Below are 144,179 nucleotides of genomic sequence, written 5' to 3'. Positions count from 1 at the left end.
GATATGCATGTTTACGTAGAGAATTGGGGTCATCCACCAATCCTGACCTCCGGGAGTATAAATTCCCCTCCCTCCCACCTTCCCTCCCACTCCCCTACCCCCCCCCTTCCAAAGCAACCCCAGAGTAGAACCACTAATTTTCAGTTCATTTCGTTCAATGGTTCAGGAGCGTATGGATCTCAAACAAACAAGCAAACACCCCAAATTATAGTATCAAAGGTGCCACTCATTGGCCAATTGGAAGGATGGATGGGGCTCAGGAGACTCGAGCCCCCTCCTTGGTTCAGGTATGGGCGAAAATTGTCTAACTGGATTAGCACTATTGTCTGTGCATCGCTGTAGAGACATCTCAGTAGAGACTGTGTTGGACACTCTGGCACTCTCACCCCGTCCCCTTGATTTTGTACTTTAACATGTTGTGGACCTCTGCCACTGACTCATTGAGCAGGTAACCTCAGTCCCCTTCCATCGACACTAAAGAAAGTCCTGGTTGTGCCTCTGGCTTCATTTATGGGTTTAATCAAATGACAGCATGTTGTACTTCACAAACATACTGCAGGTCTATCCGTGAGGGTCAACGAAGATGTACAATGAAGTAAAACACATGGAAAAGGATCTTTTATGACATGGAGTTGTTGTTTGTGTTGTTGTTGTTGTTGTTGTTGTTGTTGTTGTTTGTGTGCTCCTTCCATGTCCTTTTATATATTTTACATTTCTTCAAGAAGTATTATTATATTTTCTTTTGTGTGCACCTCCAAGGTCCTTGTAAATGGATGCTGCTGTGGTATAATAACAATAAATGTTACCGTTGGAAAACCTACATTAAAGCTCGAGGACCCACCTCTTCTTCCTCAATCCAGAAAGCACTGACTTTTACAACAGGCAATGTGGTAAATGATATGTGATATATGTGATAAAAGGAACAAATGTTTATTCCAATTATTCTTACCTTACCAAACAATAAAATGGACAAGTACACATACATTCAAAGTACACCGCCCCATGCCAAATAATTAAATATGCTGCAGCGCGGCATTGCCGGGGCGCCTCTGGCGCCCGGCAATACCGCAGTGCAGCTCATTAAGGCTGCATTGGGAGGGAGGGGTGTACACTAATTGATTGATTAATTGTATAATTAAAATCAATAAAAGATTATCACAAAATATTTTCATAATCAATTGGCTAATCGCATAACTAAACCACTAGTGCTTCATCCGAAGATGTATCTTTTAGAAATTTAATTAAATAAGTCATTTATAAAAAATTAAATAATTAATTGATTACTCAATAAATAATTAATCGATTAATCAATAAATAATTAATAGATGAAATGATTAATCAATAAATCAAAAATATCCTTGATAGCCACATCACTTGGTCACTCATGTCCAAATATTAGCTTTCCAGCTCAAAAGGTGCCTGAGATATTGGCCAAATGAGAAAGAAAATAAATAAATGATTAATAATGAAAATAAATAAATAATAATCATAAAAAAATTAAATTATTAATCAATTTGGTCAGAGAACACATAAACTACCACTATTTCATCAGAATCTGTAACTTTAAAAAAAAATTTTTTTTTGTCATTAATCGAATAATTAAATAATTAATCGATTAATTGATTAATTAATAAATCAAAAATATCCTTTGCAGCCAAATCACCTGGTCATTGGCATGTCCAAATATCAGCTTCCTAACTCAAAAGGTGCCTGAGTTAATAATGGTCAGAAGAGAAATGAAATTTAATTAATTAAATAAGTACTTAATTAAACGCTAATAATTAAATAACTCCTCAATTAATTGATTATTCAAAAAACAAAAAATACCGTATTTGACAAAGGACTTGCTCACTACTGTGCCGAAATTTCAGCTTCCTAGCTCAAAGGATGGCTGAGATATCGTCCGGACAACCAAGAAAGAAAACAAACAAGTACACATACATTCAAAGTACACCGCCCCATGCCAAATAATTAAATATGCTGCAGCGCGGCATTGCCGGGGCGCCTCCGGCGCCCGGCAATACCGCAGTGCAGCTCATTAAGGCTGCATTGGGAGGGAGAGGTGTACACTAATTGATTGATTAATTGTATAATTAAAATCAATAAAAGATTATCACAAAATATTTTCATAATCAATTGGCTAATCGCATAACTAAACCACTAGTGCTTCATCCGAAGATGTATCTTTTAGAAATTTAATTAAATAAGTCATTTATAAAAAATTAAATAATTAATTGATTACTCAATAAATAATTAATCGATTAATCAATAAATAATTAATAGATGAAATGATTAATCAATAAATCAAAAATATCCTTGATAGCCACATCACTTGGTCACTTATGTCCAAATATTAGCTTCCCAGCTCAAAAGGTGCCTGAGATATTGGCCAAATGAGAAAGAAAATAAATAAATGATTAATAATGAAAATAAATAAATAATAATCATAAAAAAATTAAATTGGTAATCAATTTGGTCAGAGAACACATAAACTACCACTATTTCATCAGAATCTGTAACTTAAAAAAAAAAATTTTTTGGGTCATTAATCGAATAATTAAATAATTAATCGATTAATTGATTAATTAATAAATCAAAAATATCCTTTGCAGCCAAATCACCTGGTCATTGGCATGTCCAAATATCAGCTTCCTAACTCAAAAGGTGCCTGAGTTAATAATGGTCAGAAGAGAAATGAAATTTAATTAATTAAATAAGTACTTAATTAAACGCTAATAATTAAATAACTCCTCAATTAATTGATTATTCAAAAAACAAAAAATACCGTATTTGACAAAGGACTTGCTCACTATTGTGCCGAAATTTCAGCTTCCTAGCTCAAAGGATGGCTGAGATATCGTCCGGACAACCAAGGAAACAAGAAAACAAACAAGAAACCAGAGTGAAAACTGAGTACTCTCTTTCAGCGTGCGTCACTGCCAAGCCCCCTTCGGTGCCCGGCAATGACGATTTGCAATGCCTGGAGGTGGCATAGGAAAGGAGCGGTGTACAACAAACAAACAACCAAGAAAACAAACAAACAAGAAACCAGAGTGAAAACTGAGTACTCTCTTTCAGCGTGCGTCACTGCCGAGCCCCCTTTGGTGCCCGGCAATGACGATTTGCAATGCCTGGAGATGGCATAGGAAAGGAGCGGTGTACAATTATTACCATTCCAACCAAGTAAATGGATTATTACCATTCCAACCAAGTAAATGGATTATTACCATTCCAACCAAGTAAATGGTTTATTACCATTCCAAACAATTGAGTGGATTATTACCATTCCAAACAATAAAATGGATTATTACCATTCCAACCAAGTAAATGGAGTATTACCATTCCAACCAAGTAAATGGATTATTACCATTCCAAACAATTAAATGGATTATAACCGTTCAAACCAAGTAAATGGATTATTACCGTTCCAACCAAGTAAATGGATTATTACCATTCCAACCAAGTAAATGGATTATTACCATTCCAAACAAGTAAATGGATTATTACAATTCCAAACAAGTAAATGGATTATTACAATTCCAAACAAGTAAATGGATTATTACAATTCCAAACAAGTAAATGGATTATTACAATTCCAAACAAGTAAATGGATTATTACCGTTCCAAACAATTAAATGGATTATTACCGTTCCAAACAAGTAAATGGATTATTACAATTCCAAACAAGTAAATGGATTATTACAATTCCAAACAAGTAAATGGATTATTACCATTCCAAACAAGTAAATGGATTATTACAATTCCAAACAAGTAAATGGATTATTACCGTTCCAAACAATTAAATGGATTATTACCGTTCCAACCAAGTAAATGGATTATAACCGTTCCAAACAAGTAAATGGATTATTACCATTCCATAACAATTAAATGGATTATTACCATTCCAACCAAGTAAATGGATTACTACCATTCCAACCAAGTAAATGGATTATTACCGTTCCAAACAAGTAAATGGATTATTACCGTTCCAACCAAGTAAATGGATTATTACCATTCCATACAAGTAAATGGATTATTACCGTTCCAACCAAGTAAATGGATTATTACCATTCCAAACAAGTAAATGGATTATTACCGTTCCAACCAAGTAAATGGATTATTACCATTCCAAACAAGTAAATGGATTATTACCGTTCCAACCAAGTAAATGGATTATAACCGTTCCAATCAAGTAAATGGATTATTACCATTCCATAACAATTAAATGGATTATTACCATTCCAACCAAGTAAATGGATTACTACCATTCCAACCAAGTAAATGGATTATTACCGTTCCAAACAAGTAAATGGATTACTACCATTCCAACCAAGTAAATGGATTATTACCGTTCCAAACAAGTAAATGGATTATTACCGTTCCAACCAAGTAAATGGATTATTACCATTCCAAACAAGTAAATGGATTATTACCGTTCCAACCAAGTAAATGGATTATAACCGTTCCAATCAAGTAAATGGATTATTACCATTCCAAACAATTAAATGGATTATTACCATTCCAACCAAGTAAATGGATTATTACCGTTCCAACCAAGTAAATGGATTATTACCGTTCCAACCAAGTAAATGGATTGTTACCGTTCCAAACAATTAAATGGATTATTACCATTCCAAACAAGTAAATGGATTATTACAATTCCAAACAAGTAAATGGATTATTACCATTCCAACCAAGTAAATGGATTATTACCATTCCAACCAAGTAAATGGATTATTACAATTCCAAACAAGTAAATGGATTATTACAATTCCAAACAAGTAAATGGATTATTACCATTCCAAACAAGTAAATGGATTATTACAATTCCAAACAAGTAAATGGATTATTACCGTTCCAAACAATTAAATGGATTATTACCGTTCCAACCAAGTAAATGGATTTTTACAATTCCAAACAAGTAAATGGATTATTACCGTTCCAAACAAGTAAATGGATTATTACAATTCCAAACAAGTAAATGGATTATTACCATTCCAACCAGGTAAATGGATTATTACAATTCCAAACAAGTAAATGGATTATTACAATTCCAAACAAGTTAATGGATTATTACAATTCCAAACAAGTAAATGGATTATTACAATTCCATAACAATTAAATGGATTATTACCATTCCAACCAAGTTAATGGATTATTACCGTTCCAAACAATTAAATGGATTATTACCATTCCAACCAAGTAAATGGATTATTACCGTTCCAACCAAGTAAATGGATTATTACCGTTCCAACCAAGTAAATGGATTGTTACCGTTCCAAACAATTAAATGGATTATTCCCATTCCAAACAAGTAAATGGATTATTACAATTCCAAACAAGTAAATGGATTATTACCATTCCAACCAAGTAAATGGATTATTACCATTCCAACCAAGTAAATGGATTATTACAATTCCAAACAAGTAAATGGATTATTACAATTCCAAACAAGTAAATGGATTATTACCATTCCAAACAAGTAAATGGATTATTACAATTCCAAACAAGTAAATGGATTATTACCGTTCCAAACAATTAAATGGATTAATACCATTCCAACCAAGTAAATGGATTTTTACAATTCCAAACAAGTAAATGGATTATTACCGTTCCAAACAAGTAAATGGATTATTACAATTCCAAACAAGTAAATGGATTATTACCATTCCAACCAGGTAAATGGATTATTACAATTCCAAACAAGTAAATGGATTATTACAATTCCAAACAAGTAAATGGATTATTACAATTCCAAACAAGTAAATGGATTATTACAATTCCATAACAATTAAATGGATTATTACCATTCCAACCAAGTTAATGGATTATTACCGTTCCAAACAATTAAATGAATTATTGCCATTCCAACCAAGTAAATGGATTATTACCGTTCCAACCAAGTAAATGGATTATTACCGTTCCAACCAAGTAAATGGATTATTACCGTTCCAACCAAGTAAATGGATTGTTACCGTTCCAAACAATTAAATGGATTATTACCATTCCAAACAAGTAAATGGATTATTACAATTCCAAACAAGTAAATGGATTATTACCGTTCCAAACAAGTAAATGGATTATTACAATTCCAAACAAGTAAATGGATTATTACCGTTCCAAACAATTAAATGGATTATTACCGTTCCAACCAAGTAAATGGATTTTTACAATTCCAAACAAGTAAATGGATTATTACCGTTCCAAACAAGTAAATGGATTATTACAATTCCAAACAAGTAAATGGATTATTACCATTCCAAGCAAGTAAATGGATTATTACCATTCCATAACAATGAAATGGATTATTACCATTCCAACCAAGTTAATGGATTATTACCGTTCCAAACAATTAAATGGATTATTACCATTCCAACCAAGTAAATGGATTATAACCGTTCAAACCAAGTAAATGGATTATTACCGTTCCAGACAATTAAATGAATTATTGCCATTCCAACCAGGTAAATGGATTATTACAATTCCAAACAAGTAAATGGATTATTACAATTCCAAACAAGTAAATGGATTATTACAATTCCAAACAAGTAAATGGATTATTACTGTTCCAAACAATTAAATGAATTATTGCCATTCCAAACAATTAAATGGATTATTACAATTCCAAACAAGTAAATGGATTATTACAATTCCATAACAATTAAATGGATTATTACCATTCCAACCAAGTTAATGGATTATTACCGTTCCAAACAATTAAATGGATTATTACCGTTCCAACCAAGTAAATGGATTATAACCGTTCAAACCAAGTAAATGGATTATTACCGTTCCAAACAAGTAAATGGATTATTACAATTCCAAACAAGTAAATGGATTATTACCATTCCAACCAAGTAAATGGATTATTACCATTCCAACCAAGTAAATGGATTATTACAATTCCAAACAAGTAAATGGATTATTACAATTCCAAACAAGTAAATGGATTATTACCATTCCAAACAAGTAAATGGATTATTACAATTCCAAACAAGTAAATGGATTATTACCGTTCCAAACAATTAAATGGATTAATACCGTTCCAACCAAGTAAATGGATTTTTACAATTCCAAACAAGTAAATGGATTATTACCGTTCCAAACAAGTAAATGGATTATTACAATTCCAAACAAGTAAATGGATTATTACCATTCCAACCAGGTAAATGGATTATTACAATTCCAAACAAGTAAATGGATTATTACAATTCCAAACAAGTAAATGGATTATTACAATTCCAAACAAGTAAATGGATTATTACAATTCCATAACAATTAAATGGATTATTACCATTCCAACCAAGTTAATGGATTATTACCGTTCCAAACAATTAAATGAATTATTGCCATTCCAACCAAGTAAATGGATTATTACCGTTCCAACCAAGTAAATGGATTATTACCGTTCCAACCAAGTAAATGGATTATTACCGTTCCAACCAAGTAAATGGATTGTTACCGTTCCAAACAATTAAATGGATTATTACCATTCCAAACAAGTAAATGGATTATTACAATTCCAAACAAGTAAATGGATTATTACCGTTCCAAACAAGTAAATGGATTATTACAATTCCAAACAAGTAAATGGATTATTACCGTTCCAAACAATTAAATGGATTATTACCGTTCCAACCAAGTAAATGGATTTTTACAATTCCAAACAAGTAAATGGATTATTACCGTTCCAAACAAGTAAATGGATTATTACAATTCCAAACAAGTAAATGGATTATTACCATTCCAAGCAAGTAAATGGATTATTACCATTCCATAACAATGAAATGGATTATTACCATTCCAACCAAGTTAATGGATTATTACCGTTCCAAACAATTAAATGGATTATTACCATTCCAACCAAGTAAATGGATTATAACCGTTCAAACCAAGTAAATGGATTATTACCGTTCCAGACAATTAAATGAATTATTGCCATTCCAACCAGGTAAATGGATTATTACAATTCCAAACAAGTAAATGGATTATTACAATTCCAAACAAGTAAATGGATTATTACAATTCCAAACAAGTAAATGGATTATTACCGTTCCAAACAATTAAATGAATTATTGCCATTCCAAACAATTAAATGGATTATTACAATTCCAAACAAGTAAATGGATTATTACAATTCCATAACAATTAAATGGATTATTACCATTCCAACCAAGTTAATGGATTATTACCGTTCCAAACAATTAAATGGATTATTACCGTTCCAACCAAGTAAATGGATTATAACCGTTCAAACCAAGTAAATGGATTATTACCGTTCCAAACAATTAAATGAATTATTTCCATTCCAAACAATTAAATGGATTATTACAATTCCAAACAAGTAAATGGATTATTACCATTCCAACCAAGTAAATGGATTATTACCGTTCCAAACAATTAAATGAATTATTACCATTCCAACCAAGTAAATGGATTATTACCGTTCCAACCAAGTAAATGGATTATTACCATTCCAACCAAGTAAATGGATTATTACCGTTCCAAACAATTAAATGGATTATTACCATTCCAAACAAGTAAATGGATTATTACCGTTCCAACCAAGTAAATGGATTATAACCGTTCAAACCAAGTAAATGGATTATTACCGTTCCAAACAATTAAATGAATTATTACCATTCCAAACAAGTAAATGGATTATTACCGTTCCAAACAATAAATGGATTATTACAATTCCAAACAAGTAAATGGATTATTACAATTCCAAACAATTAAATGGATTATTACAATTCCAATCAAGTAAATGGATTATTACAATTCCATAACAATTAAATGGATTATTACCATTCTAACCAAGTAAATGGATTCTTACCGTTCCAACCAAGTAAATGGATTATTACCATTCCAAACAAGTAAATGGATTATTACAATTCCAAACAAGTAAACGGGTCATTACCATTCCAAACAAGTAAATGGATTATTACAATTCCAAACAAGTAAATGGATTATTACCATTCCATAACAATTAAATGGATTATTACCATTCTAACCAAGTAAATGGATTCTTACCGTTCCAACCAAGTAAATGGATTATTACCATTCCAAACAAGTAAATGGATTATTACAATTCCAAACAAGTAAACGGATTATTACAATTCCAAACAAGTAAATGGATTATTACCATTCCAAACAAGTAAATGGATTATTACCATTCCAAACAAGTAAATGGATTATTACAATTCCAAACAAGTAAACGGGTCATTACCATTCCAAACAAGTAAATGGATTATTACAATTCCAAACAAGTAAACGGATTATTACAATTCCAAACAAGTAAATGGATTATTACCATTCCAAACAAGTAAATGGATTATTGCAATTCCAAACAAGTAAACGGGTCATTACCATTCCAAACAAGTAAATGGATTATTACAATTCCAAACAAGTAAACGGATTATTACAATTCCAAACAAGTAAATGGATTATTACCATTCCAAACAAGTAAATGGATTATTACCATTCCAAACAAGTAAATGGATTATTGCAATTCCAAACAAGTAAATGGATTATTACAATTCCAAACAATTAAATGGATTATTACCATTCCAAACAAGTAAATGGATTATTACCATTCCAAACAAGTAAATGGATTATTGCAATTCCAAACAAGTAAATGGATTATTGCAATTCCAAACAAGTAAATGGATTATTACAATTCCAAACAAGTAAATGGATTATTACCATTCCAAACAAGTAAATGGATTATTACCATTCCAAACAAGTAAATGGATTATTGCAATTCCAAACAAGTAAATGGATTATTACAATTCCAAACAAGTAAATGGATTCTTACCGTTCCAACCAAGTAAATGGATTATTACCATTCCAAACAAGTAAATGGATTATTACAATTCCAACCAAGTAAATGGATTATTACCATTCCAAAGAAGTAAACGGATTATTACCATTCCAACGGTGCTATTTTATTATTGTATGATAAGAAGAGAGTTCCAGACGGAGAAACTCTGCTCCTTTTACATAATTATAGATATAAATGATAAAACTGCTTCTTTGTTGAGGTAGATCGTGCCCAACGCTTCAACACACAGGATCATAAAAACAAACGGTATCAGGATCATATAAAAGCTTTGTGTTGTGTTAAACGTGGCTTCAAATGTGAGCAAAGGTTATTTTCAAGAAATAATAGCAGCAGATTTATTTATGGGTCTTATCCAATCTGCTTCTACTTTTCTTGGCTCCTGCACTGCTTTTAGCAAGTTGCTAAATTTGGTGTGAAAGGGGGGAAATGGGAGTAAGACGAGTGTGAGAAGTGCTCCCAGCTTTTTATAAAATTGGGGAATCAAATAAGGAGACTGTATATTTAATTTAGACACACTGGGAAAAGATGGGGAGGGGTGAGTTGAGAAGTTAAAATGGAGAAAAGAAAAGAAAGGGGAGGAGATTATGGGAGAGGGAAAGGATGGAAGATAAGTGTGGGAGAAATGGTTTTGACAATGGAGAAAACTTGGGAGGAAATAGTTGATGGTGGGAGAGAAGGATTGGCAAATGATTCATGGGGTGATTGGAGAGGTCAACAAATCTGCCATTTTGGCATATGTAACAACATTTATAATGGTGGGCTGGCAGGATGGCATTGAGTTATACACACTCACCTTTTAGCTGTCTAGTCTGGGTTCGAATCTCGACCCAGCTATAAACTGCCATCCTGATGCTTCAAGGACCGGGTGATTCATCAATGTGTGTGCCATACATCCGATGTATAATAAGCTGGGTGTCCTGTCTGCCGGTATTAGTTGGTGGAAATGAAATATTCCATGGTGACCTTCACAAAGAGTGGGCGAACTATTGCCGGCAAGCCCAGCACCATAGCCAAATCACCAATTCCTGCCCTAACTTGATCCTGCCCTAATGAATGATCTCTCCGACTCTCTTGAAAATCCTCTCTATCTCTTTGCTGATGACTACACTCTCTGTCGCTCCATTCCTCATCCCTCAGATCGGCAGTCTGCAGCCTCCTCACTCTCTGCAGACCTGGACAAAATCAAAGACTGGGCAAACAAGTCAATCCTGACTGGTCAATCTGGTCAATCCTGACAAATCTCACACTCTTACTCTATGTCTCCCCGAATAGACCGTCTGGACAACCCTTCCATCTACTTTCTCAACAATCCTCTCCAAGAAGTTCTGTCACTCAAGCTTTTGGGTCTCACTATCTGCAATGATCTTTCCTGGGAAAACCACATTTCCAAGCTGGCCTCCAAAGCCAGTCGCCGACTGGGCATCCTCCGTCGTGCGAAGTCCTTCCTTGGCACACCTGAGCTCCTCACCACATACAAGGCTTTCATCAGCAGTTCAATGGAATACTGCTCTCCCGTCTGGGCTGGTGCTCCTGCCTCACACCTAGCTCGTCTTCACGGTTGAAACCAAAGCATTCAGAATCATTGGAATCTCCCGCGAGGAAGCCGATTGTGAGGGCCTTTCACTCACTCACCGCAGGCAGGGTGGTGGTCTTTCTGTCTTCTACCGACTCCTCTACGGCCTTGCTCCCCCAGCTCTCTCTGTGCTCTGTCCCCCTAATATTCCTACAGATCGCACAAGATCTACCAGTAACCCTCTTCTGGTGAAACTGCCAAAATCAAGACTCTCTGCTCACCTTCAGTCTTTCATTCCTCTTTTCTCCCGCTTCTGGAACAAACTCCCTCACTCTCTTCATTCCCACTCCTCCCTCCAGGTCTTTAAAACAGCTGTTCCCCACCATCTCCTATCCTCCTCCATCCAAAACCTTGATCTTTTCTACCCCCGTTAATTCACCCCATTCCACTTTTTTTGAAATTCCAACTTCTTTCCTGGAAGTCACAGCAGTGTCCATGTGTTTATACCTCTCCCACCCCTCCCCCTCCCCTTCGCCTGCCCCCACCCCCAACCCTTTACCTGCCACATATCTACCGATGTCCCTGTTCTCTACTGTTGTTGTGCTTGTGTGCTTCCCTCTCTCTCCCCCTGTTGTCTCCCGCTCCCTTCATTGTATGTTTTATGTGTTTTGCATGTTTTCATGTTTAATGTGTTAGCTCTTACACGAGCCTCAATTCTGTATACAATTTAAAAAAAACTTCCTCTGAGTCTGAGTGGTGACCTGTCCAGGATTGTAACTCTAGTCATATAATCTGCTTCGGCAACACCTCCTCTCTCTGCAGAGCATGTTTCATGATCTGATCTCTAATGGTTATTATTCATTTTGAAGGATTAAGTATAAAGACCTGTTTTTAGAACACTTCAGATAAAATGGTAGAAAAACAGCGGTTTCATTCATTTTGTTTTCGAGCTACAGACAGGTTAATTCCTCCATTTTTTTGAGGTCCAGGGCATATTTTATCATGCCTTATAATACCAGTATCCACCAGGTGGCGCTATATGATACACATTTATATTAAGAAAATTAGAGTCCTCCCCGCACCCTGAACCCCTGAGTCTATTTTTATTTTGCCCCTAATACCAATCCATGCACTGTGAGTACAACCAGAAGTTTTCAATTCATTCCATCCACTGGTTCAGGAGAGCCTATAAGGAAAACACACAAACAGTATGATATTATAGTGTGGTAATTCCCAAACTTCTATGATGTCTGTGGTTTTCCTGCAGATAATTGGAGTATTTTATCATGACTGTAATACCCCCTCACACCAGAAGGGGCGCTACACAATGCACATTTGCATAGAGAATTTGCATGTCGCCACACCCTGAACAGGGGACTATGAAAAAAATGTTGTCACCTAAAACCCTTCCGGGTACATACCGAGTACAACCGACAGTTTTGAACTCATTCTGTACCGTGGTTTAGAAATGCCCCATTAACAAACAACCCCAAAAACAAACCCACAAACAAAGCTACCAGCTAACAATCAAGCACTTCCCAAATTATATTATATATATATATATATATGTATATATATATATATATATATATATATATATTGTTAAGGTCCGCGGTTAAGGAAGTTATTTGCCGAGCGAAGGCACCGCGACCTAACAGTTTTTTTTCCCGACTCACCCGATTCACCCAGACGTTGGCCGTATCGCGCCACAGCTATTCAATCAGGGAAAAGACAAAGACGACGGATGTGAAGAAAAGGAATAAGAAGACGAAACAAAGGTTGAAAATACCACTAAATTTATTTACTATTTACAGGCTCAAAATAACCAAGGAGAAGGAAAGATAATAAAATAATATACAGAAGCTTTTAGAGACACAGGGAAAATACTAGCTTATACTGACTTAATTACCTACCCAGGACAGAACAAACAAAACAAACTCACGTACGCAAATGGGGAACTTGCAGGCAGGAATGGCTGGAGGTGGGTGGCTGGAGGAAGGCACGGAGCTGGCTGGAGTTTGATCCCGCATGGGACGTCGGGCTGGACCTCGACGGCCGCTGATGCCACTGATCCTGTCGTGTGCGCGGGGTAACGGGTCGGAGCTGCTTGGTGGAGCCAAGCCAACGCTGATGGTGGGGGGTCTGGCGTGACGGGTTCTCTCTCCCTCTCTCACTAACTCCAGGACTCTTCCTTAGTCCAACTCTTCCTCACCACCGACAACTCAACGCAACCCCTCCACTCTACGCAACCACTGACCACCACTGACGACCAACCCAGCTCTTTTCAAAACCACACAACTCAGCTCTGCTCTGACCTTTTTGCAACTCTCTTTGGGGAACGTCCTGCGGCAGGTTATATAGGCCCCGCCCCTCAACCTTTGCGAACCTCCTCGATGTTTCTCTCCACACCCTCTCCAAGTCCAACCCCTTGTTTGTGGTTGGTTGAGTGGGGCTGACTCACTCCTCCCCTCTATGACGAGGTGGGGACCCGCCTTTCTTCCCCAACCCTGCCTCGTGGTCAATGGCGGCAATTGGAGGGGATGTAATTGCCAATTTGAGGCTTGGCCATTACGAACGGGGAAATGGAGGTTTTTGGGAATGGGTATGAAGGGAATCTATCTCTCACTTGGTACAATGGAGTGTCATGTTAATGGAAGACAAGGCCTTACCCTAAAACACATAATAAGGATATAAACTACTGAACAAGGGTCTTATAGTGTCCTGCAATGTGGTGTTTCATGGAATTAACTACCGGGACGCCCTTTTTACCTTTACACAACTCTGGAGGCAGGAGGGGCCATATCCAACCAATGTTACACAACAATTTACCACAATACAATACATACAATAAAAAAAATGCAATCCTCATATCCGCAACACTGCACCCTCCTCCTCTTAGGCACGTCCCGGGCCTATAACTTTAATTTAGTGTGACACGTAGGTGTAGTTCCCTCTACTTTTAACCTGACCCTGAGTGCGACAGTTTTAAAGCATAGATAAATATGTCCCGCTGCTCCATTGCACCCTGCCTAACAGACTCACGCCCACAGTTAACCGAATTGCGGAATGGTCTTCAAACTATACACTGATGGTGGGGAGCATTATTTACAGTGATGCTACTTTTATTTACAAAACTAACCCAGGACCTGTGATTGTTCTTTCTGGGGGGGAGACAGTCTGCTCTGCATCAATGCACCATGAAAGCACCCAAAACGCACCAATACACTCTCAGGCACCAATCGGTGCACAGTCATCATTGTTCATGAATGTTCAATTATAAAAATAACCAAACAACCCCTAACCCTGCAGGTGGTCTCTTGCTCTTCGGCTCCCTCTGCTGGCTATTATTATTTCTTCCAGTTGTTGTCTTTTTCTCTCATTTTCTTACTGGCGGCCTATTTGAGCATAAAATGAAATGCACCCAACGTGTCCATTTTTATTTATTTTATTTATGGCCCCCAGGGCCGACTACGTGTGGTTCACCTGTGGGGCATCGGTGCCCTGTGGCCAAGGTCCGCCAGCAAGATTTCGGGCCCTCATGGCCGGTTCCAGCAGAGGGGCCATGCCCCAACCCATGGGGTCCATAAGTGGTGCTCGGCCACAGACCTGTGGTCCATAATGTGGTGCATCGATGCAGACAGCTGGTTCTGGGAGTTCCGGGCGCACAATGGCGGACTCACGCACGCTCCCCTCGGCGCCCAGTGGCGCACAGGTCATGTGGGAGACAAAAGGGGGAAGACAGATGAGCGAGGGGTAAGGTCACAAGGGTACACATCAACAAAGGCAATGCAAGGCAAAGTGCGTACGGAGAGCGAAGTGAGAAAGCTCGTCCCTACCGTACGTCACCCCCCCTATCACCTACTCTACCCTTGCCCTTACCCCATATTTACAACAACCTACACCTTTACAAATTCATCGCTAATGTCTCGTCTCCCCATATCTCTTCCACACCAAATTCGTTACCACAATCCCTCTAGCCAAAATTTGCCATCACCAATTCATCATCAATCCTCATAAGGAGGAAGAGATGGAACATCAAGCACAATGTCACACCCACGTCATGATGCGTCTCACAATCCAAAACATTTGCACATAAAAAATAATCAAACATGGCATGGTGTGGAGTTACGTCACCTCAGGTGAGTGGATGTAGATGGTGCGAGGAGATCTCCATCCTAACTATCCTCTAAATGACATTAACACACTTTACACTACCCGGGGTCTTTCCCTGCCAATCCATTGGCCAACTTACACTATGGGTTCTAAAAACCAAATTCCCATTGACCAAACTGTGGTGCTTCTCAATTTGGGGTCTCACTCCCCCGATTCATCTCCCGGTGCCCTTGCACAATTTCTGGGCTGGGGCGTGTAGCTCTCCCAGCAGGTCTACCCACCTGCACACCTCCACCACTGTAGTTGCCACCCGAGCTTACCTGCTCCTTACCTAACCTATCTAACTGGGGAAGGCCCCTCCTGGCTCTGTCACCCCACTCGGTGCCCTCTGGCACTGGGCTACCCGGGTCCGTCCTCCGGATCCTCGGGCCCCATCCACAACAACTACCGGCTCCCAGAGCCCACCTGCGGCCTCACCTGGCCGACATCCTCACAGTGGTGGAGTGCCCAAACCAAATACACACACTAACAGGCTACACGCCCAGCCATTTCCACAACACTCATGCACCCATCCAAATACCATTCTGTCACCTGCACCACAGATGCCAATATCCAACCACAATTTACCTGTACCCTCTACCTAACACTTACACTACCCGCCCCGGGTATTTGTGATGGGGGTCCACTCTTCCCCCATTCACACCTCCGCACCATCCACTCCACTCCACAGTTTCCATCCTACTCACTCCACGACCATCCATTCCAATACTCCATATATTCCACACTCCATGTGTTCCACACAACCATTCTCCATACACCTGTCGTTGCACACCTGTGCAATCATACCTGGTGCCACCTGCACCCTCCTTCCTTCCTGGACCATTTGGTCAGCACCACACACATCACCTTCACTCACTCATACACTGCTCCACACACCTGTTCAGTTGCACACCTGTGCAATCACACCTGTTCCTTACACACTTTTCACAATACACTTCCAATCCTCAAACACACGGCACCATCTCATCTAACTACTCCCCTCTGAAACTTGCGCTTCCCAGTTGCCCCTTTAAACTATTGCGCTCCCTCGTCATTATCATCCAAACTAATCTACCTGCGTCCCCACTACAGGTACCATTGTCACTACCTAATCTTAATGTCACCTAATGTCAATCTCTAGGGCCCTACACATTATCCAAACCCTCCTGGGCTAGTTTTCACTGCCATAAACCCCATAAGACTAGTGCTCCTTTGACCCCTGCTGTGAGGGATGACAGAGTTGCCATCCCACCACATGGGGCATCTCCCACTATCAATTTTGCTGGTCCAATTTCCACAAATCAAAAATTTTCCAATTACTGCCAATTCTACTCACTATTCTAAATTTCGTATCAAATCACTATCACTATCACCATCATCACAGTCCACTCACTAGTGCCTCTCGGTGCGCCAATTCACTTCCACAGCCCGGCTTCGTAAAGCCGAGCAATGAATGCGGGTTGTTTGGTGCCGGCGGCTGGATGCGTCCGGCACTCGGTGCAGGGAAGGAGGTTTACCCGGGCCGAGATCCCACGCACCACCTCGGCACGGAGCCATCCAATGGCCCGATCTCGACCTGCCGGAACGCCTCAACAGAAAGGGGTTGCCATGACGACCCTTCCTATCGGGCTGCCCGTTCCGCCTAGTGGAGCACGGACGCGGCCGTTCCAAGCGCGGCCCAGCGTGGATCACGTACGGCGATCCTTTCGAACCCGCCGTGGTTCGGATCCCCGCTGGTCCTCGCGGCACGCGAAACCCGTCACGCACCGAGGGCCCGATTCAGCTAAATGTCGTTCTAACCGCTAACCCGGTTACCGTCGATGCCTCACCTGCATGCTTACATGCATACGCTACCCCTTTCACCCTCACTGAGCTCGATGCTCCAACGCCGCCCGTACACCCCGCATACTTCGTTATTGCACTCGTTCTTTCGCTCACAGACTTGGTCACACACCTGACCACCGAACACCTTGGCACACACTCGTCGTTCGCACACCTCACCAACACACCTCTTCGCGCCCCCTCCTTGGTCACCTCCTCTGTGACAATCACAGGTGTGCTCTCACTTGCACACCCAACCACGTGCCTCACGGCCAATTCCAGTGTGCATTCCCACACACGCTCTACCCTTCCAGGTGTGCATCCTTCCATTCCAGGTGTACATCCTCTCTCACCTGTCACAACCAACTCACGCTCCGTGTCACTCTCACTACTTTCACCACCACTCTTGACAGCGCACTCACCCTTACTCTCGACAGCGCACTCTTTCCTCCCGCATCTGTCCGTTACACACCTTTCTCGCGCACCCTCTTGCACACACTCTCCCGTTACATCCTCTGTAACACTCACCACAGGCGTGCATCCTCCCTTACTCTCGACCACGCACTCTTTCCTCATGCACCCGTCCGTTACACACCTTTCTCGCGCATCCTCTTGCGCACACTCTCTCGTTACTTCCTCCGTAACACTCCCCACTCCGCGCTTCCATGTGCCCCCTCGCACACGCGCAACAACCAACTCACTCTCGACGGCACACTCTCTCCTCGGCGCGCACTTTTTCCTCACACACCCCAGAGTCGGACATTCTCGCACACCTCCTCTTTCGCACACCAGACCTGTCGCACACTTCACCAACGGCCTCTCACGAACACCCGGATCCAAATCAACCCCCAAGCCGACTGAAGCTTTCCTCACATCATATGCATTTCCGAATATATCGCCACTCACCTTTGCACCTCGTCTCCGCACCTCCTTCGCCACCTGCAAACTCTTTATTTGGTTAGTGAGCACATCATCACGATTCGAGCACAGACCTTGTACCAATTCCATTACCTCCTCCTTTATTTCCTTTTTAGTTTCTGTCCATCTCTTCTTAATTTCACTCACCTCTTCTTCCACTTCCTCTAATTTTTGCTTCACCTCTTTTATTTCCCGGTGCGTCTCCTCAAGTTCGTCCTCGAAGGCTATTTTGACCGTCTCTATGTGCGTCCTCACCTCTCGGTCCTTTGTCTCCATTACTTCTGTCACCTCGTCCAAACTCATTGTCAGTCTCTCACGTACCATCTGACATTGCCTCTGTGTCGCTATTAAGTCATTTTTAATTTCTTTTTGTGTCGCCTTTAACCCTCCTAGTACCGCAGTGTTCCTTTGAACCTGCTCCACTAACTCCGTCTGTCCCTCCGTCAGCTGTTCCACCTCCTCCGTCAGGTCCTCTATGCCCCCTTGTAACCTAGCCGTTCCATTTCTCACCTCTTTCTCTATATGCTTTTCACCTCGCTTTACCTCCTCGCGTACCCCCGAAACCTCCTCACTTACACCTCGTCGTATCTCCTCCTTCATCTCCTCCCTCTCTTTTGTAGATGCCGCCCTCATCTGTCCCAATTCATCCCTCTGAGCATCCAGTTTGGTTTCTACCCCGATTTTTACCTCCTCTATCTGCTCTCCCATTTGTTTAATTTCTCGGGCGGATTGCTCCCCTATCTCCTGCAATTTGCCTTCCATCCTATTTTCTAACCCCATTAACCCATTTTTCACCCCCTCTATCTGATTCTCCTGGGCAGCCATTCTATTTTCCACCCCCGTTAACCCATGTTTCACCCCCTCTATCTGATTCTCCTGGGCAGCCATTCTATTTTCCACCCCCGTTAACCCATGTTTCGCCCCCTCTATCCCATTGTCTAACCCCTCAAATTTCTTGTCTAAACCCTCAAATTTATTTCCCATATTGTTTAACCCGTCTCTTAATTGCTCACTAGTACCCCTAGCTTCGTCCCTCAATCGCTCACTATCAGCCCTCGCCTCATCCCTCATCGCCCCCATTTTGTCTCCCAGCCCCCTGTTCTCTTCCATGAGGGCCCGCATTTGCAGCATGAATAGGCCCCAATCCATCGGCGGCGCTGCTACGGTCGCGGGCGGCGGGCGCGGCAGAATTTGGTGCCGCTACACCCACGTGCGCGAGGACGTCATTTTGCGCGCCTGAAACCTCGTGCGCGAGAACGCCATTTTGTGCGCCTGATACCCCCTCAACCACATTGCCAATGTTCTCCTCCTCTCTTTCATCCACATACATTTCCCCGAGGTCCTGGGTCGATTCTACCCCGTCTATCTCTCCCACCGGCATCCCGTCGCCTTGACCAGCCATGGCGCGATTTCAAAATTCGGGTTTTGTAAAACAAAAGCAATTTCGGTAGTTTGTAATTTTGAGCGCGTTAATCGCTTCAGGTCCGAATCCGACACTTCTGACACCAATTGTTACGGTCCGCGGTTAAGGATGTTGTTTGCCGAGCGAAGGCACCGCGACCTAACAGTTTTTTTTCCCGACTCACCCGATTCACCCAGACGTTGGCCGTATCGCGCCACAGCTATTCAATCAGGGAAAAGACAAAGACGACGGATGTGAAGAAAAGGAATAAGAAGACGAAACAAAGGTTGAAAATACTACTAAATTTATTTACTATTTACAGGCTCAAAATAACCAAGGAGAAGGAAAGATAATAAAATAATATACAGAAGCTTTTAGAGACACAGGGAAAATACTAGCTTATACAGACTTAATTACCTACCCAGGACAGAACAAACAAAATAAACTCACGTACGCAAATGGGGAACTTGCAGGCAGGAATGGCTGGAGGTGGGTGGCTGGAGGAAGGCACGGAGCTGGCTGGAGTTCGATCCCGCACTGGATGTCGGGCTGGACCTCGACGGCCGCCGATGCCACTGATCCTGTCGTGTGCGCGGGGTAACGGGTCGGAGCTGCTTGGTGGAGCCAAGCCAACGCTGCTGGTGGGGGGTCTGGCGTGACGGGTTCTCTCTCCCTCTCTCACTAACTCCAGGACTCTTCCTTAGTCCAACTCTTCCTCACCACCAACAACTCAACGCAACCCCTCCACTCTACGCAACCACTGACCACCACTGACGACCAACCCAGCTCTTTTCAAAACCACACAACTCAGCTCTGCTCTGACCTTTTTGCAACTCTCTTTGGGGAACGTCCCGCGGCGGGTTATATAGGCCCCACCCCTCAACCTTTGCGAACCTCCTCGATGTTTCTCTCCACACCCTCTCCAAGTCCAACCCCTTGTTCGTGGTTGGTTGAGTGGGGCTGACTCACTCCTCCCCTCTATGACGAGGTGGGGACCCGCCTTTCTTCCCCAACCCTACCTCGTGGTCAATGGCGGCAATTGGAGGGGATGTAATTGCCAATTTGAGGCTTGGCCATTACGAACGGGGAAATGGAGGTTTTTGGGAATGGGAATGAAGGGAATCTATCTCTCACTTGGTACAATGGAGTGTTGTAGCGGTTACCGCTGGATGCACACAATCGCCTTGCACCGGCCAGAACATGGCCAGACGCGCCTCTCCCGGGCATGCCCGGACTCACTGTTCCCGGGCACGCCCGAACCTCCCGGGCACGCCCGGTCTCGTCTTTCCCGGGCATGCCCAGTCTCGCCTTTCCAGGGCTCGCCCTGAGCGTCCGGGCATGCCCGCTATCGCCTTTCCAGGGCTCGCCCAGAGCGTCCGGGCATGCCCGCTATCGCCTTTCCAGGGCTCACCAGAGCGTCCGGGCATGCCCGCTATCGCCTTTCCAGGGCTCGCCCAGAGCGTCCGGGCATGCCCGCTATCGCCTTTCCAGTGCTCGTCCAGAGCGTCCGGGCATGCCCGCTATCGCCTTTCCAGTGCTCGTCCAGAGTGCCCGGGCACGCCCAGCCTCGACTTGCCAGGCCGCAGCCAAACACGCCCGGGCAGGTCCAGACTCGCCTTTCCAAGGCTCGCCCTTGATACCCGGGCATGCCCGGTATAGCTTTTGCCGGGCAAACTTCCCGACATAAATGTGTATATATATTGCTGCCCGATAAACGGGCTTTTCAGAGTACCCGAGTGTGATACATTTATTAAACCTACTCGGACGAATTTCCATCTTTGGTCGCGTCAATTCTTTCAACTCGCGTTGGAGCCCAGCTCCTTCATTGGTGACCTACCGACATGGATACGGCAGTGACGCTTAAACTGCCTACCTTCTGGGAGGCTCACGCGGCTGTTTGGTTCGCTCAGGCGGACTCTCAGTTCGCCCTGCGAGGCATCACCGCGGATGACACCCGCTTCCACCATGTTGTGGCGGCGCTCGGTTCCGCCACCGCGGCCCGCGCCTTGAGCCTCCTCCAGCACCCGCCGGCTGCTGACAAATACGATGCGCTGAAGACACTCCTCCTCGACGCTTTCGCCCTCTCACCGGCAGCACGCGCACGGCGCCTGCTTGACCTGCCCGAGCTCGGCGACGCGCGCCCGTCCGAGCGCATGGACTATATGCTCTCGTTGCTCGGTGAGCACTCTCCGGATTTTCTGTTCCGCGAGCTGTTCCTTCGCCAGCTGCCTCACCCGGTACGCCTCGCCCTGGCTGGCACGTTGATCACGGATTCCTGCGCCCTCGCCAGGGAAGCCGATAAGATCTCCTCGGCGGGCCAGCACATCGGCACGGTTACCTGGAGCCCGCCGCCGTCCGAGACGACGCCCACGACGCCCGAGCGCCCTGCGCGGTTGGAGGCCGAACTGCCGGTGCAACTGGCGGCCGCCACGCCGCACCGCCCGCTTCCGACACGACGGCCGGGGCCTCCACCTGACCGGGCATGGTGTTATTACCACGCCAGGTTCGGACACAAGGCTCGGACGTGCCGGCCCCCGTGCACTTTCGGCAGGTCGGGAAACGGCCGGACCGGCGTTCATTCCCAGCCATGAGCGCCGGCCACTCGGGCAACTTGCTGTTTATTCGGGACAAAGCGTCTGGGCGGCGTTTCCTGTGCGACACCGGCGCCCAACTGAGCGTCATACCCGCCTCCGTGCAGGACAGGCTGGACGCAGTTTGCGGCCCCTCTTTGGTCGCTGCTAATGGCTCGGCCATACGCACTTTCGGCCCACGCGTCGTCACCCTCTGCTTCGGCAGCCAGCGCTTTCAATGGACTTTTGTTACCGCCAGCGTCCCCGTGGCTTTGCTGGGCGCCGACTTCCTCTGCGCGCACAGGCTGCTGGTCGACGTCAAACGACGTCGCCTTGTCCACGCCGAGACCTTCAGCTCGCTGGCGTGCACAATGAGCAGCTCCGCGCCGACCGAACTGGCGTGCGCCCTCCCGGCAACGAACTAGTTCGCTCGCCTGCTCGTGGAATTCCCGGCCCTCACGCGGCTGACGTTTTCGGCCGTCGTGGTGCGGCACGGGATCGAGCACCACATACCCACTACGGGCCCGCCGGTCTACGCCAGGGCCCGCCGCCTCGACCCAGCCAAGCTCGCCATGGCGAAGGCCGAATTCGACGTGTTGGAGCACCTCGGCATCGTGCGGCGCTCCGATAGCGCGTGGGCCTCGCCACTGCACATCGTGCCAAAGCCGGGGGGTGGATGGCGCCCGTGTGGCGACTACCGCCGTCTCAATGACGCTACCACCCCCGACAGGTACCCGATCCCGCATATTCAGGACTTTTCCGCCCGTTTGGCGGGACGGGTCATCTTTTCGAAAATTGACCTGATACGGGGCTACCACCAGGTACCTGTCCGGGCGGCCGACGTCCCGAAGACGGCCGTCATCACGCCATTTGGCCTGTTCGAATTTTTGCGGATGCCGCTTGGCCTCAAGAACGCGGCCCAGGCGTTCCAGCGCTTGATGGACGGCGTGCTGCGCGACCTGCCGTTTCTTTTCGTCTATCTGGACGACATCCTCGTCGCCAGCACGTCTCGCGCCGAGCACCTCCTCCACCTCCGAACACTGTTCGGTCGCCTCAGCGAGCACGGCTTAATTGTCAACCCGGTCAAATGCCACTTCGGCGTGACGACCGTTGACTTTTTGGGCCACCGCATCACCAAGACCGGGGCCGTGCCGCTGCCGACCAAGGTCGAGGCCATCACCACGTTCCCGCGTCCCCGTTCCATCAAGGCCCTCCAAGAGTTCCTCGGCATGGTGAATTTTTATCACCGATTCGTGCCCCGCGCTGCTCAGCTCATGCGGCCCCTTTACGAGGCCCTCCGGGGCAAGCCGGCCAAGCATGACATTGTTTGGTCCGCGGCCATGGACGCGGCCTTCGCCAGCGCCAAACGGGCCCTCGCCGACGCAACGCTGCTGGCTCACCCGGTGCTCAACGCGCCCATCGCCCTCACTACGGACGCCTCCAACTACGCGGTGGGCGCCGTCCATGAGCAATGGGTGGACGGGGTTTGGCAGCCACTCGCTTTTTTCAGCCGGCAACTCCGGCCGAACGAGTTAAACTACAGCACGTTCGATCGCGAGCTGCTCGGGCTATTCCTGGCCGTTCGCCATTTCCGACACCTCCTGGAGGGCCGCCCGTTCACGGCTTTCGTCGACCACAAGCCGTTGGTCTACGCAATGCCTAAGGTCACGGAGCCGTGGTCGGCCCGCCAGCAGCGCCACCTCTCCGCCGTGTCGGAGTTCACCACGGACATCCAGCACGTCGCCGGCAAAGACAACGCCGTGGCCGACTGCCTTTCGCGGGCCAGCGCGAACGCGGTCCACCTCGGCGTGGACTTCGCGCTCATGGCGGCCGACCAGACCACTGACGCCTTGGTGCAGGCACTCCGCGCGGCGGACACGGGCCTCCGCCTGGCCGACATCCCCTTCGCGGGCACCATCCTGCTCTGCGACGTCTCCCAGGGCCAGCCTCGCCCCATCATGCCCGTTTCCTGGCAGCGCCGCATCTTCGCCTCCATCCACGGCCTTTCTCACCCGGGCCGGAAAGCTTCTCAGAAGCTGGTGTCGGCGCATTTCGTCTGGCACGGCCTTCGACGAAACAGCCGCGACTGGGCCAACGCCTGCACGGCCTGCCAGCGAGCCAAGGTCCACCGCCACACCCAGGCCCCGCTGGCACCTTTCGCCGTGCCTGAATGGCGTTTCGACCACGTCCACGTGGACCTGGTGGGTCCCCTGCCCCCTCGCGGGGGTTCACCCATCTGCTCACCATGGTGGACAGGACCACCAGGTGGCCGGAGGCCGTGCCCCTCACCTTCACCACCACCGCCGACGTGGCGCAGGCGTTCATCGCCACCTGGGTCACGCGCTTCGGTGCACCAGCGGACATCTCGTCCGACCGCGGCCCACAGTTCACGTCTGAGCTTTGGGGCACGGTCGCCCGTTCATTGGGGGTCACGCTGCACCGCACCACGGCCTACCACCCCCAAGCCAATGGGTTGTGCGAGCGGTTTCACCGCTCCATGAAGGCCGCACTCATGGCCGGCCTTCAGGACGACGGTTGGGCCGACCGGCTGCCATGGGTCCTTTTGGGCCTTCGCACGGCCCCCAAGGAAGACCTCCAGGCGTCCGCCGCCGAGCTCGTCTATGGCCAGCCGCTCTGCGTCCCGGACGAATTCGTGCCCGACGCTACCAGTCCCTGGTCCGCCGCTCGCCAGCGCTCGGACCTCCAGGAGGCCGCCCGACGATTTGCCCCCGTGCCGACGTCCCGCCACCGTGGCCCCCAGTCCTACGTCCCCCCGGCGCTTCGCACAGCGGAGTACGTCTTTGTGCGTCATGACGCGCACCGGGGGCCACTCCGGCCGCCGTATGACGGGCCCTTCCGGGTCCTGCGACAGGGCGACAAGTCTTTCATCGTCGACTTCGGCGGCCGGCCGGACCGGATTTCTGTGGACCGCCTCAAACCGGCACACATGGACGTCGACCGACCACCACGGTTGGCCCTTCCTCCGCGGCGAGGCCGCCCCCCATCCACAGTTCCCCCCGCTCGACCACCCATCACCATGTCGGACCCCTCCCCACGACCCTCCAGGGGTCGCTTCGGCCGGGTCATCCGGACCCCCCTTAAATTGACCCTGCCGGTGCAGGTCGATTCTGGAGGGGCGTGTGTAGCGGTTACCGCTGGATGCACACAATCGCCTTGCACCGGCCAGAACACGGCCAGACGCGGCTCTCCCGGGCATGCCCGGACTCACTGTTCCCGGGCACGCCCGAACCTCCCGGGCACGCCCGGTCTCGTCTTTCCCGGGCATGCCCGCTCTCGCCTTTCCAGGGCTAGCCCAGAGCGTCCGGGCATGCCCGCTATCGCCTTTCCAGGGCTCGCCCAGAGCGTCCGGGCATGCCCGCTATCGCCTTTCCAGGGCTCGCCCAGAGCGTCCGGGTATGCCCGCTATCGCCTTTCCAGGGCTCGCCCAGAGCGTCCGGGCATGCCCGCTATCGCCTTTCCAGTGCTCGTCCAGAGCGCCCGGGCACGCCCAGCCTCGACTTGCCAGGCCGCAGCCAAACACGCCCGGGCAGGTCCAGACTCGCCTTTCCAAGGCTCGCCCTTGATACCCGGGCATGCCCGGTATAGCTTTTGCCGGGCAAACTTCCCGACATAAATGTGTATATATATTGCTGCCCGATAAACGGGCTTTTCAGAGTACCCGAGTGTGATACATTTATTAAACCTACTCGGACGAATTTCCATCTTTGGTCGCGTCAATTCTTTCAACTCGCGTTGGAGCCCAGCTCCTTCAGTGTCATGTTAATGGAAGACAAGGCCTTACCCTAAAACACATAATAAGGATATAAGCTACTGAACAAGGGTCTTATAGTGTCCTGCAATGTGGTGTTTCATGGAATTAACTACCGGGACGCCCTTTTTACCTTTACACAACTCTGGAGGCAGGAGGGGCCATATCCAACCAATGTTACACAACAATTTACCACAATACAATACACACATTTTAAAAAATGCAATCCTCATATCCGCAACAATATAATTCATGATCTGAATTTACGAGCTACAAACAGTAGCTGTTCGGCAACTTATTTATAATATATAATTATAATATATATAATAATAAGTTATATATATATATAATGATTGCTTATTTCAGGAGGGTAACTTTTCACACGTCGCAAATTAGCCTGGTAATCTTCAAAAAAAATTTAACTTAAAAACTGCAATGTAGAACTGCAATACAAATACAGGATGGCCCAGAGACTTGGTTCTTAATCCTTTTTGATGTCAGCATCCCTTCGGTTCTCAGAATATTTTCTCCCACCCCTTGTCAAAAATCAATGACTAAGGACAGGTCTTTAGATTTAAAGACTTATATTTCGATTCTTAGCAATCTTTTATGGTATGGCCGACATGTTTTGCACCCACAGAAATGACCTTTTGCACCAGCAGGATGTGCGTTCACCCCAGTTTAAGAACCACATTTATATGCACACTGAAATTTATGCACACTAAAAATAAAATAATTTCTAAAAATATATTAAAATTAAATAAATAAATAAAGAAAAAAGAAAAAAAGAAATAAGTACAGATACATTCAAAGTGCACCGCCCCCATGCCAAATAATTAAATATCCTACAGCGCAGAATTGCCGGGGCGCCTCCAGTGCCCAGCAATACCGCAGTGCAGCTCATAAAGACTGCATTGGGAGGGAGAGGTGTACAATAATTGATTGATTAATTGTATAATTAAAATCAATGAAAGACTATCACAAAATATTTTCTTAATCAATTGGCTAATCGCATAACTAAACCACTAGTGCTTCATCCGAAGATGTATCTTTTAGAAATGTAATTAAATAAGTCATTAATAAAAAATTAAACAATTAATTGATTAATCAATAAAAAATTAATCGATTAAATGATTAATCAATAAATCAAAAATATCCTTGATAGCCACATCACCTGGTCACTGTCATGTTCAAATATTAGCTTCCTAGCTCAAAAGGTGCCTGAGATATTGGCCAAATGAGAAAGAAAATAAATAAATGATTAATAATGAAAATAAATAAATAATAATCATAAAAAATTTAATTATTAATCAATTCGGTCATAGAACACATAAACCATCACCATTTCATCAGAATCTTTAACTTTAAAAAAAAAAATTTTTAGTCATTAATCGAATAATTAAATAATTAATCGATTAATTGATTAATTGATTAATTAATAAATCAAAAATAGACTTAGCAGCCAAATCACCTGGTCATTGGGATGTCCAAATATCAGCTTCCTAACTCAAAAGGTGCCTGAGTTAATGGTCAGAAGATAAAGGAAATTTAATTAATTAAAGAAGTACTTCATTAATCTCGAATAATTAAATAACTCCTCAATTAATTGATTAATCAAAAAACAAAAAAATACTGTTTTTGACAAAGGACTTGCTCACTATTGTGCTGAAATTTCAGCTTCCTAGCTCAAAGGATGGCTGAGATATCGCCCGGACAAACAAGAAAGCAAGAAACAAACAAACAAACAAGAAGACGTCATGCGGAGCACGATACTTGAAAAATACGCTACCGCCCCAAAGTTTTCCATTGATACAGCAAATTTTCCATTTCATGAAGATTAACAATTGCGATATTGATCAAAGTTCGGGTCAACAGGATGAAAAGTGATGATTTTTCAGATGAAAAATGATGATTTTAGAAGTTTGAAATAGAGTTGACCTTTGACCTTTTGACCTCAAAAATAGTTGGTTTCCCAATTCAGTGACTCAATGTGCAAATGCTGTTTAATTTTCAAGTCAATCGGATGTAAATTGAGGATTTTAAAAACTTGGCCGATGTTGACCTCAAAAATAGTTGGTGCTTGAATTCAGTGACCATATATGTAAATCCTCTTAGAAGTTCAAGTCAATCAAATGAAAATTTGTGATTTGAGAAATTTGGCCTATGTTGACCTTTTGGCCTGTGTTTACCTAAAATATAATATGTGGTTGAATTCAATGACCAGATATGCAAGTCCTCTTCAAATTTCAAGTCAATCAGATGAAAATTGAGGATTTTAGAAATTTGGCCTATGTTGACCTTTTGGCCTACGTTGACCTAAAAAAATACTTGGTTGTTGAATTCAGTGATAAGATATGCAAGTTCTCTTCAAATTTCAAGTCAATTAGATGAAAATTGAGGATTTTAGAAATTTGGCCTATGTTGACCTTTAGGCCTATGTTGACCTCAAATATACTTGGTGGTTGAATTCAGTGACCAGATATGCAAGTCCTCTTCAAATTTCAAGTCAATTGGTTGAAAATTGAGGATTTTAGAAATTCGGCCTATGTTGACCTTTTGGCCTATGTTGACCTCAAAAATACTTAGTGGGTGAATTCAGTGACCAGATATGCAAGTCCTCTTCAAACTTCAAGTCAATTGGATGAAAATTGAGGATTTTAGAAATCTGGCCTATGTTGACCATTTGGCCTATGTTGACCTCAAAAATACTTGGTGGTTGAATTCAGTGACCAGACATGCAAGTCCTCTTCAAATTTAAAGTCAATTGGATGAAAATTGAGGATTTTAGAAATCTGGCCTATGTTGACCTTTTGGCCTAGGTTGACCTCAAAAATCCTTCTGGTTGAATTCAGTGACCAGATATGCAAGTCCTCTTCAAATTTCAAGTCAATCGGATGAAAATTGAGGATTTAAGAAATTTAGCAAAGTTGGTGACCTTTGGCCTATGTTGACCTTTTGACCTATTGACCCCAAAAACAATAGGCTTCTTGCTTTTGACCAACTCTAACATTTGGTGAAGTTTCATGAGGATCGGTTGAAAATTGTGACCTGTAGGCCGGTGACAAACAGACAGACAAACAAACAGACAGACAGACAGAACCATGAACGGAACCGACCAATATACTTGAAAAATCTTCGATTTTGCAAGTAACAAACAAACAAACAACCAGGGTGAAAACTGAGTACTCCCTTTCAGCGTGCGTCATTGCCGAGTCCACTTCGGTGCCCGGCCATGACGATATGCAGCGCCTGGAGATGGCATAGGAAAGGTGCGGTGTACAATTATTAAAATTAAATTATTTAAAATTTAGTTATAATTTTAATTATTATATTTATTATAACTATTATTAATTAAATAATTTTTTTTAAAGAAAATTTAAAAACAAGTACACATACATTCAAAGTACACCGCCCCATGCCAAATAATTAAATATGCTGCAGCGCGGAATTGCCGGGGCGCCTCCAGCGCCCAGCAATACCGCAGTGCAGCTCATAAAGACTGCATTGGGAGGGAGAGGTGTACAATAATTGATTGATTAATTGTATAATTAAAATCAATGAAAGATTATCACAAAATATTTTCATAATCAATTGGCTAATCGCATAACTAAACCACTAGTGCTTCATCCGAAGATGTATCTTTTAGAAATTTAATTAAATAAGTCATTTATAAAAAATTAAATAATTAATTGATTACTCAATTAATCGATTAATCAATAAATAATTAATAGATGAAATGATTAATCAATAAATCAAAAATATCCTTGATAGCCACATCACTTGGTCACTCATGTCCAAATATTAGCTTCCCAGCTCAAAAGGTGCCTGAGATATTGGCCAAATGAGAAAGAAAATAAATAAATGATTAATAATGAAAATAAATAAATAATAATCATAAAAAAATTAAATTATTAATCAATTTTGTCAGAGAATACATAAACTACCACTATTTCATCAGAATCTGTAACTTTAAAAAAAAAAAATTTTTTGTCATTAATCGAATAATTAAATAATTCATCGATTAATTGATTAATTAATAAATCAAAAATATCATTTGCAGCCAAATCACCTGGTCATTGGCATGTCCAAATATCAGCTTCCTAACTCAAAAGGTGCCTGAGTTAATGGTCAGAAGAGAAAGGAAATTTGATTAATTAAATAAGTACTTAATTAATCGCTAATAATTAAATAACTCCTCAATTTATTGATTAATCCAAAAAAATATATACTGTTTTTGACAAAGGACTTGCTCACTCTTGTGCCGAAATTTCAGCTTCCTAGCTCAAAGGATGGCTGAGATATCGTCCGGACAACCAAGAAAGAAAACAAACAAGAAAACAAACAAGAGAACAAACAAGAAACCAGAGTGAAAACTGAGTACTCTCTTTCAGCGTGCGTCACTGCCGAGCCCCCTTTGGTGCCCGGCAATGACGATTTGCAATGCCTGGAGATGGCATAGGAAAGGAGCGGAGTACAATACGCACACTCTCCTCTAAGCTGTCTGGCCCGTGTTTGAATCTCGACCCAGCTATAAAAGTCATCCTGGTGCTTCACAAGCAAGGTGATTTTCATAAATGTGTGTGTGCCGTCCTGGCGTCAGACGTCAAACTGGCATGTCATCTGCCAGCATTCGTTGTTGGACGTTAAAATTCCCACGGTATCCTTCACGAAGAGTAGGCGAGCTATCGCTAGCACGATAGCCAAATTACAAATTCCTGCCTTAACCCTAACCCTAACCTAACCCTAACCCTACAAGCACTGTCCATCGCAGTCACACAGTGATGTGCAGGGCAGATTTGCCCTTGGAGTATTTACAGTTGCCTTTACAGGCCGACTTAAAATGGCAGCTTGTAAGCTCTGAACATGCCTCCTGTATCAGTGGTATTGTGGTCCAAATTGGTGTCCAAGAAGTCCCTGTTGTTGTTGTTGCTGTTGTCTACCGCCCTCCCAAACCACACCCATCATTCCTGTCTGACTTCTCCTACTTTCTGACCCAGCTATGTTCCCTCTCCCCCTCAATCCTCCTCCTTGGTGATTTCAATATCCACATGGACTCCACTGACTCCAGCCTAACCACTGACTTCACTGATTTACTCACCTGCTTTAACCTCACTCAACATGTCAACTTTCCTACCCATAACCGTGGTCACATTTTGGACCTTGGCTGCTCTACTGGACTAATTTTGCACCATCTCTCTGGCTCCGACCTCACTCTCTCTGACCACCTAGCCATCACTCTGACCATCAACATCCCCACCCCAGCACCAAGGCATTATCGCACTATCAACTTCCGTAAGCTAAACGCTCTTTCACCTACCTCATTCTCATCGACCCTCTCTGAAAAAATGTCCACCTCTCCCTTCGTTGACCTCCACACGCCTTCTGACCTCACTGACTACTACAACCACACTCTCTCCTCCTGCCTTGACAAACTTGCGCCTATAAAAACCAAAACAGTTTCTTTCACCCATTCTGCTCCCTGGTTTACCCCTGAACTCCGCCTGATGAAAACTCGTGCTCGCCAACTTGAAAGACTCCGCAATAAAACAGGTCTCACAGTTCACTCACAGGCCTACAAGGACCACATACAACACGATAAAGATGCCCTCTCCCGCGCCCGCTCCGCCTACTACTCTCAAATTATCCACTCTGGCTCCGGAAACCCAAAAGCACTCTTCTCTACAATAAACAAACTCCTCAGCCCCCTGAACACCACCACCCAGTCATTCACAATAGACAACTGCATCTCCTTCCATTCATTCTTCCAACGCAAAATTGAAAACATCTACAACAGCTTGACCACCGCCGCACCCGCTCCCCCTCAAACCACCTGCCCCCCCTTATCCTGCCATCCCCTGTCTCAATTCTCCCCAGTCTCCCCTACTGACCTCTCTGAACTCCTCATCAGAATGAAAACTGCCACCTGCACTCTTGACCCCATCCCCTCCAGCTTTGTCAAGGCCTCCCTTCCTGCTCTCTCTCCACTTATCATTGCAACAATAAACTCCTCCCTGTCTACAGGCATCGTCCCACCATCCCTCAAAATTGCTGCTGTTACCCCCATTCTGAAAAAACCTGGACTAAACCCTGACACCCTAAATAACTTCAGACCCATCTCCAACCTACTCTTTCTGTCAAAGGTTTTGGAACGCGCTGTAGCCACTCAACTCAAACATCACCTCTCTGCCAATAACCTGTATGAAACATTCCAATCCAGATTCCGCTCCAACCACAGTACTGAAACTGCTCTCCTCAAAATCACCAACGACCTTCTCCTCTCCTCTGACGCTGGCAACCTCAACATTCTCATCCTCCTCGACCTCAGCGCCGCCTTTGACACCATCGATCACACCATCCTCCTCACCCGACTTGAAACCACCTTTAACATTACCGGCACTGCCCTCTCTTGGATTAAATCATACCTCTCTGACAGACGTCAGTTCATCTCCATCAATAACTGCAAATCCCCTACTGCTCCCCTCCCCCAAGGTGTCCCCCAAGGTTCAGTTCTTGGCCCCCTCCTCTTCATCCTTTACCTGTCCCCCCTCGGTCACTTAATCCGCCGTCATGGTCTCCAATTCCACTGCTTCGCCGATGACATCCAGCTTTTCATCTCCACCAAGTCCATCTCCACCGCCACCCACTCTATCCTGACAAACTGCATCACTGAAATAAAATCCTGGCTTCAAATCAACTTCCTCAAACTTAACTGTGATAAATCTGAAATAATCATCATTGGCCCAAAAACGCTCACCAAGTCCACCCATAACTTTGCCCTCAACATCGACGGTTTCCCAGTATCCACCTCCCCTCACATCCGGAATCTTGGCATCATCTTTGACCAAACCCTCTCCTTCGACAAATACACTAAACAGATCACAAAGACAGCCTTCTTTCACCTGAAAAACATCGCCCGTCTCCGTCCATCCCTCTCCTCCGTGGCTGCAGAAACCCTCATCCACGCCTTCATCACTTCCCGTCTGGACTACTGCAATAGCCTCCTTTATGGTTCACCCTCAACAATCACCAATAAACTCCAATACATTCAGAACTCCGCTGCCCGTCTACTCACCCATTCCCGGACCCGTGACCACATCACCCCCGTCCTTTACAAGCTTCACTGGCTCCCCATCTCCCAGAGAATCCAGTACAAAATCCTCCTCTTGACCTACAAAGCCCTCCATAACCTGGCCCCATCCTACCTGGCTGACCTCCTCTCCAGACACACTCCCACCCGCAACCTCCGCTCTGCTGGTACCAACCTCCTGACCCCCCCCCCATCCGGACCAAATTTAGATCCTGGGGGGACAGGGCCTTCTCCATCGCTGCTCCCACCCTCTGGAACTCGCTACCTCACACCATCAGAGACTCCTCCTCACTCACCACATTCAAAACATCACTCAAGACCCACCTGTTCAACACTGCATTCAACATTTAACCCACAGCATCTAACCCCTGACTATCTCCTCTCCTTCTCCCTCCTTTGTGCTTTGAATATTTCCCTATTGATTCTTCTTTTTTTGCAATTGTTTTTATGTTTTGCTATGCATTATGTTTTGCACTCTGTCAAAGCGTCTTTGGGCTTCCTGAAAAGCGCTATATAAAATAAATGCATTATTATTTATTATTATTATTAACCAACAGAGGGAATTGTATCAGTGGCACAGTCACTGTGTGCACAGCACAGTGGCACGGCACAGTCACTGTGCCACTGATGCAAGAAACAAAATGGTTTTGCCAAGATCCTAGCTAGACTAAGCTATGAGGATACTGAAGGAGACTCGACTTTATACATTAGAAAGGAAGTGATTCTGAGATGTTCTGGTCGAGATGTTTAGGACAATAAAGAGTGTAAAGAAAATAATGCGAAAGAGTTTTTTCAGCAGGATTGATATTCACTGGACCAAACGCAGATCCACGGTTTCAATGTAAAGAATATGAGAGTTAAATTTGAAAAGTAAAGTAAAAATAAAGTCTAAATTTGAGTTAGATAGGTACCTAGAAGCATTGGGGTAGAGTGGTATGGTACAATGGTACATGGACACTGGCAGGAATGGTAGGTAGCTGATGTATGGCTCGGTAATTTGATACATGTGTAGTGACTGTGTTATCTGCGAGAAGTCTAGTCAAAAGGTGAATGTGCTGTTGGTGTTTGTTCATTCCTCATCCTACAGTCCCTATCATAACTCCATGTCTTCAATATATGTTTTTGAAAAATAATCACCCTGGTGATGTTCCTGTGCCTGTCCCACTATTCTCCTCCCCAATTTCCCTCCCCCAAGTGATATTAAGTATATAAACTGATAGAGTGCAGTCATGATAGGCCAAAATGACTTCCTTCTGTGTCTAAACTCCTATATCCTTTTGCATTGATGCAGAGAATATTTGCCATGCATTGACATGGTCTAAGTCTCTAAGACCATGCTTTTGAGAGAGCATCGAGGCATTCATGACAAGTTGTGAACATTTCCATGGTTAAGGACCAATCCTGAACAAGGCAAGGTAAGTCAGGTAAGAGTGACCAGTGAAAGATTGTTTTCTACGATCACGTGCCATTGAGCATCTTTATTGAGGAAAAACTAAAAGCTGTTTAATTAGTTGCTTGTTATGAAAATCTGAGGATTATTTGTGATATGAACCTCAGCCACGTCGAGGAAAATGCATAATATCAATATGGTCGTTTTCCAGCTTTATTGATAACCCTCCTTTCCTGGCGGCTCTTTGTTTTTACATCTAATGTATAAAACGAGCTCGGTCTCTGTGTGTGTGTGCATCGGACTGGCCTTATATTTGAGTAGTTATAAATCGTACATTGAGAAGCAACGGTGGCCTCACAATGCGGAGTTCAAGGGCCTATGCTGTTATTAGTCTCCATAAACGACCTCTTAGAGTGCCTTGAATACTCTCTGAACAATCACACAGGTAACTCCACTACCCACTTCCTCAAGGACAGGAAGGCTGCAGCCACTTCACTGTTGACATATCTGGAGAAAAATAAGCAACTGTTAATGAGCTGAAAGCTGATGGTCAATGTAAGGGAGTCACATATCCCCAATATGTCCCTGCACACACATGGGCAGCAATCCCCACAGTATTTTTTTTCTGTCATCAGCCTCTGGTAGAGGTTCCATTTGTGTACCTTCTGGGCCTCAACATTACCTTGATCCTGTCGTTGGCTGACCACATCTCTAAAATTATATCTCGGGATAATTGTATCCTTGGAATACCCCACGGAGCGGAGTCCTTTCTCAACCGATATCAGCTCATAACAGTTTTCATGGTTTTAAATTTGTATCATTATCGAGCATGCTTCCTCTCTGTAGGCAGGTTCTATGGATTCATTCATCCCTTGCTCCCCCATCCCCAGAAGTGGTGATGTCCAAATCCCTCAGGCCCATTAGTATCTCCAGGCAAAAGGCAGAGGCAAAGGGCCTCCCACTCACAGCACACAGATTAGTGACCTTACAGTCTTCTATTGCTATTCTTCTGGTGTTGCCCCTCCTGCCCTCTGTGCCCTTCCACCCTTACCCTTCAGCACCTTAAGGTAACACATGGTCATCCAGAAATCCATTCCTCACCCCCTCTTCACTCTTCCCAAATCTAAGCTTTCTGCCAACCTCTCCTCTTTTATCCTGCTCTCTCTCTCTCTACCCCGTGAGCTTTTATTTTAGTTATCGCTGACACTACCTTCTCCATCCCTTTTCCTTCGAAAGTTGTCAGTCTGCCCGTTTCTTGATTGTCTGCTGTCTCCCACATCCCACTATTGAATTGCTAATCAGAAATCACCTAAATACATTGTTATACATCATATTTACATGATGTTTGTGTATAAGAAGTGTATTTTCAAATCTAAAACAGACCAACAGACTTATGACCTTACTCTAATGAGCCAGAAAGCAAACCTTATTAGGCACTGCTTTGCTTAGATAACCTTTTCGGGTCTTGCACCATGGGTTTTAGTTTAAATTTCACATCATCTGCGCAAGCTTGTCATAATAAATGTGAGATTAGGCAATAGGTACTCCAAGTGAGGCTAAATCTTGCGCTGTTAATCGGTTTAAAACAAATTGCCAACACTTCTAATTTCACACCTAAACCCTTATGTATGGGATTCCATGGATTTGCACTAATTTGTGCATTATCATTTTGGTTGTGAAACAAGCATGATTATTTGGTTTCAGAAATATTTCCAAACGTGTGCTTATGTCTATATTAACTACATCAGGGTCGTTTGTAGTGAGGGCAGCAGAGATACAGAAGGGTGCGTATGGAAAATACTTTGGGGGAAAGATTGGGGCAGCGGGAAATCAAAATTTCCACCATATTTGTGTGCGAAGTCAATAGATAGCATTTGGTTTTCAAAGAAAACATCAGGATACTGTTGTAAGAAACTATAAGGGAAAGTTTGACCCATCATCATACCTGTGCTGTATCCATGCAGTAAGCTGTTAACTTCCATGCAATTTACCAATATTCTATGTTACAAACCGCATTGTCATCATTTCATCATACTAAAATTCCACAATTCTCTGCATGTATGTATATGAATTCATATATACGTATGTACACTACTGGTCAAAAGTTTTAGAACACCTCAATTTTTCCAGTTTGTATTGAAATTTACGAAGTTTAATGTCTCAATGTACTCTGAAATTAAGCATAGAACAAATAAACAATTGGAGATAAAAAAGAAATCATAGAATCATTTTATTTAACAAAATTTAATTTAAATTTTTGACTCAGCAAAGTAGTCACCTTATGCAGATATAACCGCTGAACACACTCGTGACATTCCTTCCACAATGGAAATCAAACATTGTTCGGGAAGTTCTTCCCAACACTGTTGCAGAAGTTCCTACAAATGTGTTGCACTTGTAGGTTGCTTTGCTTTCACCCTTCTGTCCAGTTCTTCCCAAACCAGCTCGATGGGGTTTAAGTCTGGAGACTGTGCTGGCCATTCCATGATTTGAAGCCTAGGGTCTTGTTCTTTTCCTCGAAGGTAGTTTTGACATAGCCTGGAGGTGTGTTTAGGGTCATTATCTTGCTGTAGGATGAACCCCTGACCAACTAGGTGTATACCAGAGGGTATTGCATGGCGCTGCAAAATGCTGTGGTAGCTCTTTTGGTTCAGGGTGCCAGTCACTCTGTGCGTCGCCGACTCTGGATCCAGCAAAAGAGCCCCAGACCATCAAGCTTCCTCCTCCATGTTTGACAGTTGGTGCCACACACTGAGGAACCATCCTTTTGCCTACTCGACGGTGCACAAAATCCCTGCGTGATAAACCAAACATTTCAAATTTTGATTCATCGGTCTATAAGACCTCCTTCCAGTCTTCAGTCGTCCACTGGTGGTGCTTCATGGCCCAGGCAAGCCTCTTTTTCTTATTTTGCCATCTTAGCAAAGGCTTTCTTACTGCCACTCGACCTGTCAAACCTGCAGCTCGAAGTCTTCTCTTCACCGTTGAAACTGAGACTTGCTTGCTTCGACCAGTGTTAAGCTGTGCTTGAAGCTGTTGTCCTGTGAGCCGCCTATCACGCAAGCTGTTGACTCTCAGAAACTTGTCTTCTGATTCTGTTGTGGCTTTGGGTCTGCCAGACCACTTCCTGTCAGAGTTTCCTCCAGTTTCCAACATACTACTTCCTGCAGTGCAATATTGTCCAAATAATGCTTCAGAGGGTGTAATAACAGTCTGTTCCAATACTGCTTTTATACAGACAGGGGGTTTGTAATCAAATAAATCAGCAGAGGTTGGGACACCTGTAGGAATTGTTTGCGTCAACTTTCAAGGCTTAATTTACTTACATTGCTGCACAACAGCTGTAAGTTGTTAACCCATTACTTATTTCATGAAGAAGGCCTTTTTTTACAATATAACTGTGCAATTTACATTATTTTCCCGTTTTTGCTCACCTAAACTTTTTTTTAACCTCAAGCAGTTTACTGCTTACCTTTGTACCATTTCAGGTTATTCACTGGACTTGACTTGCTTAAATTTTAATAAAAACTGGAAAAATTGAGGTGTATCTTATGGAAATGAAAACCGCTTGACCAATTTCTCTCAAATTTTGCATACAGTGCCTTGAGAAAGTATTCACATTCCTTGACTTTTTTTACATTTTGTTGTGTTACAGACTGAATTTAAAATGGGTTGAATTGAGATTTTTTTTTGGTCACTGATCTACACATAATATCCTGTAATGTCAAAGTGGATTTTTTTTTAGAATCTTTACCAAAAAAAAAAAAAAAATCTTGGAAATTTTTTGGAATCTTTACAAAATAATTAAAAATGAAAAGCTGAAATGTCTTGAGTCAATAAGTATTCTCCCACCACCCCCCCCCCTTCCCACGCCTCCTCCCCCCAAGCCCTCTCCGTCCCACACATCTCCCTGCTCTTAAATGTTGTGTGCTCTCAAGTGTTTGTGTGCTTCCCCTTCTCTTGTCTTCCGCTCCCTCTTTTTATATATTTTGTTTGTCTGGTTGATTTGTTTGTGAAGTAAATGTCAGCTCTTTCACGAGCCTCGATTCAGTATACAAAAAAAACCCCCCAAAAAAACCCTTTGATATGACAATTGAGCTCAGGTATATTCAATTTTCTTTGTTCATCCTTGAGATGTCTCTACAACCTGATTGGTGTCCACCTGTGGCCAATTCAATTGATTGGATATGAATTACAAAGAAACACAACTTTCTATAAATGGTCCCACAGTTGACAGCACATGTCAGAGCAGAAACTCGAACATGAAGTCCAAGGACATGTCCGTAGAACTCAAAGATAGAATTGTGAGGAGGCATCAATCTTGGGTAGGGAAGAAAATTTCTGGAGTGTTGAAAGTTCCCAAGAGCACAGTGACCTCTATCATTAGGAAATGGAAATAATATGGAACTACCCAGACTCTTCCGAGAACTGGCCATCCAACTAAACTGTACGACCGGGCAAGAAGGACCTTGGTCAGGGGGGTGACCAATAACCCATTGACCACTCTGACAGAATTACAGAGTTCCTTGGCTGAGATGGGAGAACCTACTAGAAGGACAACAGTCTCTACAGCACTTCACAAATCTTGGCTTTATGGGAGAGTGGCCAGACGGAAGACACTCCTGAGAAAAGGGCACATTATAGCTTGCCCGGAGTTTGCAAAAACCCACGTGAAAGACTGAGAGCACGAGGCAAAATATTCTGTTGTCTGATGAGATGGAAATCGAACTCTTTGGCCTGAATGCAAAGCACTATGTCTGGTGGAACCCGAGCACAGCTCATCACCCATCTAACACCATCCCTACCTTGAAGCATGGTGGTGACAGCATCATGCTATGGGGATGCTTTTCAGCAGCAGGGACTGGGAGTCTTGTAAGGATAGATGGAATGTAAGGATTGCCCGTGCACACTCTCTTCAGTCCCATTCCTCCATCCAGGTCTTTAAAACATCTGTTCGCCACCATCTCTTATCTTCCACCATCCAAAACCTTGATATTTTTTACCCCCGGGAATTCACCCCAAATCCACTTTTTTGAAATACCAACTTATTTCCTGGAAGTCCTAGCAGTGTCCATGTGGTTTATACATCATCCCATGCCTCCTCATCATCATGCCTCATCCTCATCCTACATCATCCTCCTCATCCCATCCCCTTCCCATGCCTCCTTCACCCAAGCCCTCTCCCTCCCACAGATCTCCCAATGTCCCTGTTCTCTGCTGTTGTACTTGTGTGCTTCCTTCTCTCTCCCCATCTTGTCTCCCGCTCCCTTTATTGTATGTTTTGTGTGCCCGTTTTTTTTTTGTGATTAATGTTAGCTCTTACACGAGCCTCGATTTTGTATACAAAAAAAATCCAACACTGGAATGGCTTCAGAACAAGAACCTGAAAGTCTGTGAGTGACCCAGCCAAAACCCCAGACTGGAATCCCATTGAGAATCTGTGGAAAGACTTGAAGATTGCTGTTTACTGACGCTCTCCATCCAACTTAACAGAGCTTGAGCAAATCTGCAAAGAAGAATGGGAGAAACTCCCCAAATCTAGATGTGCAAAGCTGATACAGACATACCTAAGGAGACTTGAAGCTGTACTCACTGCCAAAGGCTCTTCTTCGAAGTATTGACTCAGGGGTTGTATACTTATGTAAATTAGATATTTTTGTATTTCATGTTTAATTATTTTGTCAAAGTTTAAATATATATATACTTTGACATTGTGGGGTGTTATGTGTAAATCAGTGACAAAAAAAATCTCAATTAAATCCATTTTAAATGCAGGCATTAACACAACGAAACGTGAAAAACGTCAAGTTGTGTCAATACTTTCTGAAGGCACTGTATCTTTACATATATATATATATATATATATATATATATATATATATATATATATATATATATATATACATATATATATATATATATATATATATATATATATATATATATATATATATATATATATATATATATATATATATATACTGTATATATATAGTGTTGCGGTTTTTAGAACCCTCACTTGGTAAATAACTCTTGTAAATATTCCATTTGTAAAAGGTAATAGGAGAACCCATAGTTAGTCCACAAGCAACATGTAGGACACCATAGGAACTTCTCAGTTATTTCCTTAGTCTGTGTTTAGTTAAGGCTGTGTTCCCAATAGTTGAACCTGCGTTGCATTAATCAAATAACATAGGTCCTTTTCAGTTCCGTTCATTTTGCGGCTTGCCTCTCTCCAAATTGTTACGCGCCTCTGCTCGCCCAGCAGCATTCGCTGCCTCACCCGGCCGCCATTACGCACGCGGTTAAGCCGGTGAAGAAGGGGGTGGAGTGCTCAGAATGAGGCGTGGCCCTGTTAGGGGCGAAGCCGGTGAGCCTTCGCGAACCACCCAAGGCTGAGGTGAGCTCACCGGTGGGCGGAGTGCGAGGATAGGCGGCTTGATCTCTAAGCGCACTATTTAAGCGCACGCGCCAAGCCCTTTCACGGACTGTGCAGGGAGCCATGATTGATGATGGACTGAGCAGATTGCATCATTGATTACGGACTGCGCGGGGAGAGCTCGAATAGTACGGACTGCTCGGGGAGAGCTCGAATAGTACGGACTGCGTGGAGCACACCTGGTGATTGATGATCTCATTTGAAAGGCGCGTATGAACATTGAGAGAGAGAGAGGGGCAGCAGGCGCACATATTACGTACGCAGGAGTCCAGCCCTCGCATATGAAAAGGTCCGGTCATGCGCCAACGCCACGTGAAGCTGCTGGCCGTTCTTCGCCGTGGACCCGGAGCCGGACTCGAGTGGACCGGAGCCGGACCTTCAATGCCCTACCATCTGCCTGGACCTTCCTCCCCTACCCATGACCATCTCCCGTGTAAGTCAGTCTGTTTGTCCTGGGGTTAAGTAAGACTGTATAGTTAAGGTTGCCCTGTGTCTGCTTCTTCTTCTTCTTGTTGTATATTCTTTCCCTTTCGTTTCCTCATCTTTGGTTGTTGTAATAAACCATATTTGTTCTTTCTTTACTTTGGTTTCCTCTTATTCGATCGTCTTCGTCTTTTCTCTCCATTGAGTACCTGTGGCACGATTCGGAACCACTTTGATCAGGTTTATTCCTTTGTTAATGGCTCGGGCTTCGGATTGCTAAACCGCTCGGCAATTTCCATCTTGTCCGCGGTCCGAGCGGGAGTTATCTCCCTGCTTTGCGGTCGGATTGGCACTCAGGTATTTGGGACTCCATTGACCAATCGCCCTGGCCAATCTCGACCGGAAAGGAGCGTTATAATTTTCATGATTGGGGGACGGCCAGCTTAAAAGACAAGGGGATTAACCTCCCCTTGGTAAGGGGAGCGCCGACCCCCCAAATCCGCAACAATATATAAATGTTTTTTTTCACCTCTAGTTTATCCTAGCAGCACATTTCTAGCAGCACATGCCCTACCATCTGCCTGGACCTTCCTCCCCTACCCATTACCATCTCTCGTGTAAGTCAGTCTGTTTGTCCTGGGGTTAAGTAAGACTGTATAGTTAAGGTTGCCCTGTGTCTGCTTCTTCTTCTTTTTCTTGTATATTCTTTCCCTTTCGTTTCCTCGTCTTTGGTTGTTGTAATAAACCATATTTGTTCTTTCTTTACTTTGGTTTCCTCTTATTCGATCGTCTTCGTCTTTTCTCTCCATTGAGTACCTGTGGCACGATTTGGAACCGCTTTGATCGGGTTTAGTCCTTTGTTAATGGCTCGGGCTTCGGATTGCTAAACCGCTCGGCAATTTCCATCTTGTCCACGGTCCGAGCGGGAGTTATCTCCCTGCTTTGCGGTCGGATTGGCACTCAGGTATTTGGGACTCCATTGACCAATCACCCTGGCCAATCTTGACTGGAAAGGAGCGTTATAATTTTCAGGATTGGGGGACGGCCAGCTTAAAAGACAAGGGGATTAACCCCCCCTTGGTAAGGGGAGCGCCGACCTCCCGAATCCGCAACAATATATATATGTTTTTTTTCACCTCTAGTTTATCCTAGCAGCACATTTTCTCCATTACCCTAATTGAATGTATTGGCCATATACTTCCATATTTCACTGACATATCCCATTAATCTCAAAATAAATCCTGGTGTTGGCTTTTAACAGTTATGGTGGCAATTTAAGATCTTGAGTTCAAGCCCTTGGCATGCCATTGAATTAACACCAGGCAGATCGACTCAACCTGTCATCCTTCCGAGGTCGGCAAAATGAGTACCAGATGGCTGGTAAGGGGGCATTGCATCAGCAGCACAGCCCAGAAATGCCCAGAAAATGCAAATGCAAAAAAAATAATTATGCAGCCAAGCAGCTATATGCTGCAAACAAACAAATAAATAAATAAATCTCAAAATATAGGATTGTTTTTTTGTTTTTTTAGCATGGGCACCTGCACTAAATGGCTCACTCTTTTCAAGAGGCACCTTAGATTGGATCGTTATAAACAAACGGGACAACTTGCTTTGCATCCTTTTATGAAGCATGGAGAGCTCCGAGATGCAGCACCCCCCCCCCTCCATCAGTGCAGTAAGATTCCCGTTTTCAGTCGGATTCGTCTCCAAGGAATAAATACATAATAAGAGGGTTCAGGGTGCGAGTTGTCCTGCCAGGCCTTTCATCAATGCAAACCATTTTCTTAATGTAATCATAAGCGGCGATTAAATCAATTTGTAACATGTTTCGTAATTCAACGGTGGAACATGTGATTTGAAATTACAAAGTGGAAAGCTTTATTTCCAAGAGCATGGCAAAACTTTTGCTGAAGTTTTTTTTATTCCCAACTTTCATACTTGTTGTTAACTTTTTACTGCTTGTGGGTGTTAAAAACAAACCTGATTCTAATAATCGCACTCTACATGAAAATAACAAGTTCAACCCGTTTATCATTTATTATTTATTTATTTTTTCCTTCTCCTGCCAGTGCACGTGACCATATTACCCAAAGTTTGGTAAAAAAATAAGGGTTTCCGTTTTGACCACCATTAATTTATTGGAGACTTTTGTTTTATACAAGCACTGAGGGAAAGGGGTGAGCAGAGAGAACTAGTGGTGGGTGGTGGTGCGTGTAGAGGGGCAAGGGGTGAAGGTGTTGGGTACAGATGGAGAAGGGTAAAGGGTGAAGGGCGTCGGTTGTGGATGGAGAGGAGTAAGGGGTGAAGTGTGTTGGGTACAGATGGAAAAGGGTAAAGGGTGAAGGGTGTTGGTTGTGGATGGAGAGAGGTAAGGGGTGAAGGGTGTTGGTTGGTTGTGGGTAAAGGGTGAAGGGTGTTGGTTGGTTGTGGGTAAAGGGTGAAGGGTGTTGGTTGGTTGTGGGTAAAGGGTGAAGGGTGTTGGTTGTGGACGGAGAGAGGTAAGGGGTGAAGGGTGTTGGTTGTGGATGGAGAGGAGTAAGGGGTGAACGGTGTTGGTTGTGGATGGAGAGGAGTAAGGGGTGAACGGTGTTGGTTGTTGATGGAGAGGAGTAAGGGGTGAAGGGTGTTGGTTGGGGATGGAGAGGAGTAAGGGGTGAACGGTGTTGGTTGTGGATGGAGATGAGTAAGGGGTCAAGGGTGTTGGTTGTGGGTGGAGAAGAGTAAGGGGTGAAGGGTGTTGGTTGTGGATGGAGAGGAGTAAGGGGTGAAGGGTGTTGGTTGTGGATGGAGAGGAGTAAGGGGTGAAGGGTGTTGGTTATGGATCGAGAGAGGTAAGGGGTGAAGGGTGTTGGTTTGTTGTGGGTAAAGGGTGAAGGGTGTTGGTTGGTTGTGAGTAAAGGGTGAAGGGTGTTGGTTGTGGATGGAGAGAGGTAAGGGGTGAAGGGTGTTGGTTGTGGATGGAGAGGAGTAAAGGGTGAAGGGTGTTGGGTGTAGATGGAGAGGAGTAAGGGATGAAGGGTGTTGGTTGTGGATGGAGAGGAGTAAGGGGTGAAGGTTGTTGGGTGTAGATGGAGAGGAGTAAGGGATGAAGGGTGTTGGTTGTGGATGGAGAGGAGTAAGGGGTGAAGGGTGTTGATTGTGGATGGAGAGGAGTAAGGGGTGAAGGGTGTTGGTTGTGGATGGAGAGGAGTAAGGGGTGAAGGGTGTTGGTTGTGGATGGAGAGGAGTAAGGGATGAAGGTTGTTGGGTGTAGATGGAGAGGAGTAAGGGGTGAAGGGTGTTGGTTGTGGATGGAGAGGAGTAAAGGGTGAAGGGTGTTGGGTGTAGATGGAGAGGAGTAAGGGATGAAGGGTGTTGGTTGTGGATGGAGAGGAGTAAGGGATGAAGGGTGTTGGGTGTAGATGGAGAGGAGTAAGGGATGAAGGGTGTTGGTTGTGGATGGAGAGGAGTAAAGGGTGAAGGGTGTTGGGTGTAGATGGAGAGGAGTAAGGGGTGAAGGGTGTTGGTTGTGGATGGAGAGGAGTAAGGGGTGAAGGTTGTTGGGTGTACATGGAGAGGAGTAAGGGGTGAAGGTTGTTGGGTGTAGATGGAGAGGAATGAGGGGTGAAGGTTGTTGGGTGTAGATGGAGAGCAGTAAGGGGTGAAGGGTGTTGGTTGTGGTTGGAGAGGAGTAAGGGATGAAGGTTGTTGGGTGTAGATGGAGAGGAGTAAGGGGTGAAGGGTGTTGGTTGTGGATGGAGAGGAGTAAGGGGTGAAGGTTGTTGGGTGTACATGGAGAGGAGTAAGGGGTGAAGGTTGTTGGGTGTAGATGGAGAGGAATGAGGGGTGAAGGTTGTTGGGTGTAGATGGAGAGGAGTAAGGGGTGAAGGGTGTTGGTTGTGGTTGGAGAGGAGTAAGGGGTGAAGGGTGTTGGTTGTGGATGGAGAGGAGTAAGGGGTGAAGGTTGTTGGGTGTACATGGAGAGGAGTAAGGGGTGAAGGTTGTTGGGTGTAGATGGAGAGGAGTAAGGTGTGAAGGGTGTTGGTTGTGGATGGAGAGGAGTAAGGGGTGAAGGATGTTGGTTGTGGATGGAGAGGAGTAAGGGGTGAAGGGTGTTGGTTTGTTGTGGGTAAAGGGTGAAGGGTGTTGGTTTGTTGTGGGTAAAGGGTGAAGGGTGTTGGTTGGTTGTGGGTAAAGGGTGAAGGGTGTTGGTTGTGGATGGAGAGAGGTAAGGGGTGAAGGGTGTTGGTTGTGGATGGAGAGGAGTAAAGGGTGAAGGGTGTTGGGTGTAGATGGAGAGGAGTAAGGGATGAAGGGTGTTGGTTGTGGATGGAGAGGAGTAAGGGGTGAAGGTTGTTGGTTGTGGATGGAGAGGAGTAAAGGGTGAAGGGTGTTGGGTGTAGATGGAGAGGAGTAAGGGATGAAGGGTGTTGGTTGTGGATGGAGAGGAGTAAGGGATGAAGGTTGTTGGGTGTAGATGGAGAGGAGTAAGGGGTGAAGGGTGTTGGTTGTGGATGGAGAGGAGTAAAGGGTGAAGGGTGTTGGGTGTAGATGGAGAGGAGTAAGGGATGAAGGGTGTTGGTTGTGGATGGAGAGGAGTAAGGGATGAAGGTTGTTGGGTGTAGATGGAGAGGAGTAAGGGGTGAAGGGTGTTGGTTGTGGATGGAGAGGAGTAAGGGGTGAAGGTTGTTGGGTGTACATGGAGAGGAGTAAGGGGTGAAGGCTGTTGGGTGTAGATGGAGAGGAATGAGGGGTGAAGGTTGTTGGGTGTAGATGGAGAGGAATGAGGGGTGAAGGTTGTTGGGTGTAGATGGAGAGGAGTAAGGGGTGAAGGGTGTTGGTTGTGGTTGGAGAGGAGTAAGGGGTGAAGGGTGTTGGTTGTGGATGGAGAGGAATAAGGGGTGAAGGTTGTTGGGTGTACACGGAGAGGAGTAAGGGGTGAAGGTTGTTGGGTGTAGATGGAGAGGAGTAAGGTGTGAAGGGTGTTGGTTGTGGATGGAGAGGAGTAAGGGGTGAAGGATGTTGGTTGTGGATGGAGAGGAGTAAGGGGTGAAGGGTGTTGGTTGTGGATGGAGAGGAGTAAGGGGTGAAGGATGTTGGTTGTGGATGGAGAGGAGTAAGGGGTGAAGGGTGTTGGTTGTGGATGGAGAGGAGTAAGGGGTGAAGGGTGTTGGTTGTGGATGGAGAGGAGTAAGGGGTGAAGGGTGTTGGTTGTGGATGGAGAGGAGTAAGGGGTGAAGGGTGTTGGTTGTGGATGGAGAGGAGTAAGGGGTGAAGGATGTTGGTTGTGGATGGAGAGGAGTAAGGGGTGAAGGATGTTGGTTGTGGATGGAGAGGAGTAAGGGGTGAAGGGTGTTGGTTGTGGCCGATAAGTTTTTATTAAAGAGTTGTGGAGTGTCTGGCTTGAAGAAACAGCAAAGAACCTTGCGGAGGTTCTACCTGCAGTAAGTGTCACGAATTGGGTACGAGGGTGGGGGCATGGACCGGGTGCTTCGAAAAGGGGAAATTGGTTGTGCATGTAAAGGAGGTAAAACTGATGAAAACAGCAACATAGTTGGTCGTGGCTCGCCCTGCCGGAGGCGTCCGAGCCGCAGCTGCTGCTTTGTGTTACACAAGCTCGACAAGGAGAATAATAAGCCTCGTCGGGCTCGGGCCTCATTAATGACAAGTAATGTCGGATTATTTTTGTAACCATGACCTGACCACGAGTTAAAGGTAGCCAGGTAATTTACATACTATTTGAAATATCATTCCTTTGTTAAACGATTCATTCCTGATCCGCACATTTGCATAACATTGGGGTTCGGATTGGGACAAAATAGCTGCAAGATGGGGAGAGGGTACCAAAGTATGGCAAACCACCGAGTGCAACCATTGTCTAGGAACTCCTTCAGCATCACCAACACTCTGCAAATATATATATATATATAGTAACAAGTTTGAGTGCCACCTGTAAAAGCATTCCTGTTCATGTGAAACAACCGAAGTACCTGGTGGTGGTGGACTTGTTTATATTGTGTGAGCTGCTGCCGAGGATGCCGGCGATAGCTTGCCTACACCTTCCGAAGGACACCGTGGGATCTTCATCGTCCAACTACTAATGCTGGTAGATGGGATACTCAGTTTAGCGTCCATCCGAAGGACGGCACACACCTTGATGAAACACCGGGATGACAGGTGTAGCTGTGTCGGGTTTCCCACCTGGAGTGCATAATATACCTCTGGGTCGAGGCTATCCTGCCAGCGCACTGTACCTTCATTAAATACACTACATACCTGTAGAGAATGGGACACCTGGCCTGAACTGCACCTGGGCGGACGGTGTAGTGATCGTTTATCCTCCAGATAGCGATCAATCTTTTGGGGAAGTTTGAGAAGGTCAAAAAGGTGTTTGGGCACATCATCGCACAGGTATGTTATTTATTTATTATTATCATTATTTTTCGTATGAGCATAAAAGGTGGAAAATATTTAAATAAACATCACACGAATATTAATTTATTTGTTAACTTGTCGAAAAGGTTTTAAAACGACATTTTGTATAAAAATACTTCTGAGAGAGAGAAACACAAAACATTCATTGGGGCGTTCGAGGGGCACGCACAGGGATAGAGATGGAGGTGTAACACGTTGGGAGTATCAATGGGACAGAGAGACGGGGACGGAGGATCGACGTGGAGTCGACGGCACCAACAGACGGGCTGAGAATAAGTGCGCAGCGGAGAAAGTTCCCAAAAGCTTTTCCGTCCGAGGAAAAGGAAGGGGAGAGGGAGGGTGAAGTGAGGGAGGAGTGGAGAAGGAGAGAGAGAGAGAAAGAGAGAGAGAGAGAAAGGGAGGAGGAGAGGAGGGGAAGAGGGACGAGGGAAGGAGGAGGGGATTGCATTCCTCTTTAAAGTCCCTGCGCGTCCCTGCGAAGCGCGTTCGTTCGAGTCGAGTCGAGTGGTGCGAGGACTGAAAGGGCAAAACAAACCAGCGCAACAGGTTTAAAGGTGTGAGAGAAAAGGTGTCAACGAGGCGTTAATGGCCAACGCGGACGTTCCTTATCACAAGGCGATGGGAGTCCCGAGCACTCAGACGGTGGAGAGCGTTGGGAGGAAACGGCAGGCGACGGTCCTACGTGTAGTCGACGTGGTGTGCGTCTTCCTCGGTGAGATGTGACAATCGCTTGCAGGGGAAGAGGGGAGGGGCGGGGTGGATGATAACCCTGAAATTGGGGGGCGGGGGAGTCTTGGACTGGGAGCACGAGGAAGTATGTTGTTGACGTGTATAAAAGTGTTTGAATGACGTTATAACATGTATAAAAGTATATTTGAATGACGTTATAACATGTAAAGATAGAAGTGTTTGAATGACGTTATAACATGTATAGAAGTGTGTTTGAATGACGTTATAACATGTATAAAAGTATGTTTGACGTTATAACATGATTGTATAAAAGTGTGTTTGACGTTATAACATGTATAAAAGTATATTTGAATGACGTTATAACATGTATAAAAGTATATTTGAATGACGTTATAACATGTATAAAAGTGTGTTTGAATGACGTTATAACATGTAAAGATAGAAGTGTTTGAATGACGTTATAACATGTATAGAAGTGTGTTTGAATGACGTTATAACATGTATAGAAGTGTGTTTGAATGACGTTATAACATGTATAAAAGTGTGTTTGAATGACGTTATAACATGTATAAAAGTGTGTTTGAATGACGTTGTAACATGTATAAAAGTGTGTTTGAATGACGTTATAACATGTATAAAAGTGTGTTTGAATGACGTTATAACATGTATAAAAGTATATTTGAATGACGTTATAACATGTATAAAAGTATATTTGAATGACGTTATAACATGTATAGAAGTGTGTTTGAATGACGTTATAACATGTATAAAAGGGTGTTTGAATGATGTTATAACATGTATAAAAGGGTGTTTGAATGACGTTATAACATGTATAAAAGTCTGTTTGAATGACGTTTAACAGTTAGTCAGTTACACAAGCTTAGTGGACATACATCAGCGACGGGATAGATATGTGCCATTTTCCAGACTGACTCCATTAACCTTCCATGAGCAGGGTCGGGTGTTTGCCATTGCCTTGCGCTCGATTTGGACGCGTTTCGTACCTGCTTAGCACAGGCACGTCATGTCTGCAGGTGCGCGCGGGCGCGCGTGCACCGGCACGTGCGACCCGTAAGCCCTGGCCGACCGGCCTCCGTCAGCCTTGGCTCAGAGCCGATGTTAGCGAACAGCACATTGCCCTCTTTACATAAACCTGTTACCTTTTGCCGGTGACGCTGTTTCCCAGTACTTTACCTGTTTTATATCCGTGGGAAGCTCCATGGACGTGCTCCCAGCCCGTCAGCGCAATCAATGCTCCAATGGTAAATGCCAGGTTTTTGTAAGGATGTGTTTATTCAAACCTCGTTTATAAATTAATGATGCAGCTGTGCTGTACTATAGCTCCATGTGTCGTGCGAAGGTCGCTTTTCCCACAACATACACCGATATATCCATGTATGTTGCGTGCCAATTGTTCGTGCGGTGGCATTGATTGTCGCCGATACTATATCATGGCATCGCCATGACTCGCCTAAGAGCTTCAGATCATCTGATAAGGCACGACTTTCCGTGTGAGGAAGAAAACACCTTCACCACGCATTGAGATTCCTACACAACAAAAATGCCCAGTGTTCCAAACTTGTACAATAAGCGTGACCAATGAGGGAAAGGGACAGGGTAGGGGGGTGGAGGGGGGGAGGGGAGGAGGGGCTTATGGGCGTGGTTATTCCAAGCAGGTGTACGGTTCATTCATTCCTCATGGTCTCTGCTCTAGCTTCATTACCTTGGTGTTAATACTTATATATATTTTTTGGTTTGTCAAAAAATGTCACTGTCAGATATATATATATATATATATATATATATATACAGATACACACATATATATACGAGGGCCAGTCAATAAGTAACCTTAAAATGGCGATATAAATTCGAGAACGTAATGTGTGTAATTGTTGACGATATATGTTATATCTATGGGTAAGAGTCATGTTTTGCCTGTTTTAGATCTGGAGCATATGACGATTTAGAGCATATGACGTCAGTAGAGCAGTTCCAAGATGGCGGTTCCCTTAGAATCATCCACCAGGGAGGAGCAATGTTCAACAGAGATTTAGAGCATATGACGTCAGTAGAGCAGTTCCAAAATGGCGGCTCCCTTAGAAGCATCCACCAGGGAGGAGCAATGTTCTGTCATCCGTTTTTTGGGAAGTGAGGGTGTGAATCCCAGTGAACTCCATTGCAGAATGAAGATGCAATATCGTGATGCATGTTTATCGCTGCATCAGGTGTACGACTGGGACAGGAAGTTTAAAAGTGAAGTGTCCAGTGTGGGAGACGCTGCTCGCTCAGGCCAGCCTAACACAGCCGACACATCAGAAATGGTTGCAGGAGTTGAGCGCGTGCTAAAGGAAAACCATCACATTACGCTGGATGAAGTGGTCTCTGAATTGAACATTAACCGTTGTTCAGCACACCATATCATTCACAACATGCTGGGGTTCCGCAAAGTGTCTGAAAGGTGGGTGCCGAGACAACTCACACCCGAACTGAAAGAACGGTGAGTGGATGTATGTGAAGACCTTCTGCGATGTTACGAAACAGAAGGTGGCACTTTCTTACAGCGCGTAGTGACTGGGGATGAAAGCTGGGTCCACTACTTTCAGTCAGAAACGAAGAGGGCAAGCAAAGAGTGGTGCCATTCAACTTCCCCGAAGCCCAAAAAATTCCGCATACAGCGGTCCGGTGTAAAAGTGATGCTGACGCTCTTCTGGGATAGCCGAGGCCCACTTGTTTGCCCCACGAGGCCCACATTGCATGCCCAAGCGGACCACAGTCACCAGTGCATCACACTGCAACCTCATTAAAAATCATCTGAAACCAGCAATCAGATCAAAACGTCGTGGACGACTCACGACCGGTGTTTTGGTGCAGCGTGACAATGCTCGTCCCCATACTGCCCGCACTACAGCTGCAACAATCGAGGACCTGCATTTTGAGTGTCTTCCTCATCCACCCTACTCGACAGACCTCTCCACTTCGGATTACCACATATTTGGGCCACTTAGAGGTACTTGGTGGAACCACTTTCCGATCCGACGAAGAGGTCCAAGAGGCGGTGCACGAATGGCTACACAAGCAGACAAAATATATTTTAATTCTAGAGGAATCCAGGCCTTAGTAAAGTGCTGGGAAAAATGCATTGAACGCAATGGAGATTATGTTGAAAAATAACAGTTGTTACACATATACATGCAATAAACAAGTTGTGAAAATATTTTAAGGTTACTTATTAACTGGTGTGTGTGTGTGTGTGTGTGTGTGTGTGTGTGTGTGTGTGTGTGTGTGTATATATGACTGTATATATGTATATATAATTTCAGTTCTTCAGGTTAATGAGCACACGTAATGACGTCACCGTCATGTACGTACGCTCTGCCTGTCAAGCTCTCGGAAGAACCATCCGACAGAGCATAATTTTGATCTTAGTTCAGATACAGTCATAAGTGTATGAAAAACTCACAGTTACCGACCTGGTTTCGCCCTTGTTGGGGCTTCATCAGGGCAACGCAGTGAGTCCTGCATACACCTATGACTCTGAAAACCTTTCGGTTATATACCAGTTATTATGCGATTTCATACCATCAGTGGTGAACCGCCATGAAGGTATCCCATCAGCTATTGCTGTACCTGAATGGGATCCATATATATATATATATATACACACACATGTGTGTGTGTGTGTGTGTGTGTGTGTGTGTGTGTGTGTGTGTGTGTGTGTGTGTGTGTGTGTACGTGTGTACGTACTGTGTTGGCCTAATGGTTAAGGTTGCTGACTTGAGATTGCAAGCTCCTAAGTTCAAGCCCCTGTTAATCTGTTGAATTAACTCCAGGTGGGTTGACTCAGCCTGTCATCCTTCTGAGACTGGCAAAATGAGTACCAGCTTACTTGGATGAATGAGCCACTTGAGTATCCTGCATCAGAGTGGCTACCCGTCCATGGTTGTGCCCAATAGCCAAGAAACGACTGAGGCAGCCCTATGCACTGTCACGGTGCAAAATGAGTGGTCATCATGTATATATCATACATTGATACATGCATAGATGCATACATGATACATACATACATACATACATACATACATACATACAGGATCTAGGCTCATGGAAGGGTGTGGGTAGGAATCACCTTGATATTGCAATTGAAGATTTAATTCCTTCTCTTTTAATCTTTTCTTTTCTGCATTTCACCTTTTCCACCTCACTTTCTGTGCACCGTAATGGTTCATGACGTTTTGAATGATGTATATTCAGTGCACCCTCACAAGGCTGTTGATGTTAAAGTTTCATGCATTCCATCACGAGCTTGGTAGTTTCAATAACAAACTAACCTCCACCTTTATTACATTGCAAACACACCAATACCATATCGGTTTAATATCTGCAGTTGTGTCTCACTTCCACACACGTCTTATTGATTTTGATGTACTGTACTCCTTACAGAGCGTTTGTGCTGCGGAAGCATTTTCTTGACAAGGGGTATACCGGGTGGTTTGCCATTGCCTTCCCATTGAATGTCCGTGTTCTATCCTTTTTAATGCTGAGCGTCAAGCAAGGAAGCAGCACGTAACATTTTGCTATGATTCGGACTGTATTCAAATTGCCGACCCTCCCAGACTCAGAGCGGACGTTTTAACCATTACACACACCACTGAGTCTGGTTTCCATGAGTATCGGGAAAAAATATTTCCTGCAGTGAATTCCTAGTAAAGAATAACCATGATACGGCTGTAACCATAAAAGAAAAAATATCTATACAGCTGCACTGATGGGGAGGGATAAGGGCACTTGGATGAATATTTTGGTCGTTTGTTTCTAAATGAAGACACCTGGTTTTGGTGGATATCTGAGAATTAAATTTTCAGAATTGAGTCTGATTAAATTTACAACTACCCTGGGGATGTGCTGGCGCTGCATCTTGAAATTGCTGTCCTTTTTGTGGAGATGCAATCATACTTTTTCCATCTACAATCAGGTTTTGAGTGTTAAATATCCCAAGCATGGAAACCAAGAGGCAGTTGTGTGTCACTTTGGTAGCATGGACAAATTATTTACTCATGGCTCGCTGTATATAATTATCACTGGTCAACAAAATTTTTAACGTTTTATGGTTCTAGTATATTTTGAGGTGATTCTAACCAACATGAACCTGTAGATCTCGATTATGACATCCAATTTTCACGAGCACATCCAGTTTTTGAGAACCAGTATACCATAGGAATATCAGCCACAGCCGAAATTCGTCTTGTACTCACTAATCAGGACTTTGTAACGAGACTATCTGAGCTGGAAAGCGTTGCTTGGGATAGCTTTGTGGATCTTGCTAATTACCTTGGAAAATTTCGAGCACCAAATTATGACGAGCTCGTGGACAAGATGTTGAAGAGTTACCAGGCGCTCGGTGCTCGAATGTCACTCAAGATACATTTCTTCCATTCTCATCTGGAATTCTTTCCACAAAATCTTGGCGATGTCAGTGATGAACATGGAGGAAGGTTTCACCAGGAAATTGCCATCATGGAGACTCGATATCAAGGCCGATTCAATCCAAACGTGATGGGCGACTACTGTTGGACTTTACAGCGTGAAAGTGATTGCTCCTACAAACGCAAAAGTAAAGTTCAGAAGCACTTTTAATGTGAAGTAAATAAAAACTTAAAGTTCATATTATTTTTGGAGATTTACATTTTTTACGTGATGTAAATTAAACTTAAAATTCATATTAATTTTTGTGATATTTTATAAAGTTCATATTATTTTTGGAGATTTACATTTTTTATGTGATGTAAAGAAAAACTTTAAGTTCATTTTTTTTTTTTGATATTTTATAAAGTTCATATTATTTTTGGAGATTTACATTTTTTATGTGATGTAAAGAAAAACTTTAAGTTCATTTTTTTTTTTTGATATTTTATCAAGTTCATATTATTTTTGGAGATTTACATTTTTTTATGTGATGTAAATAAAAACTTTAAGTTCATATTATTTTTGGTGAAATTTTATAAAGTTCATATTATTTTTGGAGATTTACATTTTTTTATGTGATGTAAATAAAAACTTTAAGTTCATATTATTTTTGGTGAAATTTTATAAAGTTCATATTATTTTTGGAGATTTACATTTTTTTATGTGATGTAAATAAAAACTTTAAGTTCATATTATTTTTTGTGACAATAAATAGACTTATTGAGACTTAATCAAGAAATTCGCATGCTCTAAAGATTTTTTCCACACTTATGATGAACTACGTTACGTGATAGCGAAATTTTAAGGTCAGATTCGGATTCGTGGGCACCAAATTAGTTAGAAACAGTTGAAAATAAGTCAGAAGCATTTTGGCTGTTGACCAGTGTTAGCAGTCATCATCCTAAAATATGCAATTTGGTGTCTGTGTGTATTTTTGACGGTGATACTTTGGTCGTTACTTATCCAAATTTGACAGGAGGACTAAGGGTCACATGATGGAGGTTTTAGCAATCTCATTTGCTCCCCTACCCAAGGGGGATTTCCGTCTTGGATGAAATCCATGTTAAGGTGTATACACGTGTTAAGATAGCTAATCGTGGCGTTTTCCCAAGGCTGCTTCTAACAACAAAGGTAATAACCACATTAATGATAATAGGATAATATTTATGTTATTACAAAACAATATTAATACAAACTAGAACGCCACTCAGTAGAGCGCATACTCCCGCCGTGGGTTTAGTTGGAATAATACGTTTTGTTTAACATCCCCTCTCCCCAAAACAATAAATGAAAAAGAAAGTAAGCCCTATAACTGTCAGAGAATTAATTTTGATATATCTCGGAATTAGAGGAGAAAAACATCATTTAAGAATAAGAATAAAAGCTTTAATGCAGTAAAACAGTAAAAATCTTTCCCAAAAAAATTTCCAAAAAAAATTCCTGGATCCGGAATAATATCCTGAGCTTCACCAAAAACTAATCAATTCTTCCTTATCCCAAGGGCAATCATCCCACCAACTTTCCTCCAAATCTGTTCAGAACTTTTCCAGATATCTTGTTCACAAACACACGAACACACGAACATACGAACACACACACACACACACACACACACACACACACACACACGGACGGACACGATCGAATGCGTTACTCCCTGGCGGGAGTAATAAACCTGAAAAATGCAGAGCCAGAACTAGAATTATTTATTTGGTCTGGGAAGCCCATGTGAGGTTTCTTCTTCTTCAGCCTGTCACAACCCTGGGTGAATATGCGATCTTTAAAAAAAATAAAAGTTGGAATTTTGCCAAATCTGTTTTATTCGTTTGTTAATATACCTCAGCCATTGACAAATCTGGAAATAAGTCTTTATAAGTTCATCAAATACTGACACTGAGAATGACATTCGCTGAGCTAAATGTTGATACCTCTTCTGAGGTAAAAACAAAAAAACAAACAGTTTTAAAGCATTATACGTATCAAACGAAACATTTTATTAAACGGGGAAACCTAATACACACTTTGGTGGTTTTAAAATGACAGAATATGTCTTTATTAGAAGAAAAAAAATAAACATTGAAGACGACGCTGCTAAAAAAAATACACCGCTCTAACGCATAACCACGAGTTTAAACTACATTTACAACAATTATGAAAACTATTTTCATATCACAATGTTAAATATAGAATATATAGAAGATAATGTTAAAAAAAATGAGCCCTATCTTCCAATGGTAAAAAAATCCTTCAAAAAATTCCTGGATCGGGAATAATATCCTGAGCCTCACCAAAAACGAATCAATTCTTCCTTATCCCAAGGGCAATCATCCCACCAACTTTGATCCAAATCCGTGCAGAACTTTTCCAGATATCTTGTTCACAAACTCACGAACACACACACACACACACACACACACGGACACGAGTGAATGCATTACTCCCTGGCGGGAGTAATAATATCTCATCCCCCTGTTTTTTCCTCCTTGGACAAACGCCATGTTATCGTGCATAAATAGCTCATCGTAGCATTTCATGGGAGCAACGACCCCTACCGGAAGTAAGAAAATATTATACACCACAAACCCCTATGATTACCTTTGGAAGCAGTCACTATTGCTGTTTAATACGAAACTGAAAGGGAAGAAAACCGTTTTTGAGGCATTATATGCTTATCACACCCCCCACAGACGAATGGACCTGAGCCTAGATCTACTGTAATCTATATACTCCAGAGAGGATAATACCATGACGCTTCCTGCCGCTCCCATGGAGAGCGGGTATACTCGTACCTTTAAAATGTGATATATGGCACTGACATGATGATTGAAATAGCTTCCCCCTAGGTTAATAAGATTAATCATCTTTATCTACTATTACTCTTACCTCTTCAAAGGCCACTATTATTTCCACCTTATTGTGGGCTCGCTCAGGAAAGGTTTGTGGTGCAAATATTTCACGAACCAGCTGGAAAGGTGTGATGCTTGACTATATAGGTGCCAGCAATTTGGAATTTATTTAGAGTGCCAGTGATAACTCAACTCATTTTTGTGAACGAACGACACAGTCCACCAAAACAGTACAGTAGTATAACATATTGGGGGAAGGGGGGGGTGGAGAAAAGGGGGTTAAGGGAGGGGGGTTGGGTGGAGGTGGTGTAAGACGGCAATTCTCTCTTCGAGCAAAGAACCCGGCCTTATGGTAATGGTTACTTCACTCAAAACTATAGATGGGATAATTCCCTCAGAATTGGTGTATTTTAGTATGACTTCTAATACCTCCTCCCACCGTGAGTGGCGCTATGCCATACATATTTACATCATTCTGGAAATCTGGATAAAATTGGATGTACAATACTAACACATTGGCAGTGTATAGGCTGAGTGTCACTGGTCCACACACATACCCGAAATAAAAATGATTTTCACCAGTTATCCAGTTCCGTCAAGTCGAGTCTGACTCCGTGACATTCACGATCAGATTTCTCCAAACATCCCTATCCTGCACTGCTTCCTGATGCTCTGATAAAGACAGTTGGTTGCATCCTTTGTCACATCCATGCAGCACATACAAGGCCTGCCTCTTCCTCTTCTTCCCTTAATCATACCCAGCATGGTTGACTTCTCCAAGCTAACGTTTCTGCACACATGATGCGCCCAAAGTACGAGTTTCTGTTTTGACATCAGTCCTCCAATGTACATGGTGGTCTAATTTCTTCAAGCACTGATTTATTTGGTCTTCTTGAGGTCCATGGAATTTTTACCATTCGTCTCCAAAACCACATTTCAAAAATGTCAATATTCTTCCTCTTTCTTTTTCATTGTCCATAACTCACATCATACATTGCAACATGAACTACGAGAGTATTCACCAGCCCCCTCTTGGTTTGTGTTGTCACATCTTTGTCTTTCCAGATCTTTGTTAATCCTGACATTGCTGTTCTCCCCAATACTAACAGTCTGTTAATTTCTCCTCCACATTTTCCACTCACTTCAATCTCAGCAGGAAGATTAAACTTTCCGCTATTTTCACATGATCGTCTCGTAACCTGAACAGATCGATCTTCTCAGTTGACAAAATTTTAGTCTTTATTAGGTTTAAACAAAAAACAGCTTTTTCACTTTCCTTCAATGTCTGCAGTCATTTCTAATCCTCTTTACTTTTTGTCAACAGAGTAGTAGATGTCAATCGTTTTTTAGACACTTGTATTGTTACTCTCATGCCCTGAAATGAGATGTTTTTTACTCTCATGCCCTGAAAGGCGTGACTCGTTTGGCGTGTATCAACCCAGCGTGACTCGTTTGAGGTTCAGCCCCCATCCTCGTGGCGGTGTGTGTATCGAAGGTACTTGGGTATTTGACCAGAAACCCTTCCGTGCGCTCGTTGCGGGGTTGGCGGCTGGAATTGCTCTGCAATCCGCCCCCACAAGTGTAAAGTGGGTAGCGGCCTCGTGGACTCGAAGCTCGAGGGGGAGAAAGGTTTAACCCCCCTTAGTACGTCGATGGGCTCAAGATCCGCAACAATATATACGCACGTATGTGTCATAGCGCCACTCCTGGTAGGAGGGGGTATTACAAGACATACTAAAATACACCAATTCTGGGGGAATTACACCATCTGTAAGGACAGGTTCTTAATGATGTGTGACATGATTACATGCATATTATAAAAAAGCAAATACCTGCTTCATTCTGTCATTACCTAGTAGCTTCAGTGTTTTTTGGCCAAACATTAACAGTACAGTAGGCAAAAAGTGGCCACACCTTGTGGAATACAGTTTTGTACTTACCTAATAATGATGAGACTACAATTCAATCATATCATGGAGTATTCACATCAAAAGCAAGGCAATGAAAATTGAAATATCAAAGCAAAAATGTAAACAGCTTAATTGATCATTCAGCTTCAATCCAAGAAGGGTACCCAACGACTAAAAGTATAACTGTTATCTATCTATAATTCCAGTAATCTCTGTCTGTACGTCTGTACGTCTGTACGTTTGTTTGTCTGTGACCGCTGTTTCTCGACAACCACGGGTCCGATATACTTTTAACTTGCCAGGTATATTGCTGGGGACCCGAGGATGTGCCTTTTCAAGGTTTCATATTAATCGGACAATTACTTACCGAGCTATGTCCAAAAAACGATTCAACCAATCAGAGAGCAGCGAACGATCGCGTGTGCCGAACGTGGAGGACACACTCTGCCTCGGATGGCACATTTGACAGCGTATTCATTTATTTCACGTTTGCAAACTATGTTGGCGTTAAACTATGTTTTAAAACTAATAAAACCGAATTTGCGATTCATTCGCTTTCCTGCGCGTTTGTGCACGCGATGGCGATTTCTTTACCAAACTCCGGAAGCCGTTCGCTTTGGACCAAACCATTGCATGTAAATAGAGGGGGGGGATTGTCACCGTACTCGCAAGCCGTTCGCTTTGGACCAAACCATTTCATGTAAATAGAGGGGGGGGATATAATTTTAGATATAGATATAGTACGGGCAATGCCCTAGTCTATCTATAATTCCAGTAATCTCTGTCTGTCTGTCTGTACGTTTGTTTGTCTGTGACCGCTGTTTCTCGACAACGACGGGTCCGATATACTTTTAACTTGCCAGGTATATTGCTGGGGACCCGAGGATGTGCCTTTTCAAGGTTTCATATTAATCGGACAATTACTTACCGAGCTATGTCCAAAAAACGATTCAACCAATCAGAGAGCAGCGAACGATCGCGTGTGCCGAACGTGGCGGGCACACTCTGCCTCGGATGGCACATTTGAGAGCGTATTCATTTATTTCACGTTTGCAAACTATGTTGGCGTTAAACTATGTTTTACAACTAATAAAAACGAATTTGCGATTCATTCGCTTTCCTGCGCGTTTGTGCACGCGATGGCGATTTCTTTACCAAACTCCGGAAGCCGTTCGCTTTGGACCAAACCATTGCATGTAAATAGAGGGGGGGGATTGTCACCACTCGCAAGCCGTTCGCTTTGGACCAAACCATTTCATGTAAATAGAGGGGGGGGATATAATTTTAGATATAGATATAGTACGGGCATGCCCTAGTCTATCTATAATTCCAGTAATCTCTGTCTGTACGTTTGTCTGTGACCGCTGTTTCTCGACAACCACGGGTCCGATATACTTTTAACTTGCCAGGTATATTGCTGGGGACCCGAGGATGTGCCTTTTCAAGGTTTCATATTAATCGGACAATTACTTACCGAGCTATGTCCAAAAAACGATTCAACCAATCAGAGAGCAGCGAACTATCGCGTGTGCCGAACGTGGCGGGCACACTCTGCCTCGGATGGCACATTTGAGAGCGTATTCATTTATTTCACGTTTGCAAACTATGTTGGCGTTAAACTATGTTTTACAACTAATAAAAACGAATTTGCGATTCATTCGCTTTCCTGCGCGTTTGTGCACGCGATGGCGATTTATTTACCAAACTCCGGAAGCCGTTCGCTTTGGACCAAACCATTGCATGTAAATAGAGGGGGGGGATTGTCACCACTCGCAAGCCGTTCGCTTTGGACCAAACCATTTCATGTAAATAGAGGGGGGGGGATATAATTTTAGATATAGATATAGTACGGGCATGCCCTAGTATAACTAAATGAGTTTGGAAGCAAAAATGGCAAAGCACCATGGATTCTTAAAAAGCAATTTTTTTTTTAATGAAAGATCAAGGCTCATAGAAGAACGAGGCGATTTAGGGTAAAAATGCAAGAAGCAAACCGTCTGGCGGTGAGGCAGGAGTTAGATACAATAATTACCAAACAGACTTTCTTTTTGTAAATGCCAATGAGGCCTAGTCTCGCAATACCCAGCATGCGACGGTATGCCCATATATCACTATCAAATAAATTTCCAACAATTCTGCGCTTGCCAAACTTGGCCCAAGCAGCATGGCAGGGATAGTTCATTGAATTTAGAATGTGAGCACAGTGTGGGGGGAATTAAAATCATAAAGGGTAGGTGGGTAGATAGATAGCTATATAGGCTTATAGGACTACTTATGGCTATAATTAATGGATTAATTAATTAGCATGTGGTCTCACGCTTATCGTCACAAAGCTGTACCCCTCCAAGGTGAAGTCTGACAGCATGAACTTGGTGCCATCTCCGATAACAATCATACACCACCATGCTCCACCCTGGCCCATACACGCAACAATACCATGAGGCCGTACCTGTAATAAACCCCAATATGATGAGTGGATACATTTGAAACTAGAACGGCACTCAGTAGAGAGCACATCTACGCCTGGTGAACAGTTTACGCTTTGTATCCCACTGATAGGCCGGATCTGGATTCGTACCTCAACCAAAATCTAATCGACTTGTTTTTTGTCACCAAACCAACACGTCCACCAAGTTTATTCCTAAGTCGTCCATAACTTTATTAAATATCATGTTATATATCGCTTTTCACCCGATCTCTCAATGGTGAAGATTCACTTAAAAATTAAATAATTATTGTAGACGAATCCATATTCAGATCTTCACCAAATTCGAAACGATGAGTCCTTTTCACACACACATCTCCACCAAGTTTCGTCAAATTCCATCCACAACTTTTTGAGATACCCTGCTATATATCATTTTTGGCCATATCACTCAATGGTGAAGAATCACTTTAAAAATTCTACTTGCTGGATCCGGATCAAAATATTCACAAAAATTGAATCAACTCTTCCGTGTCACACACACAACCTGCTCAACAAGTTTCGTCCAAATCCATCCATAACTTTTTCAGCTATCCTTAGGGTCAATATCGGGCAATATTGTCTCTCCGAAAAGACTGTCTGGACATCTACTTTCTGAAGCTATCTGTCTCCTTTGACATATCTCATGCCTTCGATATGGTCTGGCACTCCACCCTGCTCACCAAACTCTCTTTCACTCTCGCTCAACTTCACTCTTCATTCCTCTTTTCACCCGCCTTACATCAGCTCCATCTCCATTAGCTCTTACACGAGCCTCGATTCCGTATAAAAAAAAACAAAAAACAACTTAGGCCTGGCTAGCCATCTTGTGAAATTAAACTGACTAGACTTGGCCTTTTGAGACACCCTATATGGCCTCCAAAGAAGTAGACCCAGTTAGACCCAGTAGAAGAAGAGTGGGCCATATCAGAGGTCCGACACAACCATGGCCCACACACATATGTTGGTTTTAGCCCTGTCTCCCAATGGTGAAGAATCACTTAAAAATTAAATAATTCTCATATCCGAATCCATATTCAGATCTTCACCAAAATCGAATCCGTTTGTCCTTGTCAGACACCCAACCTGTCCACCAAGTTTCGTCCAAATCCGTCTACAACTTTTTGAGATATCCTGCTTTGTATCGGTTTTGGCCCTATCTCCCGATGGTGAAGAATCACTTTAAAAATTCTAGTAGCCGGATCCGAATCCGGATCTTCACCAAAATCTAATCATTTCGTCCTTGTCACACATGCAACCTCTCTGCCAAATTTCGTCCGAATCTGTCTGTAACTTTTTGAGATATCTTGTTCACAAACGGACAGACAAACGGACAGACAAACAGACAGACAGAGGTGTGAAAACATAACCTCCACCCACATTTAGTGGCGGAGGTTATGAAACATTTAATGATATTTTAAGCAAAGCTTAAATAGAAGCAAATACTTCAGGACTTAGGAGAAACCTGATCCGCCTCCAGACATCCAACTCGGGCCTTTACAATTTGAAGCGAATCGGCAAGAATATTGTTGTTCAACTGCCTCCACTGATTGGTAGAAAGGGACTTCCACACACTGGAAGTGCATTGGGATGGAAATTCCTCAGTATCTTCAGATTTGTTTTATTAATCTCATTTGCCTATTCAAACTTGCTAACGAACTGAAAAAGTCAAACAAGTGACATGAATTCAACGCAATGCCTTGTACCGATTGAAATTCGAGAACAAGAACAAATAGTGTTTTGTTTCTTCTTTTTGGTTCTCTGACTCCATCATATGTACCACTTATCAAAAGCAAAATTGCTTGCAAGTATTCACAGCAAATATGATAAACGTGATTCCAAGAACAGACAAGTTGTCTCCATTCTAAAACAACTCAAAGAAAACAATTCCATGCAGACTGTAGTTTACAGCAGTTAAAGGTTGTTTTTGTTATTGGTGTTATTGGCGCTATAATATCAATTTATCAATTTATTCACTGATTACAGTTTTGAAATGTAATTTATCAGTATCATACTTACAATGTACATGCTTTTTTTTTTCTTTTTTTTAAAAATACTGAATCAAGGCTCGTGAAAGAGCTAACATTTACTTCACAAACAAATCAACCAGACAAACAAAATATATAAAAAGAGGGAGCGGAAGACAAGATGGGGAGAGAAGGGGAAGCACACAAACACAACATTTGAGAGCAGGGAGAAGTGTGGAAGGGAGAGGGCTTGGGGGGAGGAGGCATGGGAAGGGAGAAGTATAAAACACAAGGACACCAAGGACTTCCAGGACAGAAGTTGGTATTTCAAAAAAGTGGAATTGGGGTGAAATTAGCGGGGGTAGAAAAGATCAAGGTTTTGGATGGGGGAAGATAAGAGATGGTGGTGAACAGCTGTTTTAAAGACCTGGAGGGTGGAGTGGGATTGAAGAGAGTGAGGGAGTTTGTTCCAGAGGCGGGAGAAAAGAGGAATGAAGGAGTGAAGGTGAGCAGAGAGTCTTGATTTTGGCAGTTTGACCATAAGAGGGTTGCAGGCAGATCTTGTGCGACCTGTAGGAATATTTGCGGGACAGAGCCCAGAGAGAGCTGGGGGTGCAAGGCCAGAGAGGAGTCGGTAGAAGACGGAAAGACCACCAACCTGCCTGCGGTGAGTGAGTGAGAGGCCCTTGGAGTTAGCTTCATCGTGGGAGATTCCAATGATTCTGAATGCTTTGGTTTCAACAGCGTGAAGACGAGCTGGGTGTGAGGCAGGAGCACCAGCCCAGAGGGGAGAGCAGTATTCCATTGAGCTGCGGATGAAAGCCTTGTATGTGGTGAGGAGCCCAGGTGTGCCAAGGAAGGACTTCGCACGACGGAGGATGCCTAGTCAGTGCTTTTCTTGGTTATTTCTTTTTTTGTCATAATATTTCCTGATGTTCCTAAAATGATTGCTCCTAAAGCAGATTGCAATCATTTGCTCTACTTGTCTCAACTTTTTTTTTTTTTTTTGTCTAAAGGATCGAGGCTCGTGAAAGAGCGAACATTTATCACACAAAAAATCAAAACAGACACACAAAGTATATAATAAGGGGAGCTATATAATAAGGGGAGCAGTAGACAAGATGGGGCGAGAAGGAGATGCACGAACACAACCTTTGAGAGCAGGGACATCAGGAGATCTGTGGGAGGGAGAGGGCTTGGGGGGAGGAGGCATGGGAAGGGGGGCGCGATGTATGGGGGAGGTATAAAACACAAGGACACTGCAAGGACCTCCAGGAAAGAAGTTGGTATTTCAAAAAAAGTGGATCTGGGGTGAATTAACGGGGGTAGAAAAGATCAAGGTTTTGGATGGGGGAAGATAAGAGATGGTGATGAACAGCTGTTTTAAAGACCTGGAGGGAGGAGTGGGATTGAAGGGAGTGAGGGAGTTTGTTCCAGACGCAGTAGAAAAGAGGAAAGCCAAAGTGTTCCTTTTTCAAACCTTTCATAACGTTTGCTAAATATAAATACCTGCAGGTTGCAACAATTTCCATAACATGCTCCTATAAAAGTGTTCACTGTTATAATAAGTCACGTATTATTTATTGCAAAACGCTACATACAGTCATCATTGGATAATCGTCATTGTTCGTGAACATTGTTTGTGCACTTCCTAACATGTTTAAGGAGAAGACCATTTGCATTGGCATTTTTTCATGCTGAGGCAAGTGATCATGGGATCCCCATGATCTGCTCACACTTTAGAATTCACTAGACCCAGTAGACGTAGAGTGGGCCATATCAGAGGTCCTTAGAAAGGGGAGGGGCGAACAGACTCGTGTTGAGACAGGGAGGCGGGGCTTTGGGATTGTATCATCACAGCATTTATATATAAACTTTAGACTTCAGAGCAATGCCAGAAAAAGTTCGAGAACAATGTAACATTCTGAAATTGAAGGACTGCAATCATAAAAATGGCCTACGTTTGAAAATGATTGACAATAATGAGACGTTGCTTGCCCTCGGTGAATGCTGAGAATTACCCCCTCAGACCCAAAGAAAAACCCTGGCAGGGATAGTGAATGTATTCTAGCATTTTAATGAAGTTAACTTTAAAAAGTCGAATTGAACATCCGAAGAAACCAATCAACAAAATCATTGACCCCTGTATATATCGGCCAACCAAAAATTGGACCCTAACATGGAAAGAACCAAAGCATTTTACAAGCCAAATGAGTTGCAATCATTTTGTTGATTGCTTGATGCAGAGTTGCAAAGTGGCACTCAGTTTTCACTCTGTTTGTTGTACACCGCTCCTTTCATATGCCATCTCCAGGCACTGCATGTCATCATTGTCGGGCACCGAAGGGGGCTCGGCAATGACGCACGCTGAAAGGGAGCACTCAGTTTTCACTCTGTTTGTTGTACACCGCTCCTTTCATGTGCCATCTCCAGGCACTGCATGTCATCATTGTCGGGCACCGAAGGGGGCTCGGCAATGACGCACGCTGAAAGGGAGCACTCAGTTTTCACTCTGTTTGTTGTACACCGCTCCTTTCATGTGCCATCTCCAGGCACTGCATGACGTCATTGCCGGGCACCAAACGGGACCCGGCAATGACGCGTGCTGAAAGGGAGTACTCAGTTTTCACTCCGGTTTCTTTCTTGTTTGTTTGTTTGTTTGTTTTCTTGCTTTCTTGTTTGTTTGTTTGTTTGTCCAGGCGATATCTCAGCCATCCTTTGAGCCAGGAAGCTGAAATTTCGACACAATAGTGAGCAAGTGCTTTGGCAAAAACTGTATTTTTTGTTTTTTGATTAATAATTTAATTGATTAGTTACTTAATTATTATCGATTTATTAAGTACTTATTTATTTCCTTTCTCTTCTGGGCATTATCTCAGGCACCTTTTGAGAAAGGATGCTGATATTTGGACATGACAATGACCAAGTGATTATGCTATAAAGGGTAAGTTTGATTTATTTATTAATCATGTAATTTTAAAATTAATCACCTAACTAATTCATTAATTTTCAAAAAGTGGCAGATTTGGATGAAACAGTGGTGTTTTTGGTATGCTATTAGCCAATTGATTGATAGATTAATTTAATTGTTTTACGATTATTATTTATTTGTATTAATTTTGCAATTAATCAATTAATCACTCAATTATTGTAGGTCGCTTTTCTGATGGGTTTAATCAAAAGACAGCATGTTGTACTTCACAAACATTGCCTGTCTATCTGTACATGTGTGTGAATGAGGATGTACAAATGAAGTAAAACATGCAAAAAAGCATCTTTTACAACACTTAATTGTTATTGTGGGGGCTGTGGTTGTTGTTGTTGTTGTTGTTTGTGTGCTTTTTTCATCTACTTTTATATATATTTTATATTTCTTCGAGAAGTATTATTATATATCATTTTGTGTTCTCCTCCCATGTCCTTCCAAAGAATTCCTGCTGTCGTAGAATAATAAATGTTACAATTGGAACCAAACCACGAAGCTCCTATTCCCACACCTTCTTCCTGAATACCGGAAACAAGGGCTTTTAAAACAGGTATCTTTGTAATTAAACGGACACAATTTTTCTTTCAGGTAAATGGACTTAGCTTTGCAACGTGCTATTTTCATTATTCTACCAGTGGGACATGCTTGCTCACTGCAAGCAACTACTCGGATGCCTTCTGTGTGCAGACATAATAAATATAAGCTTTACATGTATTTTTATGATGTGGTTTGTGAAACATGATTATGAGAAATATTTGTATTCAAAAGCACTAGGTTACAATAACATGTACGCCAAACAAACAAACCAAGAATGTTGCATATTCAGAATTAACGTATTTAAACCATGACCAAAAAAATGGCAAGTCATGTGACACAAAATGCAATATAATTGAATATGCAATATTTAAAGAATGCTATAATTACTCCGATTACGTAGTAATTAACGAATTGCTAATTACTACAACTACTTAGTAATTAGCAATATTTAAAACGTATCAATATTTAAGCACAGCATAGATCAGAGACAGACAAAGACATCACTTGTAATTGCTTCATTTCTAATGTATAAAGTCTGGTCACCTTGGACTGTTTTAATAACTCAAGTAAATCAAGAACTATTGATAAGAGAGAGCTCTTTATTGGAAAGTTTACAGGTAAAGTAATTTTCAATGTAAATACAGCAGAAGTTATGAAACTAGATGGGGCACCATCGCAAATCCCCACTCTTCCCACTTAAAGCAAATTTGAAAGATGACAAAATGTTCCACCAGGAATGACGCAATAACAAATTTTACGTTAAAATCGTTTTTTCCCATTTCGACTCCTGTGACCTTAAGTCCCCACCCCCTGGAGACGAACCATGAGCGGATATTGGGTGGGGGAAGGGGGTGAGTCAAATCCCAAAAAATTGTTACATATTTCATGCATCCCCCAATGTTGATTGCATATACTAAGTTTCATTTAAAATGTTAAACATGTGCCCGCCCGTACTTGCATTTTTCGGAATTTGACCTTTTCACCCACGGCCAACAATGATACTGCTCCTATACCTTCTTGCCATGTGGTGATCATAGCTACCAAGTTTGGTGAATTTCTGCACAACCATTTAGGAGGAGATAGTGTGATGGATGAACAGACAGACAGACAGAGTCAGACAGACAGATAGACAGATGGACAGACGGACAGACAGACAGAGCCCATTACAAAACTCTCCCACCCCTCTTTTTTTTTTTAAAAGCGTGGGGATAATAAGAGGCAGTAGAGGTGCTTTTGTTACCCCTGCTTAGGAACCAGTTCAAGGGTCAGCTCCCTTGCTTTAGGTCATGTGACCTGCATTGAACAGAGCGAGTCTGCACTGGCCAACTTTTATTCATGGATATTTTAGTTGACGGGAATTTTCCGACTGTTTTGTGATGTTTCCTGGGAATATTGGCGTTGAGATGCAACAGTGTGCATAATTTCAGCTTTCTACCCCAATTAGAATAGGTACTGAATATTATATCAGTGAGTCCGTGAGTGACTGAGAAGAGTGATGGAAATGAATGTAGAAGGAAGTAGAGGACGGGGAAGACCGAGAAAGACCTGGCTAAAGATGGTGGAAGAAGAAATGCGGGCAAGGGGGTTAACAAGGAGAGATGCAGAAAATAGGGCAAAATTGGCGCTTTAGAATGAAGCATGCAACATGAGCACACACAAACACACACAGACGGACGATTATCCTTTTAGTAAATATACTTTATAGCTCTACTTCATTATCACGATTCCTTGCTGTGTCAAGATCATTGCTCGCCTAAATCAATTGAGTTTTGTGCTGTTTCAAATTTTCTGGTACTGAAGTTGATTTTTCTCAACAATGTTAATATTTAAATAGAATGAAAACATACTTTGAAAGGTTTGAGAATTTGTTTTCATTTTGAGAGAACGGAATAGTAGAATGGTTGTGAAGAAGACAGAATCTTGTCATTGATTGCATGGACCCCCAAATGACTGGAGTAGGATCTGCCATGTGCCTATTACACAATTATGGGTATGAATTAGCCTTGAGGCTACCTTCCTGGTTTCGACCAACACTCACTGCCAACATGTCCTAAAAGCTGGGTACAAGGCTGGTGTTAAATTAAATCAGAGGATTATAGTGAAGTTTCCGAAGTGCACATCATAAGAATGTCCATTAAAATATGTCCCATTAAAACTTGTGCTAAACGCCAAAGCTTGAGGGAATGTTTTCGGGTAAAATCTTGAAAAAATGTTTTTAATGCTTCACTACTTTCGATTACAAATTCCCTGAAATGTTTGTTTGTCTGTTGTTTGTCTGTTTGATTTGTTTGTGTGATAAATGTTAGCTCTTTCACGAGCCTAGATGATGTATACAAAAAAACAAAACAAAAAAGGCAAGAACATCGTTGAAAACATAATTTTAAATTGTATTATGGATTTTTTTTCTACTCGATAAAGGAATCTGGTTCAAGGGTATACCCACAAAGCCACAGTTGTGTCAAATTGTCTAGTTGGGGAACAATGATCTTACTATAATTCACCAAATGTCTGTCTGTCTGTCTGCCCGTCTGTCCGTCTGTTCCCAGGTGCCGCAAAAACGGCTGAACCAATCGTAACGAAATTTAGGGTGGGTAATCCTGGGACCCCCTAGAGTGAAATAGGCCATATTGTTTTTCCAATTTTTTTCCCCAATTTTTCCACTTTCCAATTTTTCCAATTTTCCAATTTTCCAGTTTTTCCAAAAACTATGGAATAATATTTACCGATATGAACAGTGACGTGGCTTTTATTGAAATTCTACAAATACTGTTTAGATTTGGATGATTTGCGTGTAATATGATTTAACGGATGTTTATATAAATCGTTTAAAATATAAAAAGCCTTCCATTTCTGATATTTTGCCTTTTCATTTGGGCCTCCCAATTGAAGCCCCGCCCATAGGGCAGGTACCGTTGCTAGTAATAATAATTTAAAAAAATCTTTATTGTCCCATATTCAGGGAAATTATTCTTTTCACATAATTAATAATGATAATTATGTGAATGTTGTATCTATACCTGCTTGCTCTCAGGTACTCTGTTATTACAGTCGTGCCAATGAGTTCAGAGAGGTCCATTTGAGCTGCCCGCAACACATCGGGCACCTGGCTTGTGGCTTGGCGTGGCATGAAAGCAATTCCAGTGACGTGCGTCCGGTGGCCTGGCTTTCATTATGTTAACCATTTTACGTTCTCTTATCCCAAAGCAGTTAACTTTGACATTTTGCAAAAGAGGATGCAAGCGACTCAATAATGAATCCAAGAATCCAATGTTTTTGTTTAATCACATGCAAGAGCATTAGTTTATGAGCTTTATTATAACTGGGGGAAAAAAAGTTTGCTTATAACTTCATATCCGGTATTCATTGCAAAAGAAGTATTGATTTATTGCACAACAAACAAATGGCTCAACGATACTCTTTTTTTGAATCGCACGTTCCCTTACGATGACCATACCCTCAACCAGAGTAAACAATACACTGGCAGTAAAAGATAACTGTTGAAGCGAAGCAGCCGCATACGATTCGTCATGCCGTGTGATGAAAGGTTGGTGCTGTCTCTTGGGTGAGTGGTTCGGAGCCATGGTTTTTAGCGCAATGCTTTACATTCCCACGCTGGAACTCTGTCAGTTCCCCCTTTCAAACCGACCCTAACGGCAGAGCGTTCCTGGGATTTATACTGAGCCACGCTCCATTGTTCCTGAGCATCCTGCTGGAGAGAAGGGGGGGAAAGTGCAAAGCAAAGTGAACAAAAAGCATGACGCAAGGCAAAAGGAACCTCTCTGCGGTGTCCTCCTGACTGTGAGGTCATTTTAAAATAAACATGCTTAATTTATACCGTCATAATATTTCCCCCCCCCCCTCCCCCCAACTGACCACCTTTACTTCCTGACCGAATGTAATCATAAAACTGTCCCAGATATGCAAATGAGCTTATTTGCAATACACAAAGCCTGCTTTGCGCAGCAACATTGCAGTTAAAAATGTATAACTTTACTTCATTGTTTGTTTTACTAAAGTTCAGATTTTCCGTGCCAGCCGACACCGCGATGATGTAAATTAGGCCATTTTGCCCTCCGAATGATCAATTTTATATATTTATCACAGAGGAGAAGGATTTGGGAGTGGTCATACAGGATAGTGTCAATCAACTATAGGTAAAGCAAACAAGGTTTTAGATTGTATTCTTAGGGGGATAAATTATAGATCAAAAGTGGTAGTGCTAACACTGTATAGGAAATTAGGGAGGCCTCATGTAGAATACTGTGCATAGCTTCGGTCACCACACCTGCGGAGGGGCGTAGCTGCCATAGAGAGGGTACACGTAGATTGATTCCAGGTCTAGCGAGACTTAGCTTTGAGGAACTGTTGAAGAAGACAGGAGTTTATACATTGGAACGGAGGAGATTACGAGGGGATTTGATTGAGATGTTGAAGATGATGAAGGCTGTGGACAAGATTGGTGAGGTGGAGGTTTTGTTTTTTAGCAGAATGGACAGTGTTAGTACCAGGGTTCATAGCCTGAGAGTAAAGAAGATGGGAGTTAGGATCGTTTCATAAGGCAGAGGTCTTTTTTTTTTTCTTTTCTTTTTTTTTTGTATACAAGATCGAGGCTCGTGAAAGAGCGAACATTAATCACACAGAAAGACAAACCGACACATAAAACATATAACATCGGGAGCGGTAGACAAGATGGGGAGAGAGGGGGAAGGACACAAACACAACATTTGAGAGCAGGGACCGAGAGACATGGAGACATCGAGAGATCTGAGAGAGGGCGAGGGCTTTGGGGGGGGGGGGGCATGGGAAGGGGGCGGTGGGAGAGGTATAAAACATATGGACACTGCCAGGACTTCCAGGAAAGAAGTTGGAATTTCAAACAAGGTGGATCTGGGGTGAATTAGCGGGGGTAGAAAAGATCAAGGTTTTGGATGGGGGAAGATAAGAGATGGTGGTGAACAGCTGTTTTAAAGACCTGGAGAGAGGAGTGGGATTGAAGGGAGTGAGGGAGTTTGTTCCAGAGGCGGGAGAAAAGAGGAATGAAAGAGTGAAGGTGAGCAGAGAGCCGAGATTTCGGCAGTTTAACCATCAGAGGGTTGCTGGCAGATCTTGTGCGACCTGTAGGAATATTTGGGGGACAGAGCACAGAGAGAGCTGGGGGTGCAAGGCCGGAGAGGAGTCGGTAGAAGACAGAAAGACCACCTACCTGCCTATGGTGAGTGAGTGAAAGGCCCTCAGATTAGATCAGATTTTAGTCGGAGAGTGGTTAATGCATGGAATGGTCAACCCGGAAAAGGTAGTGGCAGTGGAGAGGGCGGATACATTTCAAGGTGAATTCGATAGGTATACCTGAATGATTGGAGATAGAAGGGGTTTGGGGATATTGGGGTCTATCGGCAACACTGGGGTTGGTGCAGCGCAGGCATGATGGGCCAAATGGCCTCCTCTGGCACAAAAGTTCCTTATTTGTATCTATCTTACAATCCCCACTGACTTGTTTGGCATTTACGGAAACGTGATTTTGTCCGGATATTAATCATTATTGGGTGGCAACCATGACTAATAAAACAGCATTTTGTGGAAGATGACCTTCGCCCCAACAAATAAAGATAAAAATACTTGTATGAGAGCATGGTGAAGTGTTGTGGCAGAAATGTTTTAGTTGGGCAATTTATCTCCCATCTTTGATCATGATTAGCTGGAAATGAGAGTTTGTATTCCAGTTTGAGCTTTTGACACCAAAGACAGAGTCCTTTCCCCGTTAATATGAAATGGACAATGGGAGCAATTTGTGCGACTTTTACCCAAATAATGCGTTTGCTATGCTTCTCACGTATCGCACACACTGCCAGAATTTCATTTCATCTTAGTCAACAAAAGGTTGTGGAGGTTGTGCTGGTGATAATAAAACTGCGTGGGTTTGCCATGAATAAGTAAGACAAGTTCCGAGAGAAGAGGAATACAAATTTTTTTTTTTTTTCCTTTTAAAATGAAAAATCCTCAGTAGTTAATAAACAAGCATTTTACATTTTGTAAGGCCTAGTGAGATTATGAAAGGAAATATGATGATGGTTCAAGGTTGACATGGACTTTTTATTGAAGAAAGTAGGGGAGTAAAGGGAGGTGATCCGCTGTACCACACGTGCAGTTGCCACAAAAAATGTGGTAAATAACGACCACAAGGAGATCTGCAGAGGATATTCGGGAGGGTACTTGACGATGTCAGCACTACTGCTTTGATGTCTCCATCATTTGCAAACTTGATGTCACACAGATGTTCTTGGAGTCATCCAAAAGAGATGAAAATCACAACGAGACAAGACAGGATTGTGTGGGGGAATGATTTAGAACATCCCAAACCACCTCCGCTATATTAGATGAGGTCACCTTTACCATGCGAGGGTGAAACTTATCATTCACCCTCACAAGAGGTAGTTTACCTGGTCTCCCAGCATCTACATATTGCTTGTCTCACTGAATTGTGTAACATGTTACTGTGGTAATGGATATTGATGGTTTCCCCACATTTAATAGTTACACATGAATTGAGCATTTTTCTCAGCCGAGATGTCCGTTTTCCACATTTATGCAAAACCGTTTCCAATTTGACCTGATGCCACAATTTTATTATGTGCTGCACTGATCACATGATTGTCCGAACTTACATGTCCAATCCGGTTGTATGTGGAATTCAGTGGCATTCATGGCACTCCATGCACATTTTGTGCAATATATTGTGCTCAGATGACTATGTTGTGCTCGTTTCAAGATGAGGTTGCCAAAAGTGAAAAAGTACCCCTCCTGTGCTAATGCAACTTTATTGTTTGTACATTTTAAAATCAGTGGACTTGCTACTGGGCTATCCATGGAGTAGAAAGGCAAAGAATTTGCTTTGTCAGCTCCGTCAGAAATGGCACAAGCCACAAAAAAAGCTAAATTAAATTTTCGAGCCTTGTTGAGTTACCCAGCAGGAGATTGCAGACTGGCATTCCAAAGATTTTACTCAATTTTAATTAATCTTTGTTCACCAATCCCACCCTCAGTCTCATTTCCTTTTGTGGCTCTGGAGCTGAACATTATACGACCATTTCGACAAGGCTTCTCCTGCGATGACCACAGCATAAAATACCCGAACCTCAAGGACACTATCCCTGATGAACTTCTGAGTGCCGGTGGTCTCCTCATGGCGATATTTATTGTACGTAACCACAAAAACACAAACTTTTTTTCAATCTTTCTTTATTTTTTTGTTTGTTCTTTGTTTTGTTCAATCCTTTTTTGTTTAAATACATACAGTTCTTCCTTTTCTTGATTCTCACCTTTTTCCTTTTTAGACAAATTATTTTCTTGCTTGTTAAAGATGATCTTTGTCTGTAATTGCACAAGCGTGTAGAATATAGGTGTGGCTCCATCATTAAATAAAACACGTGGACAGGTTAACCAAGCTACTTCATCACCAATGGGAACAGTATTATGGAAAGCTTCCAAAAGGCATTGAGCCAAAGAAATGCAGGATGATTTCTATTTCCAATCATATACATCCACTCCGGATTCCGACAAGATCGATTTTAGCGTTTTTGTGTTAATGCACGTAAACATCCGGATTGCAACATCATTTTAAAAGAGACAGCGAGAGATCGAGACCTTGTAGGAGACACAGACCCCATTACACTTTTTCCATACCCACAGGAAGGGCAACAAAAATCTTCCATGGCTTTCTGCTAACGATAATGTTGGGTAAAGCAGAAGCTGTGGTTACCTGGTTATTCTTCCATTTGCTTTAATTGATTAACATTGCAGCTTTGATTAAATAAGATCATCAACACAATTGATGAACGAAGTGGCTTCTTCAGCATAAATAAGTGGTAGAATATATATATAATTATATATACAGTGCGTATCAAAAAAAAAGGTAATCCGAATTCAAGGGGTTAATATGCAAAGGTTATTTAGTTTGACAATTTACATGTGGTTTACCAATTATGAGGAGATCCTCAGCTTTCCATTGATGTTTTTCATGCATCATTGCTGTCACACATGACCGAGTACATGTTCATTGAAAATGACAAGTTCAAATCGCATTTTTACAAGTTTGGCGAATCGGTGCAAGACAGTTTGAAATGGACGCATTACTTGTCGACTGCCAAGTTGATTATGTAAAATTGTTAAGCTGGTCTGGTAATCGTCGGTTGCTCATCCTTTGTTTAAGATGGGTATTTAAGATGGGCCCTACAGTGTATGGGTTTAGAGACAGTCTGAGTCATTGAAAAGATGGTTCAACTTACGACTGAACAGCAGACCTTCGTGGTTACAACCTTTCACCAAACTGGAAGTTTGCAGGAAACTTGTGATGCGTTCAGGGAACGTTTCCCAGAACGGGAGCCTCCAGCAGCCAAAACCATCTGGGCGAATGTTAGAAAATACCAAGAGCATGGCACTAGCCTCAACCGCAACAAGGGCAATTCTGGTAGGAGGCACACTGGACGATCGGAAATGAACATTGCAGCAGTAAGGCAGCAAGTTTTGGAGCATCGTCGGGATACCAGGGCAAGATGAAATGGGATGGGATTGCCTTCGGCAACATTCAACCGAATCACAAGACTGGACCTCCACCAACATCCATATCGGATTCACATCCGGCATCAAGTTGTACGTAACCGGTCTTCTACCGACTCCTCTCCGGCCTTGCTCCCCCAGCTCTCTCTGTGCTCTGTCCCCCAAATATTCCTACAGGTCGCACAAGATCTGCCAGCCACCCTCTGATGGTTAAACTGCCGAAATCTCGGCTCTCTGCTCACCTTCACTCTTTCATTCCTCTTTTCTCCCGCCTCTGGAACAAACTCCCACACTCACTTCAATCACACTCCTCCCTCCAGGTCTTCAAAACAGCTGTTCACCACCATCTCTTATCTTCCCCCATCCAAAACCTTGATCTTTTCTACCCCCACTAATTCACCCCAGATCCACCTTCTTTGAAATTCCAACTTCTTTCCTGGAAGTCTTGGCAGTGTCCATATGTTTTATACCTCTCCCACCCCCCCCCCCCCCCTTCCCATGCCTCCCCCCAAAGCCCTCTCCCTCCCACAGTTCTCTCGATGTCTCCATGTCTCTCGGTCCCTGCTCTCAAATGTTGTGTTTGTGTCCTTCCCCCTCTCTCCCCATCTTGTCTACCGCTCCCGATGTTATTTGTTTTGTGTGTCTGTTTGTCTTTCTGTGTGATTAATGTTCGCTCTTTCACGAGCCTCGATCTTGTATCCAAAAAAAAAAAAAAAAAAAAAAAAAAAAAAAAACTTACGCCAGTGGATTTTGCCGGGAGGCTGGTGCTTGCCGAATGGTTGATAGCACGTTGCGAAGCAGATGTCAATTTCCTGCAGTATCTCATTATCGGCGACGAAGCTGTTTTCACCATGGACGGCAAGGTCAACATCCATAATGTTCTTGAATATGCACCGACAGGGCAACCCCCGGAATTTAATTTTGACACCAACATGAATCGACAAAAGTGGACTGTTTGGTTGGGACTTTGTGGAAGTGGTCAGGTGTTCGGACCATTTTTCTTTCAAAGGAATGTCAATGGTAACAGGTATCTGCAGATGATCAATGATGAAGTTTTACCGCAGCTGGAGGAGAACTTTAAGCGACAGGTTCGTGGTGTCTTCTGATATCTCTGGTGGGCCCAAGACGGCGCCCCAGCACATCGTCTTATCGCTGTCCAAGATCGACTGAGAGAACTCTTTGGAGACCGAGTCATCGCCCTCAACCATGCAGTGGAATGGCCGCCAAGATCACCTGACCTCACACCATGTGATTATTTCCTTTGGGGACATTTAAAGAACAAGGTGTTCGTAACTCTTCCCCGTGATCTTGACGAATTGCAGGGCCATATTCGACATGGAGTGGATGCTTTGCGCAATGACCCGGCTATGGCGAGACGAGCAGTTCAGGGCATGCTCTGCCGCTGTGAGCTTTGTGTTGAAAGGGGAGGTGGACATGTTGAAGGTGTGGGTGCATAAAGGCCAATCATTCCTGAGAAAAGTTCACATCTGACGTTCATTTTGCACCAATTATCCTGACTTGCATCGATTAGCCAAACTTGTAAAAATGCGATTTGAACTTGTCATTTTCAATGAACATGTACTCGGTCATGTGTGACAGCAATGATGCATCAAAGGTATCATTGGAAAGCTGAGGATATCCTCTTAATTAGTAAGCCACATGTAAATTGTCAAAATAAATAACTTTTGCATATTAACCCCTTGAATTCGGATTACCTTTTTTTTGATACGGTCTGTATATATATGTGTATATGTATTATCTATTGATGAATGTTAGTATGCAGGGATTGGAATCGCGGAGTGTGTTGTGGTATGCTGGAAAAGAACGAAAACCAGAAACTTGTTTTCCACAATATAGGGTGTATTTTCCAAGCTTAAAGTTTCTGTTGCCATTGTTGCACATACATATCTCAGGTTCTCCCACACACTTCAACAAGTGAATGCCTTTGATCCACCAATCAATAGGGAGCTTCTAAGGGGTGTTGCAAAACATTTTACCTTTTTTTCCCCCGAGAACCCATTACGGTTGTGCACGCATTCGGACATGACGTGTGCGTGCGTACGTGGCGTGTGCGTACCTTGCGTCCACGTCGTCACTTTTTCTTCGCTTGTCGTAGTTGCTGTGATGGTTTTGTCGCGGGCAGAACAACGCGGCGCACTTGCGTTATTCTATGCTCGGCTATTTTAACGTGCATCAAAGGAAGCATGCCTCGGGGGGAAAAAAGGTAAAATGTTTTGCAACACCCCTTAAAACTGTGGTCTCTACAGTTGTGAGGAGTTTATGCAGACTTAGGTAAAGATATCTGCAGGTTGAGGCTGAATACCTCACAGTCGAGGGCACGATCACCTCGGAAGACCACGTTATTCAGGAGAAATCGCAATGCAAAACACTTCCACTACCATCTACTGAAACTGATTTGATTCCAGGCAGCAAAGAGTGAGCTATAGGAGGTAGGTGTTTAGACACAGACTGAAGATGGTGAATGATTGACACTGGCAAATGAAAAAATATTATATTCTCGCGGCATCAACTGAAGGTTGTAAAACACAGGGGCAATACCCCTGGTGCTCACCTGGTGGAATAAACAGTATACTACACTGACTAATGGTATTTTAAACCAATTTGAATGGTTTATAGAAGACAGGGCAGCATGTAGAATCATATTAACATAATCATAAGACTTTAAACAAACAAAGAAAAAAATACCTATTTTGGGGGGCAACCCCCAGCGGACTCCTCATGGCCCGATTTTTTTTAACGCCGTGAACAAACTTTGGTACATCATGGGTGATGAAGGTTGTGGTCAAGTTTCATTCAAATTGTGTGTAGTTTCAGAGAAAAAAGCAAATCCCATTTTGGGGGTCAAACCTGGATGCACTTTGACCCCCGGTAGACCCTCTTGGACCACGATTTTTTTTGATTCCGTGAACAAACTTTATTCACAACACAACAAGTTTCATTTGTGCCAAATTTGGTCGCAATCCCATCAGCGGTTTCGGAGAAGAAGTTTCCAGTGTTTACGGATGGACGGACGGACGGACGGACGACGCGCCATCGCATAAGCTCCCCTGAACTTCGTTCCAGGTGAGCTGAAAATGATCGTGGAGCAGCAGAATTTCCACCAAACAAACAATCAGTCACTATTGTGAGACAAATAGGCATCGGTTATTGCCCATCAAACCATTTGAAGCTTGCTGAAGGGAAAAAAATACAAAATAGATTTTTTTAGAATTTTTTTAAATAATGGATTCCCTATGACCTCCACAGACAGGGTGGTACCACAGACCACCACCAAAGTGAGCGGTGTTTAATGGTCCCATCGATTTGCAAAGGTTTACACGAAGATGAGTCGTTATTCGGACAGTTTGAGATGAGTTATATGTGAGGAAGCATTGCAGGATGAAATTTTCAGTTAAAAACAATGACAATGGTAACTGCAAGAGTCTTCAATACAAATTTTCAGCTTTAAACATGTTCACATGTTTTACTGTTCACATGTTTTACATGTTCACATGTTTTACATGTTCACATGTTTTACTGTTCACATGTTTTACTGTTCACGTTTTACATGTTCACATGTTTTACTGTTCACGTTTTACATGTTCACATGTTTTACTGTTCACATGTTTTACATGTTCACATGTTTTACATGTTCACATGTTTTACTGTTCACATGTTTTACTGTTCACGTTTTACATGTTCACATGTTTTACATGTTCACATGTTTTACTGTTCACATGTTTCACTGTTCACATGTTTCACATGTTCACATGTTTTACATGTTCACATGTTTTACTGTTCACATGTTTTACTGTTCACATGTTTTACTGTTCACATGTTTTACATGTTCACATGTTTTACATGTTCACATGTTTTACTGTTCACATGCTTTACTGTTCACATGTTTTACTGCTCACATGTTTTACTGTTCACATGTTTTACATGTTCACATGTTTTACTGTTCACATGTTTTACTGTTCACATGTTTCACATGTTCACATGTTTTATATGTTCACATGTTTTACATGTTCACATGTTTTACTGTTCACATGTTTTACTGTTCACATGTTTTACTGTTCACATGTTTTACTGTTCACATGTTTTACATGTTCACATGTTTTACATGTTCACATGTTTTACTGTTCACATGTTTTACTGTTCACATGTTTTACTGTTCACATGTTTTACTGTTCACATGTTTAAACATGCTCACTTGTTTTACTCTCAAGTCTAATCTCAGGAAAAAGTGTTTTTAACATTGTGTTAATTTCACTTGTTCGAAGCATTTAGACCGTTGCTGTTGATGACCTATAGCTCGAGCCATCCCTAAATGGGTGTCGACCTAGGTCTGTGTTTTCTCTTGCTTGAGCTTTGCTTCCACAGTCCATTCAAACACTGTCTACATGAAGCTTTATATACGCCGTCTGATTTATGAAGTCACACAAACATGGCCGTATTGCCTGTTTGTTTGTCAGGGGTCAAAGGTCTTGCTTTGCCAGGCATAGTTTTCTGGTCGACGTGTGCACAATAGGATAGCGAAAGGAGAAGCAGGCCAAAAACATTGCTGAGGAGGCCGAGTGTTTTGCCAAACTTAAGTATTAGAGGCATCCCGAACCTCAACCGACTTGTTGCGGTCCATTTAGTCTGAGGATCTGCATATTACCTCAGTTGGAAGGAATGGGAAGGATAATGGAGACAGGAGGAGGCAAGTATAGCTGGGGAAGAAAAGAAAAGTGAAAGGAGTTTGGGGAAGGTAGTGGAGGGAGGGAAGTGGAAAGACCGAAATATAAGGGAAAGGTGGGGGTGTTAGGGGAGGAGATCAAAATTATATTTACCTTTTTGTGCATTTATATTTTATTATTTTAACCGCTCTTTATATGATACTTTCCTCATGAGATTGCTGCTGGCCCGTCTGAATGCCAGCCTGGTGTTGGCTTAGCTGTTGGGGTGCTGGCATGGGATCCTAGGATCCTGGGTTCGATTCCTGGTCAATCACTGAATTAACACCAGGGGGGTTTGACTCAGCCTGTCATGCCTTCCGAGGTCGGCAAATTCAGTACCAGCTCACTGGTAATTCCCTGTGTGTTGCAAGAGGCGACTAACAGGGTTGGTGGCAGGAAGGGCATCCGGCCATAAAACATTGCCTCAAAAAAAGGGGACCCCGGTGCCCGAAAAAGGACAACCGCTCCTCTGTGGGGACAAATGGCCTCTAAGGGTGGTTCTTTTTTTCTTTCCCATAAAAGTAACCCTATTTCACAAACTCTTATTGATGGATTTAAACCAATTTACAACAGCTAATTAAGTTTCATTTCGAATTTCCTTTAAAATAACAAATCCCAGGCAGAAACAAGTAATTGGAAAAACTTTTGTCAATTAATTTCATGTTTAACTATCAGACGCTTGTCCATATATGATACTATTTGTTTCTGCAATATAGGAAATCTCAGAGGTAGTGGACTCATCTTTGAGGTGATTCATTTGGGTTCAATTTCAAGTCGGATGATAATCTTCATCCTGTTACTTCTCTGGCAGGGCGTTGCGCTAATGAGTACACCATTCATCGCAGGGGACGTTGTAGTCAGGTTCACTATGTTTTTTCGTTCAAAATTTTTGGACATTAGCAAAACTATACATTTTTGGAATATTCAGAGCATGAGGAATCCAAAATTAATGTTTACATTTGCGTAGACACCTTTGCGAAAATGACACTCAACACAGTGATGAAGATCTGTAAAAGCATATATTCCTGAACGGTATAGACCTTGTAGATCCTGTGTATAGGACTTATAGTTCAATCTGATACTACCTATAACTTCCTATAACAACCTATAACTACAAAGGACTTGCAATATCATGTATTATGTAATACAGTTATATCACAAATATAAAGACAATGGTTTTCAATTACCTTTGTTTGTTACTTTTCTAGAATCCTGAGCACTATTTTGAGGCCTTTATTGGATTCCTTGACCCAGAAAATATAGGATTAGCATATTTAATTAAGCTTCTAGGTTGACTAGAAGCCGAGATCGCGCAAAATATGTATTTTATGGCGGCCATTTTGAAAATCCAAAATCTGTGTCTGTGCAAATGCCAACATTGATTTTCGGATTCGCCATGTTCTGAATATTCCAAAAATGTATAGATTTGCTAATCCCAAAATTTAGAACGAAATTATATTTGTTAACATAGTCAACCTGACTATTGAGTGTTAAGTGGATGTTCAGGGTGCTGGTGATAGCTTGCCTACTCTTCGTGAAAGACTACGGGATCTTTAACGTTCACCAGCTATTGCTGGCAGATGGGACGCCAAGTTTGACATCCACCCAAGGCATGGCACACACATTGATAAATCGCCCTGCCTGTGAAAAACCAGGATGGAGGTTTATAACTGGGCTGTGATTAGAACCCAGTCGAGGCACCTCAGAGGTGAGCTTGCGTACCTTTTTCCTATCCTTCCATCCCCAAACATTCTCTTGCGGGCTAAAAACCCCATGGTGTCTTGAGAAAAAGAGTCGGCTGCCATGGCCAAACTGCAAATTCCTGGCCTAAACTGTGATAGTAATGAATCAGTAGCCGCGACGTGCCTCAGTAATGATGCAACCAGCAGGTCAAATTCATAGTTGGATACTGGCCATACAGGCCTTTTTTAAATAAAAAGTTTTGCTTTGGTTTTCTCTCTCAGATTTGAATCTTAAAAAACAGCCATACAAAGCCATCCTATTTTTGATCATTAAATGAAAAAATGCCAACGCATGTGCTGATGATCTGAGTGAGATACGGATGAACAGAAAGAGCGAGAGCAGACAAAACTACAGGTGGATCCTGGAAAAACATCTTGAAGTGCTGGAGGGAAGAATAGTATTGGATTTACTTTGATGAGAAAGAATGTGACAAAGAATGAAAAGGTTTTAATTTCAGTGGGATAATAAGGAATGGGTTTCTGTATGATTGCATCTGACTTAGGTTGTTGTGTAGAGTGTAGGGATGAAGGGATGAGGGGGATGGGGAGGGAAAGACAAAACAAAATTGAAAGAATCTCAAATTACAAAGCCCATCCACGTCCGCTTTGTATTTAACTAAACTTGACGAAACCAACAGCTCCAAAAAAAAAAAAAAAAAAGTCAAATTTCTTAATTACTGTTCTTCATATTCTCATATTAAAGGTTTGTTGAAAATTTGATGACAAAAGCTCAAATGGTAAATAAAGAAACACGGAAGTGAGCACAAAACCCCGGCCATCTTGCGTTTACTTGGCGAATGGGCTAATAAGGCCTTATTTGTACTCACTGTGACTTTGTTGACCCATTTATTAATTATCCTTATCCATATTTTCATAATTAGGCTTTGTTGAAAATTTGATGACAATAAAAGCTCAAATGGTAAAAAAGTTATGGTCTGAACACACACACACACACACACACACACACACACACACACGCTCACTTTCAAGCACGCACACTCACACACACACAAGCGATTGCAAAACCCCGTCACCCACTATGCGGTAGATGGGATGATTAGGAAGACTTGTGGGATGGTGCAGAGGTGTGCACTTACCTTTGAGCTGTCTAGTCTGGTTTCAATACCTCACCATAACATAAACTGTCATTTTGGTGCTTCAGAGGTGGGACGTTGCATCTTAAAGTGAACTTGGACAGACATTAAGATGGGCGTCCATTCTGCTAGCATTAGCTGGTGAATGATAAAGATCCCACAGTGCCCTTCGCAAGGAATAGGTAAGTTATCTGCATGCATCCTGATCAAATTTCAAATTACTGCCCCTTCAGTTAAACATCAGGCCTTGAAATTTTCCCCATTAAAGAAGAAGTAGTAAAGACTAAATAAGTAGATAAACTAAAAATAAACTTAAAATAAACTAAATAATAAACTAAATAATAAATAATAATAAATAATAAGAAACTAAAGAAGTAGATACACTAAATAAATAAGAAGTAGTAAAGACTAAATAAGTAGATAAACTAAAAATAAACTAAATAATAAACGAAATAATAAACTAAATAATAAATAATTATAAATAATAATAAATAATAATAAATAATAATAAATAATAAATAATAAATAATAATAATAAACTAAAGAAGTAGATAAACTAAATAAATAAGAAGTAGTAAAGTAAATTCTAAAGAAGAAGTAGTAAAGACCAAGATGTCACCAACTTACCTGCGGAGAGAATGGAGCCTCTTTCTGAGATGCAACTCTTTGTCAATCCTTATGCTGATGCACATTTCACATATTTGACTCAATTTTATTCAGAGGCAGGAGATGATACAATGGGACTCATCAATAGATAATGCACTTTCACAGGATCTGCCTTGGCTTCTCCTCAAAAATGAGATCTCTCACTTTGCTTGTTTAACTGTGATGAAATTATAGATTTGATCTGCTAGTTGCATCGTCGTGCTGCAGGTATGTCATATATGCAGTGCCCCTGTGGATTGGGGTCAGTAATTTGGAATTTTGCCAGGGTGCTGGCACACAATGGGCTACTCTTTTCAAAAGACACTGTGGCGTCGTTAACGTTCACCAGCAATTGAAAGCCGATAAGATAGCCAGCTTAAGCCCTCCGAGCGATTTCATACTCATTCATGCAAATGTCCTACCTTCCATCACAACAGGATGACTCTTTAGCTAGGCCAGGTATCGAACCCAGACTGGATAAGTTTGCTCTCTCTGGACTCTTCTCTCAGCTCATTCACAATAAGATGATCTGATTCACCTTTGAACAGAAACAGAACCCCTGCTGTCCCATGCTCTCCTCATCACTTTATTTGGCATTAGTTCTGCCATTGTAGACAGCAAGTCGTCTGATTTCCTATATGATATCCCTTCACAACAGGTTCCACTGCTTGCTATCTCAGGGCGTGCGTGGTTGTTGAATGGGTAGCTGCTCCTCCATCATAAACACATCCATGCTCCCAGCAGGTTGCATGTCATATGTGAACAGCCATCTTTGATTATGAAAAGAGCAAACATTATTAATCTGTTACTTGGAGTAGAATTCATTTATTATTTTCTAAATGGAGTACAAAACAAATATAGAAAAGTTAAAAGGCTTCTCCAACTGGAGTAGAAAACAAACGTTTGAATAGAAAAGCCAAACCGGGTTTTCAGGCATCAAAACCCACACCAACAAAATATTTTAAGCAAGGCCTTTGCCAATTTGTTGATTTGCATCAGCGGACAGCTAGAACAATGGGCGAAATCAATAGGATGTTGATTGAAGTACGTTAATCGCCTTGGGAAGCAAAAAGAAGCTGACGTTTCAGGTTAACACCCTTCATCGGAGCAAAAGGGGGTTGTTTTTGCTTTGGCGAAGGGTTAGCACCGGAAACATTCCATGGCTGTTAGCATACCTCAATAAAGTCTTGTCGATTTCATCGTTTTGTGGCTGATAATGTGGCTTGTGTGACCTTTAATCCATTGTTGCCGAGATTCTATATCGATCGCTTGCACTTTGAAAGCTTCCTGGTAGGGATTTATATAAGTGCTGTCCGTGGATACCAAACTTGAGAGCACAACTGACTGTACTTAAAATATTTTTGTCTTCCATTTTACTCAAATATTGTGGAAGACTTTTATTTCTTCTATGAAAGTGAGTATCATGAAAGAACGAGGCAATTGAGGAGGAAAAAGCAACGCACTGAGAGTGGGGCAAGAGGAGAAACATGAAGGGGAATGCACGAACAGGAAAAGATGAAGGGGAGGAAGCACAGCAACATATCTGAACGAGGCCCACAAGAGCTCATGTCTGGACAAGGAGACATCTTACGATAATTCACCAAATGTCCGTCTGTCTGTTCGAAGGTACCGTAAAAACTGCTGAACCGATCGCAAAGATATTTTGGGTGGGTAATCCTGGGACCCCTGGGAGTAAAATAGGCTATTTAGTTTTCCCAATTTCAGCTTTGGTCTCCAGCATTCTCAGGTTTGGACTCCCGCATAACATTCGCGTTCGCATAACGTTCATTGTGACGATGTTCTCATTGTGACGATCTTACTATAATTCACCAAATGTCCGTCTGTCTATTCGAAGGTACTGTAAAAACTGCTGTACCGATCTCAACGATATTTTGGGTGGGTAATCCTGGGATCTCCAGGAGTAAAATAGGCTATTTAGTTTTCCCTATTTCAGCTTTAGTCTCCAGCATTCTCAGGTTTGGACTCACGCATAACATTCGTGTTTGCATAACGTTCATTGTGACGATGTTCTCATTGTGACGATGTCCTGACGATGTATGTGTTCACGGTAGTGTTTGACGTGACGGTGTGAACGTAATTTCCTCATGTTTTTCGTTTCGTAATCCTTTAATGAACGTTTAATGTTTAATGAACGTTTAATGCCCTTCGATGTCCGGAGCCGCATGCGCGCTACACTGGACGGGCCAGCGTGTACCTTGCCCTTCGCCGTCAGGCTCGGGTAAACCGCTGAGCCCCATCCTTGATGGGGACTGGGGCTTGAGACAGTGTCCCACAAACGAGGATTTCCCAGTAAACGCGAGTTGATTAAGCTCGCGTTGATTAAGTCCCTGCCCTTTGTACACACCACCTGTCGCTACTACCGATCGGACGGTTTGATGAGATCCTCGGATCAGCCCCTGCATGGGCCGTTCTCGGCTCGTGCCGGTGCACCGAAAAGATGAGCGAACTTGACTGTCTAGAGGAAGTAAAAGTCGTAACAAGGTTTCCATAGGTGAACCTGCGGAAGGATCATTGTCGGGACAACATGAGAGCAAGCAAGGCATGAGACGTACGTGGTACGTGATCGTCCATGTACTGTTTAGTCACGTACTGTTTAGATTTTGATGATTTGCGTGTGATATGATTCAACGGATGTTTATATGAATCGTTTAAAATAAAAAGCCTTCAATTACTGATATTTTACCTTTTAATTTGGGCTTCCCAATTGAAGCCCCGCCCATAGGGCGGGTACTGTTGCTACTAAACTCAAAAACGCAAAAGGCACATAATTCATTCAACGAGATTCACAAGTACATTACATCAACAAACAAGAAAAAGAGCAATCAGAGATTGCAAACCCATGCCGGGATGTATTTTCAGTGGTTTTTAAGGTTTTTGTGTTAAAACAAATATGGCAGCCGAACCACGTGATCTATGACGTCATAATTATCATTAAAAAATTCTACACCTATGGTGAAAATTTGCTGTCAATCGGACCAACAGTTGCAGAGAAAATCATATTTACTAGCCGAAACCCGTGGAACATCCACGGAAGGGAGGATGTGGTGTATGGATAGAGTGTACCATTATGGATGGCATAGGGGATTTGCTTGTCCGAGTAAGAGTTAGGAAGAAAGATGAGAATGAAGAGTGCGTATATGAACAACGATCGCCGACACCGGCACAAATGCATGGTCTGGATTGTCCACTCAGTGGACGGCTTGCTTTCGCCTTCGCCTGTCCAATGAGTGGACGGCTTGCTTCGCCTTTGCCCAGCAGACGCCAATACGATGGCGTCGTAAGATGTCGTCATAAGATGGCGTCGTATCGGCAGTTAATCGGATGCTTTTGGGCCCCAACGCCGGCTAATTCAGATTTTTCGAGGATGGCTGTACGTGATAAACAAAGAGCGCGGTTCGTAGATCGTAAATCCATTAGTGCCGTGGGCATCGGGTCACTGGGTGCGGCATAAAAGGCATAACAAAGTCGAGTCCTTACGCTATTATTATATAGAATTATTATATAGATTCTGTGCGGACAAACAAACAGACAAACAGACAAACAAACGGACTCAAATGCAATGCCCTCTCCTCTGGTGAGGGTAACTGGAATGGTGTTCGTCGAGTGCATACCTCCACCAGGCTGAACATTGTACGTTTTGTATCCTGCTGATAGACCGGATCTGGATCTGACCGCTGATAGGCCGTACCTGAACCAAAATCGAATCCGCTTGTTCTTATCACCTACCCAACCCATCCACCGAGTTTTGTAATAAGCCATCCATAAGTTTATAAGATATTGTGCTAATGTGCTATATGTCGTGTTAGGCCCTTAATCTCTCAATTGTAAAGAATCACTTTAAAAATTCTGGATTCAGATCTGCATCTGGATCTTCACCAACATCTAATCAATTCGCCCTTGTCATTGACCCGAACTGTCCACCAAATTTCGTCTGAATCCGTACATAACTTTTTGAGGTATCATGCTCACAAATAGGCATACAGACAGACAAACAGGGATGAAAAATACATTCACCTTTCTTGGCAGAGATAATTAACACAAACTATTACCAAAAACTGTTGAACAAGACATTTCTGGAACAGGTATCCTCTGCTATTGATGATGGTCTCTCAAAGCAAAAAATATAGCATTTGGCGGCGAAAGAATCCATAACCGAACATATATATATATATATATATATATATATATATATATATATATATATATATATATATATATATATATTAGGGTGGTCCTCAAATGTAAACATTAACTTTTCTAAAGTGCTTTTCCATTTTTTTATTACACCTGTAGAGAGAACAAATTGGGTAAAATTTCATTTCATTTTGAAAACTTTTACCACTGTCACATGGCCCCTGCTAATCTGCTAATCAGCACTATACAGAAATTATTTCGGTTTGTTTCAGTTATGATGGCGAGTGCAAGTACTTCAAGAAGAGCAACCAGAAAAAAGAACCATGTGTGGCTGATAGGCTGCCATATTGAAAAACTACCAGAAACTCGGCTCCCATCTTGGCAAGAGATTCTGCAGCGATACTTTAAGCTACATCATGCTGAGAAATTGGACATAAGCAGTGCCGCAACAACTGTTGTTCGTGAGACATTATGCATCTGGGAGAAAGCACGGATCCCCACTGCAGATGAGCGGAATATCATTGCAAAACTAGAGAGAAAAGTAGAACAATACAGATCCATCCTGAAAGGAAAGAGCCGGCGATCTGTCCCTCAGATAAAGAAAGAAGAGCAGTTTCAAACCGGTCTCCGTGACGTATTTGACATTGCTCATGTTGATGTCCTTGATCTGATCAAAATACCAGAGGACCGTGAATTCCTTAAGGCACAACGGGGGCCAGGTCGACGGGGCTTTATGGTTGGTGTTGACAAGGTGCTAGCAGGAAAAGAGGAGCGGACACATCAACGCGACAAGGTGTTGACTGAAAGAGAGCAGCATGAAAAAGAGAAGCAAGCAGCCCGAGAGGAGACTCTTGAGCTAGCATCATCAACAGACAGCAGTGCTGAAGCCAGTGATCATGACGACTCTGCTGTTCTATCTGCTTCAAAGAGGCAGAGCCGAAAGCGTGCAAGTAGCATTGTTACACCGGACCTAACAGCAGCTCTCGACCGCACCAAGGTTAGCGATCGATCAGCTGTTCACATATTGTCAGCAGCAGCCTCTGCTCTGGGACACGACCCTTCAGAGTTGGCCATCAACCGCACATCGATCAGGAAATCCAGGCGGATCCAACGGAAGACAATTGCAGGTGACATCCAGGCATCCTATGCTCCAAACACAAGTCTGGTGGTTCATTGGGATGGCAAGCTCCTTCCAGATGATGGGACTAAAAAAGTTGATCGCCTTCCTGTCATTGTCAGTGACCCACAAGGAACTGGAAAGCTTCTGGGTGTGCCAAAGCTGCCAGCAGGAACTGAACTAGCAACAGCTGCTGCTGTTATGGAATGCCTCAAAGAATGGCATTTGCAAGACATGGTGGCAGGTATGAGCTTTGACACGACAGCCAGCAACACTGGTTCAGCACTTGGTGCATGCACTATTTTGCAGCAAAAGCTTGGACGACCACTATTACATTTTGCATGCCGGCATCACATTCTGGAACTAGTGGTAGAGGCAGCAATGGCAGCATTCAAACCATTTCTTGGTCCATCAAAAGGACCTGAGATAGCCGTCTTCAAGTGTTTCCAGTCAAACTGGAATTCCATTGACCAAAGCAAGTTTAAGCCAATGATGCCTGATGACCTGGACTCTGTAGTTTCAAGTGTATTTTTAAGTTGCAAAGAAGATGTCGTTTCATTCTGCATCCAGAAACTGGAATCGGGCCAACTACGAGATGACTACCGTGAACTTCTTGAGTTGACTATTATTCTGTTTGGTGAGTGTCCTCCAAGAGGATTCAGGTTCATGCAGCCAGGAGCCATGCATCGGGCAAGATGGATGGCCCGTGTGATTTATGGAATCAAGATCTACTTGTTCCGTGATCAGTTTCGACTGACCCCAAAGGAACTCACTGGCATAAAGCGTTTTACAGCATTTGTTGGAGCAGTGTATACCAAAGCCTGGTTCAGCGCTTCATCTGCCATTGGTGCTCCCGCTGGAGACCTAGCTCTCTTAAAAGCACTCATTTTCTATCCTGATTCAGTGATTGCCGAAGCCACCAGCAAAAAGCTTTCCAATCACTTGTGGTACCTCAGCGAAGAACTGGCAGGACTTGCTCTGTTTGACGATAGTGTTGAGCTTGATGTCAAGCGAATGATAGTAGCTGCTCTTAAAGAAGAATGCCAAGAGAATCCTCAACCACGGGTACATGTGGATCTTACAGCAAAAGAAGCCATCGCTGCCAAGACTGTTGCAGATTTTGTTACTTCTGCCTCACTGCGAATTTTTACTGCATTCAAAGTCAATTCTGACTTCCTAGAAAAGGACCCTGGTGAGTGGGCCGATGACCCATCATTTCAGTCGTCACAGCAAGTCTTGCGCGGTATTGCCACTGTCAACGACTTTGCAGAACGTGGTGTAGCATTAATACAGGACTACAATCAAGTCTTGACAAAGGATGAACAGCAGCGCCAGTACCTGTTGCAAGTTGTTGAGTGGCATCGCCATCAGTTCCCCGACGCAAAGAAGATAATAAGGAAATAATTTACCACAGAACTTATTAATGAGGAATCAATGGTCTGGAGGACTCTTTCTCTGTGTGTTTATGATGATTGTCATACATTCTTACTGATTTGGGATTACATCTGAGTGTTAGTTTATTAAAAACAATTGTGTGTGTCGATACTGAAACATTGTAATTTTCAACCCATGTGTGACAGTCGTAAATAAAGTCGTATAGAAACCATCTTTGGGACATTTCATTTTTTCACAAAAAGGAACAATCTTAGCAACAAGCACCTGAAAAAAGTCCAATTTTATTTTTTGGTGTACATTTGAGGACCACCCTAATATATATATATATATATATACATATATATATATATATACATTCCTATACAGCTTCAACTAAACAATTAGTAGAAGAAAAATTATAGTTCATATAATACGAGGACCCGTGCAGTGTTCAAGTGCAATAATTCAATTAGAATATTTTTTTTTCGGTGAAACCATCGAGAACAGTGTTTGTCCGTCCGTATGTCCCCTCAAACATATACCAATCAAAGCTGAGGATATGGTCACATGACAGGGTAATGTGATTATGTCTGATGTCATTACGGCGGTACGGCTGCTGACTCTCTACACTCCGCCATTTTGATTTATATGCCAAACATATCGTCGAACCTGTCACATATCACAATCGACATGCTCTACCTTGACGTTTTTCATTCAGTGTGAAACACAAACAAACCGATTGTTAAAATGACCATCAAATATCGTAAGCATCGGCGTTACGTCTCTTCCAACAATAGGTATGTATAGGCCATAGGCGTTATGACTCATTTTCGGACCGCTTCGGACAAATTAAGCCCAGGTTTCATAATACAGTAGTGTATCGTTTCAGTAGTATCGTTTTCGTAATAATAATAATAATATAGTAAATATAACCTTAACACTTTAATCCCAATGTCGTGAATGAAATGTTAATGGATTGAAGCGGTGTATGGTTAATGATCAATGATCCAAGTGGTGTTCGGCACTAATATTAATAACCGAGGAAGTGAGGAATTCGCCTCGGTTTTTTAATGGTAATATCATTTTCGAAATAATGATAACGTAACGTTAATATTATAGTAAATGTAATCGTAACACTAATCCCTTCGTAGTGACTGCAAACGTACTGGAAGTCAAAATAGATCCGTTTTGTGTCCATTACATCATTACGTCTATGAAGTCATTACGACGGCTTACTGCAGCGACCAACATTTTTATTTACAAGTACACCCGCTCACTACGGGAGCTGCAGGAAGGATCATTCCTCTTTGGGGTATATAGATTACAGTCTCTCTATGGTCGGGTCTCAAGAACATTGGGTGTATGTTCATTTACCAAGCTTCTTGTGGAGAGATCGCCAAGTGGTTTAAGCATTCTAGCAAGCACTCCATTCAAAACCCTTAAGGAACAGCTGGCTTGGCAAGCGCTAGCTAGCTGCTTGGTAAAAAAGCACACCTCCAACCCTTGTGGGGTATATAGATTACAGTAGATATTTGTTTAGTTCTGTAAGTAAAACTTACCTCACGGACGTCGGGATTCCTCCAAATTTCTTTGTTTAATGTTATAGACAGCATTAGCGACTGTTTAAAAAGCTAATCATATGTGTTTGTGGTTTATAATATTTTACAAGCCCGGCTACACCGCTGTTAGACTTTTGGTCTTATTTTTTTTTAATCATGAAAAGAATCCGGAAGTTTAGCGCTACTGAAGCAGTCTTATTTTCATCACCCTTAGCCACTGTCATAAGACGACGTTGAGTCCTAGTTTAGGAGATGGAGGCTTTCTATTGATCACCATAAAACGCAGCATCGATCGGCATATTCTTCACCCCGACCCTCTCACATGCCATGCAATCTCATGCCAAATCTAGCTAATAGAGAGCTTCGTAAGCGAACCTCTATGCCAATTGCTTGTATATGTAAATACATTCAAAATGTCATTTTCATTTCAAATTTCACAGATTTTTTTTTTTCAAATTTCACAAAAAAAACAATTCAAATTTTTCCCCATTACCTTGGGAACAAAATTTCATGTTGTCATTTGAAATGTCCCTTCCTTGATCCGCCATCTTGTCCCTTCCATGATCCGCCATCTTGTCCCTTCCATGATCCGCCATCTTGCTCACGTGATCTTGCTTTGGTCTGGCGTGACCGATAAATTATTTTGACCTGATGATTAAAATCAATATATATATATATATATATATAAATGAATTCATTTATTCATTTATTGTTCATTGTTCGCTTTTTCATAAAAGCATCTTGCTCACGTGATCTTGCTTTGTTCTGGCGCGACCGATAAATTATTTTCACCTGTTCACTAAAATTATTTTCACCTGGTGATTAAAATCAATAAAATACAATACAGTACTGTACAGAACGTATTTTGAATTATAAACCGCTCATCATTTATGCCAGCTACACCGACTTCCTTTTTCCACCAGCTACACCGGCTTCAGTTTTCCGCCAGCTACACCGACTTCATTTAAGCCATGTACACCGATTTCAGTACGTACCTGCCAGTCGGACCTAAGTACCTGGTCCAGTCGACTAGAAGTCTAGACTATATAGCCTACGGTAGGTAAGTCCTGCATTCTATCCCAATCTATCCATTCAATAAAATTAATTTGAATTCTAAGCCCAAGATCAAACAACCTAGCCTAGCTAGGCCGAGGCCTACAGATGTTTGCGAGGGCTGCGTACTCGATCGACTGACCATTGTCGACGAAGCTCTCACTCTACGCAATGCATATTCATATTATATAACATGGTTCTTGGAAATATAATGAAGGCGATTTGTGTTCTCGTGTTCAAGTGTATAATTCAATTTAAATAAAGGTTTAAAGAGGTTTAAAGGCACATAACTAAATTAACTCCAGGAGTTTTTTTTTCTTTTTCTTTTTCTTTTTTTTGTATACTGAATCGAGGCTCGTGAAAGAGCTAACATTTATTTCACAAACAAATCAACCAGACAAACAAAATATATAAAAAGAGGGAGCGGAAGACAAGATGGGGAGAGAAGCGGGAGCACACAAACACATTTGAGAGCAGGGAGATGTGTGGAAGGGAGGGGGCTTGGGGGGAGGAGGCGTGGGAAGGGGGGGGGGTGGAGAAGTATAAAACACAAGGACACCAAGGACTTCCAGGACAGAAGTTGGTATTTCAAAAAAGTGGATTTGGGGTGAAATTCGCGGGGGTAGAAAAGATCACGGTTTTGGATGGGGGAAGATAAGAGATGGTGGTGAACAGCTGTTTTAAAGACCTGGAGGGTGGAGTGGGATTGAAGAGAGTGAGGGAGTTTGTTCCAGAGGCGGGAGAAAAGAGGAATGAAGTAGTGAAGGTGAGCAGAGTGTCTTGATTTTAGCAGTTTAACGATAAGAGGGTTGCAGGCAGATTTTGTGCGACCTGAAGGAATATTTGGGGGACAGAGCCAAGAGAGAGCTGGGGGGGGGGGGGGGCAAGGCCAGAGAGGAGTCTGTAGAAGACGGAAAGACCACCAACCTGCCTGCGGTGAGTGAGTGAAAGGCCCTTGGAGTTAGCTTCATCGCGGGAGATTCCAATGATTCTGAACGCTTTGGTTTCAACAGCGTGAAGACGAGCTATGTGTGAGGCAGGAGCACCAGCCCAGAGGGGAGAGCAGTATTCCATTGAGCTGCGGATGAAAGCCTTGTATGTGGTGAGGAGCTCAGGTGTGCCAAGGAAGGACTTCACACGACGGAGGATGCCCAGTCGGCGACTGGCTTTGGAGGCCAGATTTGAAATGTGGTTTTCCCAGGAAAGATCATGGCAGATAGTGAGACCAAAAAGCTTGAGTGACATAACTTCTTGGAGAGGATTATTCAGAAAATGGATGGGTGGGTTGTCCAGTCGGTCTTTTTGGAGAGACATCGTAAGAGTGTGAGATTTGTCAGGATTGAAAGACATGTTCCACTTGTTTGCCCAGTCTGTGATTTTGTCCAGGTCTGCAGAGAGTGAGGAGGCTGCAGACTGCCGATCTGAGGGATGAGGAATGGAGCGACAGAGAGTAGAGTCATCAGCAAAGAGATAGAGAGGATTTTCAAGAGAGTCAGAGAGATCATTGATGAAGACCAGAAAAAGCACAGGGCCCAGAACACTGCCTTGGGGAACTCCAGCCTAAACAGGAAGAGGAGATGAGAGAAACCCATTCAGGGCCACACGTTGACTACGACTAGAGAGGAAGTCCGCCAGCCATGCGTGGAGATTTCCATTGATACCAAAGGAGGAGAGTTTGGTGAGCAGAGCGGGGTGCCAGACCGTATCGAAGGCATGTGATATGTCAAGGGAGACAGCTCTAATTTCCTGTTTGGCATTGAGGACCTCCATCCATTGTTGAGAAAGCAGAAGCAGCATGTCCAGAGTAGAGTGACCAGGTCTGAAATCAAATTGATGATCAGAGATCAAGCCATTGGAGAAGAGGAAAGATTTCATATCTGAAGCAATGATGGATTCCATGACTTTGCTGATAATTGGGAGAAGGCTGATTGGTCTGTAGTTGTTAGGATCTGATTTTGCACCTTTTTTGTGCAAAGCGGTGATGTTGGCAGATTTCCAAGCAGATGGCAGATGACCTTGAGCAAAAGAGAGGGTGAAGAGAACAGAGAGAGGTAGTGTTCACTAGTTGGTAAGAATGTGTTCACCGCCATGGGAAATGATGTGCGAAGGACGTTTCATGTGTGACCTCTTCATCATAGCAAAAGAGCAGTGACCAGTCTTGTGCTTTAGATATTTTACTGTGTACACACCAATGCCCAGTTTTTTTTTTGTTTGTTTTTTAATACAAGATCGAGGCTCGTGAAAGAGCTAACATTAATCATACAAAAAAATCAAACAGACACATAAAACATATAATAAGGGGAGCGGTAGACAAAATGGGGAGAGAGAGGAAACTTTTGATGCCGTGGAGAGATCAAAAATCGCCACCTTGCTCGAGAAACCGGAAGCGGAAGTGATGTGTGAAGTGAAGCGGAAATCATGCCCATCGATTATCAGCAACAAGATGAATGCTTGTTAATCAATAGCTCAACCGACATTTTTTTTTTTTACCTGGATAGTGCATTGCTACTTCGGCCTGTTTTTCTCGACGAAGGGCTGACGCTCGAAACATTAGTTACATCTCGTTTCCCATGTGATGGTAGATATGTTCTTATTAACACCCAAGTGCCAAACCCACTGATTATCTTGTCTGCCGACACAGATTAGCTTTCATTGAGATGAGTACTGCGTTTTATACAAGGAAACCCAGGACGAAAGAAGGCGGACATTTTCTCAAGGTGCTTACGTCTTATCCATACCTCTTCACTTTATATATTTATATCTCAGTCTCCTCGTCATGTTTTTTAACTCGACATCCACATCTTTATGTTTAACTAAATATTATCTGGGGTGTGGGAGGCGTAGTAGGCCGTGATGGGGATGGGGCGGGGCGCCAAAGGTTTCTTTTCTTGACCATGAGTCGAAACTCAGCACAGATGTTCATCATTTTATTCGTAGTTTTCCAGCCAATGTTACACATTCTTCCCAGTGGTGGGTCAATTTTGTCATTCCATTGGAATAGGAGTCATATTATTGGTACAAAAGAAAATTCAAGGGCAAAATCTTTTGGCCACTGTGCATCCCGTTGTCGCCTATAAGCAGTGTACCCATACATAAATTTAATATACTTTTCAAAGGGTAGCCGAGGCCTGGGATATAAAAATATAGAAAAATTTCTGTTCCCGTTTAAATAAATTTCTTGCTCTGAGATTCAGCACAGCACCATATTACATATAACTGCAATTTTAGTGATATTTGACTCCACAATTTGACTCCACAGTGACTCCACTCCACAACAAATTTGAGAGGATGGCAAGTATGCTTCCAGACGAGCTATTCAAACATACCTAAACCTCCAACGTATGTGGACGTGGAGGTCTCTTCTCCAAGTCCTCACGGGTCTCTGGTCTCTTTGCTTCCAAAGTCTGATGTCATGAAGTCCATTCAAACTGATACGTCATACACGTGCCGTTCTGTATTCACATGTTGGTAGTGCAAAGTGCACAAGCAAATAACTTCACACACACACACACACACACACACACACACACACACACACACACACACACACACACACACACACACACACACACACAGTTGTGAAGCTGGGATTCATGACCACCCTATTTAAAGGAATGTACAAAAGATCAACAACGGACAATGAAAGAGAATTTCGCAAGTAGCGAATAGGGATACGGTAAGGAATGCCGGTAATGCTGGTAGCCTGGGATCATACAACAGAACCCAGAAGAGGAGAAGGACAAAGGGCTGCCCTAGACTTATGATGAAGGATTCATGGTGAGAGGTGTCGAATGAGGGTGAGAAAGGTAATAAGAAGCAGAAAGCTCCGCAATGAAGTCTAGGCCTTTGAACTCATTGGTTACATACTGTACCTTTGAACGGATCGTTGATTTTATGATGTTGAATCATTCAATTATGTCATGATGAATGATCTCAAAGCACTTTTGAATATATTTTCTTGGTACAATTTATTTGTTGTTGGTACTATTATGATTGTTGTTATTATTAACAATCCAAAGGGTTAAGTGTGTCTGATTCATGTCTGATTAATGAATTCTGTCTGATTAATGTACAAAGTGCTTTCGAGTTTTGTTGTTGAAAGGGTAGGAAAGTAGGAACCAGTACCAAAAATGGAAAAAGACCCTGATCAAAATGATCAATTCGTAATTTGATAATCCTACAGTGAAATGAATAGCTTCTGTGTTCCAATAAGCTTGGCAGTGACAAGAGAGCTCAGAGGTAGGCCACAGGCCTTTGAGCAGTATAGTCTGGGTTTGATACCTGACCTGACTATATACCGTCATCCTGATGCTTTGCATACGGCGAGCACTAATGATTATACCATCCTTTAGAGTTTAGATGGTGTCACATCTGCTAACAATCACTGGTAGACATTAAAGACCCCTTAGTGCCTTCTGAAAGGAGTAGTCCCCTGTGGACCACTAATCTGACCCCATTCCTGGACCAATCTATAAGGACACTGCACCAGCAGCACATTCTTATGGGCAAGGCTCGCAACACGTCCGTGTCACGCTCAGTGGAGCCAAATGACTAACCTTGTAAAGGGGATTCAGTCAGGGATTCAAGTAGAAATGAAACAGACAAGGAATCACAGGAAGGACCAGCTATGCTATGCGAAAGATACGCTTTAAATTTATTATAAACTGTTTAGATTCACTATGTGCAGGGGCAATCCTTCAAGCAATAAAATGATATATACAAAGATTTCAACACCAAAATGCAACCAATGTAAGTGATCCTACACAGTAGCAAGGCTATAAACAAATAACATACACATGGATTTTATATAAAGTCTTAAAGCTTCAAACATAAACAACAAAAATGGGAGTATTTTTTAGGCCTTCACTTTTATCCTAGAGATCGAAGGTTTCCCAGTTTGTTCTGGGCATGGGTTTCGAGCACGACGAAAGAAGACAATGTAGGATGAAGAAAATTCCACTCAAGGTTCTGGAATTCTGGACAGGACGATGATGCGGCATCTAGAGTCGAACTTACCCAGCGTGGCAGAGCCGTGCACACAGGTTGCACAGGTTGAGCAAAACAGCCCTTCAGGAGTCAAGTATCTGCCCTCAACAGCTCATGTGTCACTGCATGGCGTCCCCCTGGGAGGTCCCTTCAGCACTCTTCTGTCGTCAAACTCTATTTCATGAATCCTCACCGATACGCCTGGCTTCTTTCACTGTCAGGATTCCTCTGCAATGTCTCTCAGCTCTGTGGTACATCTCAGCACCTCAACATTCCTCATTCAGGCTCTCCTTTGAAATGACAAATCCACCGGAATTGCCCCAGTGACGACCAATGGGACAGCCCCTTGTGACTCTTGACATCCGTGCATTTTGCAGCCGGAATCATCACATCTGCATTATCCATGCTCATCCGCACCATCATTGGTGAAACTCTGTTCACACTCTCCTCTTACTTTGTTCCAGTTTAAGCCGACACATCCTGCACATACACAATTCCAGATCATGTCGAATTTCACTCTCAAAACTCTCAAATGTTTTTTTGGAAAGGCAGACATAAAGACAGGATTGCTGTGCCCCCATTGTTAATTCTCAAGACAATAAACACAACTAACCCATAACCCCTTCGCATAACATCCATTCTCCTCCTATTGTACACTATCCTTGAAAAGTTTGGTCATAAATTCACAAGCAATTAAAGCAGTTAAATATATTTTCCCCTATTTCCAAATCACCCCTCTGTTTATATCTAAAGATCTATTTAAGTTAATAACTTCGTTCTTTTAATCATGATCCCCCATGGGGCCGACACTCACTCTACCAATTGTGGTAGTGTTTACATATCAGCCATTACAGAGATCATATAAGCCCTCACCCCCATTCCAAATTCCCTCTAAATTGAAAAACGTATAAAACTTAATAATTACAAGTCTTCACCATAAATCCCCCATTATGTAAGTCACGTTTGGTCGCACTGTGGTCCATAGAGCTGGAATGAATAGCTGACACCATATAGAGAACCCCCTTCCCCACACACCCCCTATAAAATTGCTATGCCCTCCCCTATTTTACTCTCCATTATCCCCCATTGTGGGCACTAAATTTGGTTGTGATTACAAAGACCTCTCCATACCTCCTCCCCTCCAACCACCACCATATTCACCCCTCCCCGAATTACACACCCCATGGGGTCGCCATTATTTCTGCCAAGGTTAGTGGCCCTGCAATTTTCCGTTCTTAAGATATGCAGGATGCAAGGGAACGAATAGAGAGACAACCAGGACAAAAATGGAGCTTGACAATGAGGTTTGTGTTCAACTTTACCTGATGGGACACTGGTCAGCAAACACACGCACGTGGACAAATACAAACAAAACATTGAAGGAACGAATAAACTTTTCAACATTCCCGACTTTATAATCGTACAGGATATTCCCTGCAGTGCCACAACCCCAAACTCATAGCAGAAGTGATTTTGTAACAATGACTATCAGCTGATTTCGGTAACATGCACATATCACATCATTGTGCCTGATAAAACTTTCTCCACTCTTGTTCAGCACAAACAAGCTAAACTTTTATAACAGAACCTCCTTTCCTTTAAAATATTAATTTAGGGAATTTTCGGGCTATTTTAGAACTTCATTTTAATAATGGCAGAGGCCTTGGCAGAGTAGAGCTAAAGGATGGAGACAAGGTTTCAAAGCGTACATCATGTGGAGGACGTTGGGGGCAATGGATGAGTTTGAAGGTGGCGGTCGGTCCAAATATCCGTCATATCTACATATACGTATAATAAAGAGGTGACCCTTAACATCACAAGAACATCTTGGACCAAACCAATCATATGGTTTCAATTTGTCCCGTTTCTCTTTTCTACCGTCCCGTTTTAAGACACAATCACAACCTACCAAAGAATAGTATTCTGTTTATTTTTTTTGTCATACAATAACGGTTAAGCATCAAACAAAAACAAATGCAGAATCCAGAGAATGTGAAAACTGAAACCATAGGAAAAGGAAAAGGAAAAAGTGGTGATAAATAATAATCATTAACCTTGAATAATCCCTTGGGTTTCAAACCATGCTTGGAATGAATGAGTTGATGCAATGATTGCCAATTATTTAAGTTAAAGAAGAAGATGAAGATTAGATGATAATTTAGTGTTTAATATATGAAGGTACAAATGGCTCGGATATTTCTCAAATCATGTCACATCTATTAAGAAAAAGTCACATCTATTAAGAAAAAGTCACATCTATTAAGAAAAAGTCACATCTATTAAGAAAAAGTCACATCTATTAAGAAAAAGACATCTATTAAGAAAAAGTCACATCTATTAAGAAAAAGTCACATCTATTAAGAAAAAGTCACATCTATTAAGAAAAAGTCACATCTATTAAGAAAAAGTCACATCTATTAAGAAAAAGTCACATCTATTAAGAAAAAGTCACATCTATTAAGAAAAAGTCACATCTGTTAAGAAAGTCACATCTATTAAGAAAAGGTCACATCCATTAAGAAAAAGTCACGTCTATTGAGAAAAAGTCACATCTATTAAGAAAAAGTCACATCTATTAAGAAAAAGTCACGTCTATTAAGAAAAAGTCACATCTATTAAGAAAAAGTCACATCTATTAAGAAAAAGTCACATCTATTAAGAAAAAGTCACATCTATTAAGAAAAAGTCACATCTATTTAGAAAAAGTCACATCTATTAAGAAAAAGTCACATCTATTAAGAAAAAGTCACATCTATTTAGAAAAAGTCACAGCTATTTAGAAAAAGTCACATCTGTTAAGAAAAAGTCACATCTATTTAGAAAAAGTCACATCTGTTAAGAAAAAGTCACATCTATTTAGAAAAAGTCACATCTATTAAGACTCTACATAGGGGACACCGCAAGAGGTCCTGTTTCTCTCTTTTTGATTACTGTATTGTACATTTCTCGTTATTTTTTTTTCTTCTTGTTTTCATGAGGTTAAAACTCAGCATTGATTTCAAGCATGTTTGTATGTTCCACTTGTGTACCCTGTTTAGGTGTGCTCGGGTGAAGTGCTGTGTGTCCGCTTCGCAAAGCATCACAAAAAGACGATGCTCAAGGAGACTCTTTACCGTGTCCTGGGCTCCTATCTGTTTGGTGCGGCCGCCACTCTCTCACTCACCGCCGTGGCCAAGGCGACGGTGGGCCGCTTGAGGCCACACTTCCTAGATGTCTGTAAACCCTTTAACTGCTCAGAGGAATACTCCATGGACCACGAGTGCACTGGTCAAGTGAGGGACGTCAATGAAGCCAGGTAAAGCTGTGCAGCACATGGAGTTAACACCAATATGAATCATTTTGTATTCTTTCTTTGTTCTTTCTTTCTTTTCTTTGTTCATGGAGTTTGTTCTTTGTTCATGCTCAAGATGCTGTAAGATTTACAGAAGGTTTCCAACACAGTCTTCTCTTATTGAAGTTTCTTTTGATACGCCAGCATACAAGCTCTTGATAAGGCATTACGGCACGACCTTGATTTTTTTATTATAATCAACTGCTTCCCAGATAACAGAGGGGGGAGTGGAACCGCCTTTATACAGCGCAATGTTTAATGCAATTGGTTCTGCTGTGGTAACTAGATCTTGATAATTGTTGCATTTTACTTTGTTGTAATTTTCGGTTAATATGCCGAGGCTTGTGGAGGAGCTCAACCAAAGGGATAACAGAAACTTGTGGACAGCAGACAGGTGTATGAACACGCATTAATATGGTGGAGGATGGCAATGTGTTCAGTGGTTAGATGGGAGGTTGTGGCTTCATTGCCTTGAAGCAAATTATCAAAGATTTCTTGTCGATGCTTGGATGAGCCACATTCGAAAGCAAGTGTTATTGGTACCATACTTTTGCATTCTGCCCAAGTATCTGGAATGTTTTACGTGATGTACGAGCCCCAGTTTGCTTCACGCATTGTTTATAAGCAAAATTTCCAACAAATCTTTCTTTGTATGTGGTTGTGAAAAAAAGAAAGAGAAAAACAACCTATCAGCCCATCAGAAGCAGATGTTCCATTGTAGTAGAGATTGCTGTTGTCCTGGCATTGTCCCACCATGCTTCCCTCACAGGAGGTTCCGCTTTTCGGGCACGCATTGTGGCAGTTTTACGTCCACTGGGTTCACTTCACCAGATGTCCAACCACATAAAACTTGCAACCATATGATTTACTCTTTGAATATAATTAACAGTGTGTTTCAGGGAACTGCTTGCAGGAGTAAGTTAAGATGGTGCAAAGGGAATCCTTTTTGAAGATATCTATGATGTCAATAAGAGTGGCTGAAGATAGGTTGTTTAGTATCAAAAGTTTCCTTTAGAGCTTATGGCGGAGCTTGCACTTGAATCGCATGCTTCAGGACATTACGTTTTACATGAATTAGAAACACATCATTATAAAAAGGACAAATTAACAAAGCACACGACGATTGAAAATGGGATCCGAGCATCATGGGCCATGGGTTCAGACGGGAACGGTAAACAGGCCAAGCCAGCCTTGGGGTTAAAACAAGATGTAGTTAAACCCTCACTGTAAACTTTGATCTTCATGATGCAAAGTTTGTGTTGCAACTTAATGAGAAGCAGTTAACGATGCCAAAAAACTTCAAAAACAAGACTAGGCCTTTGCCCTTAGGCAAAATTTGCCTACTTTTCAGAATTCTTTTTACCTGGCATCCCATAAAAGTAATATTTAGCATTCCTTTGCTCCTAAATTTGGAGGATAGTTCATGAAACGAAAAATAATGATATTGATGATGGCAGGGATTTGATGTTTATATTTATTTTGATCATTTCAATGGGAATCCTAATTATGACAATTGCCATTATTAAGCTATGATGACAGTAATTTTAGTGGTAATATGATTACAATTCCACAAAGTATATTGACAAAACAATGACAATGGCGATTGTTGTAATTCATTTGATATTTAGCAAATGTTTAATGAGTTTTTTTTTCGAGCTGCAAGAGTCTTTTATATATTCTGAAAGCAGAGCCAGGAATTAGAGCAGGAGGGGGATGGGTCACTGCACCAGACAAAGGTTCTCTTGTTCACACCATTCTGACCGTCTGCATGCTTGTCTCTGTCCTACAGAAAGTCCTTCTTCTCTGGACACGCCTCCTTTGCGATGTATACCATGCTGTACTTGGCGGTGAGTTCCCACCACCACCCCCACAGGCACACATTTTGCTCTTCATGCCTTCCCTGCCACTCAGCTCATCGGCGCAGTGTTTATGTGATGCTCGCAAGTTCCGCGAACTTGGCGCGTTAGAACCCATGCAGCCATCTCCTTTCCATAAACACTCGTGCTGTCAATCACCATTTGTCCCACTCCTCCAACCCTGTGCATCTCCATTAGCATTATTGTTCTCTCTCATTGGACAACAGAGGTTATTTTTTAATTATTTTTTTAATAGTAATTTAAGTAATTGGGAATCAAGATTGGGGGTGAGCAGCTTGATAGAAGCGAGTTAACGCTGTAAAAAAAAGTATTTATTATCGTCTTGTTAAACACCGAGTAGGAAATGAGCAAAACTAATCAGCCTTATGCAAAAATAGGATAAAATTCCAACAAATTCTAAATAAGCAGCAGCAAGATAAAAAAAAACAACAATGAGTATTGAAACGAAGAGCAGAAAAAGCCAGAGAAAGTGAGGCTATAATATGGTCTACCTGGGTAGCTTGGTTGGTGTAGAAGTTCAAATAGCAAATTACCCTTGACATCATATAGTGCCCTTGTCCTCCATCGAAAACTCCCCCACCGTTTAAAAAGTCGGGCCATTAAGAGAATATGTGAAGCCTGAAAAGGTTCTGGATCGCACGATCACACACACACACACACTTCATAAGTTGACAATGGCACTACTTTATAAACAGCTAATGATCTATGCATAATTAGTTTGATTGACCTTTTTCCAGAGTTCAGCAAAGCATTCGTACTCCCAGAAGAGCTAGGCCCAAGGACGAGCCTGATATTGTGTTAATGTCAGTAATCAGTCATAAACTGTGACGGAGGTGGTATCGACCCCATCCAGGTGGTAATAGGTCACATATACAGACTCCCCATTTTCAAGAGTCCTCACAATTTGTATTGAGCAAAGTCATAAATGGAGAAGAGCTAAACAGAAATTTTAAATTTTGTTTTAATCATTTATTCTTTTTAGCGAAGACACATATTACGTTTTGGAAAAGGACATTAGGAGACATCAGCAGTGAACTTTTAAATGAATGACAAGAGCAGCTAATGGATAATTTTTTTTTTTTTGGATACATGGTCAAGGCTTGTGGAAGAGCTAGCACACTGAACGGATCGGGACGTAACCGACATGATTAACACAGTATATTGGATTTTCATCTGTTACTCAAAATCAAATCTAGCCTGGTGTTGGCTTAGCGGTTAGGGTGCCAGCTTGGGATGCTGGGTTAAAATCCCGGTCATTGCTGAAATAACGCCAGGGGGGTCGACTCAGCCTGTCATACTTCCGTGGTCGGCAAATTGAGTACCAGTTTACTCGTAATTCCCTGTGTGTCGCAAGAGCGACAAACAAGCTGGTGGCAGGAAGAGCATCCGGCCATAAAGCATTGCTTCAAAAAGGGGACCACGGTGCCCAAAAAAAGGCCAACCCCTGCTCTGCGGGTAAAAATGGCCTCTAAAGGTGGTTCCTTTTCTTCTTTTTTTTTTTACTCACAACCGAACACCAAACTACCAGCAAAACAACTCTGAAATGTGAGCAACTTCAAAAGTCCTATGTGATTTCACATAGTGAGGAGGGTTAGACTTGGACTGGGCCCTATTTTGGGACCATGCCATTTCACTGGGAGTTGGGTCCTAGCAATCCCATTCCGCCTGTGTTGACACTCATCTAAAACAAAGATCTATAACAATTATCACCTAAACAATGTGTATCACTTTATAGGACAACTGAAGTAAAAAAAAATAAAGGAAAACAGAAAACAGATTTATTCTTTTTCATCGCTCGCTCGGGAAAACTAAAATCAAAGCATCAGCATTTCCTTGATTTCTGAAGACTTATCAGCAAGTTTCTTGCAAACTGCCTCATAGTCAACTTCCTTCAGAAAATCTATTTCCACTGAGGAAATAAGAAGGGATTCCAGATGGTCTTGACAGAGCAGAGATCCAAGTCGACTCTTGACAAACTGTAGTTTTGAGAATGTTCTCTTGCATGAAACAACAGTGCATGGGAAGAGTATTGTAGCTGTTGCAATGATGCCTGTATCCAGTCAGCAGTTGCAGATTGCAGCCAAGACGGTTCGAATGGTTGCTCCTGCAGAATGGTATATTGACAAACTGCCGCTACTCTTCATCATTGCCATCACTGTCACTGGTGCTGTCAAGCTCTGGTGTAGATATAAGTGAGTTAAACAAGTGTCAGTGAACATGCACAAAATGGCTGAGTTCTGAAGTGCAACATCAAAATCAGAATTGTCGTCATCATCTTCAAGACTCTCGACTTGCTGGCGGAATCATTTTGCATACTGGAAGCACTCGTTGAATGTACATCGGTCGGCCTTGAGCACATTAATTTCACGCTCAACGAGCTCGATGGCTTGAGAGAGATCCAAATTACAAGTCTGCGAGTATTTGCTGCTGACATCGCTAGTTTTTACACATTCTTCAAAATTATGGTAGTAATCAGCGACAGGAAGTCCAACCAGTTGGTCAGCAACGCATCTCTCTCGCTCAGGGTGTTGGCAGAACTATCAGATGTGGTGCTCAGCAAACATGGCTAAATAATGTAAGAGTCAACGTATGTTTTGTCATTTTGACAGGAACCCATACTGGTGGCCCTATGTGGGGCCCATGTGCCATGGCACAATGGCACAATGCCCCAATTGCCAGTCTGCAATTGGGGTGGGTCACCCCACCACCTTAGGATTCAAACTCACGGGTTGAATAGATTCGAGAGGTATTTCACAAGAGGGACAAGAGTGTAACAAGACTAACTCAGCAAAGGCACTAACCTAAACTCAGGACTTGTGAAGCAGGCAAATGCTCTCGTACCGTATGGGATATTGTTCTTCTTGCATGTGATGATGTGAAGACCAAAATGTTGGCAAACCTCCTTAGTGTGCATCTTCACATATATGCCAAAAAGCAACAGAAAACAGCTGAGATTTCTCAACAAATCAATGTCAGGGGGTGAACTGGGAAGTAAAAGCATGGCCGTGTGAGCTGCGGTGAAAAGATTGAAATGAGAATCGCGTGACGACAACAGCAACAATCATGTTAAATACAAACTCACCTGCAGTGAATGAAAGGTACACCTGTTGATACCACTTGGACCAGATTATGTGTGCTAGCTTTTAAAAATGTATCTTGTTTATTTAGTCAACCAATAATTTGATAGAGTTGTTGTTTCTCTTTTTTGTTTTGCTTGCTTCCTTCTGCTATAAATGGACAAGTTGTGTGTGGGGTTCCATTGGAGCTTTTTATGTGGCATGTGATACACCAAAATGATCATCATGATCTCCTGAGTTAATTAGGCTAACTAAGTACAAATAATCCATAAGAAGCTCCATGTTTTAAACGCTCGCCATGTTAAGGTGTATAGATCAGCTTAATAGGTCCTTCCACGGCATGGCATTCTAATTACAAAATAAATAACAAAAACAATGATAACATCTGGACGGTGGGAGGGATTTTCGAAGCTCCACACGGTCTCCACGTTTTTCGAAGTTAAGTCTGTTCACAATTGTATTTTGTCGAAACTGTATTTATCTTTCGGTGTGTGAAGTTATTGTGTGCAACTTTGGTTGTTTCTCGGTGTTTATCTTTCATAAATTGATCGTCTGTTTGCCGTGTCGTGTCTTGAGGCCTTGTACAGTGTGCACTGTACAACCTTGAGGCTTTGTTTTTCTCTCAGCGGTCCGTCGTTTGTGATCCAATAACTTTCGTTCTCTGTATTCCCAGGCTTTTCACCCAAAGCCTACTTCCTTGTGTAAATCTCAACTAAAAAAAAAACAAAAAAAAAAAACAAAAAAAACATTTCCTTCTCTGTTCTCATTCGTTTATTCATTCTTATTCGTTCGTTCGTTCTTCGACCACGTGTTTCTCCCCCATTTCCCCAGATAGTTTTCACTCATTAACCTTCAATGTTTACACTTTCCCCTCAAGTTATGTATTCCGTCATATTTTATAACACCTTTTTCTTCTTCTTCTTTAAAAGGCTGCTTTCGACTTGCTCACCAAATCAATTCATCCCAAAAAAAATATCCATCTCCTATAGTGCCTTTTTTCTACATTCCCTAAACTCTCCTGCACTCCATCCTCCATCCAGCGTCCTTAAACGTATTTTTAACTCGAAGGTCACAAGAAACTCATTTTGCAATAAATGTTCGTTTCCCATAAATCGTACACTTTCAAAAATCCAATCTCACCCCTCCCCTCCAAATCTTCCCCATAACCCCTCCCCTCCAAATCTTCCCCATCACCCCTCCCCTCCAAATCTTCCCCATCACCCATCCCTTTCAAATCTCCCCCCTTGCCCCCTCCCTCCTAAACTACCCCCTCACCCCTCCCCGCCAAGACGCCCCCTCGCCCCTCCCCTCCTAGACTCCTGCCTCACCCCTCCCCTCCAAATCTCCCCCATATCCCATCCCTTTCAAATCCCTCCCCTTGTCCCTTCCCTCCCAAACTCCCCCCTCACCCCTCCCCTTCAAATCTCCCCACCCTCATTGCTTCTCAATTTCCCCCCTCTCACTCCCCCTCCTCAAAGCGTCCTCCCCGCTTCTTCCCCCTTCAAACTCTCACCTCCATCTCCCCCAACCTTCTGCCTCGCTCTTCCCCCTCCTCAAATAACACCTCATTGTGGCTCACCCAATCACCATCAAACCTTTTGTCCGCCCCATCGTTCCCTTTCTCCGAGCTATTCTGAAATCTCTGACACACCTTCAACAGCTCTCCCTATCTCTTCCACCTCTTCCACATCTTACCCTACCCCTCCTCCCCCCTGTTCTGTATCTGATGCTCCCCCTTCCTCTTCATTAACGGTATGGACCTCAAACATCCGGGGCCTTCGTTCAAACTTAACTGATCTCTCCATACAGGTTGCTTCTGTCAAACCAGACGTGATCTGCTTAACAAAAACTTTCCTCCTTTATGATGTCTCTGATTCCATAGTATCTCTCCCGGGCTACTCCCTCCTCCGGTATGATAGACCTGAGCCTCGTCCTGGAGGCGGGGTTGCTATCTTTATCAAAAACTCTCTTCCTCACTCGCCCTGCACAGCACTCTCTCCACCTCACCCCCAGGAATACCTCTGGCTATGGCTTCCCCTTCGCTCCCACCTCTTGTTCATATGTGTGTTGTACCGTCCACCAAACAGTGATGACTCCATCTACATCTCGCTGTCTGATGATATGGACCAACTTCTATCTACTCATCCCAACTCTCTCTTCCTCATATGTGGTGATTTCAATTGTCACCATGCCAGTTGGCTGGGTGTGGGTACCTCTCTCACCAGCCATGGCTCTTCAGCAAAGGACTTCTGCGACTCACTGGGACTGACACAATCTGTCAATTTCCCGACCCGGATCTCAGTCAACGGAACATCTTCTCTTCTGGACTTGGTTATGACTAACTTCCCTGAAAATGTCTGCTGCTCTTCTTCTGCTCCGATCGGATCATCTGATCATGTCCTTGTTAAAGTGGACATCTCTCTGACCATCCTCAGGGAGCCTGCTCAGCGTCGACGAGTCTGGCATTTCACTCAGGCCAACTGGCACGGTCTTCAAGCAGCCATCAATCATCTGGACTGGTCTCCCATCTCTACCACCTCTGACATCAACTCATCCTGGGAATTCTTCCAAAGTAAATTGCTCTCTCTCATGCACAGATTTATCCCATCTCGTCTTCAGTTGTCATACCCTTCCTCCCGTCCATGGTACACGGAATCTTGTGGTGAGGCTGTTGCCCAGAAACAACTTGCCTTCGTCTCCTGGAAAGCAAATCCAACGGAAGGAAATGTCATTTCCTTTCACAAAGCCCGAAACAAGTGTGTGTCCACCCTCAGGAGAGCCAGGAAACAATATCTCTCCGTTCTCAAGACCGAACTCTCTTATCTGTCTCCCTCTTCCAAATCCTGGTGGCGTCTGGTCAAATCCGTTTCTGGTGTTTGTTCCCCCTCCATCCCCTCCCTTACCTCAAACGGCTACACAGCTGACTCCGCACGTGAAAAAGCTGAATGCCTCAACTCTGTGTTTGCCTCTAAATCTTGTGTCCCAAACCCATCCCTCTCTGTACCCACCATACCCAGTCGTACCCTGCTGCTCCTGGACTCCGTGTCCTTTCCTCCTGACAAGGTGGAAAAGTTTCTGTCAACCCTCGACTCTGATTCTGCAACTGGACCCGACGGCATCAGCCCACGGGTCCTAAAATCCTACTCTGCCGCTCTATCTCACCCTCTCTCTGTTCTCTTCACCCTCTCTTTTGCTCAAGGTCAACTGCCATCTGCTTGGAAATCAGCCAACATCACCGCTTTGCACAAAAAAGGTGCAAAAACAGATCCTAGCAACTACAGACCAATCAGCCTTCTCCCAATTATCAGCAAAGTCATGGAATCCATCATTGCTTCGGATATGAAATCTTTCCTCTTCTCCAATGGCTTGATCTCTGATCATCAATTTGGTTTCAGACCAGGTCACTCTACTCTGGACATGCTGCTTCTGCTGTCTCAACAATGGATGGAGGTCCTCAATGCCAAACAGGAAATTAGAGCTGTCTCCCTCGACATATCACGTGCCTTCGACACGGTCTGGCACCCCACTCTGCTCACCAAACTCTCCTCCTTTGGTATCCATGGAAATCTCCACGCATGGCTGGCGGACTTCCTCTCTAGTCGTCGTCAACGTGTGGCCCTGAATGGGTTTCTCTCATCTCCTCTTCCTGTTCAGGCTGGAGTTCCCCAAGGCAGTGTTCTGGGCCCCGTGCTTTTTCTGGTCTTCATCAATGATCTCTCTGACTCTCTCGAAAATCCTCTCTATCTCTTTGCTGATGACTCCACTCTCTGCCGCTCCATTCCTCTTCCCTCAGATCGGCAGTCTGCTGCCTCCTCACTCTCTGAAGACCTGGACAAAATCACAGACTGGTCAAACAAGTGGAACATGTCTTTCAATCCTGACAAATCTCACACTCTTACTATGTCTCTCCGAAAAGATCGACTGGACAACCCTCCCATCTACTTTCTCAACAATCCTCTCCAAGAAGTTCTGTCGCTCAAGATTTTGGGTCTCACTATCTGCCATGATCTTTCTTGGGAAAACCACATTTCCAAGCTGGCCTCCAAAGCCAGTCGCCGACTGGGCATCCTCCGTCGTGCGAAGTCCTTCCTCGGCACACCTGAGCTCCTCACCACATACAAGGCTTTCATCCGCAGCTCAATGGAATACTGTTCTCCCCTATGGGCCGGTGCTCCTGCCTCACACCTAGCTCGGCTTCACGCTGTTGAAACCAAAGCTTTCAGAATTATTGGAATCTCCCGCGATGAAGCTATCTCTGAGGGCCTTTCACTCACTCACCGCAGGCAGGTAGGTGGTCTTTCTGTCTTCTACCGACTCCTCTCCGGCCTTGCACCCCCTGCTCTCTCTGTGCTCTGTCCCCCAAATATTCCTACAGGTCGCACAAGATCTGCCAGCAACCCTCTGATGGTTAAACTGCCGAAATCTCGGCTCTCTGCTCACCTTCACTCTTTCATTCCTCTTTTCTCCCGCCTCTGGAACAAACTCCCTCACTCCCTTCAATCCCACTCCTCCCTCCAGGTCTTTAAAACAGCTGTTCACCACCATCTCTTATCTTCCCCCATCCAAAACCTTGATCTTTTCTACCCCCGCTAATTCACCCCAGATCCACCTTGTTTGAAATTCCAACTTCTTTCCTGGAAGTCCTGGCAGTGTCCATATGTTTTATACCTCTCCCACCGCCCCCTTCCCATGCCCCCCCCCCCCCCAAAGCCCTCGCCCTCTCTCAGATCTCTAGATGTCTCCATGTCTCTCGGTCCCTGCTCTCAAATGTTGTGTTTGTGTCCTTCCCCCTCTCTCCCCATCTTGTCTACCGCTCCCGATGTTATATGTTTTATGTGTCGGTTTGTCTTTCTGTGTGATTAATGTTCGCTCTTTCACGAGCCTCGATCTTGTATACAAAAAAAAAAAAAAAAAACAAAAAAAAACGTTATAACAAATCATATATTAATTAATACTTAATAATATTAACAACAACAATAATAGTGCTATCATTTGGCAATAATAAAAAATAACGAACATATAATCCTCTGCCCTGGCCCAAGTACATCTGGGTTTGGTAAAAGGCAACCTCATGCCCAAGTCGTACAGCAACATTGTTACAAGGCCGTGAAGGCATGTATGTTACAAGGCCGTGAAGACCAATTTATAGTGGTTTGAGGGTCTAAAGTCTCTTAAATGTCCTAAGGATCTTGAGGATCTAATGGGGGTATTGAGGAGCTTTACCATCTTGAGGAGTTAAAGGGGTTAAGGGGTCTAAAGTCTCTTAAAAGTCTAAAGGTATTGACTGTTTAATGGGGTATTGAGGGTCCTGAGGCTTTATCGGCATCTTACGAGTCAAAAGTTAAAGCTAAAAGGTGTATAAGTGGTCTAAAGTAAAAGGTCTGTAAAGATCTAAAGGGATAAATGTCTGGAGAGCATAAAGTCAAACGTTTGTAAAGGTGTAAAGATATAAGGGGTCTAAAGCTTCTGAGGGGTCTGAGGGTTTAAAGGCTCTAAAGTTAAATGTTTAAAGGGTGTAAGGGATATAATTGGTATAAAGGTCTCAAAGGTACGTTCCAATAATACGTAATTAATGCTACACTGCATGCAAACTGTTGGGTAACAACATTGTTAAGTTTGCCGAACTCTAGTATTCTTGGGCACTGCCCCAGAATAGCTTAACTGATCAATACGAAACTTCATACATCGATGCCTTCCCTAGCCAAACTTGTTTCTTTTTCCTCCCATATCTTTATTTTTCCTGCTACATTACACTTTCCTCATGTCATTTTTCTTATTTTTTGGAATAAATCCCACTGCACCCTTTCCACATTTATAATTTGTAGATGGTCTCTAATGGCATTATCTGCATTGTGTTTGTTGTTGTGAGATGCCCGTCATTGACAGAGGATAATGACATATAGGAGAATTGGAAAAAAACAACTAGAACAGCTTGCCTTGTCTTGCCTCGTACGCTCATTCTAAACAGAGATACCATCGTTAACTGAACACTCTACTATTATGGTCCACTGCTATTATGGCCCATATACCCATATCATCCATGCACCCTATTATGTCACATGTATTTCCATGATTCATAGCTTTATTGGTTGATTTATTTAACAACCACTTTGTGCACATTAAGGCTAAATTTCATCAACTAGGGCATGCCCGTACTATATCTATATCTAAAATTATATCCCCCCCTCTATTTACATGAAATGGTTTGGTCCATGAAATGTTTTGGTCCATTCGCAACGCCAAAGCGAACGGCGAACGCTTTACATGAAATGGTTTGGTTCATGAAATGTTTTGGTCCATTCGCAACGCCAAAGCGAACGGCGAACGGCTTGCGAGTACAGTGACAATCCCCCCGGGGTTTTAATTAGTTTTAAAACATCGTTTAACGCCAACATAGCGCCAACATAGTTTGCCGACGGGAAATAAATGAATACGCTCTCAAATGTGCCATCCGAGGCAGAGTGTGTTCGACACGTTCGGCACACGCGATAGCTCGCTGCTCTCTGATTGGTTGAATCGTTTTTTGGACATAGCTCGGTAAGTAATTGTCCGATTAATATGAAACCTTGAAAAGGCACATCCTCGGGTCCCCAGCAATATACCTGGCAAGTTTAAAGTATATCGGACCCGTGGTTGTCGAGAAACAGCGGTCACAGACAAACAAACGTACAAACGTACAAACAAACAAACACACAGAGATTACTGGAATTATAGATAGATGAAGATGAATATGAAAAAAAATTGCAACTATATTTCACATGGCTAGACAATAATATGTTTGAAGTTTCGTATTGATCTGTTAAGCTATTCTGGCTGGGAAGATTTTTAAAACTTTTTTATTTTAAATCCAATATGGCCACCAGACCGCATGACCAATGACGTCATAAATTTAATTCTACACTCAGATCGGGTCATTGATCAGGTATATGAAGTTTCAGATTTTTTCGATAAGGATTTTGATTCAACCATTTTTGGCTGGAATACCACTTCACTGATGACATCATCAATATCACCCTGTATATCCCATGGGGAGTTGATGACAATATGTCAAGTTTCTTTCTTCTTTTTTTCCCGTTGAGCGGTTTTTGGAAAGGATGTCCAAATATTTTCCTTTAATCTAATATGGCTGCCTTACGATGTGACCTGTGACATCAGAGTTGTCAATAAAATATTCTCCATCGGGAGACACTCCAACATTTAAAATTTCACATCGATTGGACAAGCTGTTGCAGAGAAAGAAGATTTTAAAGCAAAAATATATAGACGTGGACACACACACACACATACGCAGAGACAGACAGACAGACATGGGCATTACAAGTCTCGCAACCCCTTAAGGATGAGACTAATTAAATTGAGTTGATACTCGCACTAATTTGTCCCTTTTTAATGTGGCTATCCTTGATTAGCAATTTTATATAGTAACTTTTAATGTTTTATTATTTATTATTAATGCTAGAAAATACTGCATATATGATTCATTCCAGGTTTTCTGTTTTGTATCCAATTATTATTTTATTTATTATTTATTTATTATTGTTAAATTTTATTAAATTAAATTACCTTTTTTTCTTGCATCTTCCACCCCAGCTGTACCTGGAGGCACGACTTACCTGGCGGGGAGCACGTGCCCTCCGACCATTTCTGCAATTCTTGCTCTTGCTCAGTGCCCTCTACGTTGGGTTATCTCGTGTATCAGACAACAAGCACCATTGTAGCGATGTGCTGACGGGATTTGTCGTTGGAGCTGTGAATGCTGTTTTTGTGGTGAGAATTTCATTGTTATCGTTGAATTATTTATTTATTTGCTTTTTTCTATCTACTTATTATACAAGGTGGCCTGAAAGTCACTTTACCCCTCCCCAGTAAGCATTCATTCTTAAAGGGTTAATATACAGGTTTTATTCTGCAGTACTTACATTATATACTCAGCCATTGTATATTAAAAAACCAAAAAAAAAACCACCTTTAGAGGCCATTTTTCCCCGCAAGGCGGGGGTTGGCCTTTTTCGGGAACCGTGGTTGTTGTTGTTTTTCGGTCCCCTTTTTGAAGCAAATGTTTTACGGCCGGATGCCCTTCCTGACGCCAACCCTTTTTGCCGCCTTTAACGACAAACAGGGAATTACCAGTGAACTGGTACTCAATTTGCCGACCTCGGAAGGATGACAGGCTGAGTCAACCCCCCTGGCGTTAATTCAGCAATCGACCGGGATTCGAACCCGGGATCCTTGGATCCTAAGCCGGCACCCTAGCCGCTAGCCCAACACCACCAACACCATTGTATCTGAATGTGCCTCAATCATACAGATGCAATGGCTGATTAATTATTGCAAGTACTGCAAATAAAACATGTACAGTATATTAAAATAGTTCAAGGATGAATTCATCCATGTCAAATCAGTCAACCCCCTCATGGTCATTCCATGTCAAATCATCAAAGAATCTGCCGTCATCTCTCAGATTTTTGTAAAACTTTGGGAACCAATTGGGACCCATGAAAAACAGCTAGAACTCAAATATTTTTGCTAACAGCCTCTTAATTAGTGAGATACAGGTTAACGAACTTTGGACTAATTAGCGTGATGTCGCGAATTGAAATGGCCATATCTCTAAAAGTATAACACCTAGAGAGCTGGTTTTGGTGTCATTTTAAAGGTATTTTCATGCCCTATAAATTTGTCTGGGAAACATTGTCCTACCTCCAATCACAAAAAAGTTATCACAAAATATAAACTTCAATCGTGAATCCAAAAACAATGTATCCTTCAAATTTCCTCAAATTCATCCCAGATGTACCTTATGATGTCAAGAAGCTTCCACATAAGTTTTGTGATGGGCACTCCAATAGTTTCTGAGATATGAGCAATAATGTACATGTACGTATGGCATATAGGTTCGAAAATCAGCATTTGTAATGTATTATACAATCATTCTAACCTAGCCATGACAGGGAACACAGGGAACAACCATCAATTGCTTTGAAGTATCATATACTTTCATTTTCAACTGGGCCTGAGGGGAATTCTCATCTGGGGAATTCCAACTGGGATTTCCCATGTGGGTAAGTCGAGGTGATGCAACTTTCACAGTCTAAGATCCCCAGGGAAAGTCCAAGTTGGCTTAGTGTAATGCTTAGGCCTGCCACCAACAGAAATTGGCAGTTCACTTCTGAAGGAGCTGCAGAAAAATGACGACTGCCAAGGAAAAGTTCATCTTGAAGCAGAAATCCTGCTGCAATCCCTTTGGAGCTCATGAAAAACCAAAGTCGTCTGGCTTGAGAGCTGTTAGCCAAAAAGCCATAGCCGCTCATCCAAGCCTCAAACTGCAAAGTGCACAGAAAATCTGTACCCAGTGTCGTAAGAAACTGGCAAAAAGACAACTAGGTGTGGTAGAGACTCAGAGTGAAATACCATTACCAGTGACCAGCAGCGCTATTAGCAGTAGTGAGGACAATGATGGTGGAGGTGAATCACGAATACCAGGCAGTTCAGGGGAGTTTGAATTTCATTCTCCTGAAATGGAACTGAATACACTGAATGAGTCTTTGGGATTGATTGGAGAATCACCTATTCCAAAAAAGAGACTTGCTGCAGATAAATATGTGAAATCCAAAACCAAGAAAATCGGTGACACTGGTTAGTGAACCTAAGTCAGGTTAGTGAACACTGTGTACTTGAACTCACTTATTGATTGTATAATACATTACAAATGCTGATTTTCGAACCTATATGCCATACGTACATGTACATTATTGCTCATATCTCAGAAACTATTGGAGTGCCCATCACAAAATTTATGTGGAAGCTTCTTGACATCATAAGGTACCCCTGGGATGAATTTGAGGAAATTTGAAGGATACATGTTTTGGGTATTCACAATTGAAGTTTATATTTTGTGATAACTTTTTTGTGATTGGAGGTAGGAAAATGTTGCCCAGACAAATTCATAGGGCATGAAAATACCTTTAAAATGACACCAAAACCAGCTCTCTAGGTGTTATACTTTTAGAGATATGGCCATTTGAATTCGCGACGTCGCGCTAATTAGTCCAAAGTTCGTTAGTCTGTATCTCACTAATTAAGAGGCTGTTAGCAAAAAATATTTGAGTTCTTGCCGTTTTTCATGGGTCCCAATTGGTTCCCAAAGTTTTACAAAAATCTGAGAGATGACGGCAGATTCTTTGATGATTTGACATGGAATGGCTGGAATGCTTTACTGGGGAGGGGTAAAGCGACTTTCAGGCCACCTTGTATAATATATCCTCTTCTTCCAATATTATTTTTCTTATTTTTCTCCTTTATTCCATTTTGCTCAATTAAAATAAATGTATTCCATATGTGATTTAAAGTTGATGGAGGGATAAAAAAAAAACAGTTGCATTATTATTTTAGAAAATTGCCATTTGTAATCATCGCAAAAGTGTTGTTACAAAACAACAAATAATACAATAACATATCAAGACAATTTTGCAGTTACGATGAGAAAACCTTTAAAAATCAAAGAACAAACAGATATGAAGAGCGTTCTCAAAAAACTTAAGCATGATTGGGATGATAATATGCAAATTTAAAAAAAAGACGGTGAAGAAAGACTAAATGACGCGTGACCTGACTCCTGGGCGAAATGAGTATCATACATCAGGCCAGTAAAACCTTTCTTGATCAATTTAACTACTCACAGCCTACAAGGCCTTTAAACAGAGCACTGCTTACTACTATATGTGTTGGTTCCCCCACTTCACACCTGCCTTTCTTGGATGCTGTAGGAAACCAAAGCTCTCATCATCATTGGTATTTCCCACAATGCAGTAGCACCCCAGGGCATGTTGCTCTCTGATTGGAGACACGTTTGTGGTCTCTCTGTTTTCTACCACCTCATTTCTGGTCCAATTCCCTCCACTCTTTCAGTCCACTGCCCTCATCTGCCACCCCAGGATGCACATGGTGTTCCAATAAACCTCGCCTTGTTTACCTTCCAAGGTGCAGGCGTACGGCTCACCATGATCCCTTTGATACTCTTTTTTTTCTCACTTGTGGAGCTGCCTTCCTGACTTAGTTCAAAATCACTCTTTCCTCCAGGAATTAAAATCAGAAATTAATATCCGACACTCCCTCTCCTTTCTCTTTGTTGATTAATTCACTTGCTTATCTACTTGCTGTCCCACTGCCGCACTGTCAGTTTATTGGCCTTCTACACTCCGTCACCTCACTCTTCCCCAGTCGAGCCAAGATTTTGTGTCCAAAAAAAGGTGTCATTCATAGATATAGTTAATGAAAAGGTGGTCTGGGTTTGGGCCATTTTCTCTAAAATTTCCAGTGGAGAAAGTTATTCCCAGAATCCTCATACCCTGTACTTGATTTACTAAAAATAGGAAGTGGTTGGTTCCACATTCCATGCACATGTGCTTACAGGCCCACAGCCTCCAAACCTGTTCAACAGTGGCAAACAAAAGACCCTGCAGCAATTTATGGTGCACCTTCAATAACTCAACTGAAAACAATACAACAACTGCACAATTAACAACAGCATTTGATAACAGTTTCTTATAACAATGTACCATGGTGTCAGAAACACTATCCTAAAGTCATGTGCTGTATAGGGTAACGTCCCTCAAACAGACAAAAAGAGGGAGGAGGGGTGCAGTGGGGATTCTGATACGACTTTTGTTAGTTCAGTAGAAGTGTTTTATTTTTTAGAATGAATGGATTGAAACTTTCTTTTTCTTTCTGCTGTTAAAGGGACACGAGCACAGCAGTTTCTCTTTAAAACAATAAAATAATTCTGAAGTTCTCAGAGTTAAATGTGATCGCCTTTTAATTGGAATGAACTATTTAGAGATATCTGTGATGTTTAACTGAAAACAGAAGTAAATAAACATTGTGTACAGTTGGCTGCCTGTAGAGAGGAGGCACCAGCATACTGAAGAGAGGGAGATGAAAAATAAACTGATTCTATATGAAGAGTTACTGTTTAGTTCAATGTTTAGACTACGGCATTTACAGTCGCATTTCATTCTTATCAAATTAGCGCCGTTTCTGGCTTTTATTGAGCATTCCAGAAAAAAAAATGTCTATCTTTGTACAAGAGTATTTTTTTTTCTCCTTTGCTCAAGGTGACCCAGATGTCTAACCTCTTCAAGAAAAAGAAGAAAGAGCTGAGATATGTGGGTGGGATTGAGATGGGGCTGGTGGCAAACTGCAAGCAGCCAGCACTGGTCCTTTCGCCCTAACAGGGTGTACCGAACATCTTTTTGGACTGAAAGATCACAGTCTTTTTGTTCAACTTCTCCATGGCCTGTTGAAGGTCATGCATCATTCATTCTGTCAAAGGCATGCTCCATAGCTTTTCCTCCCTGCCTGAATGTCAATGGTTTTGCCTTATTGATCATGACCATTAAGTCTGAAACAGCTATCCAAGACTGGTTGTTGATGTAACCTTTTTCAAAGCCATGGGACCATTGTACGTTGCCTTCTTGGGTGGCAGTCCATGGTACTAGTTTGTGAAGGTCTGTCATAAAATCCATCCACGTGGATATTTCTCTCGTGGTTGTAAGGCAAGGAACGAACCGTAGAACAAGCAGTACGCATTTCAACGTGGTTACTTTAATGTACAAAAAGATTCACATTTATATATTATCTTCAGTTAAGTAATTTCATTATAACTTTTTTGTACTTTAGCTTGTACAGTGAAGTAGCTTACTTTTCTTTTGCACATTTTTTTGTATCACTACTGGATTAGTTCACATCTTTTATACCTGCGTGGCTTTCTGAGCCAACATATGTTGTTATTCTTTGATCTTTACATTTTAGCAACAGCATTACTTATGTTGTGACAACAGGAGGGAGACCTCTAAGCCAAGGTAGCCTAGCAACAAATTCCACATTCCTATGTGTGTTTTATATATATGGAGTAGACCATATGACCTATACTTTGCAGGTCTGATTTAGGCTTGACCAACCTTTTTGTTCCTTGAGTTTCTTCCTGATTTAACACAAGTAATAGCACCTGCATAACCTGCATTGAGACTGCGAAGAAGAAGAGGAAGGACTCAAAGCAAAAAACAAGAAGAGTAGGCCGTGTTCTCATTTGGAGTTCCAAATTCATTGTACCAGTGTTCACCAAAACAGAAGATGTTCTCCTATGTAAACCACACTTTGGCTGTAATACCTGGAAAAGGTGTTGAGGTTGCAATAAGACTTTGGGTTCATAGTCTTGCTGGTTCAAATTTAATATTTGCTGTTTTTGTGATGCATTTGGTAAATCCAATCTTTGTAACCACTTGTGTTGTCCAACAATGTTGAAATATTGAAGACAAAGCAATTCATGCTCTTCAGAAGTTCAAATTTTAAATTTGGAATTGATTTAAATTTGAAAATTCCAATTTAATGGAATACGTTTCAAGTTAGCAGAGTGACATTGATATAAAATGGCCGTGCAATTGACAATGTAAAATTTTACTGTCAAAATGGCTAACCTCTCAAAACAGATGTTAATGCACAATGATGATGATGATGATGATGAAAAGTTCCATTATGTTTACGTCAGTAATGTTGCTGGAGAATGCATATTGGACTGGGATTCAATTCTGAATTCAGCCCGTTAGTTGCATCATTACTGTGCCCCTTCACATCCGGGCAGGAATTTGGTACTGATGATAACGGGTCTCCTCTTCACAAAAGACACCATGCAGCAGAGGATCTTCATCGTCCATCAACCAATACTATCAGATGGGACACCGTTTTAATGTCCATCTCAGGGACGATACACACACCGATGCCTCGCCCTGCATGCAAAATTCCAGGTTAACAATTTATAGATTGGTTGAGATTTGAACCCAGGCTAGACAGATGAAAGGCCTGTGCTCATACCTCTAGGCTATTCTGTCAGTCCCACTATTACTGACAGCACAAAATCGCGTAGGTAGCTAGAACTTGTAATGAAAATTCTGGAGGGAAGGTTAATATTTCTCTCTTTTGATTAATATGAATGCACGCGTGCCTTTCTCTCTTTATACACACTGCATATTTTATATGCAAAACTTCGCAAATATACGATTTTATGTCAGTCGGTAAAAATTGTACCGAGCAGGAGCTTCAAAGAATTCTAGTAAAATATAGTGTTTAAAAAAAAAAAAATTGCCTCCTTTCATTTGTATCCTTGCAACATATGCCGAGTTCTGGCCTGGCTGGAGAATGTTTTCTACAATTCCATATAAGTTAAAGGATTGCGACTTGTTGCATGATTCACCAAAGTCCAATTTGTATTCTACTAAATAATAGACACCAAAAATGAGTGATTAGTACTCAAAAGGTCTGCAGAGAGTTCCCAAAATGAAGAGTTGGACTTTCCGCTTGAAATGAAGGTTGACTGAGGGTAAACATGCCCATGCGGACCACTCATGATCAAAACTATTTTTTCTTTGTGCAAATGTTTTAGTGAAGTAAATATCGTGCAAAAATATTGAATCTTACACAAAATGAAAAACAATTATGGACAAATACTTAAGTGGGGTTAGGTAGGCCTCTGTGAAAAGCAAAAAAAAAAGAGCCACAAAACTACTAAACGCTACAATCGATGTGCTTTTGCTCCTTCAGCCACAAAAGAAGGACTTTCTCCACAAGCTCTTAACTCTTGAGGGATTAGGGGAGTTAGGGATAACCAATGTGAAGACCTTGGTATATCAAACATCAAAAAGGTCCTTCTGTTCATCCACACTGGCTACTTTCATTTGGTCAGTGTTGTAGCATACTATCATCTACCTTTGTGTATGGTATAGGTATCTTCTGGACCTGCAGCACTCGAGTTAGGAACTTAAGACTCACCTCGAGACAACTCTATGTTTCCTGACTTCAATGCCCACAATAAATTTTAGGTACACCAGACAGACGGCTTAACATTTACTCTACAAATATTTTTCCACCATTAAACCCCTCCGCTGATCTATTATATCTGTGGCAGACTCCTGAGAATTCCCAAATATTTGATCTCCAATGTAGCATCCAATCAAGTTGCAATCATGATTATTATCATCATTATCATCATCATTAACTATGGTTCATTTGTAGTTAGACTGCAGAGAAATTTCATTGTTTCACCTCTGACGGTTCAATGTACGAGACACATGCCTGCCACTCTCACAAAGGATTACATCACCATTGTTTTCTTGCTTTCATTGCAGTGTGACTGTGGCATATACTTGTGTATGACTGTTTGTAAATGCAAAATACCACTGTTTCATGTGAGAGGCATATACGGTATACATTAACTACGACTGGAGGCAGGCCCTTCAGTGTTTGGTGCTGTCTTTTTATGACAGTTACTTTCTGTTGTTTACTTTTCAAGCAAAGCAAATGTATATAATTTTACTGTTCAGATTTTTCTTCTTTTCTCACCATAATAAAATGATTATTCCAATGTGAAACTTGTTTTCGAATTATTCAATGGATTTAAGAGTAAGGTGGGGGTAAACCTCTATTTATACTTCGCATTTGATACTTCTGTTAAAATTTAATCCAAAATGCCTGATATATGCATATACAGGTATATATACTATATGTGGAAAAACAAAGACACAATCACATCTCTCACCTGTGAATAGAGGGGATAACCAATTAGCTCTCGTCTAATCAATTACCCCAGGTGGCTAGGATTATATATAAATAAATTGACTCCTCCCATGCTCTTCTAGCTGAAAAGAGTTGCATAAAGCAACCATGAAAAGCTATACAAGGTAAGCTCTTTGCCATTTCAAGCCCTTCCCAGTGTTCCTCCACAGCTGTAATGACATTCACAAATAGTTCACACATGAGAATCCCAATGCTACAAACCACCTCAGCTGCCAGACCAGTTTCATCAAATGGTGGGAAGGGAAGGAATCTGAAACTAGCAAGTAAAATGGTTGATTTAGGAAAGGTGTGTAATAAAGATCATGGGAAAGATTTCACAATGACTCGGGATGGCCGTGTAATGCTTGCATGCTTGCATGCTTGCTGTCATTGAGGGAAGAGTAGGACAGAACATCCTCTGGAAGATGGTTGTATAGATGGGAGAAGCAAGGAATAAAATATTTTGATTCATTCATTTATTCATTTCACCTGGATTTTGGAATTTTAAACAGGAGGGGGTTTCTGGAAGAACATGCACATCCTAGAGTTTTGGGGGAGGGCCGGAGGACTGAGGGAGCAAAGGAAGCAATGTTGAAGAATTGGCAGCATAAACCAGAGAGACCACAGAGCTGATTGCAATGACCTTTAGCTTCTGCCTCTTCATCATCATCATTATACGGAAGTAAAAAGTAGTCCTGTTAAATCTTCCGATCATTCCATCGAAAGGGTTGGTATAACATAACTTGAACATCATTTATGTTCAAGAGTGACGAACTTACCTGGACAGCAAGACGCGGCATGCTGTTCCCGAACCACTAAAATTAAATATCGTTGTTGGGTAGTCAGGGTAGAATTTGGTGAGAGGAGGACCACTGTTTCTCCAACCTGTTCTTAAATATTTGAAGCGATGGTGGTGTTACCACCAATTGAGGAAGGCTATTCCATTTCTCAGTTATTCTGACAACGTTATTTTGTCGAGCCGTATAACTCCTCTCCTTAAACAACTTCAGGGTATATCCTCTAGTCGCATGATATATCGCTGGACCAAAGAAGGCCTCGGGATCCGTGGCTACTAAACCATTGATGATCTTGTAGACATCAATCGTCTCCTTGTAGTTTGTCGTGAAGGCCGAAGGGAGAACATATCCAGTTGTCTGAGTCTTTCCTTATATGTGGGTTGACTGAGTTCTGGTATGAGCTTCGTCGCTCTCCGTTGCACCCTCTGCATCTTATCGCCATCTGCGTTGAATCTTGGATGCCAAATTACATTTCCATATTCTAGGAGGGGATGGACCATAGAGTTGAAGAGGAGCGGGAAAGTTTCCTGTGTGAAGCTAGCTGGAAAAGGTCCTCTTGATAAGAACCAACATCTGAGATTATATATATATATATATATATATATATATATATATATATATATATATATATATATATATATATATATATATATATATATATATATATATATATATATATATATGTGTGTGTGGTCTGCCAGAAGTCGTGACTGCATTTCAAACAGCAATGTAGGAAATAAGAAGTATGATGTACTGAATAAATTAGATGGAAATGAACGAACACACTTTGGTGATTGTTGACAATTTATTTCGTGAAATCACATCCAGTAAGGACCGTCACAGTCAACCACACAAAATGGTGCCCGCTGCACAACACTCTTTGTTGTTGATGTCAGTCACTGATGTCAGTGTTTCCAACTGAAGAATGTGAAGGATTTCTCTATGAATATTATCTTTTAGTTCCTGTAAGGTCCTGAGTTTAATACGATATTCCCTGCCCTTCAGGTAGCCTCAGAGAACACCCATGTTCCTTTTCATTATTTTCCATTAGACTTCACTGACACAGTGAAGTCTTGGAAATCTGCATTTCATACTGACCTCGGACGACCTGGAATTTTTGCATCCGTCACTGAACCAGTCTGTCAGAATACTGTCACCATTTCCTTATTGCTTTATCTGTTGGTGCTATTCTCGCACCACATGCTCTTCGGAATTCATGCTGTAGACAACACTGCAACTGTTTCGGAAGTCCAGCTCCCCAATCAGTGCCCTCTGCTGAAGTGTCCATTTATCCATGATAAATTCATCCCATAAGATTAACCTGCAACCGAAAAACAAACAGCATAATTTACAATTCAAATGCAGTCATGACTTTTGGTGGACAAAATACACACTACATGAACAAAAGTATGCGGACACCCCTTCTAATTAGTGGATTGAGCTGTTTCAGCCACGCCCATTGCTGACAGGTATATATAATCAAACACACAGCCATATAATCTCCATAGACAAACATTGGCAGTAGAATGGGCCATACTGAAGCCCTCGGTGAGTTTAAACGTGGCACCGACATAGGATCCACCTTTCCAACAAGTCATTTTGTCAAATTTCTGCCCTGCTAGAGCTGCCTAGGTCAACTGTAAGTGCTGTTATTGTGAAGTGGAAACGTGAGGAGCAACAACAGCTCAGCCGCAAAGAGGTAAGCCACACAAGCTCACAGAGCGGGACCGCCGAGTGCTGAAGCCCAGAGCACGTAAAAATCGGCTGTCCTTGGTTGCAACACTCACTACCGAGTTCCAAACTGCCTCTGGAAGCAACGTCAGCACAACAACTGTTCATCGGGAGCTTCAGGAAATGAGTTTCCATGGCTGAGCAGCTGCACACAAGCCAAAGATCACCATGTGCAATGCCAAGTTTTGGATGGAGTGGTGTAAAGCTCGCCGCCAGTGGACTCTGGAACAGTGGAAACTCGTTCTCTGGAGTGATGAATCATGCTTCACCACCTGGCAGTCTGACGGACTAATCTGGGTTTGGCGGATGCCAGGAGACTGCTACCTGCCCGAATGCATAGTGCCAACTGTAAAGTTTGGTGGAGGAGAAATAATGTCTGGGGCTGTTTTTCATGGTGGGGCTCGGCCCCTTAGTTCCAGTGAAGGGAAATCTCAACGCGATAGCATACAATGACATTCTAGACGATTGTGTGCTTCCAAATTTGTGGCAACATTTTGGAAAAGGCCCTTTCCTGTTTCATCATGACAATGCCCCCCATGCACAAAGCGAGGTCCACACAGAAATGGTTTGTCGAGATCGGTGTGAAAGAACTTGACTGGCCTGCACAGAGCCCTGACCTCAACCCCATCGAACACCTTTGGAACGAATTGGAATGCCGACTGCGAGCCAGGCCTAACCGCCTAACATCAGTGCCCGACCTCACGAAAGCTCTTGTGGCTGAATGGAAGCAAATCTCCACAGCAATGTTCCAACATCTAGTGGAAAGCCTTCCTTGAAGAGTGGAGGCTGTTATAGCAGCAACGGGGAGACCAACTCCATATTAATGCCCATGATTTTGGAATGAGATGTTCGATGTTCTGGTGTCCACATACTTTTGGTCATGTAGTGTATGTACAATGGAATATATATATATATATATATATCTATATATATATATATATATCTATATATATATATATATATATATATATATATATATATATATATATATATATATATGTATATATATATATATATATATATAGTCACGTGAAAAAGTAAGTACACCCCATGTAAAGTTTTGACTTTTTCAACATATTTCAACATACAGCTATTTGATCTTTATTTCAACAATATTGACAGATAAAGGTGATATAATATAACAAATATCATGAAACATTTACATTTTGTAGTCCATTGTATAATTTAAATAAACATAAATGCAAATTTCGTATGTGGAAAAAGTTAGTACACCCCTACATTTATCACTACTTCAAATACCTAAAATTAGAATCAGGTGTACCAGCTCAGGTGCAAATGATTAGAACATCGTTAGAGAAGATCTTGGAGGAACCTGTCTTATTTAAACCTCAGACATTTAGTTTGGTTTGCTCTTTGTTGTTGAAGTGTGCGGCGTCACCATGCCTAGATCAAAAGAGCTCTCCGAGGCCTTCAGAAAGAAGGTTATAGATGCCTACGAGTCTGGGAAGGGATTTAAAAAGATCTCCAAACAATTTGAAATCAATCATTCGACTGTCCGGAAGATCATCTAAAAGTGGAGAAGATTCCAAACAACTGCCAACTTGTTCAGGCCAGGCCACCCCAGCAAGTTCAGCCCGAGAGCAGACCGCAAGATGATGAAAGAAGTCTCTAAGAACCCCAGAATGTCATCACGGGACCTACAGGTAGCTCTTGCCACTGTTGATGTCAAAGTGCACGAGTCTACCATTGGAAAGAGGCTGCACCAATTTGATCGACATGGGAGGTGTGCCAGGAGGAAATCTTTGCTGTCCAGAAAGAACATCAGGGCAAGACTAAAGTTTGCCAATGAACACCTCGGCAAAGACCAGCACTTCTGGAACAATGTGCTCTGGACAGATGAGTCAAAGGTAGAGCTATTTGGCCACAGTACCAGAAGACATGTTTGGTGAAAACCAAAGACAGTATTTGACCACAAGAACCTGATACCAACTGTAAAGCATGGTGGTGGAAATATTATGGTTTGGGGCAGCTTTGCTGCATCAGGGCCTGGGCAGCTCACCATCATAGAATCCACTATGAATTCTTCATTGTATCAGAGGGTGCTTGAGGATAATGTGAGGCCATCTGTCGGAAAGTTGAAGCTCAACTGATGGTGGACCTTGCAACATGACAATGACCCTAAACATACCAGTAAACCCACCTGGGATTGGCTGAAAAGAAAGAAATGGAGGGTTCTGGAATGGCCAAGTCAAAGCCCGGACCTAAATCCCATCGAGATGTTGTGGGGGGATTTGAAACGAGCTGTGCATGCAAGAAACCCCTCAAACATCGCACAGCTGAAAGAATTCTGCATGGAGGAGTGGGCTAAAATTTCTCCCAGTCGATGTCAGAGACTGGTCGACAGTTATAAGAAACACCTACTTGAGGTTGTTTCTGCCAAAGGGGACAATACCCCCTAAAAGATCCAAGGGTGTACTTACTTTTTCCACAAGTGAAATTTGCATTTATGTTTATTTAAATTATACAATGGACTACAAAATGTAAATATTTCATGATATTTGTTATATTATATCACCTTTATCTATCAATATTGTTGAAATGAAGATCAAATAGCTGTATGTTGAAATATGTTGAAAAAGTCAAAACTTTACATGGGGTGTACTTACTTTTTCATGTGACTGTGTATATATATATATATATATATATATATATATATATATATATATATATATATATATATATATATATATGTATGTATATATATATATATATATATATATATATATATATATATATATATATATATATATATATATATATATATATATATATATATATATATATATATATATATATATATATATGTATGTATATATATATATATATATATATATATATATATATATATATATATATATATATATATACATACATACATATATATATATATATATATATATATATATATACATACATACATATATATACATATATATATATATATACATATGTAGCGGTTACCGCTGGATGCACACAATCGCCTTGCACCGGCCAGAACACGGCCAGACGCGCCTCTCCCGGGCATGCCCGGACTCACTTTTCCCGGGCACGCCCGAACCTCCCGGGCACGCCCGGTCTCGTCTTTCCCAGGCATGCCCGCTCTCGCCTTTCCAGGGCTCGCCCAGAGCGTCCGGGCATGCCCGCTATCGCCTTTTCAGGGCTCGCCCAGAGCGTCCGGGCATGCCCGCTATCGCCTTTCCAGGGCTCGCCCAGAGCGTCCGGGCATGCCCAGCCTCAACTTGCCAGGCCGCAGCCAAACACGCCCGGGCAGGTCCAGACTTGCCTTTCCAAGGCTCGCCCTTGACACCCGGGCATGCCCGGTATAGCTTTTGCCAGGCAAACTTCCCGACATAAATGTGTATATATATTGCTGCCCGATAAACGGGCTTGTCAGAATACCTGAGCTGTTTTGTTTCAATAAAGCAACTCGGACGAATTCCGTCTTTGGTCGCGTCAATTCTTTCGACTCGCGTTGGAGCGCAGTTTCTTCATTGGTGACCTACCGACATGGATACGGCAGTGACGCTTAAACTGCCTACCTTCTGGGAGGCTCACGCGGCTGTTTGGTTCGCTCAGGCGGACTCTCAGTTCACCCTGCGAGGCATCACCGCGGACGACACCCGCTTCCACCATGTTGTGGCGGCGCTCGGTTCCGCCACCGCGGCCCACGCCTTGAGCCTCCTCGAGCACCCGCCGGCTGCTGACAAATATGACGCGCTGAAGACACTCCTCCTCGACGCTTTCGCCCTCTCACCGGCAGCACGCGCACGGCGCCTGCTCGCTCTGCCCGAGCTCGGCGACACGCGCCCGTCCGAGCGCATGGACTATATGCTCTCGTTGCTCGGTGAGCACTCTCTGGATTTTCTGTTCCGCGAGCTGTTCCTTCGCCAGCTGCCTCACCCGGTACGCCTCGCCCTGGCTGGCACGTTGATCACGGATTCCCGCGCCCTCGCCAGGGAAGCTGATAAGATCTCCTCGGCGGGCCAGCACATCGGCGCGGTTACCTGGAGCCCGCCGCCGTCCGAGGCGACGCCCACGACGCCCGAGCGCCCTGCGCGGTTGGAGGCCGAACTGCCGGTGCAACTGGCGGCCGCCACGCCGCACCGCCCGCTTCCGACACGATGGCCGGGGCCTCCACCGGGCGTGGTGTTATTACCACGCCAGGTTCGGACACAAGGCTCGGACGTGCCGGCCCCCGTGCACTTTCGGCAGGTCGGGAAACGGCCGGGCCGGCATTCATTCCCAGCCATGAGCGCCGGCCACTCGGGCAACTTGCTGTTTATTCGGGACAAAGCGTCTGGGCGGCGTTTCCTGTGTGACACCGGTGCCCAACTGAGCGTCATACCCGCCTCCGAGCAGGACAGGCGGGACGCCGTTTGCGGCCCCTCTTTGGTCGCTGCTAATGGCTCGGCCATACGCACTTTCGGCCCACGTGTCGTCACCCTCTGCTTCGGCAGCCAGCGTTTTCAATGGACTTTTGTGACCGCCTGCGTCCCCATGGCTTTGCTGGGCGCCGACTTCCTCTGCGCGCACGGGCTGCTGGTCGACGTCAAACGTCGTCGCCTTGTCAACGCCGAGACCTTCAGCTCCCTGGCGTGCACGATGAGCAGCTCCGCGCCGACCGAACTGGCGTGCGCCCTCCCGGCAGCGAACGAGTTCGCTCGCCTGCTCGCGGAATTCCCGGCCCTCACGCGGCCGACGTTTTCGGCCGTCGCGGTGCAGCACGGGATCGAGCACCACATACCCACTACGGGCCCACCGGTCTACGCCAGGGCCCGCCGCCTCGACCCAGCCAAGCTCGCCGTGGCAAAGGCCGAGTTCGACGCGTTGGAGCACCTCGGCATCGTGCGGCGCTCCGATAGCGCGTGGGCCTCGCCACTGCACATCGTGCCAAAGCCGGGGGGTGGATGGCGCCCGTGTGGCGACTACCGCCGTCTCAACGACGCTACCACCCCCGACAGGTACCCGATCCCGCATATTCAGGACTTTTCCGCCCGTTTGGCGGGACGGGTCATCTTTTCGAAAATTGACCTGATACGGGGCTACCACCAGGTACCTGTCCGGGCGGCCGACGTCCCGAAGACGGCCGTCATCACGCCGTTCGGCCTGTTCGAATTTTTGCGGATGCCGTTTGGCCTCAAGAACGCGGCCCAGGCGTTCCAGCGCTTGATGGACGGCGTGCTGCGCGACCTGCCGTTTCTTTTCGTCTATCTGGACGATATCCTCGTCGCCAGCATGTCCCGCGCCGAGCACCTCCTCCACCTCCGAACACTGTTCGGTCGCCTCAGCGAGCACGGCTTAATTGTCAACCCGGTCAAATGCCACTTCGGCGCGAAGACCGTTGACTTTTTGGGCCACCGCATCACCAAGACCGGGGCCGTGCCGCTGCCGACCAAGGTCGAGGCCATCACCACGTTCCCGCATCCCCGTTCCATCAAGGCCCTCCAAGAGTTCCTCGGCATGGTGAATTTTTATCACCGATTCGTGCCCCGCGCTGCTCAGCTCATGCGGCCCCTTTACGAGTCCCTCCAGGGCAAGCCGGCCAAGCATGACATTGTTTGGTCCACGGCCATGGACGCGGCCTTCGCCAGCGCCAAACGGGCCCTCGCCGACGCAACGCTGCTGGCTCACCCGGTGCTCAACGCGCCCATTGCCCTCACTACGGACGCCTCCAACTACGCGGTGGGTGCCGTCCATGAGCAATGGGTGGACGGGGTTTGGCAGCCACTTGCTTTTTTCAGCCGGCAACTCCGGCCGAACGAGTTAAACTACAGCACGTTCGACCGCGAGCTGCTCGGGCTATTCCTGGCCGTTCGCCATTTCCGACACCTCCTGGAGGGCCGCCCGTTCACGGCTTTCGTCGACCACAAGCCGTTGGTCTATGCAATGGCTAAGGTCACGGAGCCGTGGTCGGCCCGCCAGCAGCGCCACCTCTCCGCCGTGTCGGAGTTCACCACGGACATCCGGCACGTCGCCGGCAAAGACAACGCCGTGGCCGACTGTCTTTCTCGGGCCAGCGCGAACGCGGTCCACCTCGGCGTGGACTTCGCGCTCATGGCGGCCGACCAGACCACCGACGCCTCGGTGCAGGCACTCCGTGCGGCGGGCACGGGCCTCCGCCTGGCCGACATTCCCTTCGCGGGCACCGTCCTGCTCTGCGACGTCTCCCAGGGCCAGCCTCGCCCCATCGTGCCCGTTTCCTGGCAGCGCCGCATCTTCGCCTCCATCCACGGCCTTTCTCACCCGGGCCGGAAAGCTTCTCAGAAGCTGGTGTCGGCGCGTTTCGTCTGGCACGGCCTTCGACGAAACATCCGCGACTGGGCCAACGCCTGCACGGCCTGCCAGCGGGTCAAGGTCCACCGCCACACCCAGGCCCCGCTGGCACCTTTCGCCGTGCCTGAACGGCGTTTCGACCACGTCCACATGGACCTGGTGGGTCCCCTGCCCCCCTTGCGGGGGTTCACCCACCTGCTCACCATGGTGGACAGGACCACCAGGTGGCCAGAGGCCGTGCCCCTCGCCTCCACCACCACCGCCGACGTGGCGCAGGCGTTCATCGCCACCTGGGTCGCGCGCTTCGGCGCACCAGCGGACATCTCGTCCGACCGCGGCCCACAGTTCACGTCTGAGCTTTGGGGCGCGGTCGCCCGTACGTTGGGGGTCACGCTGCACCGCACCACGGCCTACCACCCCCAAGCCAACGGGTTGTGCGAGCGGTTTCACCGCTCCATGAAGGCCGCACTCATGGCCGGCCTTCAGGACGACGGTTGGGCCGACCGGCTGCCGTGGGTCCTTTTGGGCCTTCGCACGGCCCCCAAGGAAGACCTCCAGGCGTCCGCCGCCGAGCTCGTCTACGGCCAGCCGCTCCGCGTCCCGGGCGAATTCGTGCCCGACGCTACCAGTCCCTGGTCCGCCGCTCGCCAGCGCTCGGACCTCCAGGAGGCCGCCCGACGATTTGCCCCCGTGCCGACGTCCCGCCACGGTGGCCCCCAGTCCTACATCCCCCCCGCCGCTTCGCACAGCGGAGTACGTCTTTGTGCGTCATGACGCGCACCGGGGGCCACTCCGGCCGCCGTACGACGGGCCCTTCCGGGTCCTGCGACGGGGCGACAAGTCTTTCATCGTCGACTTCGGCGGCCGGCCGGACCGGATTTCTGTGGACCGCCTCAAACCGGCGCACATGGACGTCGACCGACCACCACGGTTGGCCCTTCCTCCGCGGCGAGGCCGCCCCCCGTCCACAGTTCCCCCCGCTCGACCACCCACCACCATGTCGGACCCCTCCCCACGACCCTCCAGGGGTCGCTTCGGCCGGGTCATCCGGACCCCCCTTAAATTGACCCTGCCGGTGCAGGTCGATTCTGGAGGGGCGTGTGTAGCGGTTACCGCTGGATGCACACAATCGCCTTGCACCGGCCAGAACACGGCCAGGACGCTCCTCTCCCGGGCATGCCCGGACTCACTGTTCCCGGGCACGCCCGAACCTCCCCGGCACGCCCGGTCTCGTCTTTCCCGGGCATGCCCGCTCTCGCCTTTCCAGGGCTCGCCCAGAGCATCCGGGCATGCCCGCTATCGCCTTTCCAGGGCTCGCCCAGAGCGTCCGGGCATGCCCAGCCTCGACTTGCCAGGCCACAGCCAAACACGCCCGGGCAGGTCCAGACTCGCCTTTCCAAGGCTCGCCCTTGACACCCGGGCATGCCCGGTATAGCTTTTGCCGGGCAAACTTCCCGACATAAATGTGTATATATATTGCTGCCCGATAAACGGGCTTGTCAGAATACCTGAGCTGTTTTGTTTCAATAAAGCAACTCGGACGAATTCCGTCTTTGGTCGCGTCAATTCTTTCGACTCGCGTTGGAGCGCAGTTTCTTCACATATATATATATATATATATATATATATATATATATATATATATATATATATATATATATTGTTGCGGATATGAGGACTGTATATTTTTTTGATTGTGTGAATTATTATTATTGTTTATTCTGCGCCTCCTGCCTCCGGAGCTGTGTAAAGGTCAAAGGGCACCCCATAATTAGTCCATAAAGCATCCACACCACAGCCAATCATAGAATACCCCTGTTCAATAGTTATATCTTATTATGTGTTTTAGGGTAAGGCTGTGTCTCCCATTAATTGAAATACTCCATTGCACCAGTGAAAGAGATAGATTCCCTTCATTCCCACTCCCAACACTTCCATTCCCCCCTTTTCGTCAATTGCAATTCGCATTGCCAACTGCATGTTGGGCGGTTTTCCCTTCATCCGCCATTGACCACGAGGCAGGGTTGGGGAAGAAAGGCGGGTCCCCACCTCGTCATAGAGGGGAGGAGTGAGTCAGCCCCACTCAACCAACCACGAACAAGGGGTTGGACTTGGAGAGGGTGTGGAGAGAAACATCGAGGAGGTTCGCGAAGGTTGAGGGGCGGGGCCTATATAACCCGCAGGCAGGGCGTGTCCAAGGCAGATGAGCTTTGACGGGATGAGCTACGACAAGAGCGGAGTGTGTGGTTTTTTTGGTCAGAGCTGGGTTGGTCGTCAGTGGTGGTCAGTGTTTGCGTAGAGTGGAGGGGTTGCGTTGAGTTGTCGGTTGTGAGGAAGAGTTGGACTAAGCAAGAGAGAAAGAGTCCTGGAGTTAGTAAGAGAGAGAACCCGTCACGCGAGAGAACCCGTCACGCCAGACCCCCCACCAGCAGCGTTGGCTTGGCTCCACCAAGCAGCTCCGACCCGCTACCCCGCGCACACGACAGGATCGGTGGCATCGGCGGCCATCGAGGTCCAGCCCGACGTCCCGTGCGGGATCAAACTCCAGCCAGCTCCGGGCCTTCCTCCAGCCACCCACCTCCTGTCATTCCTGCCTGCAATTTCCATCCATTTGCGTACGTGAGTTTGTTTTGTTCGTGCTGTCCTGGGTAGTAACAATAAGTCTGTATAAGCTAAAGATTGCACTGTGTCACCTGCGTCTCATGTCCCTGTAAATAAACGTGACTGCTTGCTTCCTACTTATATGTGTAAATAATAAATCCAATTACTCTTCTGTACGTCTTCTCGTCTTATTCCTTTTCCTCTTTGCATTCGGTCGTTTTAGAGTTTTCCAGATTGGGCAGCTGCGGTGCGATACGGCCAAAGTTTGGGTGGAATCGGGTTCTAGTCGGGGAATAACTGTTCGGTCGCGGTCATACCAACCGCTCGGTCAAAATAACATCTTAACCGCGTCCGCAACAATTGGTAGTCAGGAGTTGGGATTCGAACCTGGGACTAAATTTATTTAGCCCAAATTTTGGACACCAATTGTGTTATTACCGCAACAATTGGTGTCGAGGAGTGGGATACGAGGCCCGAAGCGCGCTTAACGCGCTCAAAATTACAAAGTGCTGGAAATTTGTGTTGTTGTAAAGGAAAACCCGAATTTTGAAATCGCGCCATGGCTGGTCAAGGCGATCGGATGCCGGTGGGTGAGCTAGAGGAGGGGTTAGGAGTAACCCAGGATCAAATGGAGGGGAGCAATGAGGAGGCGGTTGAGGAAGTATCAGACGCACAAAATGGCGCTCTCGCGCACGTGGTATCAGACGCACAAAGTGGCAGCTCGCACGAGCGCGGGGTAGCCGCGCCCGCTGCGCAAATAGCGGGAATTGATGTGCGGGACCTCATGGCGCAGATTAATGCAGCCATACTAATGGCAAATATGGGGCTAGAAGCAAAAATGGATGCTCAGGGTGAGCGAATGGGACAAATGGGGAACCGGATGGATGCTCAGAGTGAGCAAATGAGGGCTCAGAGTGAGCAATTGGGGGAAATGGGGGGCAAAATGGGAGAAATGGGGGGCAAAATGGGAGAAATGGGGGGCAAAATGGGAGAAATGGGGGAACGGCTAGAAGCTAAATTTGAGGGGTTGGACAACGGGATAAAAGAGGTAAAGAATGGGTTAACGGGGGTGGAAAATAGAATGGCTGCCCAGGAGAATCAGTTAGAGGGGGTGAAAAATGGGTTAATGGGGTTAGAAAATAGGATGGAAGACAAATTGCGGGAAATAGGGGAGCAATCCGCCCGGGAAATCGAACAGATGGGGAACCAGATAGAGGAGGTGAGAATCGGGGTAGAAACCAAACTGGATGCTCAGAGGGATGAATTGGCACAGATGAGGGTGGCATCTACAAAGGAGAGGGAGGAGATGAAAGAGGAGATACGACGAGGTGTAAGTGAGGAGGGCTCGGGGGTACGCGAGGAGGTAAAGCGAGGCGAAAAGCGTATAGAGAAAGAGGTGAGAAATAATACGGCGAGGTTACAAGGGGGAATAGAAGATCTGACGGAGGAGGTGGAACAGCTGACAGAGGCACAAACGGAGTTAGTGGAGCAGGTTCAAAGGAACACTGCGGTACTAGGAGGGTTAAAGGCGACACAAAAAGAAATTAAAAATGACTTAATAGCGACACAGAGGCAATGTCAGATGGTACGTGAGGGACTGACAATGAGGTTGGACGAGGTGACAGAGGTAATGGAGACAAAGGACCGGCAGGTGAGGATGCACATAGAGACGGTCACGGTAGCCTTAGAGGACGAACTTGAGGAACACGCACCGGGAAATAAAAGAGGTGAAGCAAAAATTAGAGGAAGTGGAAGAAGAGGTGAGTGAAATTAAGAAGAGACGGACAGAAACTAAGAGAGAAATACGGGAGGAGGTAATGGAATTGGTACAAGGTCGGTGCTCAACTCATAATGTGATGCTCACTAACCAAATAAATTGTTTGCAGGTGGCGAAAGAGGTGCGGAGACGAGGTGCCAAGGTGAGTGGCGAAATATTCGGCAATGTATATGATGTGAGGAAAGCTTCAGTCGGCTTGGGGATTGGTTTGGATCCGGGTGTTCGTGAAAGGCCTTTGGTGAAGTGTGCGACAGGTCTGGTGTGCGAAAAACGAGGTGTGCGAGAATGTCCGACCATGGGGTGTGTGAGGAAAAAGTGCGCGCCGAGGAAAGAGTGTGCTGTCGAGAGTGAGTCAGTCGTAGCGCGTGTGCGAGGGAGCACATGGAAGCGCGGTGTGGCGAGTGTTACGGAGGAAGTAACGAAAGATTGTGCGCAAGAGGATGCGCGAGAAAGGTGTGTAACGGACAGGTGCATGGGGAAAGAGTGCGCTGTCAAGAGTGAAGGAGAATGCACGCCTGTGGTGAGAGTTACAGAGGATGTAACGAAAGAGTGTGCGCAAGAGGATGCGCGAGAAAGGTGTGTAACGGACAGGGGCATGAGAAAAGAGTGCGCAGTCGAGAGTAAGGGTGAGTGCGTTGTCAAGAGTGGAGGTGAGAGTAGTGAGAGTGACACGGCGCGTGAGTTGGTTGTGACAGGTGAGCGAGGATGTACACCTGGAATGGAAGGATGCACACCTGGAATGGTAGAGCGTGTGTGGGAATGCACACTGGAGTTGGTCGTGAGGCACGTGGTTGGGTGTGCGAGTGAGAGCACACCTGTGATTGTCACAGAGGAGGTGACCGAGGAGGGGGCGCGAAGAGGTGTGTTGGTGAGGTGTGCGAGCGACGAGTGTGTGCAAAGGTGTTCGGTGGTCAGGTGTGTGACCAAGTCTGTGAGCGGAATGAGTGTACCTGGGTGTGTTGGAGAAGGTGCAATGACGAGGTGCATGGGAACAGCTGGGTGTATGAGCAAGAAAGGGGTAGCGTATGCGTGTAAGCATGCAGGTGAGGCATCGACGGTAACCGGGTTAGCGGTTAGAGCGACTTATAGCCGAATCGGGCCCTCGGTGCGTGCCGGGCTTCGCGTGCCGCGAGAACCAGCGGGGATCCGAGCCACGGCGGGTTCGAAAGGACCGCCGTACGCGATCCACGCTGGGCCTCGCTTGGAACGGCCGCGTCCGTGCTCCACTAGGCGGAGCGGGCAGCCCGATAGGAAGGGTCGTCATGGCGACCACTTTTTATTGAGACGTTCCGGCAGGTCGAGATCGGGCAATTGGATGGCTCCGCGCCGAGGTGGTGCGTGGGATCTCGGCACGGGTAAGCCCCCGTCCCTGCACCGAGTGCCGGACGCATCCAGCCGCCGGCACCAAAGAACCCGCGTTCATTGCTCGGCTGTACGAAGCCGGGCTGTAGACGTGAATTGGCGCACCGAGAGGATCTAATAAGTAGACGGGTGATGAGGTTAGTGTTTTGGACCCAAAATTAGAAAAAGGAAAAATTTGATGATTGGCAAATTTTTGATTTGTTGAAATTTGATGTGCAAAATTGGTAGTGGAACGTCCCCCATGTGGTGGGATGGCAACTCTGTCATCCCTCACAAACGGGGGGGGGGGGGGGGCAAAGGAGCACTAGTTTATGGGGTTTATGGCAGTGAAAACTAGCCCGGGTGGGTTAGGATATTGTGTGTAGGGACCTAGCGAAGATGACATTAGGTGACGTTAAGGTTAGTTAGTGACAAGGATACCTGTAGTGGGGACGCAGGTAGAGTAGAGTGGATGATAATGACGTGGGAGCGCAATAGTTTAAAGGGGCGACTGGGAAGCGCAAGTTTCAGAGGGGAGTAGTTAGATGAGATGATGCCGTGTGGTTGAGGATTGAACAGGTGTGATTGCACAGGTGTGCAACTGAACAGGTGTGTGGAGCAGTGTATGAGTGAGTGAAGATGATTGTGTATTGTGTTGACCCAATGGTCCAGGAAGAGGAGGATGGTGCAGGTGGCACCAGGTGTGAGTGCACAGGTGTGCAACAACAGGTATGGAGAATGGTAGTGTGGAATAAATGGAGTATTGGAATGGATGGTCGTGGAGTGAGCATGGTGGAAACAATGGAGTGGAGTGGATGGTGCGAAGGTGTGAATGGGGGAAGAGTGGACCCCCATGACGAATACCCGGGGCGGGTAGTGTAAGTGTTAGGTAGAGGGTATAGGTAAATTGTGGTTGGATATTGGCATCTGTGGTGCGGGTGGAAGAATGGTGATTGGATGGGTGCATTAGTGTTGTGGAAATGGCTGGGCGTGTAGCCTGTTAGTGTGTGTAGTTGGTTTGGGCACTCCACCACTGTGAGGATGTCGGCCAGGTGAGGCCGCAGGTGGGCTCTGGGAGCCGGTAGTAGTTGTTGTGGATGGGGCCCGAGGATCCGGAGGACGGACCCGGGTAGCCCAGTGCCAGAGGGCACCGAGTGGGGTGACAGAGCCAGGAGGGGCCTTCCCCAGTTAGTTAGGTTAGGGTGAGGAGCTAGGTAAGCTCGGGTGGCAACTACAGTGGTGGAGGTGTGCAGGTGGGTAGACCTGCTGGGAGAGCTACACGTCACAGCCCAGAAATTGTGCAAGGGCACCGGGAGATGAATCGGGGGAGTAAGACCCCAAATTGAGAAGCACCACAGTTTGGTCAATGGGAATTGGTTTTTAGAACCCATAGTGTAAGTTGGCCAATGGATTGGCAGGGAGAGACCCCGGGTAGTGTAAAGTGTATTAAAGTCATTTAGAGAATAGATAGGATGAAGGATCTCCTCGCACCATCTGCATCCACTCACCTGAGGTGACAGGTACTCCACACCATGCCATGTTTTGATTATTTTTTATGATGCAAATGTTTGGATTGTGAGACGCATCATGACGTGGGTGTGACATTGTGCTTTGTGTTCCATCTCTTCCTCCTTATGAGGATTGATGATGAATTTGGTGATGGCAAATTTTGAAGTAGAGGGATTGTGGAGACGAATTTGGTATCGGAGAAATATGGGGAAGACGTGACAGTAGTGACGAATTTGTAAATGGGTAGATTTTGTAAATATGGGGTAAGGGCAAGGGTAGAGTAGGTGACAGGGGGGTGACGTACGGTAGGGACGAGCTTTCTCACTTCGCCCTCCGTACGCATTTCGCCTTGCATTGCCTTATTGATGTGTACCCTTGTGACCTTACCCCTCGTTCATTTGTCTCTTTTGTCTCCCACATGACCTGTGCGCCATTTGGCGCCGAGGGGAGCATGCGTGAGTCCTCCATTGTGCGCCCGGAATTCCCAGAACCAGCTGTCTGCATCGATGCACCACATTATGGACCACATGTCTGTGGCCGAGCACCACTTATGTACCCCATGGGTTGGGGCATGGCCCCTCTGCTGGAACCGGCCATGAGGGCCCGAAATCTTGCTGGCGGACCTTGGCCACAGGGCACCGATGCCCCACAGGTGAACCACACGTAGTCGGCCCTGTGGGCCATAAATAAAATAAATAAAAATGGACACATTGGGTGCAAGTTTTAATACAAATAGGCCGCCAGTAAGCAAAGCAAAGGAATGACAACAACTGGAAGAAATGATAATAGCCAGCAGAGGGAGCCGAAGAGCAAGAGATCACCTGCAGGGTTAGGGGTTGTTTGGTTATTTTTATTATTGAACACTGATGAACTGTGGTGACTGCACCGATTGGTGCTTGGGGGTGTATTGGTGCGTTTTTGGGTGCTTTCATGGTGCGTCGATGCAGAGCAGACTGTCTCCCCCCAGAAAGAACAATTACAGGTCCTGGGTTAGTTTTGTAAATAAAAATAGCGTCATTGTAAATAATGCTCCCCACCGTCAGTGTGTAGTTTGAAGACCATTCCGCAATTCGGTTAACTGTGGGCGTAAGTCTGTTAGGCAGGGTGCAATGGAGCAGCGGGACACATTTATTTATGTTTTAAAACTGTCGCAGTCAGGGTCAGGTTAAAAGTAGAGGGAACTACACCTACGTGTCACACTAAATAAAAGTTGTAGGCCCGGGCCGTGCCTAAGAGGAGGAGGGTGCAGTGTTGCGGATATGAGGACTGTATATTTTTTTTATTGTGTGAATTATTATTATTGTTTATTCTGCCGGGCATGTCCGGGCATGCCCAGCCTCGACTTGCCAGGCCACAGCCAAACATGCCCGGGCAGGTCCAGACTCGCCTTTCCAAGGCTCGCCCTTGACACCCGGGCATGCCCGGTATAGCTTTTGCCGGGCAAACTTCCCGACATAAATGTGTATATATATTGCTGCCCGATAAACGGGCTTGTCAGAATACCTGAGCTGTTTTGTTTCAAAAAAGCAACTCGGACGAATTCCGTCTTTGGTCGCGTCAATTCTTTCGACTCGCGTTGGAGCGCAGTTTCTTCACATATATATATATATATATATATATTGTTGCGGATATGAGGACTGTATATTTTTTTGATTGTGTGAATTATTATTATTGTTTATTCTGTGCCTCCTGCCTCCGGAGCTGTGTAAAGGTCAAAGGGCATTCCATAATTAGTCCATAAAGCATCCACACCACAGCCAATCATAGAATACCCCTGTTCAATAGTTATATCTTATTATGTGTTTTAGGGTAAGGCTGTGTCTCCCATTAATTGAAATACTCCATTGCACCAGTGAAAGAGATAGATTCCCTTCATTCCCACTCCCAACACTTCCATTCCCCCCTTTTCGTCAATTGCAATTCGCATTGCCAACTGCATGTTGGGCGGTTTTCCCTTCATCCGCCATTGACCACGAGGCAGGGTTGGGGAAGAAAGGTGGGTCCCCACCTCGTCATAGAGGGGAGGAGTGAGTCAGCCCCACTCAACCAACCACGAACAAGGGGTTGGACTTGGAGAGGGTGTGGAGAGAAACATCGAGGAGGTTCGCGAAGGTTGAGGGGCGGGGCCTATATAACCCGCAGGCAGGGCGTGTCCAAGGCAGATGAGCTTTGACGGGATGAGCTACGACAAGAGCGGAGTGTGTGGTTTTTTTTGGTCAGAGCTGGGTTGGTCGTCAGTGGTGGTCAGTGTTTGCGTAGAGTGGAGGGGTTGCGTTGAGTTGTCGGTGGTGAGGAAGAGTTGGACTAAGCAAGAGAGAAAGAGTCCTGGAGTTAGTAAGAGAGAGAACCCGTCACGCGAGAGAACCCGTCACGCCAGACCCCCCACCAGCAGCGTTGGCTTGGCTCCACCAAGCATCTCCGACCCGCTACCCCGCGCACACGACAGGATCGGTGGCATCGGCGGCCGTCGAGGTCCAGCCCGACGTCCCGTGCGGGATCAAACTCCAGCCAGCTCCGGGCCTTCCTCCAGCCACCCACCTCCTGTCATTCCTGCCTGCAATTTCCATCCATTTGCGTACGTGAGTTTGTTTTGTTCGTGCTGTCCTGGGTAGTAACAATAAGTCTGTATAAGCTAAAGATTGCACTGTGTCACCTGCGTCTCATGTCCCTGTAAATAAACGTGACTGCTTGCTTCCTACTTATATGTGTAAATAATAAATCCAATTACTCTTCTGTACGTCTTCTCGTCTTATTCCTTTTCCTCTTTGCATTCGGTCGTTTTAGAGTTTTCCAGATTGGGCAGCTGCGGTGCGATACGGCCAAAGTTTGGGTGGAATCGGGTTCTAGTCGGGGAATAACTGTTCGGTCGCGGTCATACCAACCGCTCGGTCAAAATAACATCTTAACCGCGTCCGCAACAATATATATATATATATATATATATAATATATATTGTTGCGGATCTCCCGAAGCCCGTTCCCGTTACAATGGGGCGATTAAACCCCTTTTTCCCCCTGGGTCTTCGGGTCTGCGAGGCCGAATCGCCACTTCCGGAGCAAACGTGAAAAAGGGTATTGGGTCAACTTCGCACGTACCTTTAACCCACGCTGCCACGAAAGCGGGGACCGAACCTCGCACAAGCCACGCTTAATCGAGTACGCCCAAGCGGTATGCATATCATGTGACTCGTGCTGTTACTTTTATGGAACCCGATTCGAGCGGTTCTAGTCGTACCATGCGAGGCCAATGGATGGAAGGGACAGGAACGGTCAATTCAGAGGAAGAACATGATTTATTATTATTTACAATGATCAGGATGAAGGAAAGGGGACACAGAGCAGAAGCTTAATCGATCCTAACTTAATCCCAGACACAGGGCCCACTCACGCACATGGGGAGAAGAAGAGAAGAAGTTCATGCGCCAAGCGCGCGTTGCCGTCGGTCGCTCCGGGGCAGCTCGCCCGGCGTGGCTCTCGGATGTTCACGGCAGGTATGCAGGCGAAGGCAGGCAGGAGGAGATCGGGCGTCTGTGGCCCGGCACGTGATTGTCCTCTCGAGCGCGCGATTAATACAGCGCAGAGAGCAGGGCATGGCGAAAGTTCATGTACAATCTCGATCACCGGCAGTTCAATGCACTCGTTCTGCGGCGCGTTCTCTTGTGTCCTCAAGCTCAACTCAACTCAACTCACTCTCACAGGGAACTTGAACTCGTCTCACAGGGAACTGTAACTCAGCACTTGAACTCACGATACTCTCCGGCTCTGACTGACGTGCACACGACTCTGACTGGGAACTCGTCTCTCGTCTCATCTGAGGTGCCGGGTCGCAGAGCAGGGTTATATGGCTCCGCCCCGGCCCTACTCGAATGTTCCAAAACCCCACCTCTCATCGTCGTGGTTAGCTACTCCCCTCGAGCCCTGATTGGCGGCTCGTGCTTACCGACCACTCCCTCCTGCAGCGCCTCCCTTCGGCCTCGACAGACTTGTTCAGGCCTGCCACGTGGCATGCTATCGCCAAAAGAACTGCCCTACTCACGGACCTGCTCAACGCAAAACTAACACAGGACAGGACTACGCTTACTTTCACGAAGAAATAACTGAACTATCGCGAGGCTTCATGTTGTGGTGCGTCTACCTACGAGGGGGAATTATCCTTTATTCCAAAACCACAACACTACACCCCTCTCTCGCCAGACGCGTCCCGATTCGAACCCACCAATGGAACGACCGGTAGAGCCTGACATGCAAAATTAACTTTACTTTTAATAGTGACACATAGATGTGGTTCTCCCTAGCATTTACTCTGACCCATGTTTGCGACCGTTTTGACACTAGATATGTCCCTCCTATTGCGTTGAGCAGCTACCTAACAGTTTCACGCCCACAACTACCCGAGTATTTCCGGAATTTCAAACTAAACACATAGCCGGTGGGCACATTCTTATATTAACAAGCACGTATATTTACAATTCTATGACCCAGGACCTGTTCTTAATGGAAGAGACGATTGGAGGGTAGAGAAAACACAGCAAAAACAGACTCATAAATGGCACTTGCTGCTTGCTTCTTGCATCTTGCTTCTTGCTTCTTCCATGTGCGTCTATCAAACCGGCTGGCCCACTGACCGGCATACAGGCCATTTGAAGCATCGGGGCCAACTAAACTTGCAGAACTTCTCGTCCCTAGCACACAATAATAAACAAAAATGCTTTTATTTTTTTCTTGCCAGGCAGGGCCACTCCCATGTGGTCCAACTGCCTGGCATCAATGCCACTCAAACAAGTGGTCTGAAGGTGCAAGATGATTTTGCAGCAAGATGCTGCACAGCAGAGGTGCAAGGCCACAAGGCTTGTGGTCCATGAGTGGGACAAGGGTGCAGCAAAGTGGTTTGGCAGCAAAGTGCTGCACAGGTCAGCTGCACTGGTGCAACTAGGGTGCAGCAAATGGACTGGCCGCAAGGTGCTGCACAGTTTGGCTGCAAAGGTGGAACAAAGACAGGGCAGCAAGGACATGGCAGCAAGGTGCTGCACAGGTCGGTTGCACTGATGAAACAAGGACATGGCAGAAAGGTGCAGAAGGGATGCTGCACAGGTCGATGGTGCTGCACAGTTCGGCCTCCAAAATGGTCCTGGGGCGGGGGGAGAGACAAGGCACAACAAGCAAGTGGAAAAGACGCAATGGCACATAGAAAACAAGGTGGTGCGGCGCGAGGGACGCGGACGAGTGAGCAGAGCAGGCTCGTCCCTAACCGTCCGTACCCCCCACCGTTGGCTACACTACCCTAGCCCCCCTTGTATTTACAATCCGTCTCTACGTCTTGTCTCCCATATCCCCCTCTAACTCCACATTCGTCTCCCAATCCCTCCCAAGAAGGAAGGGATGGAACAAACACAATTTCACATTACGTCGTGATGCGTCTTACAACTCAAACGGTTCACAGAGCCTTGGTGTGGAGCTCGTCCTCCTTGGTGAATGGCTGTGGATGGTGTGAAGGGATTTCTCATCCTCACTACTCTAGTAACATTTACTCATTTAAACTACCCGGGGTCGTACCCTGCCAATCGGCCTCTTTAAACTATGTGGTTCTAAGAACCCGAATTGCCATTGCCCACACTGTGGCGCCATCCTGAATTTGGGTCTCACTCCCACAAATTTTCGCACGTGCCCTCGCACAATTTCGGGACTGGGTCGTGTGGCCCTCGCAGCAGGTCTACCTACCTGCGCACCTCCGCCACTGAACCCACCACCCAAGCTTACCTGCTCCTCGCGACTACCTAACTGGGGAAGGCCCTCCCTGGCACTTACCACCTGATGCCCACCTTGGCATTGGGCAACCTGGGTCCTTCCCTTGGATCCTCGGGCCCCACTCAACTCTAACCTAACCGGCTCCTTGAGCCTACCTGCAGCCTCACCTGGCTGACAAACTACCAGTGGCGGAGTGCCTCAATAACTATACTCACCAATTAAGCCACACGCCCAGCCATGTCACTGACTCATGCACCCAACAAAGCACTGCTTGCTACTACTCGCACCACAGGTGTCAATATCCATACAATTTACCTATGCCCTCTACCTGGCTTTACACTACCCCCCCCCCCCGGGCTTTCGCGAATGGGTTCCACTCTCCCCCCATTCACTCCTTCGCACCATGCATTCCACACCTTTTATTCCACACCAAGCATTTCACACCACTTATCTCGCACACCAATTATTTCCACTCACCACTACATTCACACACCAAATATATGGCACACCTTTTGTGCTTACACACCTCAAACACAATTCCACTTGTCTCAACACAATTCCTCACTCACACAGCATCATCTATCTAACTACTTCCCCTACGACTCGTGCTTCCCCGTCGTCCCTTTACACTATGCACACCATTTTCTTTAACAACCCTCTAAGCTACCTACGTCCCCTATATAGTCCAGGTGTCACTACTTAAATCTTGTGTCTTTACAGTCTTCTAGATTCCTAACATTATCCTAGCCCTCCCTCGGCTAGCTTCGGTGCCCCATGGAGGCAACCATTGCTGGCACCTCCATGTGCCTATCACTGCCATCCCCCTAAACTAATGCTCATGGGCCCCCCCATGTGAGGAATGGTGACACTACCATTCCCCCACG

The 144,179-nt window shown here is 43.9% G+C and overlaps 1 protein-coding gene across 1 annotated transcript; it reads left to right on the top strand.

Moving 5' to 3' along the window:
- The first annotated feature begins 47,967 nt into the window (after positions 1-47,967).
- Positions 47,968-121,317, top strand: LOC137427741 (phospholipid phosphatase 3). Its single transcript, XM_068117447.2, has 6 exons — positions 47,968-48,457; positions 73,652-73,806; positions 100,649-100,905; positions 102,731-102,788; positions 113,486-113,662; positions 118,009-121,317. The coding sequence occupies exons 1-6, from the start codon at positions 48,331-48,333 to the stop codon at positions 118,123-118,125; spliced, it is 891 nt and encodes a 296-aa protein (XP_067973548.1). The 5' UTR covers positions 47,968-48,330; the 3' UTR covers positions 118,126-121,317.
- Positions 121,318-144,179: the final 22,862 nt, after the last annotated feature.

This window comes from Myxine glutinosa, chromosome 1 (assembly GCF_964187855.1).
Source record: "Myxine glutinosa chromosome 1, kmMyxGlut1.1, whole genome shotgun sequence".
Classification (NCBI taxonomy): Eukaryota; Metazoa; Chordata; class Myxini; order Myxiniformes; family Myxinidae; genus Myxine; species Myxine glutinosa.
Note: the sequence above shows the minus strand (reverse complement) of the source record. Positions and strands in the feature narration are given on the sequence as shown.

Excerpts from the sequence above, each read along its gene's own strand:
- LOC137427741 (XM_068117447.2), top strand. The coding sequence starts at position 48,331 with ATGGCCAACGCGGACGTTCCTTATCACAAGGCGATGGGAGTCCCGAGC. Across the intron at positions 73,807-100,648 it reads TCCTCATGGCGATATTTATT|GTGTGCTCGGGTGAAGTGCT; the intron begins GTACGTAACCAC and ends TACCCTGTTTAG. Across the intron at positions 102,789-113,485 it reads ATACCATGCTGTACTTGGCG|CTGTACCTGGAGGCACGACT; the intron begins GTGAGTTCCCAC and ends CTTCCACCCCAG.